The 144,179-nt window shown below is 44.2% G+C and overlaps 1 protein-coding gene across 7 annotated transcripts; it reads right to left on the minus strand.

The window, feature by feature from the left end:
- Positions 1 to 774: 774 nt before the first annotated feature.
- PTPN13 (protein tyrosine phosphatase non-receptor type 13) lies at positions 775 to 108,745 on the minus strand. 7 transcript variants are annotated; one of them, XM_033160650.1, is made up of 47 exons: positions 108,725 to 108,745; positions 103,349 to 103,468; positions 83,317 to 83,486; positions 80,084 to 80,149; positions 76,920 to 77,105; positions 73,151 to 73,244; positions 67,633 to 68,193; positions 61,032 to 61,127; positions 60,047 to 60,143; positions 55,641 to 55,860; positions 53,469 to 53,543; positions 52,911 to 53,085; positions 51,601 to 51,754; positions 50,342 to 50,480; positions 48,442 to 48,594; positions 47,360 to 47,542; positions 44,952 to 45,114; positions 41,922 to 42,345; positions 40,724 to 40,821; positions 39,263 to 39,352; positions 38,784 to 38,891; positions 37,084 to 37,215; positions 34,428 to 34,891; positions 32,142 to 32,285; positions 28,245 to 28,338; positions 27,357 to 27,442; positions 26,545 to 26,707; positions 24,002 to 24,216; positions 23,811 to 23,909; positions 22,535 to 22,899; positions 20,706 to 20,880; positions 19,431 to 19,589; positions 18,010 to 18,181; positions 17,704 to 17,914; positions 17,121 to 17,191; positions 16,486 to 16,547; positions 15,393 to 15,504; positions 14,585 to 14,719; positions 13,320 to 13,402; positions 12,710 to 12,765; positions 11,429 to 11,532; positions 9,609 to 9,757; positions 8,659 to 8,749; positions 6,022 to 6,359; positions 5,320 to 5,535; positions 3,491 to 3,553; positions 775 to 1,740 (listed from the first exon to the last, which is right to left on the minus strand). In XM_033160650.1, exons 2-47 carry the CDS (start codon positions 103,461 to 103,463, stop codon positions 1,660 to 1,662), a joined length of 7,407 nt encoding a protein of 2,468 aa, XP_033016541.1. In that variant the 5' UTR covers positions 103,464 to 103,468; positions 108,725 to 108,745; the 3' UTR covers positions 775 to 1,659. The 7 variants fall into 7 exon arrangements, with proteins under 7 accessions (XP_033016541.1, XP_033016547.1, XP_033016544.1 ...); XM_033160656.1 differs by lacking the exon at positions 108,725 to 108,745 and having other exon boundaries at positions 13,320 to 13,399; positions 32,157 to 32,285; XM_033160653.1 differs by lacking the exon at positions 108,725 to 108,745 and having other exon boundaries at positions 32,157 to 32,285.
- Between the last annotated feature and the right edge of the window lie 35,434 nt (positions 108,746 to 144,179).

Here is a 144,179-nt window from a genome sequence, read left to right on the forward strand (position 1 = left end):
TTGAACGGTTTCAGGAGTTGAGCGGACCCCTGGGACGCATTCTGTTCAAAAACCAAGGTACCACTGTACAATGTGAAAGGCACAAATAAACAAAAGCAACAAAACAATAGCACACACACACACCCCTTACAAACACAGAATGTTAATGAGACAAAGGCCTGGTTGAAGAGAAACATTTTCGCTTGGCACCTAGGGAGATATATAATGAAGGCGCCAGACAAACCTCCCTGTTGAATGTGGCAGTTTGCCCATGCCACTGCTGCTACTGTAGAGGCAAAAAAGCGAAAAGTAGTGAAAAAGGAAAACCAAACAGAAGAGAGAGAGGGGTAGTGGTGCTTGTACTACTATTGTGAGAAGAAGAGGATACACTGAGGTCCATGGAAGGCACAGAGATGAGACAATGTTGATGATGATTCAATATATTACCCACCCTTAACCAGCAGGTCCCAAGGTGGGTTACCCCAATTAAAATTAGGGGGGGGGGGTCTAACTTACCAAGAAGCAAAACAAGAGAGGGACTTCAGATAGTTAACTGCAGAAAGGAAGCAGAGTGGCCGGACCACCCCAATCAGACGGGCGGGGTACAAATAATAAAATGACGAAGCAACGTTCCTTGCCTCTTATCTTTCGTGTGCGTCAAATTGCACAATCAATTCCAATGAAATACCTGATATATTCCAAAAATGTTTGAAGGTGGAAGGGATCAAAGCAAGAAGGATCTGAGGCTGAAGAGAAAAAACAGGTCAAATTGACAGAAGACGTATGAAAACGAACTCTCTTTTAAAAGTGTTTTATTTACACTGTGGAGACGTCCCAGCAGTTATAAGCTTAGACATCTGATAATTGAACTTTTTTTTGTAAAAGTATATAAATATATACACAAGACTCTATATCAAGTAAACATTGTGTAATACAGTAAACATTTGCTATTTTTCCTTATGCTAGTAAGTTGTTCTGTAAAGCTTAAATACTGATTTCAAGTATTTTCTATAAAAAGCTCTACTGTATTAAAAATGCTGGAAAAAAAGACTGCTCCGCTATAAACAAAATGCTTAAAAACAGACTAATAAAAATTTACCAGTAAGAAAGACCACCAGGATAAAATACTGTTTTCATTTCCCAACCGCCCATCCCTTGCATCAGAAATATACTATAAAACAGTTGGGAGGGAGAGAAAACTTAATACTTCTTTAAAAATAGGAAGGAGGGCTTTTTTCTTTTTTAAAAAAATATGTCAATTGCTTATCATAGTTCGAAAAAGCTGCAAAAAATTGCAGTGTTATTAAATATATAGGACGCACAAAGACCCCCAACCTGTTGAAAAAAGGGGGGTTACAGTGGTACTCGATACGAGATTGGAACTGGAATCCTATTGGCAGAGCTCACCTAGGGCACAGCTACACTACACATGCACACGCACACACACACGTACTGGTTTCACACCAATTCAACTGCCATGGCTTTCTCCCAAAGGATTATTGGGACTTGTAGTTTGATGAAGGCGTTGAGTATCCCAGTCTCAAGTCTGTCACCAAACTACTGTTCCCCTAGGGAGACATCACATAGACATTTAACTTGTTTTAACTCTGTAGTGTAGATATGCCCAAATTATTCAAGAACCTCATTTCCCCCTTAAATGCATATTCGACTTGTAACAGCTTAGTTGCTTCTTGGCTTTTCTTCCGCTTGGAGCCGTTTTAGGACGTACAGGATAACTTGATAGCAGAAAACGTACTGGTCCTGCAAAAGGAGGAAACGATGTATAAACTCACGGGAACGCCAATTCTGAACTGCAGAAAGCGGCTGCAATACAGAGGGGCCACTAAACACAGCTGCATCCTAATCCTTCACCCCACAGATTACACCGGTGTACAGCTTTGCTCCGTTTCTTCAATTGGGCCTTTAACTAGCGTGCCGTCCTTTCTCACAACCTCCAGGGCAATTCCGCAAGGTGGTTCAGAAGAGGGCTGAAGTCAGAAATCCAACCCCGCCAACCATCCATGCTGCTCCTGGGGAACACTGCAAGACCAGCATTATTAATCTAGTGCAAAAAAATTAAACAAATAGGAACCTGCTTTGTTCAGTCAGTGCCCTGCTAATGGGACAAAACCAAAAGATTAGGAACCGTGAAGGCCTTATGCCGTTTTGTATGGAAGCTATTTGGGGGGAGGGACCTAGCTCAAGGGATGACCCTTGTGGCCTCTTCCAACTCTATGATTCTAAGTTCACTCCCATTTGATACGCTGGAGAGCTGTTGCCCATGAGAGTAAGCAATGCTCAGCTAAGTGTACCAATATTGTGACTCATTATAACACAGCTTACTCAGCTTCTATGTTCCTCTGTCCATCTAGCCTAATAACTGGGACACCGAACGCCCATGAGCACCACTTTACCCTCAGGTACCTGCAGGGGCCCGCTTCCAATTTTTGGTCTTCTGGTTTTGCTGGTTGCAGGAATTTTCTTTTTGGGGTGGGGATACTGCCTGCTCTTTGTTTGCCTGTTGTTTTTTGGGGAGGTGCCCTTGAAGGTGCTTTGCTGATTTTTCTATTGGGGGGAGGGCTTGTCCATCAGCAGTCCCCTCCCCACCCCATGAAATGGATATATATTTTTGTGGTGCTCACCCACAACATTTTCTTAGAACCCCAAAAGGCTGGTGACTCCTGGTCTAAACGAATTAGCATTAGCTCTCCAAGGCTTCAGAAAGGTTGTTTTCACAGCCACCTGAAATTGTTTTCATGACCCTGGGTGCTTTATGCTCCTTTCTCAAGGAATTTCCTGTGCAGATGACTGTATAAGGATCTTCCTTCAACTGAGATCATTTCTAGCCAATCTCTTTATGGTGTGTTCATTCTGATTTGTTTGCATGACTGTTACTGAGCATCCATCTGGATTTGTCTGCACGAAGGTTATACGACTTCCTGTCAAATGATTGTCATCTCACATCATGCATCTTTGTGTCACTTTCCTTACCTGGTTGTTGTTTTTTAAAAGTGGTTTTGCTGCGCAAGAGTGCTTAGATTGGGAAAAAACCAAACTGGCTGCTATGCAATTGAATCCCACTTGCAAAACAGTGGCAGTCTGGAGACAGGCTGAGCCAGCCAGTCCAAGACTGTCTATTCTAACAAGCTGCATCAACAGCTCTCCAGTTACTTTGGTGGAAGCTGTTTCCAGCGTCACTACCCCAAATCCTTCAAGCAGTGATGCTAAGGCTAGAACTTGGGCCTTATGAATGTATCGTGATCTTGAATTCCCTCCACATTCTGGTCTCACGGATTAAATGGCTCAGATTACACACAGCATCTGCAAAAGTGCAAATGCATTTGTAGGTGCCAAACCTGCCTGCAGAAACATGCAGTGCTGCCGCCTGTATCCAAGTTCCCTGCTTTGAAATTTCCTCACCTTCCTGCTATTTGATCTACTGTTCAGAGGGATATGCGGGAGAAAAGCTCCCAAAGAAACCAGAAGCGAAACTGAGTTAGGACACACGTACCTCCGTTTGCACCATGCCGTGCCTCTGCAAGCGCATTGTGCGCACGACGTCAGAGATGTCAAACTGACAAAGGAAAAAAGAAGAAGCTGGTAGGCACCACTGGTCTGGAAAGCACCAGGGCTAAAACTAGGACTGCACACATGACATACAAATAAAACTCATTCAGAGTACAGTGCATGGCTTTCCCCAAAGGATCTTAGGAACGGATGCTTATCCCTCACAGAGTTACAGTTCCCAGCACCCTAAACAAACTCTGTCTCTAAGGCTGTCTATACATGTTCAGCAGCAGCAGTCTTGGCTCTGGGCCTTTGCAGAACACCTCTAGGGCGAGGGGGAGATTTGCAGCAGGGGAGTGGCAGGTGGATGCTTAACCTCCGCAGAAACCCCTTCTTTGCCATCACCCCAGACTCTAAGCAGTGACCAAGGCACTGAATCAATGGCTACAGGGACCCTAATGAGAAGTTCCATTAGGTTTCTGACTCTGAGGCAGCCAGTGGTGATCAAGGGCTGCCTGGGCTGGCAGGAAGCTGCTGAGTTAGATCTCCAAATCACCAGAGTCTATAGAACCAGAGCCGTGACCCTCACCATCCCCTAAGGAACTAAGAGCCTCCCACACTGCCTTGCCAGCAGAGTGGTCCAATGAATGCACTAGGCAGGAGGGCTATGGAGCAAACAGGAAGTGTCTGCCTTCAAACCAAAGGGTTGGCCCTTTAAGAGTCTGCAGTTCTCCAGCATAGAAGAGGTGGGCTGAAGGCAAAGGCCTCAGTCCTTTTTGGAGCAAGTTGCTCACTTGGAACTCTCCATGGTGCTGTGGCAACTGGCCTGCTTTTATGTGCCTCTTGGGCACAGAATAGGGCACTCTAAATAGCCGCCTTCCAATGCAATAATGCAAAATGTGCCAATAACCCTGGGGTGGGGCAGGTGATTGCAGGTGAACATCCGCAAGTGGGGGAATGATTAAGCACCCCTCTTCCCATTTGCTGCTTCTTCACTGTAGGCTGCCCCCTTGCCCTGCTGTTTGCAGATGTTTGGAAGAAGCCAGTAAAAGTAAAAGGGAAAGGCAAAAGATCCCTGGGCAGTTAATTCCAGTCAAAGGCGACTATGGGGTTGTGGCGCTCATCTCGCTTTCAGGTGTTTGTCCGCAGATAGCTTTGTGGGTCATGTGGCCAGCATGACTAAACCACTTCTGGTGCAACGGAACACCGTGACAGAAACCAGAGCGCACGGAAACGCCGTTTAGCTTCCCACTGCAGCGGTACCTATTTATCTACTTGCACTGGCATGCTTTCGAACTGCTAGTTTGGCAGGAGCTGGGACAGAGCAATGGGAGCTCACCCCGTTGCAGGGATTTGAACTGCCAACCTTCTGATCGACAAGCCCAAGAGGCTCACAAGGTTTAGACCACGGCGCCACCTGCATCCCTGACAGATGCCACTAGGCCTGGGTGCACCACTGAACATCTAATTCTGACCCCAGGGAAAACTTGCTCAAGTCAGATACATATTCTGCGAAGGATATGCAGCTAGTCTTGCCCAGAGGTGTGAGGCACTGTATTATGCAAATGCACATGGTTAATTTCCACACATTTCTAAAGCATAGAGGGACCTGAAAAGTAGCCTAGCGCTAATGTAAGTGGAATGTTAAAAGCTCAGAAGAAAACGGCACCTAGGGCAGCTAACCTGTGAATTCTCTGAGTATATATCAAAATTGAAGCTATACTTCCCATGGGGATGTTGTATCTTTCCTTTCAATTGCATTAGAAGAAAGGTGGATGCAAAATAAGCAAGCTAGCCAAATAACCATAGGAAGGAGAATGGATAGTCACTCACCTCAAGATCCTGGCTGATCAGCCCCAACACCACGTCTATGCAAATAAGCGTCCCTGATCGTCCAATCCCTGCGCTGCAATGAGTGATGATCGGCCCTGATTTGTGGATGTGCCTCATGTAGGATATGAAGGTGAGCAAATCATCTGGCTGAGAAGGTGTGTCATGATCTGGCCAGGCGGTAAAGTTTAGGTGGAAAATACGCCGGAGTTCGCCAGTCTAGATTTTAAATTTAAAATAAAAATAAAAAAGAAAGAGCAAGAATTGAGGCTTCCGTGAAGAGTAACAAGTCTCTAAGCAAATGCGAAAATCAGCCCCTGGCATAGCCTCCGCTTCCACTTTTCGAAAACCCAACAGGCAGCTATCTCGTATAGAGTTTTCTCTCTCCACTATTTGAGTACTGTTAATGTTGTTCACTACTATTTATACAGCTGGGGTTTTTGTTTGTTTGTTTTTCCACGGACATTATGTTGCATGAATATTAATGTATTATATTCCCTTTCCCTCATGGTATTATGTAGTGTATGTTTTCTTTGCTGTAAGTAGCTTGGAAACCTTCGGGTGACACGTGACTAACATGTTTAAGAAATAATACTAGGAACAAACCGAAACAGCAAATCTGCACCTCACGGCGTGCCCCCTCAACTTCTCAGTTCCCCTCTCCCACAAAGCCATTCTGCAAAGTGTGACACTCTGTCCCCTTACCTGAATGTCCTCTAGCTCCATAACTCGAATGACAAAGCCTTTAAGCTGCTGCAGCCTCACCAGAGCAAGACGGAGCTTATCACTGATCATCGTGGTTTTTCCGAGGACGTCGGGCCAGTACCTTTGACATTTGACTTTTTCTCCTTCTACTTCCTGGGTCATCATGGCTATGAGAGTGCAGTTCTGCTCCCAAGCCATTTGCCAGAAGTCCGCCACAGTGGTGGGGAGGGGTCCTTGGCAAGCAATATAAACATATTCCTTACTCCCCACCAGCATCCGGATAAAACTGGCATTGATGTAGCCACCTTCGGTCCCCAGGGGTACCCTTGTGGTGTCATCTGCAATTCCAAAAACAGAAGAACCAGGAATTTAAAATGTGATTTGTTATCACTGCTTTTATTGCTACTGAAGAAGAAGAAGAAGAGTTTGGATTTGATACCCCGTTTTATCACTACCCAAAGGAGTCTCAAAGTAGCTAACAATCTCCTTTCCCTTCCTCCCCCACAACTAACACTCTGTGAGGTGAGTGAGGCTATGACATCTATTTGCATGAAGTTTTAGGAAGTTCAACAGGATAGGACTCTGTCCGCAAGAGTCTACAATCTTTAATTTGACATGGGGAGGGGACAACAGGGGGGGGAGGTGTAAACATGGGAAGAATAATTATTTCAGTTACATATACTTAGGCTTAGTCACAGTACAGAGACTAGTGAGCTATGCCAAAGGCTCACAGCCTAACCTCAAACACAACAACATGAAATCACATTATTTCATAGCTTCTTCAAAATGCCTTGGAACAGCTGTGGATGCAATGCTAAAAAATGTGGGAAAGCAGGTGTGCAAGTTCCTTCCTAGTGTAGTCCAAAAGGCATGTGCATTTCCTTAGCAGTGAGGGCTCGAATTCCAAATATGGAGATAGGTCACTTAATAGCTCACTGTTGGGGTGAGGGCAATGTTCTCCCCCACTTAGGACATTTACATGCATGAAAACTGCACACTCAAGTCAGATTCACACACCTGCTTTCTCCTCTTCTCTGTCAGTTCTGAAGCTGCCTCCTAGATGCGAGTCAGAATAAAGTGCATTGGGGAAATGGTGAAGAACGATGTAAGAAATGGCTTGCAAGGTCAAGCCAAAGGTCAGCTCTACTGAATCCTGCACTATTGTCTCCAACAATAGCTAACTGGACAGCCCTGGGAAGCTCTCAAGTGGGGCATGGCCGCAGCCAAATACATCACATGCAGGAAAAACCAACATTTTTCAAGTACATCTCTCTGCAGTTCCTGATGATTAGTAACTTGAGGCTATAGTCCTTCAGGAAGAACTTCAAGAACCTTCCTAGGAGGTGGCTTCAGATCTTGGATCTCTGAATATGAAGCTCGTTATTTTGATGAGGATTTTCATACATTTTGTGCATAAGAGGGCAATGATCCTAGCACCACTTCATACAAGCAAGCAGGAATCACATCCTGGAAAATAAACGTCTCAATATACTGTGCAATCTGTAACACCGAACTGTGTCTGCATAAAGCTCAGATTCTGTTGTGAAATTTGATGGAGCTGTGCATTTCTGGAACTTGCTTCTCCCGCTAAGTATCTCTTGGGAAATGAATACAGAGGTTTAGCAGCAGAACAGTGGGATATTGTGTAAACTCTGCCCAAGCAGAACGGACACAGGGTAAAGGTTAGTGCCCGTTTAGTGAGGCACGAACCTTCATGCAAAAAAAAGCCGCTGGATGCAGCATGATAACCAGGACAGGATACTAAATTATTTGCTGTACAGTCCGTGCATGTGTCACAGTGACCTAGCCTTATGTTTTGGTTGGGAGTCCTTTTCTTAAAGGGGGCATTGGCTCAAGTGAGATCTTTTAAATGTATCTGAATATAGTGGCACATATTAACTGCTCTCAGGAAACAGGCTGCATGGGATTCAGTCTCAGGAGAGTTTACTTGGCACTTATGGCGTCAAACAGAATGCCATTACCACCCAAACACCTAATACTAGGCACACAGGGCTTGCATCCGAGGGTCAAACTGGATATAATGAGGACAGCAATATTTCTCATTCACGTAGCTGCCTTGGTACGTCCCACAGTCTTGGTGCTTAAACACAGCTTTCCAATTTGGCACTTCTCCAGCCTTTTCTTAATTCGAAATATCCCTCCCAAACCCCAGACAATATCAAACTACGGCTCTTGAAAGTGACCAAGCAGATTGTGACTCACTAAGGCATCGTCCTCTATGGATGAGAAAGGGGGGGGGGGGAGAAAGGATGCAAAACCCCAAGCAGAAAGTGAAACAAGATATTTATCAAGTGTCAGGTGGGCTACTTATGCAGGGCTGGTGTACCATGTTTTAGCTGGTTGGGTAACCATTTCGGCATGCCTGCCACTGATCCAAGGCCCACACGCCGCAAAGGAGCCACCCTACCCACTCACTCTCCCCTTCATCCTCAGTTCACCAAATCCCACCTTGGGGAACATCCATCGCACCTCTATCGACACAATCAATACAGATTATCTCCTAGCACAGAGAATTCGCGTGCAGTTACCAAGCTGAGGGTCCTTTGGAAACCCTCCAGGAAAGAATAAAGAGATAAATTAAACTACAAGTGACCTTTTGGAAATTTCAGGACTTACAAGGCAGTATGTTCTTATATCTATTCTTCTTCCTGTTTTCCTTTGTTTGGCCCACCAAACACTGATCCAAAGGCTTTAGGTCTTGAAGATTCTGTAATGAGACGTTTAGGCTCTTAGTTAACTAACATCATTTAACAATTACAGGTGGGTAGCCGTGTTGGTCTGCCATAGTCAAAACAAAATCGAAAATTCTTTCTAGTAGCACCTTAGAGACCAACTGAGTTTGTTCCTGGTATGAGCTTTCGTGTGCATGCACACTTCTTCAGATACACTGAAACAGAAGTCACCAGATCCTTAAATATAGTGAGGGAGTGGGGAGGGGTATTGCTCAGAAGGGTGGTGGGAATGGGTGATCAGCTGATAGGTGTGGAAATCTCAGAAGGGTGGTGGGACAATACACGGATTTATTTTTTTTAATACAGACCGAGCCAGGCTTAAAGTATGTGTAAGCAGATTGGTTTTTATGGTGTGCGTGTAAGAAAACATGTAAGAATGTAGGGGAATAAAACAAAAACAAAAAGCAGATGTAAACCACCTGAGTTTTCGGAGGGGAAATGTCCACTGAGAATCAGAGGTGAGTGAAGCAGACCTGTTTGCATTCCCATGTTATCTCCTCTCATATTCTGAGGAGAGATATGACAGCCGTCCCTCAGGAGCTGTCACATGGAAGATGGAGAAAGCCTGAACCAATGGCTTCAAGTTACATGAAGGTGATTCCCACTAAAGGAAGAACTTTCTGATGGTAAGAGCTGTTCGACAGTGGAATAGTGTCCCCCGGGAGGTTGTGGTTTCTTCTTCACGGGAGGTTTCTAAGCAGAGGTTGGGTGGCCATCTGTCATGGATGCTTTAGTTGAGATTCTTGCATTGCAGGGGGTTGGACTTGAGGACCCTTTGGGGTTCCCTTCCAACTCTAATGATTGTGTCCACAGCGCAAGGGAGTGTGCACTCACCTCAATCTCCTTTGAAGGGACGCCTTGTTCCAATAGGCCTCGCAGCATCCGGATAGTTGACTTCAATTTGGACCCTGTATATTTGCCCGAAGGAAGTACTTGGACGATCGGAAGTGCGGCAAGCTCTTCGTCAGTGACTAAAGGGCAATCTGGCACAGGAAGGAGATGGGATTTATAAGTGCCTATAAAAATCCACCTTAAAGAGGGCAGCCCAGTTACGGTGCCACCCCATGAAATATAGCAGCAGTTGCCTGCATGGCAGCACGTGCCACTTTCAAGTTGTCAGCGGCTGATTAAAACGTATCATGATCATTGCTTTTCTAAAGGCTCCCCCATAAATAACTTGGGTGGCAAACAACCCCCGTTTCTCATTATCCCTCCATGCTTGATGCTTCAAAGGTTGCTGCCAACAGCGCTTTTCTCAGATTTTTGTGAACGTCGGCTCAAATTTATCAGAAACTAATAAATAACCATCTGCATTGTTAACGTTCCTTGCACATCGAGTACAGTGCAAGATCTTTTATGCCAGGCTAATTCACTGCATTTTGTAGACAAGGCAGACTGGTTAGTAAGCCGTAGTCTTACAGCTCAAGGGTTGTTGCCGAGAGGTTAAGGGGCTGTTCTTGACAAGCACACCGTATTTTAAAATCACATGACTTACCCCAAAGGTTCCCAAGAACCGTGTTTGCAAAGGGTGCTGTGGGAGGTGAGCCACAGTCCCCAGGATTCTTTGAGGATAGCTATGTATTTTAAATGTTTTTAATATTATTTTTAAAATTTCTATACTGCCCTTCATCCGAAGGTCACAGCACAATTTCGCAATATAAAAAAACACAAAAAATACCTACCAAAATAACAAACGAAAACAATAACCCCTCCCAGTTTCAAAGGCTATAGATTGTTTAATTAGTCAAAGGCCTAGGAGATTACCGGTTAGATTACTGCAACGTATTATATGTGGGGCTGCCTCGAAAGACAGTTCGGAAATTTCAGCAGGTGCAGCGATTCAGCAGCCAGGGGAAAGATGTCTTGAGCATGTAACACAATCCTGGCCTACTGCACTGGCTGCCAATTAGTTTCTGGGCTCAATTCAAAATGCTAGTTTTGACCTATAAAGCCTTAAACGTCTCAGGACCGCCTCTCCCCATGTGAACCGTCCCAGACCCTGTGGTCATCAGGTGAGGCCCTTCTTTGTGTTCCCCCTCCACAAGAGGTCTGGAGGGTGTCAACACGAGAACGGGCCTTTTCTGTGGTGGCTCCCTATTTGTGGAATGCTCTCCCTAAGGAAGCTTGCCTGCTACCTTCATAACATACCTTTGGGCGCCAAGCAAAAATGTATTTCTATAACTAGGCCTTCTGCTGATTGAACATTCCATGGCCTTTTAAATGTGTTTGTGGGAAGGGGGAGGGTTATTGGTTTGTTGTTGTTTTATTATGTACTTTATGTTCTCATTTTGTATTTTTTTGTTGCGAACCACCCTGTGATCTTCAGATGAAGTGTGGTATACAAATTTAATAGTTCATCAAAATGACAACCGCCCACTTTTAAAAGAAAGCCAGGTCTTTGAGGTTAGGGAAGTGACAGGATAAGTGTGGGATGACTGAATGACTGACAGAAAGACTTAAGCACCTAGCAAGGACATCATTGGTCTATAACCGCCCTCGTATAAGAGTCAGAACAATTGTTTAATAAAGATGGGACAAAATCTAACCTCTGTATAAACTATGTGGAAGCAAATCAGAATGAATACTTAATAAACAGGTAATCTGCAGAAGACCAAAAATATTGTGAAATGGCCCCTCTCTCTTTGATTGCTTACCTTTAACAGACTGCTGCTGGTTTATTGATTCAATCGGTAACTCGTCACTTCCCCAGGTAATCTCATCGTCGTCTCCCTGACCCACCAGAGGTTGCTGGGGTAATCTTAAAAATACAAACATTTCCTTAAAAAGACCCCAAACGGTGTCCGCTCCTCCCACCACAAAGGAAAAATAATAATCTTAAGAAACAAAACATTCCAATCAGCGGAAGTTCAAATGAGGTAGGAATTACCAACTTAATTAGATTATATATGCCAATTCTTAGTATGACTCATGTGAGGAAGGTAGTTTCCATTTGCGTTTTTATGGCCATCTTATTCAACATTTTACGAGGGCACAGAAAACGAAGCATAATCTACAGACGGCAAAGGAAGCCTGACCTTCATGGCATGCCACATGAAATATGGAATGGAACATGGAAACATGTGCCCATTATATCCGGCCCCACCACTGGGTGGCTTCCCGCAAAGAATTCTGGGAACTGCAGCTTGTTAAGGCTTCTTAACAGAAATACTTTATTGTCACTGGATCACATGTTTACAATGAGATTAAACGAGCCTCCCCCCCCCCACAATCTTCTTCTGAGAGTTGTTAGAAGACCTGTCTACCCCACACAGTGCTAAAATTTCCAGAGTCTCCTGGGGAGAGGAACTGATCATCAAACCACCCTGAGCACTGTAGCTCTGTGAGGGGAATAGCGTTCTCCTAGCACTTTCAGAAACCTTAACTAACTACAGTTCCCATGAGCCTTTGGGGGATGCCATGCCTGTTTATAAAGTGATATGGTGCTGCTTTAAATGCACAGTGCAGATGGAGCCCAAGCTGTTGGGTTCCATGCAACAGCGAGAAACACCGGTTTCAAGTATATCGCTAAGTGTGGCTAAGACTATATTATCACACGGTGTTTTTATTTCTAGGAAGCAAGTGTCCCATGTAACGTAAGAATCCCTACAGACAGAGGACACAATCCAGAATAGTTAAGCATGCTTTGGTGCATTCCTTTTGATGGGCTTAAGCAACCCTAATTGCTTTTGGATGGTGGCCATCAGGTAATACTTTGAATGCTGCACTGAAGGCTCTTCTGCTACTGGCTCCAGCAAAAGATTAATAATAGTAACAACAACAACAACAACAACAACAACAACAACAACCTGCTCATCCACAATGGTACTTTCAAGTCATGAGACTGGCTCAATTTTTTGAACTGTCAAAACCAGTAAATATGAGCCAAATTAAGGAGGACTGGCCTTGTGTGTATCTCCATTTAAAAAATATCTCACCTTTCAGAAATCCTTTTGTTATTACAATACTCTTCACAGCCATTTATTTGGGGTGGCTAAGGAGAAAGACAGAACAAGACCATTTGTAAAATGAACTATAATTACATAGCGGGGAACTAGCAAGGTGGAAAACTTTTCTGTAAAAAAATTCTGTGCCTTACTCTATACAGTCCTTTTCTTTGCGATGGGAGAATATAGAATAGTGTCACCTCTTTCTTTTTGCTGCCTACAGCCACCATTTTGTGCTGACAACCACAACACCCGCCAAAGGCGCTGATAAGTTTCTATAATACTTAAAAACACTATGGGAATTGCCAGACAGTCAATATTTTGGATGGCTTTCAATCACATATCAGCAGATGAAGTTGCACAATTTTAATCATTTATGTTTTCTTTTTAAAGCTGCCCTTTACCGTAAGGTCCCGGGGTGGGGGGAGATAAGGTAAAATATACAATTATGAAAACAAATAAAACGGTTACAGACAAAGCAAAAATAAAAAGTGAAAACTAGTAAAAATAGCTGCATATATAGAACAATTCCACATATAAAACCAGTGCAAAAAGTTTTTTTTATTTATTTAATAAATTCCTGCTACCATATTTATTTTACCTCTGGGAAATCGTCAGGCAACGATGACCCATCACAGTCTGTGTCTTCTGATTTCTCTTCTACAAGTTTCCCATTTGCCTCTACTGGGAGAGAAACATGGTGTCAAAAAATAAGAAAAAAACCCACACAAATGATCAGGACTGATAGGCTTTAATCACTCACTAAATGAAAGTGTGTGCCACTATTGAACAAAACCTCATGAAGGCTAGGGCTGTGGGGGAGGGGGAGGGGGCTGCTGGAGATTTCCCCCTGTTGAACATCTGCCTGCCACACAACTAATAAAAGACACAGGAGACCTGCCAGAAAAAAAGAAGAATTCCTTACTACATCCATGGGGCTAACTTGGAAAAGGTCCAGATGCTGCTCCTTAAATGCTTAGCTATCCGAATAGTATTGCCAAGCACAATAATTAAGGGTAGGAAGCAACTACCAGCAGCTGAAACGCAAACACTAAAGGAACCGCATTATTTCTTCAGCAAATCGTTTGAAGGGGCTTTGGAAAATAAGCTACCAACTTTGGGGAAGGGATCTATTTCTGACTTTCCTGTTTATGAGCCTTTTATGCTTTCATCACGCTTCATTAGTTTTTCTGCTTGTTTGCTGTCACCAGATGTTGGCCTGAGTACATACACACACACACACACACACAATCACTCTGACACCTCTTCCTCCCAGTCTGCTCCCTCTTCTCCCTCTGACCATTCATCATTGTCCCACCACCAATCCCCTGGCTCCCAGCCTTCTTCCCCTGGGGGTTCCCTTGGGGGTTCCCCAGCTGGTGCCTCCCACCAGTCCTCTGCACCCGGCCAGCTCATGACACATCATCACAACTGAGGCACCACTACCAAAAAGCCCCTTCTCTCAAGGAAAAAAAAATGCTGTGGTTTAGCAAGACTCACACAAAACATTTCAAATACACAACAGGCCGGTGTTTATTTTTTTGCAAGATACGCTGAAATGGGAGCCTCCAGCTTTGAGCCTGAAACTATGTCATGCAGAACTCTGCGACTGCTAAAGATCAGCGATTTTGCCATCGATTCACTTTAAGCAATGCTTATCAGCAACCTCTGGCTGAGAAAGCTTCCCTGGAAGTTAATGAGCGTGCAGACGGAATTAGCAGTAACAAGGCATTTGCATCACAGATAGCGACGACCTAATAAGAAATGAGTTGCAGGCCTAATAAAATTCAATCTTGCGAAGTACATCAACTCTGGAACGGTCTCTTATTAGTGGGATTTTTTCCCTGATGGCTCACTTGACTGTACCTGGCAGGTGGTTCCCAGATGAGGCGTTACTACGGTTTAGCAGGTTCTGGGCTTCTTCATCTACAACATCTAAAAGGTACTGAATGACTTCGTTGTGATCGTCCACATCATAAGAATCATCGTCTTGCACCTCTGCTTTAAAATAAAACAATGTCACATAGCTGTTGCTGCCAGGGAGAAGAAAATGAGAAACATGTGCACTCCAGCCATGGAGTTGCAAAGCACCCGCTCCCCTTGCTGAAAGGCAATACACAATTTTTAGATAAGCTCTCCTTTGTTTCTCAGTGCTAGGTAATCCTTGAAAAAGAAGCAAGCAGACTCACTCTCCCCTCCCCTTCCTCAGAAAAGAATGAAATTATGATAGGACTGTGCGATCTACGCAAGTTTACTCAGCTACCATTGCTTGCGTTCATCCAATTTGTCTCTGTTTCTCCGTGTTTCCCAAACCCTTCCTCTGGTGCAATCCGGAAATCTATATTGAAAGCTCCTTGAGGAAGAGGCCTGTTCACAGCAAAACACCATGTATACCCGGACAGCACTTTGGGTGGTAAACCCATTGAAAATCACGGCCCTAACTTAGCCATACTGATTAAGTTCAATGGGTCAATGCTAGGTAAGACTTGGTTGAATAGCATCCCAGAAAATATACAGTTCTAACACATTATTGTTCAAGAACATTATACTGAAGCCGGACAATACAACTTAGAATACGTAGGCACAGCACCCTTGTTCATTTTACTGTTTCAGTGCACTCCTAAAAGCTTTTGTAAGAGAGAGATACAAAATTGTCCCACTCTGTCATCCTTACCTGAGTTGTTACTGTAGCTGGAAAAATCACAGGCCTGACTACTAATGTCTTTAGATACGGTGACATTCCCTGGCCCTTTTGGATAGTGGCTGTTGTTCATTTCACCATTAACCTAACAAAACAAAGAATCGTAAATCAGTTTTCTCTTTAAGCACTGGTTACAATATGGGTTTAGGCGTTTTGGCCCACGATTCAGGGAAGGATGCAGCTCGCTGCTGGAGCACATGCATAGCTTGCAGAAGGCCCCAGATTCAATCCCTGTCATCATCTAACTAGGTATGACAGTGCCAAACCATGGTTTGGCATTACAATGAAGGAACCTTTCCCCAATCACATGCTCCATTTCCCACCCTGACTTGCTGACCAATTTAAAATGGTTTGCTATTAACATCTGAACTAGGCAAACTATGATTCGTACAAACCAGAGCCTATATCCACAAACCAGAATTGAGAACCATGGTTTGATAGTGGTTTCCAGTTCTGGTTTGCAGACAAAACCTGCCTAGTTCAGGCCTAAGAGTCAACTATGGTTTCTCTCTGAATTCAAAAGCAGGGACAGTACAAGGAAATGAGGGAAGCTGCACTTTTAGGTAACGCTAAACAATTGACTGAATCGGCTTACAGAAAGACACGAGGAAGGAGGCTAGTCGGATATCATCAAACAAGCAATTTTTAAATAAACTTTTCCAGACTCTTCAAAACTTGACTAATCTAATGTTTTTTTTAAAAAAATCCAGTAAATGGCATTATCTGATTCATGTCTACTTCTGCTTAAATACTGGGTATTTAATATTTATTACGAACTGAACAGTCAAAAATGCTGGATGGGAAGGTTTTCTCCCACTGGCAGAAGGAATTTCCTCTGTCTGAAACAGATTTCATCTGCCAGAAGGATACCAAAAGGAAGGAAATCTGCTGGATCAATCTCCAGCTGTTGACAAGCTGAAGACCATGTGAACAGCCAAGATCACCACTGATGTAAATTTGCCCTCTGCATAGCTGTTCCACTTTAAAACACGAAGATTTCATTGTGTGGCACAATTCCTCCTGCTGCAGCAACAAGGGGAGAGAGTAACTGTTCTCAGTTACTTACTTTTGGTGCATATGCCTCAGGTCCTATTTCTGCTTTGCCATAGGGTTCTCCAAGTAAATGACCTACAAGAAGAGTGTAGAAATTGCATGATTTGTTATTTTCCAACAAACCAATAAGTATCAAATTATAACTTGAAATTTAGCCATCTTGCAATTAAAAGTTATTTATCTTTCTTAAATGTAATTTCGAGGATGTTGTTGCTATCATCATCATCATCATATCAATTTAAATACCACCCTTTATGAGAAAATCATTAAAAACGCATTACAGAGCATCAATGATGAAAACATAATAAAAATAGAAAGCAAACCGATGGACGGCCTAATAATAAAATAGTAATCACAGAAACAGTCTTCTCCCCCACATTTTCACAGGTCATAGACTATTTAATAACCATGGGATTGGGTAAAGAGGAATGCTTTTGCCTGGTGCCTAAAGACATGTAATGATGGTGCCTGGTGAGCCTCTCTGGGCAGAGCATTCCACAACCAGGGAGCCACCACAGAAAAGACCCATTCTCTTGTTGCCACTTTTGAGAAACTGTGCACAGCACAATAGGAAGTTGTTATATCCTGTGCCTGAGCGTTAGCAGGTAACAATCAACTTGTAAAACTTGTATGTATTTATGCCCTTACCATTATGTTTTATTGACCTTGGACTTGAGCTATCGGGGCCTTTGGACCTTGGAAACACTGGATGGCCATCCCTGAGAAAAGAAGAAACTCTTAAGCAGAGTTTGTACAAACGGTTCAAAATATACCTGATATCAGTCCATAGTCAATAAGTGCAATTCTTCACCACATTATTAACTGGAAAGAGATCTCATGTGATCTCTGTGCAGGATTGACCAAAACGTTCAATATACATGCTGTAATCTGACTGTTCGCTTTTAGTTGCATCCTTGCCTATGTTCTGGTATATATGCAAATATGAAATGTGGTTATTCTTATTTTCGTTACCCTTTTCTCTTAGCACTACAAAAAAGTGCATTTTTCTATGGGGCCTCTGAAACTTGACAACAGTTTAAGGCCTCAGCATGTCTTAACCTGGGCCCAAAATATATGTACATTACTTAAATTAAGCCGACCTGGCTCTTGTCAGCGCTTGGATGGAAGACTGCATAGGAGTCCAATGTAGGCCGCCTTGAGCTGTATCACGGATGGAAGGCAGGGATAAAGAAAATAAATAGTACAGCATTTAGCCATTCCTAGGAAGTACCTTGTTCCTTTCAACACCACTGTTGGAAGCGACATCTCCAGCGTCCTCTTTGCTTCTTTCAAAGTCATGCCCTGGGTGCTGATCCCATTAATGTAATGGATGACATCCAAGGCACGAAGAGTCCCCTCCACGGCTGCAGCAGATTTTGGAGCGATATCACTAATGTATAACACTTGATAAAGGCTGTCGTGACCACCTGCAAGGGAGATGCCTGGAGGGGAAAAGGAGAAGAAATAGCATCATACATATTTTGCTTTTGCAAACAAAAGAGTACGGATGGGCAGATGCCATGAAAGTTTGGATTACCCAGTTCTTCTTTATGGCATGTCAAGTTAATGTCAGGCAGTAGATGTGGCAGCATGGGCACCTTGGGTGACTCCAAAACACGCCCAAGCACCAGCCTGACCGTCTTTGGAGCAGCTCGGAGGAAACTGACAGCATCTGTGTGGCTCATGTTAGTGACATCTGTATCATTAACCTGTGAAGATGAATATCAAAGAAAGAGAGAGAGAGATCTGAGATGCGGTAATGATTTAAACAACCTAAGCAGCACTTCCAGACAGTGAAATGAATGTCTGACACTATTATTTGCTGGCAAAATGTATGAATGCCTGTCATGGTCGGGGGGTGGGGGTGGGAAATGTCCAGTAGCACCAACTAAATTTGTTCTTGGTATAAGCTTTTGTGTGCATGCACACTTCTTCAGATGCCTGTCATGGTGATTGGGGAGGGGGGTAGAGGGGGCAGACATTTTATTTATTTACTTATTTCACAAATTTCATATACTACTTGATTGTAGATTCAAAGCTGTTTACAAAAGCACATGGGATTTTTTGCACAAGGACCCCTTCAGGTGAGGTAATGACTGACACACACACACACACACACACACACACACTGCAAGATACAAACACTGTAGATTGGAAGAGAGAACTACAAACAGTATGAATTAGGATACTAGCATCTTCTCAGTGAAAATCACTTAATTTATACCCGATTATTTGCTCATAAAACACATTCAAAGTAACTTGCAAGAAGCAAAATTGGAGAAAAGATGCACAACTGAATAATATGTAACAGCACCAAATAATGCATAATAAAAACCAACATCAAAGCAAGCACTCAGAAGGATAACGTCAAAAATGCATAGAGGCAAATCACCTTGAGAAAGTTTAAACGCTTGTTGGAATAATATTTCTGAAAGGAACCAGTGATGTGCCCGTAGAAAGGATGTGTACAACCAATGCGGCCGTCACAAGCTATTGTTAAGTAAACTGTTCTTGCACTGACAGCCACTGTAGTTAAAAATATACACTAACAAGGCTATCATGGAAACTTTTAGGTTTGAGGTGTCTCTCCAGCAGACCAGGCTATATGCACGGCCACTGCAAATCCTTTAGCCCACTGCAAACATCTTTAGCCTGCTGCAGCAACAGCCTCAGCGCTGCTGTTCTGCCTTTCCCCCAAGTTTTATCTGCTAATTTTATCTATTCAATTTATATACTACTCTTCAAAACACAAAGATACATAGCGCAATAACAAGAGGAATGCTTTTGCCTGGCACCTCAAGATATGTAATGAAGGCTCCTGGTGAGCCTCCCTGGGGAGAGCATTCCACAAATGGAGAGCCACTGTCCTCGTGTTGCCACCCTCTTTGTGGATTTGTTTTGCAACATAACAGGAAACAAACCAAGTGGTCCTTTTTCTTCTTCTTCATTCCAACTCACCTTGATCAGTCGATCTCCGGGTTGTAACCTCCCATCACTTTTGGCAGGGTCTTGAATGACGTCATGGATGTAACAGCCAACGTTATCATTGCCTTTGGTCACAGTGAAACCAAGGCTACCCTTCTCTGATTTAGTCAGGACAACATGGAGCTCCACCTCCTGGAAGGAAGCACATTTTCAGCACGTATCAGACTGAGAACTAGCAACACAATACACATACACAGCTACATAGATCTGCATGTGTTGTCTATCTATGTGGTGGTATTTGAGGAATGCAATTTCTGTGAACAAACCAATTTGCACCTCCTGGACTAACGTGCAGATCAGAACATATCTCTCCCTTGGATTTTCCTCTGAATTTTGCAGTGCAGTTGTTGGCTCAAAAATGTTCTGCCACGTTTTAAAAACAGTATATTTTAAGCATAAAGCATGTTTAGAAATATGCAAATTGAGAAAAAATGGGTGGTATTCAACTTAGTTTTTAATCAGAGAGTACCCACTGAAATGAATTGCTCTAACCTAGTCATGTTAATCAATGTGAACGCCAACCAGTATTTTTAAATAATGGATTTCTGTTTGGATTCTTTAAAAATTGCAGATTAATGTGTGGAAACAGGATGGAGAAGATCTATGAATGAAAATGTGCAAAACTGACATGGGACAGAAATAGACTGATCCGCTCGTCCCCAATGCACAAGGATAGTTCAAGATAGCATGACACAAAGGAAGAACAAACTTAGTTGGTCTCTAGGGTGCTACTGGAAGGAATTTTTTGTTTTGTTTTGTTTTGACTATGGCAGACCAACACGGCTACCTACCTGTAACAAAGGAGGAGATAATTGAGGTCAGGTATGCATGTCATTGTGTGTCTTTTCTAAGTGGATGCACTAAAATAGCTTCTGCAGTTTGCACTCGGAGACCATTTGAAATCTACTTGCAGACATTTCTTTTTAAATATGAAAATTAGATCCAACAGGCAAAGAAACATCCCTGTTCGGATCACCCGGTGTTTTCACTTTTACCTAAAAGCATCTGCGAGGGGGTAGGGGAGGTCCCAACTGACCAGAGCAGAGTATTTTAATAAAAATAAAACAACATGGTACAGTACACACAGAATGAAGAAGGATAGAGTTCTGATCTGCAAATTGGCACAGACGGTGCAAAATTCCACTGGGCTGCAACCGGGTAAACTGTAGCATTTTGCTGAGTTTGCACAAACCTAGGAAGACACGCAACCCTCCCTCCAACTACTGAGAAGGAAAAGTGGGACATTACTGGTTCATATTCATCGGCGTGTTTTTCAAGCTGGCTCAAAAGTGACACAAGGCCTCCTGGCGCTGCCACAAGCTCAGAGACGGAGCAGCTGTATTTTTCGTCTGTTGAACCAGATGTGAAGGTTCTACATCTTGATATTGGTGGCAAATCCACTGGGAGAAGAGACGGTGGGTTACTAAAGGACAAGAAAAAGAAGAAAGGAATCAAATTTAGGTTGGCTCCAATACCTCTGGTGGAGGGTTGAAATTGCAACAGTGGCAGCTGCAGTAGTAATTTATTGATTATATTTTAAACCCATCTCTTGATTCTGAAATGGAATCCTCAGGGCAGCTCACTGGTTTAGAAGACCATTCACACGGCCAAAGCAGAGGAGTCATGTTAGCAGGAGCTTCCTACTCTCGTGTAGGACCCTGGCAGAGACACATACCCAACTGGCATGTTCTCTCCCTCCTGGTCAATCGTTCGGGAGCTTCGAAAGCTTTCTTCTGCCCGAACATAACAGCGACTGATACCAAGAAGCATCAGCACACTTAGGGATCCACAGAGTTTTCGCAGCATGCATAAACAGACCTCAGCAACTCAGCATTGTGGCTAATCTACTTTATTTACATATAAACACACACGGAGCACTGCAACATTGCTCCCTCTCTCTCTAGCATCAAACAACAAAGAGAAAGAGCAAAGGACAATAGTCCCACTTCAGGGAACACAGTAACACAAACATCCTGTCTCCATCACTTCCCACTTTGTGGAATGAAAACACATACACCATCATGTGATAGACAACAATCCCATGACTGCAGACACGGGGAATAAATCTCCAACAGTTGTAGCCACATGTTTGCCCTGTTCACCTACATGGGAATGTAGGAGTCAGACCATTATCCATTTAGCACAGTGCTGTCTGCATTGACTGGGCAGGGGTCTCTCCCAGCCATACCTAGAGATGCCAGGGATTGAACTCAGGAGCCTTTGCATGGAAAGTCGGTGCTCTGCATGAAAAGCAGGACTGGGACTTTATTTTTCAATCAAAAGTGGTGTGTGGGTGAAGGGAGCTGAACCCTCAAGGCTAGGGTTTGATGAATATGTCAATTTTGGTTTCTCTGAGTTTCTAGCTTTTCCAGTCTTAAGTTTAGCTCTCCCTACTTCCACTTCAGTTTGCAAATTTATTTTTTAACAGCCCTTGTGAAAATTCACCAGTGTTTTCCTTAAAATAACCCCTAAAATACACACTTCTCTATATGCAATTTTACCTAATGCACACATTCTTGCAAACCAAATCCCCCTAATGCAATGCATTTGTGTATGCCATTTCCACTAATACATGTGTTTTATATTTACCCTAGTATATGTACTTTTGGACACATTACCTGGCTGGAGAGATGCATTGCAAAATTCAGAGGTGCGAATTTTGAAAGGTGACTGTGATTTGGTTTGTGTGTTGTTTTGGAAAGCATGAATTAGTAAGCTCGCCTTCAGATGCCAATGGAGTCAAATTTCTCCCCTCCCCCTAGAGTTTACCTCTCTGCAATCAATCGGCCCAGGCATTTTTCTCTTAAGTCAGTCCCTTTTCAGTTATCAGAACAGGGCTTGGAGGAAAGAGAGGAATTTGTTGCTCCCTTGCTGCAGCTGCAATCCCACCCCCAACTGAAACAGATGCAAAAATTAGGACTCTACCTCAAACCCCATTTTAGATATGAATGGGGAATGTTAGGTGCACAGCAAACATGGATTCCCCCTTCAAGTCTAGTAGGACTCACAACGTTATCACGTTAAAAACAAAACTATATGACTAAATTAATTTAACGAAACGAGCCAACAGCACATGCCTGTTCTCAGTTTCTGGTTTCCCTGGTGTCTCATGAGGAGCACAATATATGGTGCGAATAGTTTCCTCTTGGCTGCAGGGCGTTTCATAAGGAGTAGTTGCCTCAGCTGCTAATTTGTTTGGGTTTTGGTACAGGGCGGAGCTCCACTTTGTGCTCGCTATCTGGGCCACATTCGCAGGAAGCTCCTCCCCTCCGCTCCCGCTGCTGTCGCTGTAGCTGTCCCTTCGAGAGGGGGACTTGATCCGCTTCCTGCCCTTGTCCGTGGCTTCGTTTTCGTCAGAGCTGTCGTCTTGCTCCCCGTTAGGTTGCTGAGGGTTGCCTTTGCTGACGTCAGGGAAAATCTGCTGAGGGGAATGGATAGGCGTCTGGAGGAAAAAAGGACAAGAAAGTATGGCAGAAACAGGACCCAAGCTTGTTGGCTGCGGTTTCAGAGAGTGGGTGTCACTGTCATGCGTAATGCGCATGTACTGTGCCCACCCAGGTTATCATTGTTTGCATGAAGTACTTTGGAGGATATTAGACTCCTACACCAGATTAGTAAAAACACACTTTTTGTTTGGGTGAAGCTTCAAAGGACCGCTTCTCCCCCTATGAACCAACCCAGACCTTGCGATCATCATCCAAGGCCCTTCTTCTAGTGCCTCCTCCACGAGAGGTCTGGAGGGTGGCAACACAAGAACAGGCCTTTTCTGCAGTGGCTCCCCATTAGAGGAACGCTCTCCCCATGGAAGTTTGCCTGGCGCCTTCATTATACACCTTTAGGTGAAAACGTTCCTCTTCAACCAGGTCTTTGGCTGATTATTACCCTATATCAGTGGTGTCCAAACTTTTTTCAAAGAGGGCCAGCTTTGATGAAGTGAAGGGCTGTTGTTAACCTTTTTTTTAGGATTGAAGTTGCTGAGCTTTTTTTTTTTTTTAGGATTGAAGTTGTTGAGTTTTTTTTTTAGGATTTTACCCCAGGAAAGAAACTGTCACAGGGGCCAGATTAAACCGACTGACGGGCAGGATTGGGCCCCGGAAACGGACTTTGGACATGCCTGCCCTATACCCTTTTAAATGTGATTGCAGGAGGAGGGGATTATTGGTAAGTTTTTGTTTTTATTCTATATTTTGTGTTTTTTATATTGTGATTTTATGTTGCGAACTGCCCTGAGATCTACGGATGAAGGATGGTATGCAAACAACAACAACAACAACAACAACAACAACAATGGAATCTTTGATGCACCTTTTCATAAAAAGTCACTCATAACACCCAATGTACTACCACTCTTACCAGCAGAGAAGGGTCAATTTCGGGTAGTATCCCAGGAAGTGGCCTGCAGAGGAGGAGGGTGACTTCGGGAGATGTTCCCCTAAGAGCTGATATAACCTCCTAGATGTACAAGAGATTCAAATATCAGGCACAAACGCTGAACAGGAAGGTGTGTCTACTACTGAAACAAGCGAACAGAAAGAGGTGCACACCTGTTGGGACAGTCCTTTTAGAGACGCTCCGTTCACTTTCAGGATGACGTCCCCAACCTCAATCTGTCCGCTTTCTGCAGCAGGTTGCCCTGGGAAGAGCTTTTTAACCCTGACTATGCTGGAACCTGGCTGCTCTGGAGAAACGCTGTCCTCTCGACAGAAACTGAAGCCTAGGCCCGAGCTGTTTTTCACCAGCTTCACCTCAAACGTGTTGTCTGCAGAAAAGAAATGCAAATGTCATTGCGGCACGTGAAGACGCTTGATCTTACTCGCTGGTCATGCTCAAACACTCTCCTCAGGCACCAAGATGCTTAAGTACACATCCACAACAAAAGGAAAGCAGAAAAATCGATACTCACGCAGCCTAAGATGCTCTGGTTGCTGCAGAAGTATGAGAACAGAACATTTTTATACCACTTGTTAGAAACTTGGGACAAGTTGCCCCCCAAGCGAAAGCAGCCAGTACTTCAGAAATTAACAAGCCAAGGCTACTTCCACACCATTCATTTAAGGCACTGTGATATCACTTTAACAGCCATGGGTGCACTCAAAGAATCTTGGGAACTGAAGTTTATTAAGGGTGCTGAGAGTTGTTAGATTATTATTACATTCACAGAGCTGCAATTCCCAGAATTTTCTGGAAGGAGGGGTCGATTGCAAAACCGCTCTGGGAATTGTAGCTTCCCAAGATTCCCTGGGGGCAAACTATGACTGCTGAAGTGGTACCACAGTGCTTTAAACATTGGTGTGGATGCAGCCCAAGCCACGTGGAAGAGTGCAGAATGGAGAGTGTCAAACGTGAACAATAACTGAACTGGGAGAAAGGGTACAAATACAAACCTTCATAATTTAATTCCATTGGAACATAGGGCAAGTGGTAAGGAAAAACCAAACCAAACCAAACAACCCAGGATATGAATAAACACACTAATAGATAGGAATTCTTTTCTTTACACAAGGGACCTGGTTTACTTCCAATGGCAATAAAGTCTCAAGTGGGAAAACTGAAAACGAACATCAGTAATGACAACTGGAAAGTCTGTAAAGGTTGATGAGAGTTGTTAAGTCCTCTATCTCCCCTCACAGAGCTACAATGTGCTTTAACAATCAATCCTTCCCACTCTTGAGAATTGTAGATCTGTGAGGGGAACAGGGGCCTCCTAAAAACTCAGCACCCTTACCAAACCCTTGACCCCCATCGTTCAGCCTGGACACTGAGGTCCAGCTCCGAGGGCCTTCTGGTGGTTCCCTCACTGTGAGAAGTGAGGTTACAGGGAACCAGGCAGAGGGCCTTCTCAGTAGTGGCACCCGCCCTGTGGAACGCCCTCCCACCAGATGTCAAGGAAATAAACAACTGTCTGACTTTTAGAAGACATCTGAAGGCAGCCCTGTTTACAGAAGTTTTTAATGCTTGATGCTTTATTGTGTTTTTAATATTTTGTTGGGAGCTGCCCAGAGTGGCTGGGGAAACCCAGCCAGATGGGCAGAGTATACATTAATAATAATAATAATAATAATAATAATAATAATAATGGAGTTCCCAATATTCTTTGGGGGAAGGCGAGACCGTTTAAAGTGGTGTCATAGTGCTTTAAATGTATGGTGTGAATGGGGCCTTTGGAAGGAAAAAAAGGAGAACAGGAAGTGATAAAAACAGAGAACAGGTAGGTCAGGTAAGCAAGTAAGCGATTGTTCTTGCTTGAAGGAGAAGCAGACTAATAATAATTACGGTCATTACTGTTTTGTCCAAATGGTTCAACTGAGATCATGGACCAGCCCTGTAGGGCTACTATTATTTTCATGAACTGAATAGAGTGAAAGATTATGAGTCATTGGAAGAAGGGGAGTGCGTGAGTGTCTTTAGTTTACTTTTTAAGTTATTTTGTTAATATTGATTCTAAATGCCATAGTGATTTGTTAATCATAAACAGTGGTACCTCGGCTGTCAAACGTAATCTGTTCCGGAAGACTGTTTGACTTCCGAAACGTTCGACAACCGAGGTGCAAATGGTGGTTGGCAAAGTCAATGGAGAAAAAAAGGGGGGGAACACAACAGAAGCTGTGCAACTTCCAAGGCGCGTTCGAAAATGGAAGCAATCACTTCCGGGTTTTCGGCGTTCAGGTTCCGAAACCTTCAACTTCCGAGACGCTCGAAAACCGAGGTACCACTGTACTATGACTCACACTGTAAGTGTGATGTTAGCTTATTTATTTATTTTGTTACTGGTCTGTTAATAGTGTTTTATAGATGGCAACTGTTTTAATTATTATCTGTTAATTATATGATATGATTCACGCTGCACTTGTGATATTCTATTCTATTATTGTTATTTATTTGTTGCTTGTAAGCCACTTTGGTATTCATTTGACTGGAAATGGAATAGAAATATAATAAATCAATCAATCAGGCAATTCTACCCAAAGGGCTTGACACTGCAGTCATTCTAATGTCATGTTATGTCGCAATCCACTGGCCTGCCATTCTAGAAATAAAAATAATCCATTGAGGTTCAAGCCCACTTTGCATTCTGACAGAATCTCACCGTCAGTGACAAAGTTGTAGTCTCTGGCATGTGTCATTTTCTTCACTGGTCTCTCTGGGGCCCCGGCGTGGTTGGGCTGGTTTGGAGGTGTGTACTGTGGTGTAACTGGAGCATGGACTCTGGCGGCTGGAGGCTGGCCCTTTTCCAACACCAGGCAAACCTCCTGCAGAAACAAGCATGCAGACACTTAACCATGGAAATAAAGGAAAAGGTCGGCACAGGATGAAGTATGCAGCACCAGGGCCTTTCTAGTGGTGGCTCCACGCCTGTGGAATGCTCCCCCCACTACTGAGGTGCATGTCGCCACGCCATTGTTTCCTTTTAGCTCCTGGATGAGGGTATCAGCAGCTGAAATGATTTGTGAATAATTTTCTTGAATGGATAACCAATTCATGTCACGAATCTCCTAAGAAATGAATGCTTGCATTTGAGTCTTGCCTCTACCAGTTTTGCAACCTCAAATAAGGAAGAATATGCGGACGGCGCCAGGGTTAGCTTGACCTTTGCCACACAGTTCTGGAAGGGAAGAGCCACCACATACTTGACCATATCTTTGAAGACAGCAGCAGCACCGCCTAATGTTTCAAAAGCCTTGGTTCCTGGGAATACTCTGGCAACAGCTGCTTTTGCCTGACAGGGGAGTGCAGCAGCTGCCAGAATAAGCAAGCCACTTCTGCTATGACTGAGAAGGGCTTGGTGGATGGTGGCAGCAATAGTCGTTCCTCCTCCTCCCTCTCCCCCCAGGAACTTCCTGCAACTTAGAAATGTAACATAGGAATTGGCCCCAGAGAAACAAGGCTGTAACCTCCTACCTGGCCGGTATTCCTCAGGATTTCTACAGCTTGTTTATGGGTAGCTCCTTCCAAAGTAACCCCATTGACAGAAAGCACACGATCACCTAGGAACAAACAACGAAGGGTTATAGGAATCCCGTAAACAGAGGCTAAGCACAACCCAACAAAATAAGTTTCTTCTCTGAGCTCCAGTCAACAGCTATTCATTTGAGAAAGACTTGTGCAATGCGGGTGGCGCTGTGGTTTAAATCACTGAGCCTAGGGCTTGCCGATCGGAAGGTCAGCAGTTCGAATCCCCGCGACGGGGTGAGCTTCTGTTGCTCTGTCCCAGCTCCTGTCAACCTGTTCGAAAGCACGTCAAAGTGCAAGTAGATAAATAGGTACCTCTCCGGCAGGAAGGTAAACAGTGTTTCCGTGTGCTGCTCTGGTTTTGCCAGAAGCAGCTTAGTCATGCTGGCCACATGACCCGGAAAAACTGTCTGCGGACAAACACCGGCTCCCTCGTTTAAAGCGAGGTGAGCGCCGCAACCCCAGAGTTGTTCGCAACTGGACTTAACTGTCAGGGGTCCTTTACCTTTACCTTTTTTTGTGCAGGATAAAGTGCCAGTGGAATGAAAACATAAAAAAGAACCTTCTTGGTCAGGTCAAAGGTCTGTCAAGACCAGCATCCTGTTTCCAACAGTGGGCAGCCAGATGTCCCTGAATCTGACCAGCCATCCCCGTCCCCACATCTGACATCTAGAAATAAGCTGCCTCTGTACACTGAGGCCCTAAATAGCTACTGAGGCTGGTAGGGTCTCGATAGGCCCAACTAAGTGCACCCCCTTTTCTCATATTCTCCAAGAACTCTGGCTATTCAGGAAGCTGCAAAATCCCAACGTGAAAATAAAGGTTAATTATACTTGCCTTTTTGAATTCTACCATCAGCTTCAGCTGCTCCCTTGGGAATAACAGCTTTTACATACAGGCCTCCGTGCCTCACATTAGTGTTCACACCACCCTGCAGATCAATAAATTGGACGAATGTTACCACCTTAATGGAAAGTCAGGTATCCGAAACCAAAGGCACCAACCCAATCCTTTAAAGAACATACTCATGCAGGCTATCAGCAAGGACAAGCAGCAGCCAAAAATGAAACCCAGAACGTTATAGAAGGAATTTTTTCTTTTCTTTTTTGAGCCCCGTGCAAGCGAAAAGATGGTTCCTAAGGCTTCTCCTGGGTACAGAATTCTAGTTTAAAGTTCTGATAACAGAACTACCGAGAATATTTGTGAAGGTTAACAAAGCATGAGTCTGAGGGTATATCATGCATGTCCCGCCATTCGGATATAGACAGACACAGAGAGGGGAAAACTAACGTGCACTTCTTCCTCTTGAGTTATGGAAAGCTCAGTTGGGGGGGGGGGGGGAAGGAAACTTCAGTAGGCTAGGTGGTGGGTTTCTTTTAATGTCTGAAAATGCAGTAAGCTGGCCACCATTTCCTGCTAAGTTTACTGTGCCTTTAACTGCTGCATGACAGGCAAGAATCCAACAGGTGAAGCTTTCCCCACTGCTGCATCTCCAAAAAGGGAAAAGCTCAATTGTTGAATTTCTTTTTGCACAACATTACAGAAAGCACAATCAGGGGGTGGGGTGGGAGGGAACTTGTCCACTTTCAGAAACGAGGTTCTTGAGCAGGGAGGGGTCTATGAATCTCTAAACTGGAGGGTGGGGGATCTGAGGCTCTTCAGAACTGTTGGCCTCCCACTCCCATTGACCCAGCCAGCACGGTCAATGACGATGGGAGGAGTAGCTCAGTAACAACAGGAGGGCTACAGGTTCCCCATCTCTGCCTTAAAAAAAGGCTACTCCTTCCTTAAGAGTGTCCACTTTTAAACTAGCAGCCTTATTTTATGTATGCTTACTTGGAAGTAAATCTCTCTGTGCTCAGTAGGTTCACTCCTACTCCTATGTAGGTGTTAATAGGATTCCAAGCTGACAGTATTTAGTACAGGGCCAGCAAAACACATTTGCTTTCTGTTTCAGGTTAGAAACTGCAACCAGCGTGCTCACAATACTGCGCAACTCTAAAGTGTGTTACAGGGAAGCAGGGAATGTGTTTCATTTTTATGGGAAACTGATTTACTTTGAAAAGGATGAGAACTCTACATAATTTGGACAAATGCCCTGGGGAATATGCCTGAGCTGATTTCCTTGGGTGAGCCACAAATACCTCTTCTAGTTATCTGCATTTACTCAACTCTGCTTGTCCAAACTGCTTTCCAAGATTCTGAGATGCAAACCTTCAATTTGATCTTTGGAAAGTGAACCAAAGATTGCCATTAAAAAAGCACTTTAAGACACCCCCACAAAAAAGCAATAAACACAAGGACACGGCATTGTATACCCGCTTTTGGAGTTTTATCTTTAAAGTGACATTGTCAAGTAGTTGCAGCCCATTAAGTACGAATGATCATGTACAGAACTCAGCTTACGTTCTTATAAAATGAAAAGGCATGCCAAAATGTGAGGTTACTGCTGCCAGCTTCTAATGCAGAAATGGTCAATATGCTGAGCAGCCAAGAGTCAATGCAATTGCGGGTTCTCCTACCCTATTCCTCCTGCCTCCTCCCCAAAGTTAATGGGGTGGAGTGCAACTAAAATTCTGCTTGATACAACAGGCAGAGTGGGGGGTTTGTGCAAAATGAAGGGATGGAGGCGGAACAAGGTGAAATAAGGCACAGCTGTGCCACCTCCCTCAGCACTTTAAAAGCATCCATGGGTTACAAATTGTGCGTAAATATAAATATTTGGTAGTATTCTGCTTCACAACCAGCAGAGGGAGCTCAGAGGATGTGTGACAAGGCTATATCGACTCTCTGGCAATGCGGTCTGGTGCCAATAAGTGGCAACAGAACCACATACAAAGTCAAGAGTTACGCTTGAGAGGTAATTCACTGATTTCAGCAGCCTTCCTGCAGGGACAAGGAGAGTCACAACTGCAATTCTGCAGCGTTATAAATACAAGTAAGGAAAGTATGCATTTTTGTTGTTGCTGCTTCCATTCATTATCAGCATAGTAATACATTAGGAAACTCAATTCTGATCTCAGTCATAATTTACGCATGAATTAGGGAAGCTCTGCACATCAGGAGTGCTGTGGGAAATACTGGTGTTTCACACAGGAAATGTGGATGTCCTACATGACAATATGGTAATAATGCTGGGTGGGAAACTTGCGGTCCTCCAGATGTTGTTGGACTGCAACTCCCATCATCTCAGAATGTGGCAATTTTTGTTTTTCTCAGTTTCTGATTTTCCAATCCTAAATTCAGTTGTCCACATAAATTTGCACTTTAAAAAAAATCACGAACTTTCACCACAATTTTTGTGAGAATTTCTCCGAATATACAAGTTGGAATAATTTTTTTGCTGAATGTACACATTTTAGAAAAGTGATTTCCTTTCAAATAACACATGTTTAATGTTATTTCCCCCAATAAACACATTTTTATGGACCACCCCAGTGTATGCGTTTTTGTACACATTACGTGGCATTGCAAAAGTCAGGGAACTGAAGATTTCGAAGGATGGCTGTATTTTGGCGCCCATATCATTTTGGAAAGCGAAAACAGGGAGGTTTGCTTTTAACTGAGGACTCAACTGAATCGCTCCCCCACACCTAGCTGGAGCCCAACAATATGTGATGCACAACATACCGTATTTTTCAGGCCATAAGGCGCTCCGGACCACTAGATGCACGTTTTTTAAAGGGGAAAAACCAGGGGAAAATATTTTCCTGGTTTTCCTCCTCTAAAAGGCAGGGAGGGGTGCGCTGGATGGGGAGCCCTTCACAGCGGCTCATCCCTGCTTGCTTTAAAGGGACATGGGGATGAGGGGAGAACGCTCCATTTCTCCCCTCGTCCCCATGTCCCTTTAAAGCATGCGGGGATGAGCCTGCTTTTGTCATCGGCGCGCGGGGTGGTGGAGAAAGCAGCAGCATCCCCGCTGTTTTCTCCACCACCCCCACCTTTGGGATCGGAGGGCAGTGCGTGGGGTGGTGGAGGAAATCCTCCACCAACCTCCCTGCCGCCCACCGATCCCAAAAGCAGGCATTGCAGCTGCCTCCCTGCACCTCCCACCGAATGCAGTGGGGGATGGAGAGAGGCAGCAGGAAGCGAAGGGGATGTTGCTGGATCGTGCCCAGCACCTGGCACAACCCAGCAACATCACCTTCGCTTCCTGCTGCCTCCCCCCATCCCCCGCCGCCTTTGCAGCGGAGATGTTGCTGGATCATGCCCAGCACCTCCATTCACCAAAAGAAGTTTCTTTCGGCGAATGGAGGTGTTGACACTATCCAGCAACATCCCCGTCACTTCCTGCTGCCTCCCCCCATCCCCCGCTGCGTTTGGCGGGGTATGGGGGAAGGCCGTGGGAGCGAAGCCTTCGCTCCATAAGGCGCATAGGGATTTCCCCTTCCTTTTTAGGAGGGAAAAACTGCATCTTATGGAGCATAAAATACGGTAGTTTGCTTTACTGTGATGTACGAACCAAGTCACTCTGTGTGTGCATTTCTTTTTTTCAAGGAACTAAACATAACACTCGGGTTTCTCTTGATGTGCAGAACTTGCCCTGAATCCTTCCCCTTTGCATGTAATGTCATGCAGAACCTCAGCCTTGAGACTTTTTGAGAGAAGTTAAATATTAGCAGCAGGTTTAACTACTTGACAGTGCCTCTTTAAGGTCCACTGCTACCCTGTAAACCATACATTTTTAACAGGTCGCTCGGAGTGGAGGAAAAAAAAGAGAAAACAGCTAAAAACCTTGTCAAACAGTACCGTGACACTTATTCCCAAGCCGTTATCATTTTTGGCCAGTTCGACCTCAAAGATATCTCCAGGTTTAAGAGGCGGTGAAGAAAACTTTTTAGAATTCATTGAGTTGGCCAAATTCATGAAGTAAGGCTCCTTTACAAAAAACAGACAAAAAACAGAGAGAGAGAGGAAAAGACAAAAAAAGAGAGTATACCCTGTTAGAGAAGTGATTTGTGATTAGGCCTGTATTACATATGCAGCAGGGATAGCCAAAGGTTTGAAACCGGGGTAAAATGAGATTATACGTACATAAATATTTACACATGCACAAACACAACGCAGATAAAAAACAGGGAAGCACTCTTGAAATCTAAGCAGATATATTCCAAATGCAACTACCATTTGATGCAGTGTTTCAAGCGACATTCATGGTGTTATGGATCAAAGAGTCTGCAGCTACAGATCTTCCAGAATGAAGGAATCAATATGCCAATAATTGCATGGGTCAGATACACTGCCAAAACTGCTCAGCGTGATGCAGCCATGTGTGGGCAGCTGATCTATAAAAGCATTATGTGCCTGAGCAAGCGGTCAGCTGACCTACAGGACCCTCACGTGATCCGGTCACAACACGCACCAGATGGGCAGGTTTTGGCTAAAGAGCAGGGGGGTAGCATAAAGGATGTTAGAATGGGATTTTAAAAGTGTTTTGTGAAAACTGCCTTGGGCTGACAGGGGCGGGATATTCCAGGGTCAGACTAAGAGGGAAATACCAGCATGTAACTAAGCTCCTGGGATGCAGGTGGCGCTGTGGGTTAAACCACAGAGCCTAGGGCTTGCCAGTCAGAAGGTTGGTGGTTTGAATCCCCGCAACGGGGTGAGCTCCCATTGCTTGGTCCCAGCTCCTGCCAACCTAGCAGTTCAAAAGCACGTCAAAGTGCAAGTAGATAAATAGGTACCGCTCCGGCAGGAAGGTAAACAGCGTTTTCGTGTGCTGCTCTGGTTTGCCAGAAGTGGCTTAGTCATGCTGGCTACATGACCCGGAAGCTGTATGCTGGCTCCCTCGGCCAATAAAGCAAGATGAGCGCCACAACCCCAGAGTCGTCCGCAACTGGACCTAATGGTCAGGGGTCCCTTTACCTTCACCTAAGCTCCTATTTCTGAGGACCTCTGCCTAGGAAGGAGGCATAAAGCAAGGAGATATGTGGGGTATGCCATACACTGGGGATGGAGAACTTCTCTATGTCGCCCAGACCACACCCACTCCACATGGATTTTGTTTGCACCCTTGGGTGTTCTTTTCTGAATGGAATGTAGCTCCATCACGAAAAACGGTCCTTGCCTGCAAACAAATTCTGTTGACTTATAGAGGCAACAAAAATTACCCTGATAGGACTGCAGCTGGGCAGTCAAAGTGAGTGGGGGAGAAGTAAAATGAGAGGAAATAATGTTGCGTAAATGACTCATGTCTTTGCCTACTGAATTCGCCACGATTATCCCATAAGGCAGCTGTCACCACTTGGAACAGCATCGCTTTTAGTGTGCCACTGTCCTGTTTACCAGCAACCCTCCTGTTAAAATGATTCATACCCACAACAGAAAGAGACCTCAATAAGCGGAGACATCTCAAGTGCCCATTTCCCAGGCAGGCGGGGATTTGACGGGGTGGGGAACCTCACAATAAACAGTGCAAGCGTGCTGAAATGTGCTTTCCGGAACCAACACCAAGCTCCTGTTTTTTTCTTTTGCTGATCACATAGGCTAATATACGCTTGCAAGGAATTTCTCCTTGAGAAAATAAGCCCCCAAAGTGTTAGTAAAAAGTGCCAGAGCGGTTAAGCAATGGAAGCGCCGGTGGGCGACCCCCACCTAGCCCATCTTACTCCCCTGTTTTAATTTTGAAACGAACCAGTAATTATAGTAAGACCTCATCCACACCATGAATTTAAAGCACTCTTATACCACTTTCACAACTGTGGCTTGCCCCCACGGAATCCTGGGAACTGTTAAAGAGAGCTGAGAGTTCCTAGGAGACCCTTTCTCTCCTCACAAAGCTTCCATTTGCAGAGTGGTTGAGCAACCAATCCCCTCTCCCAAGGAACTCTGCATACTGGCAGCTCTGTGAGGGAACTAGGGGTCTCCTAACAACTCTCAGGCCCTTAAGAAACCAGTTCCCAGAATTCGGGGGGGGGGAGGAACCGTGACTGTTTAAAGCAGCATCATGGCGCTTTAAAGGTATGGTGTGGATGGTACGGGGGTAAAAGAGAAGCAAAGTGGTATAGAAATGGACTGTGCCTTTTTGGCGGCCGCTGTTGCTGGTTCCTGGCTGCTGGAGTAAGTGGCTTCATCCATGTCAGAATCTCCTCGGTCAGAATACTCCACGGTCTCCGCCGTCCCAGCCTTTTTGGCCTTTGCTGTGTTTGCCTCCAAAGATGCTCCACCTCTTTCGCTGAATTTAGAAAGGGCAAGCTGGGAATCGATGCAATTCTGGTATTCCGGCTGGGGCTTGTCGCCGATATGGTTGCTGAAACCACCATTTGTTTGGCTCTGGGACAGGCTGGCGCTCTCGGTCCTGGAGTCTTGGGAGCTGAGGCTTCCGTCCCGTTTAGCCGAGCCAAGGCCAGATAAGCTTCCAGAGGTAGGCCTCTGCTGGCTCAGTGGCTGGTTGTGTTCCTCTGAAGACGACTCTGCCTCATTGTCCAGTGTCAGTGGCAGCCTTTTAAAATACCCCTTTGTGCCACTGAGGAGATTTGATAGTGCTAAGGAGAAAGGAAAATTCCCAACAGTAAGCATTATTTAAATAACCCAATACACTGGTCAGTTGAGACATACATATCTCAGCTAATAATCCAAAATATGCTCAGGTCTTGTGCCTAGGTGCTCCATCCTACAGCCAAATCCTTCCCCCTTTCCCTCTCAGCCCTACATGGGCTTTAAGCTTTAATTCTCCACATTTCTGCTTCAGTTTGCGAATTTATTTTTAAAGTGGCCTTGTGTGTGGATCCAACATTTTTGTGTGGATTTCTCCTGTATTTTTATAAACAATTTTGCCTAATACATGTGGTTTCTCCCAAAGCAATTTCCCCTAATATTTTTGTATGCTATTTTCACTAATATATTTATTTAGATGCACACTTTAGTACATGCATTTCTTTGTACAAATTACTTGGCTGGAGAACTGCACTGCAAAATTCCAAGAAGTGCGAATTTTTAAGTATGGTCAAGTAGTTTCAGTTTGTGTATTGTTTTGGAAACTGCGAATCAGGTTAAGTTCACTTTTAAATGCAAACTGAACTGAATTTCTCCTCCATCCCTAATTGGCACCCAGATCAGAAAACTTTAGGACAGGGGTCCTCAAACTAAGGCCCGGGGGCCGGATGCGGCCCAATCACCTTCTAAATGCGGCCCACGGATGGTCCGGGAATCAGCCTGTTTTTACATGAGTAGAATGTGTGCTTTTATTTAAAATGCATCTCTGGGTTATTTGTGGGGCATAGGAATTCGTTCATATTTTTTTCCCCAAAATATAGTCCGGCCCCCAACAAGGTCTGAGGGACAGTGGACCAGCCCCCTGCTGAAAAGGTTTGCTGACCCCTGCTTTAGGCCAAACAGACCCTTTCCTTAATGGCCTTTTAAGCAGGTTATAAAAACATTTTTGCTTCAATAGGCCTCTTTTTTCTTTTTGCTTCAATAGGCCTTTAGTCTGGATTCCCCTCATGCGAAGCTTTTTGGTGACTCCTAGCTATCTGCTTTTACTACTTATAAAAGCTCTCTGCTTTTACTAGTTATAAAAGTAAGTAATTTTATTGTCTGCTTTCAATGACTGCAAGTGTCCTTGTGGGCCTATCTGGGCTGAAAGGCAGGGTACAAATATTTAGATAGACAAACAAACAAACAAACCCTGATTTAATGAGCTATGTCAGCTTATCAATTCCATCCACCCCCAACAATCTGCAACTTTGCTCCAAAGCTGTCCCTTTCCTTCCACCCACAAGCTAATTTTATCGGATGATAAATTATGCTAGCTGGGTGTTAATTGGCAAGTTTTAGTGTTGCAGAACCCCTGGATATGTGGCCGAAGGTGTAGCCAATTCCTGCTAAAACCTGCTGCATAACAGTGCCTTAAGGGGAACATGGAAATTACTTTCTAATTGCAACGACAAGAACAACTGCAACTGGGTTGTGCTATTGTGTATAGGTGTACAAAAGGGGAAAAAAACTTAGCGAAATGTGCAGATTACACCAACTATTTATCTAAAACAGGGGTGAGGAATCTCTGGCCCGTGGGTCAAATTTGGCCCAGCATGGGTGTCCTCCTTGAACCATGCCTACCTACCTCATATGTGATGTCAAGCTTATCCCTGCAGAAAGTAGCCTTGCTAGAGCTCTGTGTGGTGTAGTGGTTAAGAGCGGTAGACTCGTTATCTGGGGAACCGGGTTCGTGTCTCCACTCCTCCACATGCAGCTGCTGGGTGACCTTGGGCTAGTCACACTTCTCTGAAGTCTCTCAGCCCCACTCACCCCACAGAGTGTTTGTTGTGGGGGAGGAAGGGAAAGGAGAATGTTAGCCGCTTTGAGACTCCTTCGGGTAGTGAAAAGCGGGATATCAAATCCAAACTCTTCTTCTTCTTCTTCTTCTGTGCTTGGCAAGAATAGGTATGGCAAGTCCCTTTGTGCTGTGGTTTCCAAGCACCCAACAACCAGCTGACTGTTAGGCACTTAGGAAGTGCTGCACAAGGGAATCTGGCAGGTGGGTGGGATAATGCCATTTGATTGACAGGTGGGTTGTCCCAGCCACCTGCCCAAGTTGGTCTGCAGGGGGTGGGGGCAGATAGCGATCTGGCCCGTCGGGCAAAGAAAGGTTCCTCACCGATGATGTAAGGGAAACAATTTTAAAACGTAAGGGAAACAATTTTAAAACGAACAATAATGATAAAACTTAGCGGAATACCTTTTGTATGCCCCTCCTTAGGCTGCGAGATGACAAGGGTCACTTCTTCTGGAGCATGCTCAATAATTTCCAGCGCTGTGTGATGGCGGACCCCTTCCAAGCTCACACTGTTCACTGATATCAAGCGGTCCCCTATGGAGAGAGATTGATTCGGAGATAAAAACAATACATTTTCAAGCTTTTACAGAGGGGCCATGGAGCAATCCACTGACAGGCGCAGATGTCCAACATCCATTTAGTGCTTGGTGCGTTGCAAATGATGGACAAATTTGGCAATTTCACTTTCTCATTTTTCCAATCTTAAGTTTGGTTTGGCTCATTTCTGCATATATATATATATATGTATGTATGTATGTATATATATATATATAGAGAGAGAGAGAGAGAGAGAGGAGGCAAAGGACCCATGGATGGTTAAGTCCAGTCAAAGGCGACTATGGGGTTACGGCGCTCATCTCGCTTTCAGGCCAAGGGAGCCGGTGTTTGTCCACAGACAGCTTTCCCGGTCATGTGGCCAGCATGACTAAACCGCTTCCGGCGCAACAGGACACCGTGACGAGTGCCAGAGCGCACAGAAACACTGTTTACCTTCCTGCCACAGCCGTACCTATTTATCTACTTGTACTGGCGTGCTTTCAAACTGCTAGGTTGACAGGAGCTGGGACCCTGCAACACGAGCTCACTCCGTCGCAGGGATTCAAACCACTGACCTTCTGATCGGCAAGCCCAAGAGGTTCAGTGGCTTCAGTGGTTTAGACCACAGCGCCATCCACGTCGCTTACACACACACACACAAAGTCTGCATGAAAATTCATATGCATTTTCACCAAAATTTTAAAAAACTGTATGCAGTTTCCCTTAGCATATGCATTTTCCCAAGCAATGGCTCCCATGATGCATTGAATGGGAGAGTCTTGTATCACACTGCCATTAGTTCTTCGAAGGTTCTTTTGGACCCAGATTTTAAATCATCTCTACACGGCCATAATGCTTGCTGTGTGACTTTGGGCTAGTGACTATCTCTCAGCCTAACCTACCTCACATAGCCGTCATTTGGCTAAAATGGGTGCAGGGAAAGGTGGGGTGAAAATATAATAAGGATGAAACAAGTGTGATTGGTATTCAAGATCCCCCCTGTGGTTACGTTTTGGTTGTTGCTGGTTGTTGGTGTCTCAATAAAAAACTTCAAAGCAGTTGTGTGGGGCTGTTCATTTCACCAGAGAAGGGGTTATTTCTTCCCTGCCTCTACCCCTGATCTACACAGCTCCCTTCTGGAGTTGCTATAATTAGCCCCATTGGTTCTGGGGAGGGAGGGAGATAGGAGATAATACCCACACTCTACAATGTTTTCTAGCACTGAAACTTTATTTTTCCAAGATGAGCTGTTAAGCCGTAAACTAACAAACCAAACAACAGGCAGCCATCAATTGCAGATGGTTGGCAATATAGCTCGCCTACATAAAAAGTGTAATTGCCTGATAGGGCCATTCATTGCATTTCATTTTCCAAAATTAGTGGCAAGCGTGTCTTCCAATCACTTCTAATGTCATTGCCAATGGCAACATTTAGCATTTCAACATTAAAAATGTATGCAGCACCTTTTGTCAATTATATAGTGTTTTTTTAAGTCAGTGTTTTTAATATTCTGGCAGTATTTCTACTGCTTTCTTTCAGCACACAGTAGCAAGCCTAAGATTTACCTGGTTTTAGCGATCCCTGCAAATCTGCTGGTCCTCCAGGAGTTATTGAGTGAATGAAAATCCCAAGGTCAAGCTTTCCAGTTTTCTCCCCACCGGTGATCTGAAACCCTGTTTAAAGCAGTTATTTAGTAAATTTTATAAAACATTTGTGGCAATGTTTCATGAGATTTTCAGAGACCCATGGACCGTGGTTTACTAATAATTTCCCTGTGTAAAGGGGTGTGTCCTCCAATATCTTAGATAAGGATAATGGTCAGTTTACCCCAGTGGGGAATCTAGAGGTAGAGTTAGGTAGGACATAAGTGTTAAGTCTGTTCCAATGTCTGATAGCTTTCTAAACCTGGGGACATTTCATTCAAAAACGAAAGGCATTTTTCAGACTGAACTCCACCACAACCTGCTCGACCTAATCAAACTGCATGCTCAATTTTTGCTTATTTCTGTCTTTACACATGACTTTCAAAGTGACATCAACTCACCTAAGCCATACTTTTCATCTTTTTTCAAGTTTACCAAGCTGATCTCCCTTTCTGGCAACAACAGTGGGTTCTGCTTTGTTTGTAGAACGTCTGTAGGGAAAGGGAGGGGAGGGGAGGGGAGGGGAGTCACTGAGATACAGCAGGGCATATTTATTTCTTGGAACATGACATAACACGAAGGACTTGGAACCTTTCAAGTCAAGCTTCACTTGAATTCGCCGTGTAATTAAAAACAACTCTTCTTGCAACTCAAGAGGGGCATTAATGATAGGGCTCAACACTGCTTCAACATTTTGGGGGAAAGGAAGCTCTTCTCCTTCCTACATGAAACACATCCTTTAGGATATGCAATCTGATGAACATTTAACAATTTTATCTCCACAAAGCAATCAGGCCCTGTTTTGAATATGTGTACATTAATGCATGCAGATTCCATCTAACTTAGTGCCTTTGCAGGGTCTTCCAGAGTCAGATATTCCTCATGCAAGACTACTTATGGTTCTGGAAGTGATGCCATGCTACAGGGGCTTCATGCAGTGGAAGAACTATCCAGGCCCATGCAGGGGCCCAACTTTCGCAGTCATGCCAGGAGTTTATAACTTTATTCTAACAAGACTCCTGCCCTGGCCTCAGACCAGCCCTGCATGGACCTGCTTCCACCCACAACAAAGGCAGTGGAACTATATTAAACAGGGGCACAAGATGAGCGACTGGACCTGTGTGTGAAGTCCCCTGATCTCTCTCTCTTTTAAAGGACTCATAGCTCGGTGGGAGAGCCACATGCTCTGCATGCAAAAGGTCCCAGGTTCAATCCCCAACAACTCCAAGTAGGGCTGGAGATTTTGAAGTATCTGAAGAAGTGTGCATGCACATGAAAGCTCATACCAAGAACAAACTTAGTTGGTCTCTAAGGTGCTACTGGAAGGATTTTTTTTATTTTTTATTTTGTTTTGTTTTGACTATGGCAGACCAACACGGCTACCTACCTGTAACTGCCAGTCAGTATTAGCAACACTGAGCTAGACAGCCCAGTTGCCCAACTGGTTATCAAGACAGCTTCTTACATTCCTAACCATTGCAGTGCAACTGTTCTTGTTGCAATATTTATTTAGGAACAAGCTATCTGCTTTTTATAAAGAGGAGCTGTGGTACTTAAGTGCTTCGATGGGGGGTGGGGCAGGAATCAGCATCACCAAAAATGACAGTATAGAATCACAGAATTGTAGAGGTGGAAGGGACCACGAGAGTCACCTAGTGCAACGCCCTGCAACACAGGAATCTTTTACCCAACGTGGGGCTTGAACCCACGACCCTGAGATTAAGAGTCTCATGCTCTACCAACTGAGCTATCCCAGGATTAAGTCTGTACACGGTTCAAGTTAATTACTAATGGCCCTTTAAAAACCCAGTCATTAGGTCTAAATTTCATTGTAAAAAAGTACTGAATCAAACAGTGCTGACCTACAACATAGGCTTGGCCACCGTCTTCAGTGGATGAAGAATCAGATTCATTTTTCCTTCTTTCTAGGCTGGAATTTAAACCTGCATGAGAGTGTGAACTAAAGGTGGTTGGGAAATGGCAAAAGAGAAGCAGTGAAAGAGAAGTGGAGAGGAAAACAAAACATAGAAGGGAACAAAGGGAAAAGGGGGAAAAATAATGATATAAACATGACAAACAAAACACAAACTGGTGTAAAGGTAACGCCACTTCTGGGCATTAAGAATGCACCAGTGGAAATCAGTGAACATGGAGGTGTTTATTCTGTGTAGAATCATGGAAACATTTATTCTGTGTAGAATCAGAGCTCCATGGGAAAAAGTATGAAACAGCTGGTGGCGAAGACATTTTAGGATGATGAAATGAAAACGAATCCTGTGCAATTTTGCAAAATTGCAGTACGTCCTAACACACGGTGGCCCCTGACACCTGAGGCATGGGTCACTGAACTATAAAAAGCTTAAGGAAATATAACAAGGTGAAAGTGCTGGAAAATGCCCAGGAATTCACTTTTGATCTAAAAATGGATCTCTGCTTGCTTTTGGCCTAAAGACACCAACCGTTTAATATAGCCCAAGGATCCCAGCTATTGACTGCAGGGCATTAGGAAATGCTGTAAATACAAGAGAGGACTTGGAGAACTTATGTGGCAATGGTAACTGCCCTCCCTAAAAACGGTGTACACACGTTAACCAGAGTTTGCCATGAGGACAGCAACAGGAAAAAAGACCAATTTAAATGCTGCAACCTCCATGCGAATGCCACTGAGAAATGCTTAACCTGTGGCAGTGGCAGTGTGGCAAGCGCAAAAATGAAAAGCCATGCTTTGTCCCAGATGCACACACTGATTTCACTCAGCACCGGTGGCTTGGAGGCACTGCCTATGTTTCAGGCTATGCAAGAGAGACTTTAAACCAGGGATGGGGAACCTGTGGTCCTTCAGATATTGATGGATCACAACTTCTGCTGACCCCTGAGCAATGGGCCAAGGTGACAGAGGCTGATGGGAACTGGAGTCCCACAGCATGTGGGGCGGCCACATGATATCAATTTCTGCTTTAAACATTACACAGAGCACCTTCAAAGGGATGTACCGGTACTTCTGAGTAGCTACCTACAGGAACAGCCATGTTAAAACCAGTCCGCAAGAGAAATCCTTACTTGTTGAGCTTTGCTCCTCCAGCCGCTGATTCAGCGTCAGATTTTGGCACCTGCTGGAAGATCTTCCCCATCATTTCCTCCATTCTCCGTGAAGAGGCGTCCACGGGGGCGATAACGTTTTTACGAAGCGGGCTGACAGACACCTGGCTCTGGGTCAGGTCGTGAAAGGATTTGCTCATGATTCTGGGCCTTTCCTCCCAGGGCAGCTTCTCGTTTTTGTCCCTGGAACAGCTCTGGGCAGACTGGAAGAGGGAGAGTTCAGAGTAGGAGAGCTTTTTGAGAATATCTGCTTGCACCGACAACGGGCGGACCGCGAGCCTGTTCAGTGTGCTGCTGGCCAGGCTGCCGGTGCTGATGGCACGACCCATGTTGAACCCTTTGACAGAATCCGTGTGGAGGTTGAGGCTCCTAAATGATGCTCTCTCTGCAAGGAGATGGAAAACTCGTTTATGCACTTAAAAGAAACACACCCCAAAATGCCTTCTGTGTAGATTGGGAAATCTGGAAGAAATAAATATGGCAGCCGTGACTCTTAAAGCTCTACAGGGCTCCAATGTTGACCAATTCAATACACTCAGTAGCCACAATCCAGCAGTAACTCTAGATGGGTGATGGTGTTTAGGGTGCATACAGACCATACATTTAAAGAGCGTGACTTCCCCCAAATGAATCCTTGTAACTGCAGTGTGTTAATGGTACTGGAGGGGTAAGCTACAGCTCCCTGGGATTTATTTTTTTTGGGGGGGAAGATGCCATGCACTTTAAATGCACGGTGCACACACAGCCCTATGTGCACACAATACACTGAGTTAATGTTTTAAAAATAACGCTTACCAGTGGGCGCTGTCTTTTTTTTCTAGGACAAAAAGGAGTCACTGGGCCCCACAATCCAGGGGGAGAGGGGCTGCCATCAAAGCCCGTCTGAAAATTGGATGCATGATACAGTAGCTCGGCTGCTCACCAGTACAAACAACAGTGATGCTAATAATTACACTGTCCGTACTTAAAGACCTACGCCGGCTGCTAATTTGTGTCTGGCACAATTCAAAGCACTAGTCTGAATCTTCAAAGCTCTAAGTGGTTTGGGACAAAGATATCTGAAAGCTCATCTGCTCTCACATCAGTCTGTCTGACATTTCAGATGTTCTTCGGAGGACCTGCTCTGATTGGCTCTCTCTTTTGAGGTAGTAGTGGAGGAAACAAGGAACAGAGCACTTTGGGTTGTGGCACCTCACCTTTGGAACGCCCTCTCCATGTTTTTTCACCCCTGCCTTTTTAGGCTAGAGGCTGCCATTTTAGATTACCCCAAATGCCTCACTCTCAAAGGTTTGCTTCCATGCTTTTGTGGCTGCTACCATTCTCTGAATGGGGTACATTGGGAGATATAAAATGGCAAAGTTTCAAGAATTCCAGCAGATTCCAGAACACTGCCATACCTAAATCTGCAAAGTCTCCTGAAATGCAAAGGAGGGGAAGCAGTTTTGCCTCCAAACCCCTCTCCCCAAATCTGAGCTGAGCTTTCAGCACCCGGTCCTAAAGTAACCAAACTTCACAATGCCATCCTGTTTTGGGACAGACAGGACTTCTGACTGAGGCCAAAACTCGTGTGCATACTTTTCTTGGGACTTCAACCTCTGACGTAACATACAGAGGGATGTGCCATGAGGCTCTTCAAATGCACGTCTCTCTCTTTTATCCAGCATGAAATGTCTTCAGCTCTTTGAAGCCTTTCGATGTAACACTTAATCTTCATCTAATCTCTGCCAGTCCTCCTTTTGCACTCTTTCAAGAATTTGAATCTCTTGTATTTAAGCTCAGTGCCCAGTGCTGTACACAAGACTCGCCTTACAAAGGTTTTACATGAAAGAAACCATTATCTCTCCATTTGTAACTAATCCTCCTCCTCCTTTACTGTAAGACCTTGTCAGCTGGGTTTCTGGCAGACACCATGGGCTGAACATTCTCCACCGAGCTATTGTCTCTTTGTCAGCTTCTCACAACAAATATGTACTATATACACAGGTGGCAAGAACTATTATTATCAGGCAACATTCATGTTATTTTTTTGCCCATATATGCTTTATTGCTCCCTACATTTTTTTAAGCAATTAAATTTAACAGCTGTAGATGATGGCAGTTGTATGCAAACACCCCAAGTTGCTTTGTTGTTGTTCAGTCGTTCAGTCGTGTCCGACTCTTCGTGACCCCATGGACCAGAGCACGCCAGGCACGCCTATCCTTCACTGCCTCTTGCAGTTTGGCCAAACTCATGTTAGTAGCTTCGAGAACACTGTCCAACCATCTCATCCTCTGTCGTCCCCTTCTCCTTGTGCCCTCCATCTTTCCCAACATCAGGGTCTTTTCCAGGGAGTCTTCTCTTCTCATGAGGTGGCCAAAGTACTGGAGCCTCAACTTCAGGATCTGTCCTTCTAGTGAGCACTCAGGGCTGATTTCTTTGAGAATGGATAGGTTTGATCTTCTTGCAGTCCATGGGACTCTCAAGAGTCTCCTCCAGCACCATAATTCAAAAGCATCAATTCTTCGGCGATCAGCCTTCTTTATGGTCCAGCTCTCACTTCCGTACATTACTACTGGGAAAACCATAGCTTTAACTATACGGACCTTTGTCGGCAAGGTGATGTCTTTGCTTTTTAAGATGCTGTCTAGGTTTGTCATTGCTTTTCTCCCAAGAAGCAGGCGTCTTCTAATTTCGTGACTGCTGTCACCATCTGCAGTGATCATGGAACCCAAGAAAGTGAAATCTCTCACTGCCTCCATTTCTTCCCCTACTATTTGCCTTTAGTTTTTAGAAGTTGCTAGGGGCCTTCTAAATTAATGCAAGAACCTTGAACCTGGCCTGGGGACCTAATGCAAGCTTTTGAGCATCTCAGTTATGTGCTGTTCTTCTCAAAGTTGTTCCCAATCGGAGTAGCTCTCTCTTCGGCAAGCTGAGGTCCAACACACAGACAGTATACAGAATAGCAACAGCAGCAGGAGGAGCAAGAGGACAGAACCAGCCACTGTGCTTACCTATTTCTTGAGCATCCTGGTTACTTTGCCTGGCTCTCATCTGGAGCTGAAATTTATGTTGCGAAGAGCAAAGCTGCAGCAAGTACTGGCAGGTCTTGCTGGTGTCAGTTTGGAAGGCATGTTTTATACCATCAGATGTGTTCTGCAGAGTTATCTTCCTTTTCTGTAGCAGGAAAAACAGGTAAAAGACAGACACATATATAGGATACTTTCCAGCTTTGGGGCGATGCAAATCATTATTCAAGAACAGAACTTGCAATATGCAAACAGTTGACTGGACTGCTGTAGCGACACTGTTCATCACTACAAAACTTGAGCTGCAGAAAATGCAATTATAGCTAAGCTAAATATTATGCAAGGGTTATACTGCACGTGAAAGTATTCAAAGTGCAGGACAAGCAAGATCAAGATCATGGTGTGGAGGTTTAGTGCTCCTCCAGAGGTCCTTTTTATTGTGCATTCATGATGGTTTGTGCTCATGATTGTATCAGGGCAGTTATATGCAATTCCACTTTCAATATTGTTTCCACCTGGAAAAGTTTCAGCGTGGACGGACACACTGCTTTTTTCCAGCTGGTGACTGCTGAATTCCTTTCCTATTTCGTACCACTAATGTTCTGGGTTTTGTTCCACTCTTGTTGCGCTACAGGGAATGTGGGCCCCACCAGATGGCAAAAATGTGGCAACACTGGGGAATTATCTCAGAACAACGAATAAAGTGGAATGATGTGTGGACGGGCCCAGTATAAATCCACAATTTTTGTGTTAAGGACATGTTGCAGAAAGTACCTGTTGCAGAATGCACTTAGTCCTTTCCTCCAATCATCTTTTTCCAAATCTGCTATTGGCTGCAGGAGTGAAGTTTACACTGATGCTAATAAAGACTACCCTCCCCTTCATGTGGCACATTCCTGCTCCTACCCACCCATCTCTGAGGCTAATCTCCAAATAATCACACAAACTTAACATCACATGTAATTTGGCCCCCACAGGCATTGTTTTTTCTGTATTCACCATTTGGTGCTCGGAATGAGGAACAGAAGAACTAAAAGGGTAACAATAAATTGAGCATCTTTTCAACTCCACGGCTTGAAATCAATGGGATTCGAAAGTGCTGTAATATTAGTGAGAGTCAGAGTCAACCTACACATTCAGGGCGAAAAACACACACCACATGACACAAGCCTCCCGAGACTCCACCACCTCAGAATAGAGAGGGAGGCCTGTATGTCTGAGAGCTCCTCCTGTTAAAAGAAAAATGGGAAAGCTTCCCTGCATATAGAATGGTAGCTGAGCAGGGAGAAAAAGGTCAGTCTAAATGCCTATCATGAAGAATTTTGGCACTGGCGGAAAGGAAGCAATTATGCATACAACCCCCGTTCCCCCTCCCCATTTGCATTCTGAAGTGGTACAGTCTCTGAAGGACTGTACTGTAAGGTTCCTCCCACTCCATTATCGGTCTTCAGTGGATGAGATGCCTCCAGCAGCACAGTGACAGATCGGCTAGCAAATATCCTCAACTCCTCTAGCATGATACGGCCTGGCTTGCTGCTCATCTAGCTTTTATTAATAAACTATATACCACACACTGTGGAGCACACGGTATCTTCCAGTGTGGTGTAGTGGTTAAGAGCAGTGGACTCATAATCTGGGGAACCAGGTTCGTGTCTCCGCTCCTCCACATGCAGCTGCTGGGTGACCTTGGGCTAGTCACACTTCTCTGAAGTCTCTCAGCCCCACTCACCTCACAGAGTGTTTGTTGTGGGGGAGGAAGGGAAAGCAGAATGTTAGCCACTTTATCACTACTCCTTAGGGTAGTGATAAAGCGGGATATCAAATCCAAACTCTTCTTCTTCTGGCATGTGGATACTGTAGATACCGCATTGGCCCAAATATAAGCCATACTTTTCCTCCAAATTCTTTTAGCGAAAAGTTAAAAGTGCGGCTTATATTCGAGATCTTCCCTTTCTCCCAACGGCTCCAGGGAGGCTTGGGAGCAGTGGGCAGGCTGCGTGCCGTTGCCCCATGTTCCCGGGCTGCTTGGGGGGGGGGCGTGCCTCTTTGCCGGCGGCCTCCGCCCCCCCCAAGAGCAGCCCAGGAGCGTGGGGCAACAGTGCGCAGCCCGCTTGCCACTCCCAAGCCTCTCCCAAGCCGCCAGAAAGAGGGGGGAAGGCCGCCGGCAAAGCAGTGCGTCTCCCCGCCCCCAGGAAGCAGCCCAGGTATTGTCTTTTTTTTCTTTTCCCTCCTTCAATTTTTAAAGGTGCAGCTTATTTGCAGGTGCGTCTTATATTCGGGCCAATATAGTAACTGGAGTTTCGTGGGTGGGTGGGTGGGCAGGAGTTGAGTTGTCCAGTCTGTGATTGTACTGGTGGTGGTGGTGGTGGAAGGAGGAAATGTTACCAACGTACGCTGAAGGATATTTTTTTTGTTTCTCTCCACGGAAAGCGGAGGACAGGTGTGCGGGCTCCATTGTGGACCTCAAAAATGAGAACTCCTTTGGGGCAAACTCCCAGCAAAATCCCAGTCTGAGATTTTTTCTCTGGCAACACACGGTGGAAATGAACGCCGTATTCTGTCAGCCTTTGGCAAATCTGCACAACGAGAAAGGAGGCACAGAAAGAGAGACACACAGAGAGAAATGTTTGTGAGAAAAGTTAATCTGAGGATACTGACGAGTGTAAAAATGTTGTACAGTTCAAAAGAAGAAAAATGTGGCCTTACGTTCAGATTCACCCCCCGTTTTTGTTATTTATTTCACATAAAAACAAATGTGAACATACATTGTACATTAATCGTGTTCAATTATAAAACTGTATGTGTGTGTGTGTGTGTGACTTTAGTTCTACACCAATGAATACATATTGAATCTGCAACAAATCACTTTAACTAGATAAATAAATATTTTAAACACATCTCTTTTCTTGGTTGTTACTGGCTCTGGCTAGCTGCAACCTACGTGTAAGACATCACCAAAAATCAGCAAGGATTTTCCGAAATGCATGATGTGGCTTTCCTATACTTCAGGACTATTTAACCTTTTCCAGCCTGAGGGCCACATTGCCTCATGGGCAATCTTCCAGGGGCCACATGCCAGTTGTGGGCAGGACTAGAGGCAAAAGTGGGTGGAGCAACAGTTATGACCGTTACCCTTGTACAGCAGGCTGCGTTTCTGCTAAACAAGAGCCAGAGGTTTACATGCACACTTCTTTCCATCCAGGTGTAAAAGGCGCTGGAACCACTCAGGGACACACGTTCCAGTCATTCAAAAGCAAATCAAGGAAGGCGAAGAGCAGGGCCAGTATAGGGTCTGCTATGGGGAGCATTCCAAGGGCCAGACAGAAAGGGCTAGAGGGCCACACTGAGCTCTCAGAGCCTGAGGCTCCCCAACCTCATTACATTCTCTCTTTTTTCACCACTTGGGTTTCATCTGCTTGGAAACCTTTAATGAAAACGAGTGTGGTGGGCTCCATGCTTGACTTCCTGTACTAACCTTCAGAAATTCAAGTTCCGCCTCTTTTTCAGAAGCACCTGCGTAGCTGCTATGCAGTTTTGGCAATTCTTCTTTCACATTAGACAGGTCCAGATTTTCCAGCACTCTAGCTGGTAAATAGTGCTCCGTTCTGAAATAGGATATGCCGTGCACCTACAAAAGAGAAAGAGAGAGAGAAAGAGAAAGCGTAAGAGCAAGGTACGAATCCGCAGGCACGACCCAACCTGGCTGCAGACTGGATGATGTGCCACCCTGGTAATGCCTGAATAGCAGAGATGTGGATGATGGATGACACACCTCCCTAGGAGCTAGCAGCGATCCTATTCATGAAAACATCGACCGAGAAGCACACTATCCAGCTGGAAAGAAAGTGGCAAATGTAATCCCCTTGACTCAGGTGCAGGGAAACACTGGCCTTCCAAAGGTTGCTGAACTACAACTCCCATCAGTCCCAGCAAGCAATCCCTGGAGAGATAAGGGTTCCTCGCCCTTGGCTCAAGACCTATGTGAAGAGGACATATTGCATTTACCTTTAAACCAGGCTTCCTGAAACTCGGCCCTCCAGATGTTTTGAGACTACAATTCCCACCATCCCTGACCACTGGTCCTGCTAGCTAGGGATCATGGGAGTTGTAGGCCAAAAACATCTGGAGGGCCGAGTTTGAGGAAGCCTGCTTTAAACTGAAAGACAGGATATGCCACTGCAACGTAAGAGAACTGCTAGTGGGCCAGAAGAAGAATGCCAAATAACTGGACGCTCCCAAGAGCCCTAAATAGAAGAGATTGACCACTGTACTTCCTCTAGCAGCATAACTGTCCAACCCAGCTATGCCTGAGCATCAGAGGTGATGGACTTGTTCAATCCTGGTATGGAGATATGGCATGATCGCCCACCCTCAGGTGGCATGTTGTGTTTCCGCACGAACCCCTGCTCTGGGCTTGCCTCCCGACCATCCTATCAGCGACATCTGATTTGGGAAATGGTAGTCCTAGCAGTCGGATCTGGCCTCAAGTTTGTCCTCCTGTGACATCAACAGGAAACCCTCCTCTGCCTTTAGCACTGAATCAAAGACCCAAAAAGAATTGGATCACTTTGACTTTGAATGGAGAAGACACTGGCCCCCAATATGCATGTAAACCCTAAAGATCACTGCTTCCAAAACAACAGGGATTTTATCTCCCAGCTGGTGGGTCGCTTCCACAGAATGGAAGATGGCAGGACCCCCAAGGATGCAATCTATGGGGAGCTGGCTTCAGGCACCAGGCTTGCTGGTGGACCAACTCTGCATCACAAGGCTGTCTGTAAATGTGACATGAAGGCTGGCAACATCAACCGTGCCATGTGGGAGTCCCTTGCAGATGACCGCAATGCCCAGAGACAGACAGACAGTGACCAGAGGAGGAATGACCGCTGGGAGGAGTGCAGAGAAAAGAAATGCCATGATGTCTCTGCATCAGCAAAACCGGATGCCTTCATCTGCCCCAGCTGCAACAAAACAGGTCTCTCCTTTATTGGTCTCTACAGCCACTGTAACTCTCCAAGTTTGACTTCACCCCTGGGTGCAGTCTTCCATTGTCTCCCTAAACAGACAGGATGCCAACCATGGCAGATCCCTTCCGCATGCTTGAAAGGATGGACGCAGCCAGCAGACTAGCCACCCTTGCAACCAAACCATGGTTCAGCACTAGGTGCTAATGCAGCCAGCTCTAGTTTCTAGCTGCTAATCCTCGATTCTATGGCTAACACACGGTTCATTCCTGAAAGCTTGTTTGTGTAAAAATCTGCATTTATATAGCCTTCTAGATTCTAAAACAACTGACATGCATCAATCTACACAGCAGGTATAGGAGCTGCAAGACAGAACCAGAAGGCTGCTCACAAATGAAATATTATCCTTACTTCAGCCTGGTAATCTCCATATTCTGCCTGGAGGGCCAACGAGGCCAGCAGCAAGGCTGTCTCCTCGTCACAGTGCATCTTCTCCTCCAGGATATCTTTCCTTAACTGCAGGTAATACTGATGGCACGTCAAAGTATGCCTAGTGGAAGAAGAAAAAGGAGAGGGGGCATCTGAGTACAGTCCTTTCTCTAACCCACATTTTAGAGCGTAACCTAAGGTTACCAGATTTTTTTCAATGAATCTGGAGACACTTTTCAACTCCCTACTAAATAGGTGGATTTTGTCAGGGCACTGATTTGTAAATCCAGGGACTGTCCCCTGGAAACGTCTGGTAACCTTAGCGTAACCAAGTTCATAGAACACAGCCAGGGAAATGTGCATGGAAGATGGTTAAGAGATGGGATAAGCTTCCACCAATGTCACACACTGTTAGAATTTATTTGCATATCCCCTTTCAGCCAAAAAAGCGGGTCCCAAGATGGCCAAAAGGAAAAGTGTGGATGGAAGAAGAAGAAGAAGAAGAAGGGGGTGCGGTTTTTTTTGAAAGACGTCTGTGCTTGAATTTGTTTTATGTGTGGAGATCAGTGTATGCTGATCAACGCACAGTCATCTCTGTAAGGCTCCATTCTGATGGCATGAGTATTATTATTATTATTATTATTATTATTATTATTACCATTATTAATACTCTGGGCAGCTCCCAACAAAAAACAGTAAAAGCACAATAAAACATCACAAACTAAACACTTCCCTGAACTGTACAGTAACAATATTGTATTTATTTATAAGCACACTTTTAACACTGCCTTTTGGTTCTAAAGAGGACACCTCACCCACCACCGATGATTAAAAATCTCATTGCAATTCAAACAAGAGTGCATTTCTAAAAACCCAGATCTGCAACTGGCAATGTTAAAATACATTAACGTGGATGGGGGTGCTTTCCCAGTTTGAGGGCCCCATTCCTTTCTAGGTAACCTTCTGGGGGCTGCTGCCGCCCATTTTTGCCTCTGGCCCTGCCCACCACTGGGAGGCTGAAAAGAGTTTCTCCAGCCTTCATGTTCGACCTCCAAACCAGAATGGCAAATCAAGATCTGAAACAGATTTTCAATTCTTGGTTTGAAGGGATGTTTGGATGCAACGGGAAACCATGGTTTGCCTGGGCGAGGGGTGCAAGGTTTTCAGGGAGAGCAGATGCACTTAGAAGCACATCGAATCCCTCAGGAGAAAGCATGCATAGCAGTGTGGGTCATACTCACTGTATCAAGCTAATATCATCCACAAAGAACTTAATGCGGAAGAACAAAGTGAAGTTGATTGCGTTCTTGCTCTTTTTCTTTGGTTCTTCTTTCCAGCCTTCAGGAGCTATTTTAGTCAGTTTCAACTCGGGGTCGATGAAGAAAAACTCATTTTCTGTCATCAAAAAAGAGGGAGGAAACCCAAAAATAATTAATAAGGCATTATTTTCACTGGCAGTTGTTCCTTTTACAGAACTCGCGTTGGGTTTACTCAATTTCTGATTGGTCATTGAGTAAAATATATGAATGAAGCCTCCATTTTACAAGCTTTCTTTGGGCTGTGTTCGCTGGGAATAGGCACCTGCAGCCCATTCAGAATTGAACTCTGCCCTCCCGTCTATCAGCTGTCATCACTATCAGCTGATTGACAGGTGGGCATGGTGTGGGGGGAAAGGCCTCAAGAGGGCAAACTGGATCCTCTGGCAGGCCAAGACTGTCTTTTGGGGGTTGGAGGTTCTCCACCCTTGACCTAGATCATCCAGGAAAATTTTCACCTTACAGAAATTGTGTCCCCCTCCCCCCGACCCTGTTTGTCTTGGTAACATCAGCACGTGGCTTGAGCTGTATCAGAAAAAATGGTGTAGGAGGAAATTAGTCCCTGCCTTTACACTATGGTCTGTTACTGGAATCTCTTAGAGTAGAGATTTCGACCTTTTTGAGTCCACGGCTCCCTTAACCAATTGCACTCTTTCTGAGACCCCACTGGGGCTCAGGAGCCCAATTATGTCACCCCTTGCCTGCAGAGATGGCAGCCTCTCACCCTTTCCCCAACACCCTCCGTTGTGGAGTGTTCCCTGAGAGTGTTCCCTCTCCTTGCTTGTCCTCTGGGCAGCTGCTGCCATCCCTAGTCTCTTGAGCTACCCAGCCCCAAAGAGAGGTGCCGCCCAGAGGTACCATTTGCCCTGAGAGCTTGTAGTCAGGGCTGCTGCAATAAACAGCTGTGCAAGCCTTTGCGAGGCAGAGACATGGGAGGGCATCAGAGGAGGGAGGGAAGGAAAAGAGGGGCAGAGGCCAGTGTTGTCCACGGCACCCCAGAGTGCCACAGCACACTGGTTGAAAACCACTGTTTTAGGGGGAGGTTAAGATGCTCTTACTCATGTACTTTATAATGTGTAGTTTGGCTCTGAGATGATACGGAAATTCCATTTGTGATTATTGATCTGTGGTTGCTCACTCACACATGCAAGTCACCACTTGCTGCTGCTGTCATCAAGTGACGAGTGCACACATGTGTTACACGCCCCGCCCCCTTAGTGAAATAATGCCCTTACCTTTTAAAGTGGCTAAGCCAAACAAATGATGCTCCACTAAGCCAATATGGGCCACTACCATATCGAACACGTCTTTGCATACTGTCTTGGTATCGCAAGTCAGCTCCAGCCTCTGCCCACTCAAAAGCATGACATTTACTTTCCGGCGATTGTCTTCATTCTTCCCTTTCTTGTTCTGTGTTTCATGAAACAAATTGCAAAGAAGAAGAGTTTGGATTTGATATCCCGCTTTTCACTACCCGAAGGAGTCTCAAAGCGGCTAACATTCTCCTTTCCCTTCCTCCCCCACAACAAACACTCTGTGAGGTGAGTGGGGCTGAGAGACTTCAGAGAAGTGTGACTAGCCCAAGGTCACCCAGCAGCTGCATGTGGAGGAGTGCAGACACGAAGGACTGTGTATTGTTGGGTGCCAAAACAGAAGAGGACATTTTATGGGAGACTAAGCAATTTAACATGTTTTGGCAAATTGACTTCTGGTTTAAAGGGTGTCTACACATTAGTTAAATAAATAAACAAATATGCCAATATAGTTAAAGTGTTTTTTTGTTTTTAACTTACCAAGATTGACTTTGGAAGGTCCAAGGAGGTGAATGGATCAACAGTAGTTTTCACAAACTCAGGACCAAAAAAATTCTACAAAACACAGAATTTATTATTAGTAAATTGCATTTAAAAAAAGAAAATAAAGAGGCATTAACAATGTAAAACTAAGGACTTGGTAGCAGAGATACCAGCAGCTATTGGGAAATATGTGGGGATTGCAAATTTAAGAATAACACTTTATTTTTATTTTTTTAACAAGAATTTATTGGATTTTTCAAAATCAAGTTAAACAAAATACAAAAACACACAATACACACACTACACAAAAACACACCAACAAAAAACACAATTATTTAACCATCCTTCTCTTCTTTAAAATCCTAAGCCTGGGACTTCCTCACGTCCTCTCTTATGCATTCATTTCTAATCTTCTTTAGTAACTTTGTAACATTGTAAAATCTTATTTCTTACATCTAATCTTAATCTTGCAGTTATAACCAACATATCCTAAATCATACAACATATTCTTATCAAATAAAATATCATATTCCAAATCTTAACTTCTTATATCCTTTTTTCATTTAACTTAGTAAAGCTGTTGCCATTGTTCCTTCTGATTCCAACTTCAAAAATATAAAAATCAACACACTTTACCATAAACCTAAGTATTTCTTCCATTCTCAAATTCCGTTTTCCCCTCTGATATCGGAGTACCGTGGTCAGCATTTATAATATACATCTTAGTTCCCATACACTTTATGTATCTGACAAAGCTTTCTGTTTGTCTCCAAGTTGCCACAAATGCTTATGTAGAGAACCTACAGCATGGTTGAGTTACCTTAACATCCCAGTGGCGTTTCAAACCATCTACCTTCGAGGAAGCATTTTCACATTGACCTGTCTGCCATGTAAAACCCATGCAGAGGATTCCATTGGGTTGTCTGCCATGGAAAGTCTGGGCATTGCAGAGGACTCCAAGGCACGTTGTAAGGTATACCGCTTAGTTCACACACAGCACCGCCCAGACTTTTCGTGCTCACCACCACTCTGTGCAAACTTAGCAGTACATCCTTGGAACACACCCAATGCTCCCCTTTATGGTGGAGTATCAGTAGCAATTTGTTTTAAATTGTTTTTAAAGTTGCGTTTTAATGCTCTAACCCGCCCTGGGACCTCAGGGTAAAGCACAGGCAATCAATAAATAAGTAAATAAATAATAGGAGCAGGCAAGTTGTATTTCAGGTACAGTAAGCTTGTCTGTCATTACTGATCTCCTAATTGTGGAATTACTGGTAAGGTGGTTTTTTTTTTGGGGGGGGGGGGTTGAGGCTTGAAAACCATATGCAGTCATGCATCTAATGTACCAGGAAGTCATTTAGACTGTGCTCTCAGGATCCTTTGCATTGTCTCATGAGTGTCTTGGAAGGGACTAGGTAGCCTGGAGACATTCTAGGAAAACACTGACTAAATGGCTCTCCCCATTTCTCAACATACCGGTGTCAAAAAACCAGACACGGTAGTCCCTACCCATTTGCTTAATCACCTCCATTGCTGTTGGGACACGCAGGCCTCCCAGTAAGAATCTAAGGAATGCCTGTATGAATGAGTTGTTGTTTTTTTTGCAGACAAACTTTAAGAGAACATAAGGTAACCAACCACCAACCCATTTTTTTAAAGAAGCATATGTTCTCTTAAATGTGAAGCACTTATACAAACACATTTAATTCAAAGAATGGAGAGAGCATAAGCATGAGCATTGGAGACGTGATTACTGGAAACGGCCACTGAAGACTGAGCTGCTGTCCATGCTTGCAAGCAAACAATCACTTTGTAGCTCAACCTGAAGTCAAAACAAGTGCTGAAATGGAAGTCTCTGTGTGTGCATTTTCAGTGACTTTGGACAAAGCAGGAGGAGAAATTCTGGCACTCTGTAGCCAGAGATTTGCATCTATTTATTATTATTATTATTATTATTATTATTATTATTATTATTATTATTACTACTACTACTACTACTATTATTATTATTATTATTATTTAATTACGTTTATATACTGCCCTTCATCATAATATCTCAGGGCAGTGCACAGTATTAAATACAAGATACAAACAGAAGCAAATAATTAAAACAAAACAGTGACATATGTGTCTGATGTTCCCTCAACAGTACAGATGCCTAAACATTACCCTTAGTTTCCTTTGGGTCATGGCTGTTTCCAATGCAATTTCTCTCAGAGGGTCCCTTGTCATGTCAAGCACCGGCGACCTCACCACTTCTCCAGGGTAGAGACTTAGTCGAGACTGGCGGAGGGCCATTTTCGCCTGCAGCTGCATCATCTCCTCCTCTTGGCGCTTTAGCATTACTTCTTGGCTCACCAGGTTGCCTTCAAGTGGCGCTTCGTACTGTCTATTGATGAGGAAGAAGTGGGGGAGGAAAGTTGATTGGCCATGAAGAAATGCACTTATCAGGCATGCTAGGAACGTAAGAGCAGCTTGATCAGGCCAAAGTCTCATCTAGCCCAGCATCCTGGTCTCCCAGTGGCCAACCAGAAGCCCATGGGAAGCCTGTACCTAGGATCTGAACGCAACAGCACTCTCCCTACTTGTGATTCCTAACAACTGGCATTCAGAGGCATAGCGCCTCCATTACTGGAGGTAGGACACAGCCATGAGCGCTGGTAGCCACTGGTAAGTTTTATCCTCCATGAATTTGTCTAATGCTCTTCGAAAGCCATCCAAGTTGGTGGCCACCATTACTTTCTGCAGGAGCAAATCCCAAATGCTTTATTTTGTCTGCCCTGAATCTTCTAAAATTCAGCTCAAAAATGCACCAAAGATGCATTTTTAGGAAAAAAATATTTAGAAATGTGTACATTTTTAAACACAGAGATAAAATGAATACTTAATTGTGAACCCACAACAGGTATTTCATAAATACATAGGTAAGTACATATTTAAATATGAACTTTCGTATAGATTTCCATACAGGAAAACACACACATGCATGCACAAACACAGAGATGAACTTGTGAACAGACACATGCAGAATTCAAATGGACTAGAAACGGATTGATCCGTCCGCCCTTAGTAACTACTACACATGCGGCCAACTGTGGCTTCTGACACATTTGTCAATAACTTGTTTGTTTGCTCCAAGGAGCTCAAGGTGGTGTACATGGTTCTTTCCCTCCCCATTTTATCCTCACAACAACCCTGTGAGGTAGGCTAGTCCGAGAGATGGTGGCGGGCCCAAGGTCATCCAGTGAGTTTCACGGCTGAGCAGGGATTAGAAACTTGGTCTCCCATAGGTCCTTTCCCAACATGCTAACCACTACATCAGTGCATAAAATCATCACAGATGGCTACACCCAGACAGCATATAAATTATTACACCAAGATACCTTCTGTGTAGGAATCTCATAACACACGAAGCAGCCTCTCAGTATAAAAAACAAAACACCCACTGCAAAGAAACCCCCACTTTCAACTTTCTTCCGTAACAATAGCATCCATGGCCTCAAGGTCAGACCTAAATTTATAAAGCTACCTCTGAACTTCTTGGCTTAGTTTCCTAAGTCAGACCATAGGAATTACTTATTAACTTAGTGCTGGTAGGATTACCAGTCAACTGGAAAATGGGATTGTGGTGAAGGTAAGAGCTGCAGCAATGCCTCGCCTGCTGAACTTGCAGAGGCACTGCTGCGCATTAGGTTGAAGAGAGGGAAACAGGCGTATTCTGAGCAGAAGCTCTCAAACCACACAGAGTTACTGTGTGCTGTATCCATTATTTCTTTCCCTCACTGGTAGGCCTCATAACAGACTGACGCTAAGAAGAGACACAACCCAAAACATTTTTTAGACTGACAACAGTAAAAACACTGGCTTAAGTATCAAATGTTTCTGTTCATCTTCTCTGCCTTTTAATTAGACTTTTTCCAGTTCGGATAACTCCCTCAAAAATATACAGTACTAAGGTAAGGGGGTGCAGCTAATCCAAGCATAGTGATAATATCTTCAAAGAATTGTAACTGGAAGAGGAGGGGAATCATTTCAGATGCTCAAACGCTTTAAAAAAAAAAGGCAGAACTGGCCATCGGTTGTAGTCATCCTGAACTTGAACGGCAAAGAAATGATTAAGAACCGGAGGAAAGGTTGCAGTCAATTGGACTTTTTCCTGTGGGTGGATAAAGAAGGGTGGGGCTGTTTTACAACAAAATAGGGTGCAGCAGCTTGGTTTGAAAAGAAACAGTATTACAGCTTCGCTTAAAAGCTGTTTTTGTTGGTACTGGTAGATTACTTACCTCATCTTACTATAAATACAGTAGTACCCCAGGTTACGCACACCCCGATTACGCAACCTGGAAGTGTTTCCGGAGCATGCACGACTCGCGTGCAATCCCTGGATGCGCAGAAGCACTCAAATCGCACTACTTCTGGGTTTTTTTCATGCATTCGTGATATGCATGCCCACGTTACGTGCCGCAACCCGGAACCGATCACATGCGTAACCCAGGATAACACTGTATGTTAAAATGGTTTCTCCTCTGAAAAGTGATCACAATGCTGGAGGAGTAAGAAAACGTGTTTTGACAGACTATCATCTTTAAGGGAATGCCCATGTCAATACCCGCTGCACTGAAATTGACAACAATGTGGTCCTCCTTGCCCCCGATGGACGACTTTGGGGTTGCGGCGCTCATCTGGCAAACCAGAGCAGCGCATGGAAACACTGTTTACCTTTCCGCCGGAGCGGTACCTATTTATCTACTTGCACTTTGACGTGCTTTCAAACTGCTAGGTTGGCAGGAGCAGGGACCGAGCAACGGGAGCTAACCCCGTCGCAGGGATTCGAACCACTGACCTTCTGATTGGCAAGCCCTAGGCTCTGTGGTTTAGGCCACAGCACCACCTGTGTCCCCACCTGCCTCTGTACCTCCTCCCAAATCAATTTATTGGAGGGACAGTAAACCACTGCACTCTTCAAAAGGATTCATTGCTGTGCTTCTTGTTGAGTACAGGCACTCAGCAGGGACAGAACAGCAGCTCACCTGTTGAATCCCAAGGAAACATGTCCCTTGGCATATTGGCCCAAGACAGTGCGAGGCATGCCGCTCAACAGCAACCACCTCTTAAATGAGCACACTAATAAATTGAGCTCCAGTAAGAGAAGCGGTGCATGGATTAAACCAGCTATTTGTGAAATGTTCAGATTAGCGCTCTCTCTCTCTCTCTCTATATATATATATGCAAGCACACATGCCAAGATTTTACTGCCACTAGAGTTTGGCTCCCTCCAGTTTCAGACTCAAGTGCAAGACTGGTTTCTCACGTCTACATGGATTGACATGGATTTCAAAGCAGACTGATTTCACTATGAAGCAGTGGAAAGGATCATTGCATGCAGAAGGTCCCAGGTTCAACTCCCCCAGCATCTCCAACCTGGACAGCTCCTGTCAGAACCCCAGCCTGTATTGCCAGTTGAAAGTATTGCTCCTGCCAGTATTTGAAGGGCACCAGTTTGCTGTAAACAATACTAAGCTAGTTGGACCAATGGTCTGACTTGGTATATGGCAGCCTTGTGTATTCAGCTGATGACCTGCGAAGGGTCATTTGCTTTAGTGTCTCCAGTCCTACACATCCTCTGACTTTTCTGGCAGGTGACCCAAGGCGACACCTACATGCTCACAGATTTCCAGACACATATTTCTTTCCTGTAAGTGGGAGGATAGTTTCTTTAAAAAACGAAACAAAAACCACCAACTCTTCCCCCCCCTTTTTTATTTAAACAGTTGCAGAAAAGTTCGTGTACGCCCACACGTTTCTTGGAGAATTAGTCAGAAATAATTCTGCCTCAAAATTTACCGGTACCTCAAACAGATGAAACCTTGAACTGTTCCAAGTTTGGGCAAAGGTGGGAATCAGACTATAAATCATTGGGCAAGGGAAGAAATTCACTCATCTCAAATTCACAAAGACAAAATGGATGGTGTTCAACAAATTTTACTCAGAGCAAACACACTGTAATTCATGGACCTAATGTCGCCAAGTTCATTAATTCAGCGAACGGAGGTGCTGGCACAATCCAGCAACATCCCCTTCGCTTCCCGCTGCCTCCCCCCATCCCCCGCCACGTTCGGTGGGAAGAGGCAGCGGAGATGTTACTGGATCGTGCCAGCACCTCCGTTTGCCGAAAGAAGCTTCTTTCGGCGAACAGAGGTGCTGGCACGATCCAGCAACATCTCCGCTGCCTCCTCCCACCGAACGTGGCGGGGGATGGGGGGAGGCAGCAGGAGCGAAGCCTTCGCTCCATAAGGCGCACAGGCATTTTCCCTTCCTTTAAAGCTTGGATGGCTTTAAAAAAGAGGATTAGGCAAATTCATGGAGAATAAGGCTACCGATGGCTACTAACCATGATGGCTATGTTCTACCTTCACTACTGAAGGAAGTCAGCAGTAGGGAAGGTGATATTGTGCTTACCTCCTGCTCTTGGACTTACCACAAGCATCTGGTCAGCCACTGTGGGAACAAGATGGCTGACTACATGGGCCATTGCCTGATCCAGCAGACTCTTAGACTCTCGTGCTTTTTTTTACCTCAACCTTTGTCCATGTATTCGACCTGATGAAGAAAGATCGTCTGCTCCTGGGGAAGGACCACTGGAGTCATCTCTCAATGCTTCAAACCTTCTCACTGGCACATGAAAAAGAAGCAAGACCAAAAAAAGATATGACTTAAGCTTGTGCAGGAAATCTTACTGCAGCATCAAAAATTTCACAGGATGAAGGTGTCTACTTTTCACGGGGGCAGTACATCCATGTTACATCTATGGAGACATGGTAACATTGGAAACTGGCATCAGTCATATTTTTAAGAGATTGTCCATTGCTCTGTGGTTACCATGTGTTTACCTTTGGGCTTTGGAACTTTTGGGCTTTGGGAACTACAGGACCTTACGAGGTAGTTCAATGCCACCAAGCTACAATTAACAGAAAAACCCTGACAGCTGAACTGGAATAAAGCCAGTTTGCACTGTAGATTAACGCACTCTGTTGCAACAAATCTCCCTCCAATTTTCAAAAAAGGCCTTTTTGCGGTTCAGAAAGTGATTCACTAAAAAGGGTGGCATGACGATCAACTGATGGGAAGATGTATAACCTCTGTGCAAAAAAATCAAGAGGAAAGCACGTTGTCATATAACTTATTCACATCAAATCAGAAATTCTCAATAAAGAACAGACACTGTAAAACCTCAACATTAGCATCAGAATGAATGCTCAATAAACAAGTTGCCTGAGGGAGGCCCTTCTTGTCTATTCTCTCTCTTTTTCTGCTGTTTATTTCCCTGTGCAGCCTACCTAGTACTTTTCCCATAACCAATGATGTGGAAGGAGCAGAGACAATAGTATTAAATCAATGATTTGTAATGAGGTGGGAGGAGCTTCAACACTAAATATGATGTTGACACCTTTGGTGATAAAAGCAATGATGCTTTTGCTCAAGTCACAGCCCATTAGTTGAAGATCTGTGGTGTAGGAAACCCAACTACATACCATTTTTGGGCATTCATATAGCTCTTACCTTGCCTGAAATCTGCCTCTGAAGAAATGAACGATGGAGTCTCACTTTCCGTGCTGTATATGTCACTGTGGTACGATTTGTATCTCTGTACATGCTCTGAAAGATTTTTTTGAAGAAACACAGAAGAGTATGAACAGTCAACAGGGATGTGGCACCCATTACACATCATATGACCATTGTACATGCGTTTTAAGATGTGGGGGGAACTGCTGGTCATCAATGTGCTGTTCTGGAACTTGTCTGGAACTTGTTGAGGAGTAAATGGTTCTGCAAAACATTATCTTAATTCTGCAGTCCTCTCAGCCAATTTACCAGAACAGAGTAAACAGGATTGTTTACTCTGTTCTGGTTCTGATAGTCTGTCTCCACCACCACCACTTTCTTAAAGGCCTAGTGCAGATCTAACTCAATGAAAAAGAAGAAATCACTGGTTGATGCTCAAATCTTCTGTTTAAATCTCCCCTGTTCAAGATATGGCATTTCTTCTGGCCATGGTTAAGGCTCCCCAGGTTCAGAAACTAAGTTTAAAAACACGGTATGTGTGCTAGAATTTGGGAATTCCCTTTAAGGTAGTTAGCAGCAGCCAGACATGTTGCAGAACCATAATGAAACTTGAGAGGGGTGGTACCTGGGGGGGGGGGTACCCGGGGGGGGGGGAGCATGAACTCCTTCAGTCTGCTCCCAAATTGCTCTGCCATGGTTAGCATCAGCGCAGGCCCCAAATGTGATTAATTATAATTGATGTATTGACTGAGGAAGATGAGACATGAACTCAGAGGAAACCATTTGCTATATCCATCAAGCAGTCAACAATGTTTATTAACAGAATATAGATAAGATGTTGTTTCAGTAAATATTGAAAACAGTGTCCTTCTGTAAAAAGGTCTAGTAAAACAAATCAAGTTAAGATAGGTCTGTTGTTCTAATGGCCTTCTTGTGAGCACCTATAGGCCTCTGGTTGACTATTATAGGAAACAGCATGTGGACCTGATCCAGTAGGACTCTTTTATGAGCAAGTAAATCTTGACAATGGAGTATAGGCTTACACTTTTTTTCTGTTGTAGAAATAAGCTTGTAGTATGGCAACAAAGAATGAACAACACCAATCATTATATCGAACACAACAGAGTGTACACTGATCTTCCTTCTGTTGCTATGTTTATCCTTTATTATTGCATCTAGGGTGGAGCTTAGTAACGTGTAGGACATCTCAACCTTTCCTCAGCTGGTGTGGATCTACCCTGAATTAAAATTTCTTAGGATCAAGTTAAAACTAGCAAATGCTCGCTGAATCTGTGAATTAAACCTAGAGTGTTGTTAGCCAGCCAGGACTGACATAGACCAAGTAATGCGGCTGGAAAATCAATGCATGTGCCAATCTATATTGAATTTGCGCTTGTTCTGCCTGGTTGTCAACAAAGCACGTGCTCCCAGAAAGTAACAACCTCGGCTCAAAACTAACAGAACACACCACTTATTGAAGGCAATGGATGTGAGCCCCCAAAGTCGTAATAGGGACAAGAGCTCAGTGCTGCCAAACATCAAGAGCAAAAGCAGAAACAACAAGGCCTACGTTTAACAAGTTTCAAATTATCAATGCAGAAGTTCTCAAAAAACAGGATGTTATACAAATCACCAGCACTGCAAGTGTGTGTGTCTGTGTGTGTGTGTGTGTGTGTGTGTGCGTGGAAAGAAGATAATTAAAACAAGCAATACCAAAGAGGCGGGAGGGAATTGTTCTTTTAAAATGGGAATAACCCAAGCCTTTTAAATAACTAAAGCATTCTGGGCCTCGGTTTTCTAAAACCTGTTTTTAGTTTTTGAGATGCCACAAGTTCTGCTTTGCTGCATTTATGCTGGTTTCCTCCACCACCACCACCCCAATGTTTCATGGTTTTATGCTTTACTTTGAATTTTGTTTGCTTCTTTGTTTTAACTGCTAAAATAACTTTATGTTATGAGGTGGCATACAAACGCCATAGATACATAAACAAAACAAGGTACCGGTAAATGTTTTTGTGAAACAGTTGTTCATATCTGTATATTTATTACTAATAATTTTATTAATAAATGCTTGAGGTCCCCCCCCCCCTTTTAAAGTAATCTGTGGCAGGCATTTTGGATCTAAATTAAGATTGGAAAAAAGCAGCTGACTGGGGCTGATGAGAAGTGGAATCCAATAACATCTGGAGAGAGACATATTGGCTACCCTACTGTTCCAGATTTTTTTTTTAGAGGAGATGAATAAAAAGATCAGTTACCTTCCCTGCTTCCCCCCCCCCCCCCCCCCCCGCAAATGTTGGTAAAAATATATGACATTAGCTAAAGCTTTTTAAAAACATAACATTGAAGTTCCTGGCCAGTATCATTTAGAAATCCTAATATTTGGAGTTAGGAGTGGCTTGTCCTGAAAGCCAATCCCCTCATGTTCTATCAAACCCATTCTGTCCCTGAAACAACAGTAGTCTGTGTTGCCAACTTCCACAGTCAGCAAAATACGATCAACCCAGTTCAAAAGACCACACTAACCACAAAAAATATGATTGGACCACTGCTAGATTTATGACTGTATTTAAAGGACAGGGATTGTGTGTCTCTTAACCAATAGCTGTTGCATACTATGCCATACTTGCTCATGCATGAAAAACCCATGCTAAACTCATGGAGCCAAGCATTCCCGCTTCAAAACGACACAGAACAGAAACTTACTGAGAGAAATGGTAGTCACTCTATTTTACACAGGAAATAACACAGCTACAACTCAAGCAGTAATAGTTGAAACATGTGCCCTGTTCTATAGATACCCTCACTGCAATACCGCAAGCTTAACTACATGTGCAACTTTTACTTGAATAAAATGCAATTTGGGTAGTGAGCGAGCATCACAAACATGACATGAAAGACTGAGAAGCAAATATGTTAGAATGACATCTGATTTCAACATGCTATACTGACAAATTACAGATGTTAAGAATCATTGGTCTACCCCATTCCCCAATTGGTGTTCTATCGTGGGTGTATTCTGCAATGCGTTCTTGACACAGTAATAGCGCATTTGTGGTGGACTTATTCTATTTTATTAGTTGTTCTCTGATGTTTCCCCAATGCTAGGGCTGTCTGGAAGGGCTATAGAGCAACAAAAGTGGAACACACGCACATATATTGACACATGACTGCCGACATGCAGGTCCTTTTGGACCTGGAAGAAGGCAGAATGAGGGAAGAAGGGGTGGAACAGGGCACACACATATCCTCTTCACCCCCAAGCAAAATGGGCGCCGCCTCTACACACACATCTTAAACATGAGAAGTTATGGAATTTCTGTTGGAGATTCATTCCTCGTGTCTGCAGTCATGGGATTGTTATCTATCACATGAAGGTGTATGTGTTCATTCCACAGAGTGGGAAGTGACAGAGACAGGATGTTTGTGTTACTGAGTTCCGTGAAGTGGGACTATTGTCCTTTGTTCTTTCTCTTTGGGTTTGATGCTAGAGAGAGAGGGAGCCATGTTGCAGTGCTCCGTGTATGTTCATATGTAAATAAAGTAGATTAGCCAAAACACTGAGTTGCTGAGGTCTGTTTACGCATGCTGTGAAGACTCTGCGGATCCCTAAGTGTGCTGATGCTTCTTGGTAGCAGTCGCTGTGATGAATGAATGAACGACCAGGAGGGAGAGAACATGCCAGTCGGACATGTGTCTCTGCCAGGGTCCTACACGAGATAAGACACTCCTGCCAACAATTTCAGCAGAAAGTTAAGGGATATGCACTGATTGAAATTGAAGCAGTGTGACCACCCTAAAACCTTTGCAGCCCAAACATGATGAAAGCAGATTCTCATTTGACTGCCCTGATAGCATCATGAGTACAATAAAAAGGATGTCTAGAAGGGCCATTAGCTTGCCAAGAAGGCATAAACTGCTCTCGTGGTGCAGAGGAAGCAGCTAAAAGCCTGCTCTTTTAATATAAAGCTTTTCCTGCACACACTATGGGACAGAATGACCTTGAACAAGGACAATTGGTGCATGATGCTGAGCAACTATCACCAGGCTTCGAGAGAGTAGCAAAACAAATCTATTTACTTTACAATAAGGCTGGTGAAATCTAGCCTATAGGGGGATTGTTATACATAACTGATGTTATCTGAATATCATATTGCCAGGCGTAGGAGGGCTCCCAAGGGTTAGACAATATATTATAAACACAAAGTGCCAGTGATTGGGGCAGGGGGAGGGAGGGCGCAGAGGGAATTTTGCCAGCGCTTTATTTTTCTGTGGAAAAGTTTCCATTTTGTAAGTTCATTAGTAAAAATAAATGTGCACCAGCCGCAAACCATTATTAAGCAGGGCTGGCAAGCTTCAAAGATTTTAACTTTGTTTACTAAACAAGAGTACAAGAAACATGCTCAAGCAGATTGTTCTCTAGGAGATCAGGAAATTTTCCAATCAAAACTGAAAAAATTGCAATATAAATTATCCTATGCAACTTAGCCTAATTTCTATAGGCAAATTTTGCAATTCTAAATTCCCTGGAAAAGAAACAAGCTAAATTCGCACAAACTGTTGAGGGTGTCGATAACAAGGAAGAAGCTTCTTGCATCATAAGCTTGCCTCCATAGAATGTACTTAAGATTCTAACATTATCAGCTGGCTGTGTGTGTGACAGCTGATCGTTAATTTTAATATTTCAGAACGGAAGCAGTGTCCTGTGGGGTAGTTATTATATGACCAATTATATGACCAATCTTGGCTCCTCCCCTTCCAAAACGTTGCTTTAAAAGGTCATTCTACCTGGTTGTTATGAAACACCCACTGTGTAACAGTTACAAAAGTGTTGCACCTGAACATGCACACTCTTCCTTCCTTTTGTATCCTAAATCTCTTAGATTATAAACTATTGTTTTTTCTCAGGTGTGAGAAACCTCCAGTCCACAGGCTGAATTCTGCCTTCAGGTCTCCCTACCCTATCTGACCATCAAGACCAGTGTTTTTCAACCTTTTTTGGGCAAAGGTACACTTGTTTCATGAAAAAAATCACGAGGCACACCACCATTAGAAAATGTTAAAAAATTTAACTCTGTGCCTATATTGACTATATATAAAGTAATTTTTCAATTTTTCCCACGGCACACCAGGCAACATCTCGCGGCACACTAGTGTGCCGCGGAACAGTGGTTGAAAAACACTGATCAAGACTATCTCCAAGCCACACCCCATTCAGGCTCCTCCTTGGCCATTTCCCCCTGGCTGGAATGTGTCCAGGAACTGTGAAAATGCTTCTTGTTTGCTTGCCTTGACGAAGGGTGGATAATTCTGCAGGATAATTCTGGAAGTGTTTCGGGGAAACAGATGTGACCATGTGCTTTTGGTATTACAAACACTCCAGTTAGTAGGAACGATAATACTCTTCCCCTCTTGATTTTCTCTTTGCAAGTATGGTAGTACAGGCAACCCGCTTTTTGTGAGACTGATATGTGCGCAATCGCACACGCGTGCATGGAACCGAACTGGAAGTGACCTGGAAATGTCGTAAGACACGTCACTGAAAGGGTAGGGTGGAACGGGGTATTTCGATTGCGCGCGATGACACGGAACACAACCCCTGTGCAAATCAGGAGTTGCCTGTGTACACAACAACCACACATTTCATTGAAGCTGAAATACAGGAAGAGGTTGGATTTTTTGCTCCACAAACAGTACGTGCACAAGAATAATAGGAGAGGGGAAAGAGGTGATATTGGACCGGTAGGAATAAGCCTCCTAAGATGGACCATGAATTCACACTTATGTGTTACCACACCACTTCTTTCAAACAACTGAACACAGATTATTTCAGCAACTCTTAAAACAACCAGTGGCCTATCTCCATAGTGCAGGTGGGAGATTGGTAACAGTGGCTTCCCTAAGGCCCCCTAAAGAGCTAATGGCTTGGTTGAGATTTGAATCAGGGACTTCCTGGCTTATGCTTTTACGGCATTTCCACACACAAAGCTTAAGCTGCCAAAATTGCTTCATAATGTGAAACCTAAAACAGCCAAATGCAGTGTTCTTCAACCTTGGGTCCCCAGGGACTGTTGGATGACAACTCCCATCATTCCCAGCTGGCTTAGCCAATGGTTCCAGATGATTTGAGTTGTAGTCCAACATCATCTGGGGATCCAAGTTTGAAGAAGACTGGGCTCGAATACACGCAGAAATGGAAAATGTCTCTCTTCCTCTGGTCTGCACTAACAAGGAAGCAAATGTGAGCACAAACTGCAGAGGGAAAGACTCAAGTGTTTAAGGTCACAACTACGTCAAGACATTTAAAACACTCTTATACCAACTTTTAAGAGTTATAGCTTCCATCAAAGAATCCTAACAACCCCAGAACCTTTAAGAAACTACAGTACCCAGGAACATTTTAATCATTCTTCCCAAGGAATCTCTGAGAATTATAGTTCCGGGATGGGAATATGGATCTCCTAACAACACTCAGCACCCCCAACAAACTACAGTCCCAAAGGTTCTTTGGGGGAAGCCATGATTGCTTAAAGTGGTCCGAGACTGCTTCAAATGTGTGGGTGGAGCTTCAAACGTGTATGGCACAAAATTCACTGACCTTCAACATTCATGGCTCCTCTCAGCAACTGCAACTTCTTCTGCCTCTCTTTGATCCTGTCAAAGGCACTTGATAAGGCTGCTGATGTCGACGTCTCTGCCACATAGCGCCCCTGGTCTAGTTTTTGAGGGCCAAATATATCGAGGGCTATGCTTCCGTCGGAGTATCTGCCCTCCTTGTTTCTCGTAGCTGCCGAAGTCCGTACTGGGATTGTCCCTGCATGATGATAGTGCTTGCGGGAAACCCCAACATGGTCTTTCTCGGTCACTTTGTCAGCTGAGCAGAGCAGATCTGAGGAGGAAGCCCAGACTTTCCGTTTGGGGCCAGCATCTGCTTTCCTTTCCAAGTCATCAGCTCTACACCGGTAAGGGCAGCCGGCATCCATGTCATCTTCACGGCCGGAATTGTAATCGGGGGAAGCACCCTGGCAAAATTCTTCCTCGCCTTGAAGACCTCTGAGAGACAAGAACCCCATAGACTTACTAAGCCTTTTGCTAAGCATGGTCTGTTCAAAGAACGGAGCCGGGAGGACCTCTGGGCCATCAGCCACTAAGCTTCTTCCTGGAACAAGAAGAATCCATCTTGGACATGTACAGCTTTTTCCGCTTTTCAACAAAAAACGATGCTTGAATTGGTTTTTGAAAGGTTGGACAGAGTAACAACGAAAGGTTTTCTTTACAAGGCAAGTGTGACAGCTTTATATAATGTATTAATTCAATGGAAAGAAATGGCAATATTATATTTTGCATTTATTTATTGCAGAAGTAGACAGCAGATAGAGTTTGACATATCTGCCATTTTTCTCCAGACAATGGAGTGGCAGTGAACAGGGAGCAAAAGTTAGCCTCTGCCTTGACAGTTACAGTTCTCTATAATGGGAAAGACTTCCACTTAACGGCACTGTCAAGGGCTGCAATCCTAAATCCATTTACCTGGGAGTAAACTCCACTGAATTCAATAGGACTCACATCAGAGTAGACATGGTTAGAACTGTGTTGTAAAGCTGTCCTCCACCATTAAAACTGGGACTTAGCAGCCCAGCTACCCACCTCCAGGAATCCTACAGGTTTTAGCATGAAATGTATGTCTGGTTAAAAACACACACACACAACTATGGTGCAATATACCGGTACCCCACAGGGGCTCATGCAGTATGATGGACACTTTGGTTGCATATACAAGGTAAGATTAGTTGCCATTTTCTGAATAGCAGAAACAGATGTGTTCTCTCAGAAAGAACTAAATTGCCTCGAATATGCCACAACAAAAATTGTATTTTTATCTCTTATCCACTCCCCTTTCGAGGAATCCATATGCTTCTCCCATGAGAAATCCTGTTTCAGTTGCTTCTCACAGACACATATAGACATAATAAATTCCTGACGGCAATACAGGGAAACTTCGGTTGTTTCAACTGTAACGCATTGTCTTTTCCTGTCATGAAATAAAAAATGCAATTTCCCTATAAAATCCTGCCCATGTACCTCACAAAGTGACCACAGAGACCAGCCAGTGGTAGATTCAGTAGGTGTTTTTTTTTAAAAAAAAAATCAGTTAAGCACTACTACAAACCACCAAACATTCTTGAACTTTATTCTGGGACAGCCTCCTGATTATTGCCAATGGCTCACGGTGATGGAAACTTCGATGGAAGTTTCGTGTTGTGAGCAGCAGGAAAATACATCTTGTTTCCACATGGAACCAAAAAGAAAAAGGTCAAAAGGGTGCATTAGAAGGACGGGGCTAGATTCAGCCCAAGAGATAAATATAGCCTTTATCCCCAAACTGTCAAAGATAAAGTACATCAACAGCATACACAGTTATATAACGCTCAATCAATTGTCATCGCTGATGCAACTGCACTGCCAGCAAGCCATGGCCTTAAACCTCAGACCAGTTTCAAAGTAGTCAACACTGTAAAAAGAAACCAGAAGCCTTTTTACTAGGCATCCAAGGCCAAGAAATCTCAAAATGTGATAGAACTGTATTTATGTATGCCACAATAGCAGCTACAATTTTGATGGCTAAAAACTGGAAGACAGAGGAATTACCAACGACTGAAGAATGGCAGATGAAAATGATGGACTATATGGAATTTGCTGAGATGACCGGGAAACTCCGTGACCAGAGGGACGACGCAGTGGGAGAAGAATGGAAGAAATTTAAATTGTATTTGAAAAAGTATAGTAAGATTGAAATCTAGAAGGAACTTGGAAGAAAAGTCAGACTGCAGACTTAGAATTATGTTAAGTGTTAAAGAAATGTGAAATAATGAATTAAGAATATAGTTAAAGAAATGGATAGGATTTTTTGAAAAATAAGGTTTGTACAATGTAAAGAAATTACTAAAGATGAATGAACGCAGGAAGGGCAGACGTGAGGAAGTCAATCTACAATGTTAAGGAAAGAATCAGTTTTTAACGAATGATTTTTTGTCTTATTTTTGTAGTTTGTAATAGTTTTTTTGTAGTTTGTTTGTAATAGTTGTATTTGTTTGTTGCATGTATTTTATTGATGTTTTGAAAAAGTTAATAAATATATATATTTTTAAAAAGTAATCACACTGATGTTAATGGATTTACACTTGAGCAAGTCTAACTCCTCTGTTTTCTGATGCTCTTGGGACTTTTTATTTCCTTGACATGAGATTGTTTTGTCTGTCAGCTCCTGGTTTCTTTTCAAAAGTGCTCTCTTGATCCATCTTCTCTGCTCTGCCTAATCATCACCATCCAATTTCCCTTAATTTATATTTTCTGCCAAATGTCTTTAACATTTTGCTCTCTCTCTCCTCTCCTGCTGAAAACCTTACTCCTCATTCACCATAGTTGTGGTTTTGAATCCAGCTTCCCTCATCATCTTGACTGCTCTCAACGATAAGCTGCTAATGATATTCTATTAACAAAAAACATCAAGGCTCTGAGTCTGCAGTTTACAGCAGCTGCTTTTAATACTGTCAGCCAGTCTCTTCTGAATTTCTTGTTTTGGCTTCAGTTTCTGGACTTCTCCTCTAGATCTAGTTGTCTATAGGTCTTTCCAGCTGCTCTCTTCAGAGCACCACTCCACTCATGCCAGCCACCTACTGCCCAGGAGGAATAGAGTGCTCTATGCTGAAATAGACAAGGTTTTCAGATGCCGCCAAAAGGGCATCACTATAGTACTAGCTCCACTTCACTTAGGTAGCCAGTTGCACATTCTAGGGTCCTTTGAAATATTCCATCCCTCTTTTGCTTCTCACCAGTTGCTTCCAAGAGAAAAGGAGGGGAGGTGGTGAGAATGGAGAGGTGTTTTGGAGGGTAGAAGGCAAGACTGTCAACAGGCTAGGCAGGCACATAGTAGAGATACATGAGAGGGAGGATTAAATGGGGTTGGTTGAATGTGGGGTGGAGGGTGGGAATGGGGACAAGCAGAAACAGTGGAAAGTGAAATTGGAACATAACCTTTTCCCACTTTCATCTCCTCCTTTCCACAATTCCTTGTGGGTCCACACTCCTCCCACCCCCCCATAAGATGCCAAGTTTTTGGGATTATACTCTGAAGGGGCTTATTTATGGAGTCCTTCATAAGATTTTCACTAAAAAAGCAGAGGGATTAAATTATTAAGTTCTGTGTACATTATTAAAAGTAACTGCAACTATTGCTCTACTTTAATAGTGACACCCTAATACAAATTCTGCTATTCGGACACATGGGTCCCATTGTTAAGGAATTCACCATAAAGAATTAGATAAATATTTCAGCATCGCTTCACTCTGGAAGAAAAGTGGGGGGTGGTGTATATATTTTCATATTGAATATCAGTCTAAGAAATTTGCAGCTAGCTGTTCATCTCATGGTTACAAGCATTGCACCACCAGAACAGTCAAATAGATCTTGCTTTTATTGGGTGCTCAATCTTCACATGGGAAAAAGTGCCCTGAAATACTTGTTAAACACTGAAGATAGATGGCACATAAAGTAAGAGGAGGGGATTAACAACGTGGATTTAGTTCAGGGTGGAAGAAAAGGAAACACACAGGCACACACCAAATAGGGCCTTCACAAGATCTAGCGCAACTTAAGCTAGGCCAGACTGGGCAAGGCGAAGCACCAATCAGATTCTGTCTTCCTCGGATACTGAATTATGAGTCTCACAAACTTGAAAGCCAAAATGTGGGTTGAGTTTAATGCTGACTAGCTTTGAGCTTTCAGGCCTTTTCAGGCGCTATTTGCTAGGGACAAATATCACGGAATCATAGAACTGTAGAGTTGGAAGGGTCAAATAGCCCAACCACCCTGCAATGCGGGAATCTTTTGCCCAATATGGGGCTCAAACTCATGGCCCTGAGATTAAGTGTCTCATGACTCAGGTCAAAGTGTGGGGTGGCCACATGATTCTACATCTGCTCACCACCATGAGAAGAAGTGGGGGGAGTCTATTCCAGGCTGCAGCATGGCAGGTGTATTAAGGAGAAGAGAAATGTGTATTTATGGGAGATAACTGCATTCAGATTAATCTATTCTTTTAAATGTATAACATTTCTATGCCTTCCTCCTCCCAAAGAACTGTGGAGTGGCCTATGTGGTACAGACCTGGAGGTATTATTTTTCCTCCATCTGAGGATATGGTATGGAGCATGTGAAATACTAGGACTCTTATTGAACTGAGAATCAAACTAGATGTGGCACATGTTTCTCTATTACAGGCATAGGCAAACTTGGCCCTCCAGATGTTTTGGGACTACAACTCCCATCATCCCTAGCTAACAGGACCAGTGGTCAGGGGTGATGGGAATTGTAGTCTCAAAACATCTGGAGGGCCGAGTATGCCTATGCCTGCTCTATTACAAATTAGCCACCATAGGTGTGTATGTGTGAGCATGAGTCCACACATGTGCATGGGGAAATTCCCCCCTACCTTTCCCCTCACAACACAATTCAGCTGAGCCCCCTCCTGCCCCACTCTGAGCCACTATTAGCTCCAGAGGAGTCTTAATTGGATTACAGGGGGGGGGAGCTACCTTCTCCACTGCAGCTCCTATCCTGATTGGCTTTTTACCTCTTTAAAATCGAGACACACTAGTTGCACTCCTGACATTAGCACTGCATCTATTTTGGCTTCAAGATGCTTCCCTGTCTAAAAAAAATGTGTGAACATGTCTTGTATTGAAGTAGCCATGCAATTGCTTCTCCACAACTCCAGAACTATGGGGCAGTACCCAATGCACTCGTTCCACCAGTGCAAGGATTTACACTTGCACCACAGAACTTTCTCCCTCCCCGTCCCCCCTTGTACTTTGGATACATGTTCAGGTTTTCCCTCATAGCTACCACCATGCGCTCAGATTTTTGCCACATCACCAATGTGCCACTTAAACTGTAGCATCTAGCTGTGAGGTGAGCAATCTTCTTTCAGGGGCAAAAACCTGTCAAGCTGGTCACAGCACCGGGAGCACTCTGCTTCCTTCATTGCACTTGTCTGCAAGGCAGATTAAAAAGCACTTCCCCAACATTAATACTCCCTTCATTGCTAAACACTCACCTGTGGGAAGTCCTTTCCCTCTCAGCCTCTCCCGGATGGCCTGGCTCCTGTCAGTCTGCACCTTTCTGTCCCCTGTGCAGGGAAGTTGATCCACCTGTTTTTTTAAAAAAGAAGCATTTTGGTGAGGTTCCTGGGCGTATTAGCGCTAGTTTTCTTGGTGTTAGGTAGCACCTGTAGGTGAGTTTCAGAGTGAGTTCTTTTCTTTTCAGTGATATGGATTTAAAGGGGGGTTAAGACCACATTGTGGTCCATTGAGTGGGGTTAATCTCATAGCTTATGTCATCCTAGCATCGTTTTTTGATTGTGTCTAGGGGGTTTGTGGGATTTTGGAGTAACATTTTGTATACTGCAGGTACCATCCCTTTACTGTGTCCCCCTCCACCCCTCTCCCCCTTTCCTTCCTAATGTCTCAACAAATGAAACTGATCTGTAAAAAATGTTCCTTGGGGGAAAAAAGAGAAGAGACATTGCACATACCTTTGTAAACCAAGACAATCTTTAATAAAAATACATTAAAAACAAAACAAAAAAAGCAATCAAGCAGATCTAAAAAAAACCATACACATTATTTCAAACCATTTGCAGCATTTTATGCATTATATGTTTCCATGCTCCTTTCAGATCAGAACTCAGCCAGCTCTTCTAGGGTGGTTGAATATTGTGCTGCTGTTGTCGTTTAGTTGTGTCCGACTCTTCGTGACCCCATGGACCAGAGCATGCCAGGCACTCCTGTCTTCCACTGCCTCCCGCAGTTTGGTCAAACTTATGTTGGTAGCTTCGAGAACACTGTCCAACCATCTCATCCTCTGTCGTCCCCTTCTCCTTGTGCCCTCAATCTTTCCCAACATCAGGGTCTTTTCCAGGGAGTCTTCTCTTCTCATGAGGTGGCCAAAGTATTGGAGCCTCTGCTTCAGGATCTGTCCTTCCAGTGAGCATTCATGGCTGATTTCATTAAGGATGGATAGGTTTGATCTTGCAGTCCATTGGACTCTCCAGCACCATAATTCAAAAGCATCAATTCTTCGCCGATCAGCCTTCTTTATGGTCCAGTTCTCTATTGTGCTACTTGCGTGTAAAACTCATCAAAGACTCATTTTAGCAAATGGACAATTCTGTTTCATATCCCTAGCGTTCTATAGCACAAGGCAGTCATTAGACATTTGATTGCTATGGTTCTCTGTTTTGGCATATATTTTACCAAGTTTCTTTTTGAGTACTGAGTACTTAATATACAGAGATTTCTTGGTTCTGGGTTCAATTCCTGGCATCTCCAGGCGGAGTTGGGAACGGCCTCCCTCATCTGAAACCTGAGAAAGCTGCTGCCAGTCCGTGTTGACAACATTGAGCTAAATCAGGGGTCAGCAACCTTTTTCAGCTGTGGGCCGGTCCACCGTCCCTCAGACTATGTGGTGAGCCGGACTATTTTTTTTGGGGGGGTGAACGAATTCCTATGCCCCACAAATAACCCAGAGATGCATTTTAGATAAAAGAACACATTCTACTCATGTAAAAACACACTGTTTCCCTGACCGTCCATGGACCGGATTGAGAAGGCAATTGGGCCGCATCTGGCCCACGAGCCTTAGGTTGCCCACCCCTGAGCTAAATGGACCAATCGCTTGGCTCAGTGTAAGTTCGCTTCCCGTGTTCTTAATATCACAGGAGAAATCACCAGATTGCAATTGACCTTGCAGGCCTAAGGCTGCTGAACAAGCAGGGAAAGCTCGTAATCAGGGCAAAACACGCAGCCCTTTACGCCTTGTAATTATTTGGTCAACAGAAATCGAGACGTGCTGGTCAGGAGCCAAGGAGAGGGCTAACATTGCGGAAGCTGCATCTTGTGTTGACTCACAGCTTTTGTCAACATTCTGCATGACACACATCGCACATCCCTTTATGTCTCCTTGCTACATGGTCTGGGCCCTGACTGCACTTGGGAGTCTGTCACTCCCGAATTTAAACAAACAGAACAGTAAGCAGCGCAATTATTTGATCATATCAGCAGCATGTCTCCAGCGTAATTTAAAAAGGCAAGATGCTGCAGGCCAAATTTCACCCTAGTTTATCTTTGGCGAGTTTTGCCAGCATAAATCTGAGGCATTGTTACACAGTAATAACAGGCCTATGAGATCTGATGAATGAATTGACTTACTGGACAGAATTTAGACATACAAAGGAGGATATAGGCTAATGTAGTTTGGCATCATTAATCTGTCAGGGATATCCATATCATCAGCTTGCCAGGTTGTGCGCAGTCATGAGGTACGTATCAGGGTCAGCTCAACTTTCTTCAGGGCTGAAATTAAGCTGAGTAGGTGTGCAGAAAAAGTAACTTAAAGGCCATCTCAATTTAAGGCAAAAGATCCTCCTCCTTAGACACCCTGTTGCAGCTGTGACTTCAGCTGATTAAAATGAGAAGCTGAAAATTCGGAGCGTGCTCATCTGAAGCAAACCTGGGAAGTTCCAAGGAAAGCAAACATGACCATTCTGGAGAAAGTCTAGAATATCTGTTGGCTCCCAGCCAGCTGAAAGGAAAAGTCTGAGGGGGAGTAAGTGAGAGGGGACCCCATGTGTGTGGGGGGGGACCCTCCCACTTCAGACCTTCACCGTCAAACTCTTGGAGGATGCTAACCAATGTACAGATGACAGGAGATGAAGAGAAACTTGATGCAGTTCGCATTTAAAGGCAAACTTATCTGATCCGCACTTCCTGAAATGACATGAGAACCAAAACACAGCCATCCTTTGAAATTCTCCAAACTTTCCAGCCAACTAATGTGTACAAAAACACACGTGCTGGGGTAGAGTGTGCATAACAATGCATATATTTGTGGAAATAACATTAAAAATTCTTTATATTAGGGGAAGTTGCTTTGAAAAAAATGTATATATTAGGAATACAAACATATGCATAGGAGGAGAAATTCGTACTTATACTTTGATGAATTTTCATGTGGATTTTTTTATTTAAAAAATAATGCAAACTGATGTGGAAATATGGAGAACTGAACATAAGACTGAAAAGAAAAGAAAAGGAGGGAAACCAAAGCTGACAGACTCACTGATCCCGAGACATGATGTAGGGGGCACTTTGCACCCCCATCCTCTCCCCCTCAAATGAGGGTCTGAGGGCAGAGACAACTGTCTGCCTCAAGTATGGACCACAGTTTTTGCCAAGGGGACAGAGAAGAAGGGTTGTATTTCTGTGTTTTTGTAATAGGAGGATTTGCACATTACAAGGGGCACTGCAGATGGCACTGAAGCTTACAGTCCCATGTTCCTCAGCAAGTAATGACGGTTGTGGAGCATGGGATCTATAGTCTTATGTCATTAAACCAAGGAAGGAGGAAGAACTACAAATCCCACGATCCCATACTAGACAATCTCAACCACATCTTAAAGGCAGGTCTTCAATACCTTTCCTGTGTCTAGCAAGTCTCCCCTACTTTGGGTTAGCTCCTCCCCCTTTGCAAAGATTTGGGGTGGCGGCGATGAACCGGGGGGGGGGGGCTGAGCCTTCAAGTAAGAACTCCCAGAAAAGGGGAATGGTTTTCAAAGCAACATGTGTATGTGTGCGTGTGCTCTCCCATCACTGTCTCTCTTGCAAATCTCTCATGAGCCGTCTGAGATCCTGTTCTGAAATTTGCGTTGAAAACTCTGCTGGATGTTTCTTTAAGGGAGGCTGAGAAGGTGACTAAAGAGGCAGCCATTTCTTCACAGTAGCTCTGCCAACTTTCAACGGTTGCTCAACATGCTCGTAAACACTTACCCCAGACAAACTCCCCAGAACCAGTTTCACCAACTGTTTCACATATGAGAAGGAAGGGAAACAGCTGCTGTTCCGGATGTGAGCACTGCAAGCGTCCAGAACCGTCCGCACAGAGACACGGGCATAAACAAGGTCTTCGCACATGCTAAGCAGTATGCTGTTCAAGTGATCCCCAAGTTTAATGGGCTGGCGGTGAAAAGAAAAGAGTAGAAAAGCATGGTTAGCACCTGCCTGCTCCTCGCTTTCATTCTCTCTTAACAGATCATGCCAATATCAAGTTAAGGGAGCTGCCTTATAGTGACCCGACTCTCAGTCCACACTTGACTGGCAGTGGCTCTCCCAAGGTTTCAGTCAGGGTCTGTTCCAGCCTTACCTGGAGATACAGCAGACTATTATTATTCATTGAATTTATATAGAGTGCTTCATCCCAGGGTGGTTCACAAGATAAAAATACAGGATAAAAGCACTATATAAATGGTTAAAGCACAAACAAAACAAAACAATTGCAATCTTAAGCCCTGTAAGAATGATTGCACAAAAATATATGGAGGCAAATCCCAGAAATATGATGCAGATAGAATTGTTTATACTGCTAGGAAAAGGTTTTTGGTAAACCAGTAAAAAACAGGAACTAGTAGTTCACACCTCTACGGTTTAAATAAGTCCACAGCTGTATGGTTTAAATAAGATGGGGTGATTATAGGTGAAGTGGAGATAAGCTATAAAATATGAAGTTGCCCTTTTATTTGTCCATATAGGCCAGTATTGTCTGTGCTGACTGATAACAGCCCTCCAAGGTCTCAGATGGAACCTAACAGACCAGATCCAGGCATTTTTGGAAGAAACTGATTTTCTGGATCCATTTCAATCGGGGTTTATGCCCGGCTTTGGCACAGAAACTGCTTTGGTCGCCCTGTATGATGACCTCTGTCGAGAGAGAGATAAGGGAAACATGTCCCTGTTAATTCTTCTTGACCTCTCAGCAGCTTTCGATACCATTGACCATGGTATCCTTCTGGAGCAAATGTCTTAACTAGGGGTGGGTGGCACCACTTTGCGGTGGTTCCAGTCCTACTTGGATGGTTGTTCCCAGAGGGTGTTGCTTGGGGAATGCTTTTCAGCGGAACCTTCAATGTTGGGTTCCACAGGGCTCAATCCTATCCCCCATGTTGTTTAATATCTACATGAAACTACTGGGTGGCTTTATCCGGACGTTTGGAGTATGTTGTCAGCAGTATGCTGATGACACCCAGCTCTATTTTTTCCTTTACATCTGCAGGTGAGGCAGCGGAAATGCTGGACCCAGTGTCTTGCCTCAGTAATGGACTGGATGAGCACCAACAAACTGAAACTCAATCCTGATAAGACTGAGGCACTGTTAGTGGGTGGTTCCCTAGACCAGATGGGGTCACACTTCCTCTGAAGGAGCAGATTCATAGCTTGGGGGTACTCCTGGATCCTTTGCTGTTGCTTGAGGCTCAGGTGGCCTCAGTGGCCCGGAATGCCTTCCATCAGCTTCGGCTGGTGGCCCAGCTAAACCCCTTTCTGGGCACGGATAGCCTAACTACTGTTGCCTTTGCTCTGGTAACCTCAAGGTTAGATTACTGCAATGCGTTATACGTAGGGCTGCCTCTGAAGACGGTTCAGAAACTTCAGCTAGTGCAGAATTCAGTGGCCAGGTTGCTCACCGAAGCAAGATGGTTTGAGCATATTACACCGATCCTAGTATGACTGCACTGGCTACCAATTAGTTTCCAGGCCCAATTTAAAGTGCTGCTTTTGACCTATAAAGCCTTAAACAACTCAGGACTGCAATATCTCGAGGACTGCCTCTTTCCATGTGAACCTACTCAGACCCTGAGATCATCTTCTGAGGCCCTTCTTTGTGTGCCTCCTCCTCAAGAGGTCCGGAGGGTGACAACATGAGAACGGAGCCTTCTCTGCAGTGGCTCCCTGTCTGTGGAATGCTCTCCCCAGGAAAGTTTGCCTGGCACCTTCATTATACACCTTTAGGCACCAGGTAAAAAAGTTCCTTTTTAACCAGGCCTTTGGTTGATTTGATTGAAATCCTATGCCCTTTTAAAATGTGGGGTGGAGGGGTTATATGGTTGTTGTTTTTATTTTGATTATGTATTTTGTGGTTTTATACTTTGATTTTATTCTGTGAACAGCCCTGAGACCTCCAGGTATAGAGTGGTATATAAATTCAATAAACAACAACAACAACTCCCATGTAATAACTGTTACTTGGCCCCCTTTAACTGGAGATCCTAGGGACTCCGCACAAAGCATGTGGTCTGCCACTGAGCTATGGCTCTTCCCTTGATCCAAACACAGTTGCTACATCTGTCCCCAAGAACCGCAACGGGCAGGTTCTTACTGACATGTTTTACCACTGCCTGCCATTCAGCTGCAAGTCAACGGAACTGCATCTGCAAAGTGCAGCATTCTAGCTGACTTCAGGTAATAGGAAGAGTTCCACTTGCAGTAACTGGTTCGTTTGCACATGGAAGATATCACTTGGCACTACAGGTAACCAGAAACATGTGCAAATGTGTGAACCTGGACCTAAGTACGTCTGGATCTACTTGGCTGTAACACAGAAACGTGATACGAAGAGAGTCAGAAGGAAGGAAACAAACTGAATGGACAGCTGGAACCAGCCTAGTCTTGTAATTAGTGGACAACACCCAAACAGCTGGGAACTGCTTACATTTTTTCCTGTATTACTAGTTGATCATCTCGTATATTCTGTTGGAAACCCACACTTCAAGGGTGTACACCCTCGGTTGATAGGATGACTTCCCAGCTACCAAAAGGCTTTGAGTTTTGCATTTCATTTTCAAGCTTTCAAAGTGGGTGGTTATCTTCTGATGACATGCCCTGTCTAGCACTGCACACTATGACAATTATTTAACTCTGTTTGTTCATTGGCAGGAGTGTTAAGTAAAAAAAAAGTAATACTCTTCCCATTTGGCAGAAGTTCCTCCCATCTGTGGTCATGACATGCTGGGATGGAGGAAAGGTTAGGCATTCTACCTTCCGCTTCCTACTTCTCCCCAGCCGTTTGCCTCCTCCCAATACCACTTTGCAGCAAGAAAAGCAAATAGAACTTGCCCGGTAACATATTATTACGCCCCCAATAACATCCCTTCACTACTCACCTGGCTTTGCGGGACATCATAGTCAGCTCCCCAATAAAGTGTCATTCCGAGAGAATAGATGTGGATCTGCAACACAAGAGACATGTGTGGAATTAATGGTGTAGCAAAGGCATCTAATTATGCTTGCGATGTGCGGGGGGGGGAGACAGGAGGGAGTTAATACAAGATGGAGTCTTGCAAGACACTTGAGAAAAATCTCAAGATGTCTTATAACCACATGAGATGCATTTTATGTGAAACAGCTGCTGCAGAAAGTGATTTCTTATGAGAATTGGCAGTAATATATAAAACTCTTCAGTCTGGGCGCACAGAACTAACAACTCATTTCTTAGAGACGTTTTCCCTAAAACATGTCTGGCTCTTTTTTTCTTTTTTTTTTACAAGGCAGGAACGGATTTCAAAATCCACACATCCCTCAAATGAGCTACAAAGCCGAGTATTCCTGGCAACAATAGAGTTAATACAGTTGTGGGTTTTGTTTGTTTTTTAGTTTGAATTTAGCAAGTGACCAACAAGGCATTCTTTTGTCTGTCCAGCAGCCTGCCAGAAATTTATCACCGAGTACATCATTTCTTTGGTTTAGGAATGAAGTCATAACCCAGAGTCTCATGCAACCCTGTCATTGTATTTCAGGAGGTCATCATAAATGGGAATTTGCTTTGGCTTGTAGCACTTTTTGTGGAACATGCTCAGATTTCAGGAACAGGAGCTGAAAATAAAAACAGATTCCCACTCAGAAGCTCTCTTGATGAACTATAGCCGAAACAAAGCAAAATATTGAAAGCCAGAAGTAATTAGAAGACACAGTGTGCTTAGCAGCACAGAATTATGAGATGGACTTGCTTTGTAATTAAAATAATAATATGTCCTTTAAAAGATTATTTTTGTTATTGACCTGAATCTTTTTTTTACTCCAACTGAGGAAAAAATTAAGAGGCAAATAAACTGAAGACACAAAACTGATTTGCTTAGTTACTTGTCCTCAGATAATGAATCTGTTAACAAAAAATTAACAAATCATGGTTTGCTCATCATTAACATGCATCAGGCTTGCACACTCCCACCATCCTCCTGCTTACCTTCCTGGGTTGAGCAAACCCTAGTTTCTCATACTTCGAGAACAAACTTAGTTGGTCTCTAAGGTGCTACTGGAAGGAATATTTTAATTTTTTATTTTGTTTTGCCTAGATTCTCAGTATGTCCAGTATGGTCCATGAAAACTATGGTTTGGCTTCAAAACAAGAACTAGAAACCCAATTCAAGCCACAGTTTCCAATTCTAATTTTGATAGCAAAACTATGGTTCACATACACCAGTTTGTACATAATGACCAACTGTGGTTTCGTCAAAGCAGGAAGTGGGAGAGGGAAGGAAAGAACAGGGAGAAAGCATGCAAGCCCGAGGTACAGTTGTGATGTTCAAAACATGATTTGGCTACTATGCACCAGGTAAGTCAAAATCCTTTAAATCACTTGATTTTCCGGTCATGGAACAAATGAGCATCTGAAATGAGATAAAAGTGAAGGGGCACGCCAGGAACTTTTCTCTTTCCTATTTCTCTCTTACATAGTTGGCTGTATAAACACTTCAGTCACCAACACAAGCATGCAAAATTAATCATAGCAGGAAAGGGAGGAGTCCAGTGGCAGAAAAACACTTTGCATACAGAAGGTCTCAGGCTCAACACCCAGCACCTCCAGCTAGATCTGGTAATGTCTCCTGCCTGAAAAGCTGCTCCTGGTCAGTGCGGACAGTATTGAGCGGGTCTGATTCAGTATCAGGCAGCTTCCTATACTCCAACTACACTGGGAATGCCGAAATATAGAGACTGATGTGGAGCCATACTGCCATACCATACCAACGACCAAGGCCTGCAACACAAATTCACAGAGTTGGACTGATGCAACTCAGGCAGACCAGAAGCTGGAAGAGAAAGAATACTCAAGTTCTCACACACATTATCATGTTGCACTAATTATTTAATATGGAATAACAGCCACTTACTGGCTCCATACCATGCCTGTTACAATAATGAAAAATCTAAACCTTTACTACTCCTTAGCAACTCTTATGGTTATGAAAAGGTTGCTAAAATGTGCTGGGGGTTAACTAATCAAAGGGTTGCTTCATACTATGCCCCGGCTTCTAAATTCTACATATCACAAAGTATGGGTGAAATCCTCCGGCCTGAACTCACACTTACCTTTCAGTCCCATGCAGAAGGTTTAAAGGCATGCTACAAATAATGGTTCTCTCCTATTCAAAACACATATTAGCAGACACATTGCAAATTAAATTCTGAACTATACAAAAGTGTTTGCAGGTTTTCTGTGCAGCTTCCAACATCGAAACACACCAAGCAAGTTTCAATCCAAGTCTTCGTCAGCAACACTGATACCAGTATTTATTATAAACTAATTCAATATTTAAAACACACACACACACACACACACACACACACACACACACTGTGCCCCATGCAGGTTCCAACCCTGTTGTATGTACACTGAATGTGGGTCTCCTTTGCAGACACAATGTGCAGGTGTTCATGATGGGGCCTCCATGGGACCAGGAGGTGTGGTTCTACTCCAGGGGACCTCAAACTCTTTTCAGCAGGGGGCCAGTCCATTGTCCCTCAGATCTTGGGGGGGGGGTGGACTATATTTTGGAGGGGGGGAAATGAACAGCGGTGGAGGGACGATGAGTGGCGCGTGTAAGGGCTCTGGAGAGGGGCTGCTTTAAATGGCGGTCACTCGAGAGGGGCGCGTGGCTCCTGTGTCTTGTGAGTGGCAGGGCCTGGCGGCGGGACGACGAATGGCGCGCGAAAGGGCTCCGGAGAGGGGCTGGCAGCAACAAAGCCCAGCCCCCTTCCTCCTCTAGGCAGCGCAGGGAGAAGCCAGGAGGAGGGAGGGAGGAGGCGCCGCTGCCGCCGTGTGAGGGAGAGGGAAAGAACGTGCGCACTGGCAATCCACGTGGTGATTCCCGGACCATCTGCAGGCTGGATTTAGAAGGCAATTGGGCCTGATCCTGCCTGCAGGCCTTAGTTTGCTGACCCATGTTCTACTCTACCCACCATGCATCTGTTTAGTTTATACTTTCATATTCCATCCTTTCTCCAGTCTGGAGCAAAGGGTGGCTAGCAGAGAATAAATAAAAGCAACATACCACCCATGAAACATCATTAAAACCACAGCTTGAGGAAACACTACAGAAGAGAGATCCGAGCACAATACCTTTTCAACATCAGAAAGAGACGAGAGTGATTGATTTTGGAGGACTTCTGGTGCCGTGAATGCTCGCAGGTCTTGGCTGGAAACATTTTCATCTGTAAAAGATACACTGCCGGATGGAAGAAGCAGGAGAGACCATGGGGAAATGATGAATCCCAGAGCAGTGGGATCAGCTGTAGGTGGAAGGAGGAAACCAGTGTCAATTAAGATAGCAGACATGTATTTAAAAAAGGACTTTTCATGCATGCATTTAATTACCATTCTTGTCCCAAGGCACCTCTGGCACACAGACCTAATTAGTGCCTCTAATTAGCCTCCCTATTTGGCTTACAAGGTCATTTTGGCTAAGCCACACCCATCAGCCCTGTCCCTGATGCCAGGGCAGGTAAGATGCAGCTGGGCTCAAAGGGGGTTTGCAGGCTCTCGACTACCAGCAAAGCCCCAGTGAACAACACCTTGAAAGCAACAATGACCAGCTGATTGCCAGGGCTTGCAAAGCACTGTGAACTGGGCCTCAGTATGCACTGCCAATCAGCTGACCATTGGGGCGTGCAAAGTGCTGCTGTGCTCCAGCTTGCTTGCAACTTCCTTTGGAGAACTTCCAGTGCTGTGAATTCTCCCAGGTCTTGGGTTGGCTACAAGCATCCAGTTGACCACTGTGAGAAAAGGATGCTGGAGTAGACAGGCCACTAGCCTGATCTAACATGGCTCATCTTATGCTGAGCATTTCCCTGAATGGTAGGTAAATAGCACAGGCAAAAACAGGTCAGCTGATGTCACTGCGGTGTCAGGTGACTGACAGCTGCATACACCTACACACTTATCAAATGGCTATGGTTCTGAGTCAACAGTCAGATCCAGCTACTCACCCTTGTCCTACAGTTTTAACATCTTTCCTTCTGCTCCTGGATTTTGCTGCTCTCCAGTTACACAAAGGAGTTTGCTACCTTATTCAGATTCAGTTGCCCCAAAAAAGGATTTCTTTTTATCTGCATTATTTGACTTTGCTAGCAGTCTGCACCTCTCCTTCCCCAACCCTATGAAGGCAGGAAATATTTTCATATGCTGTGTTTTGTACAGTGGGACCCAACGCCACCTTGAATAGATGAACTAATGTTCCTTTCCCTGTCATTTTGTGTGAGCAATTACTCAGAAAACATCAAAGCCAGAGCGGAACGCTCCAAATTGGAATACCTTTCCTCCCTCAGGTTTCCTTTTTCGGCTTGAAAAACCAATCCATCGACTGAAAATTATTGCAACGGTGCCTGTCTGGACTAATTCTTAAAGGCAACACTTAGAACCTAACTGGTGTACTGGTGGGAATCTGTGTGGCGAAGGCAAAGTGCTGCACTCTTGACAAGAACTTCCATTCATGCTCCCTGAATAATGTTGCCACGAAGAAAAGCAAACTCTGAGATGATTCAGCCTACACTTGACCTTTTAAGAGAGGAAACCTTCTACCCCCAGAAATGGCAAGCCTTGTAACAATAAACTTCTCTGTAGAGTACTTGACCAAACTGTCAGCCATGCCAGTATGCGGTGTTTTTTAGTTATTGCGGAGGTTACTTTCTGTCTTAAAGGACCCAACACCTCTGGTGGGGGAAATCCATCTTGTCCACTCTTGAGAGGGCGTGGGACATTTTAATACCATCTTCATCCACTTTTAGAAACTGAGAGTTATCGGCATTATATAAGATGACAGGAGAAGAGGACATGTATAAAGCCAAGTGGTAGATTGCACACAGAGTGGTCAATCGTAGTCCCCGATACTGAGAAGGGCTAAGCTCAGTGATGACAAGAGCACATGAGCATTTAACCGCCCCAGTAGCAGCATCCCAAGCACAACTCATCATAAATGCACAATAATAAAAGATGTCTAGAGGGGCCCCATTGTTGATCTGGAATAGGCAGCCGTAGCGCAACATGGCAACTGGCTATGGAAGCTACAGAGAAGGGGTTGCTCTCCCAGTCACTTTCCTGCGCGTTTTGTTGTTGTTGTTGTTTTTTACTTTTGGGCTAAAAAGCAAGCTCACGACATTTCACATGCCAGTATTGGGACATAGCAACTGGAAATTATCTGTTCTCTTGAGAATCTACCAGTCTCCACCTCCTGGCTCTGTGCAGATACCATTTTTTCTTTTTAAATCAGAAGTTTTGAAACTCATCAGGAAAGTGTTATCAGGATTTCTTTATCTCCATCTGCACCATTTAAGTGAATGTGCTAACAGTCTGCACCCCTCCTTCTGCACCATACAGTATTTTCATATGCCATACTTGGTGCAGTGAGATCCAACATCAGCTTTAATAGATGAACTAATGTTTTTCCCCCCTGTACAGTTGTACCTTGGAAGTTGAACGGAATCCGTTCGACTTCCAAAACGTTTGAAAACCAAATTGTGGCTTCTGATTGGCTGCAGGAAGCTCTTGCAGCCAATCAAAAGCCATGGAAGCCCCGTCGGACATTCGGGTTCCAAAAGAACGTTCACAAACCAGAACAATCACTTCCGGGTTTGTGGCGGTTGGGAGCCAAAATGTCCCAAGTGAGTTCCAGGGAGTTCAGGATCTAAGGTAGGACTGTATTTTGAGTGTGCAATTTCTCAAAACATAGGACTGCGATGATAGGGTGAAGGTCCCCAGTGCCATCAGGCAGTCTTTAAAACTAGGGTTTCAATTGAGATTTTTTTAATTTATTTTTTACTACAACTCCATGACCACTTGCAACACTGGCTGGGGCTGATGAGGGTTGCTGCCTCAAAACATTTGAAAGGCACCAGGTCACAGAAAGCTGGCCCAGAAGAAAAGGTATACAGTACAAGGCCAATGCTTGCAAAGAAATATTTGAAGCCAACATCTTGAAGATCAAACTAGAGCTGCAGAATAGACTTTAATCTGAATCCAACCACGGCAAAAAGAAAATAAGAAGATGGGTTTTTCTTCTTCTGGGGTAGCCTGCTAAATTTGCCAAACTGAAATCAGCCAAACACACAGACAAATGCAACTGCTTGCCAAATTTCTTGAGAAGCAAGCACAAAAGGAACATAACAGAGAAAATGTGAGTGGGGAGGTAGAAAATCAAGTATGAAAACTAACTCCTTCTCCCTTGTTCACTCACAGACTTCAAGACAGAATGCATGGAAAACAGTATGTGGTATAGGCCTCCCTGAAAAAAGTGAACTACACCAGGGAGAAGACTAGGCTAGAACCATTAGACATAGCATGCTACTTTTTCACATACAGGAAGATTTTGATGCGTGGCATCAATCAAATGTGTCATGTGCTCACCAACTTATGTAGACAGCTGTACCTCATTCTGCTTCAGGTATGGGGAAGCACTGAAACATGCAGTTCTCAACCACTTTCTTGATAGACGCTAAGATTATTGCTCTATTGAAACAGCCCTGTCTCTTTCTATGCAACCCTTCTTTGGCTTCTTATCTCTCTCACGCCCCTTCTGGGCACACCTGGCGCTAATACTCTAGAACATATGGACCAAACTGCATTTCTCTTGCTGTGGTTCTAAATGTGCCCTGTTCTGATCGGGGCCAGCCCTCCATCGGCCTCTGCAAAATGAATCAGGAAGTGGCTGTAGGTAAAACGCTCAACAAACTTTTCTTGGCTACTGACCTGGCTGGCTTTGTGCCAAGGATTTTACCAACACAGAAAGCTGCGTTTTACAAATTCAGACTGCTGGAGCATGTTATTGTCCGGCAGTGGTTCTCCAGCATTTCAGATAAGATTTCCCCCCAGCACTACCTGGAGATGCCAGGATTTGGACCAGGGACCCTTTGCATCAAAGCTGATGCTCTATCCATGGAGCTACAACCCTCTCCTTTACCAAACCTGGTTGTGCATTCTCTACGAACAATTAATTCAGTACCCCTGCTGTGGCAGAATCACATTCCACCTCTGCAGCCCATCCTCTGCAGCCTAGATGTTGTTGCATGATTTCTCACTTCCTCGGGGAAAGGGATAAATTCCAGGGCCAGCAAGCACAGAGGAAAGGTAAGTGTGAACAAGCCCTTAGATTTATTCCTTTATTTATTTGTGCATGGGGTTGTTGGGTTTTTTAACCCCTGTCCTGGGCAGTCAAAGAGAGGCTCTGAACCCTCCGCTCTCCCTCTGCTTTTCTGCCCAATTTAAAAAATGCAAAGTAATGTTTTCTTCGCCCGTTCCTTCCTAAGCGGTCCCGTGTGTCATTTGTTACAGGGGACGGACCTCTCTTTGAAAGGCTGTTCAGTCCTAGTCTAAACCAAAGAACTGTAAGAGCAAGTGAGCAGGGAGTTGGAGGTTACCCACCAACAGTTATCACCCAGACAGCAGACTGAGCCGGCACAAAGGTGCCCTGGTCACAGACCTCCTCGTTAAGGTGAGACGTGTTGTATTTCCCTATTTAAAAGGTAACGGTAAAGCACCCCTGACAGTTAAGTCCAGTTGCAGACGACTCTGGGGTTGCGGCGCTCATCTTGCTTTACTGGCCGAGGGAGCCGGCATACAGCTTCCAGGTCATGTGACCAGCATGACTAAGCCGCTTCCAGTGCAACAGAACACTGAAACCAGAGCAGCACACAGAAACACCATTTACCTTCCCGTCGGAGTGGTGCCTGTTTATCTACTTGCACTTTAAGACGTGCTTTTGAACTGCTAGGTTGGCAGGAGCAGGGACCGAGCAACGGAAGCTCACCCCGTCACGGGGATTCGAACCGCCAACCTTCTGTTCGGCAAGCCCAAGAGGCTCCGTGGTTTAGACCACAGCGCCACCCGTGTCCCTTTTTCCTATTTAAATTACAGCAATTATTTTTAAATGTCCATCTCTATTCACAGAACTTCACGTATGCAATGTTTAGGCAAATCTGTGCCCTCTTTCCAGATGACGCATTTCCTCTATTCGGCGACCCGTTAAGTCACCATCCTATCATTCTCCTTAGTTCATGGTGGGGGTGACTCTCTTTTAAAACCCTGAAGAGAGATCTCCGGAGAGCAGGAGACCATGTCCCAACAATCAGCTCTCATCAGCCAAGTAAGCATTCCTAACAAAGGAATAGCTGGCAGGCAGCCATGTCAATGGCCTATGCTCCTGGGTCCTCCTCTCGCATGCTTGCCTGGTCTTCTTTCACCTCCTACACTGCCTGGCCTCTCTCCCTGGACTGAGTCTTGCCCCAGATCTCGTCTAGGCAAAACCACCCACTGCTCTGTCCCTTGTTGAGGCTGCGGACAGGGCTGTGCACTCCTTAACTCAGCTAAATGTCAATTAAACAAAGGAAGTTGCTTTATAATATGCCCCGAGAGCCTCTTGTTGTTCCCCTTCTAAATACCTTGCACCGTTGCATCCTCCGCAGCGACAATGGAGGAAAACAAAGTGGTTTGCCATTTGGGTCCTCCCACTCAGAAGCCCTTTGATGCAGAGTGTCCATGTATAAAGTGATTTTTAAGTTGAGTTGTGCTTTTTTAAATACCTCCCTAACCCCCCACCCCAAAAAGTCACTCCTGTTTCTGTCTCTGCACAGTTGCTCTCAAGTGACTCCCCTGTCACTCTCCTCCAAAGTATTGTTGCTTCTAAATCTCCCCGCTCTCCCCACCCTCAAAATGCAGGAGTTCTTCCAGCGAAAGGGAATTTTAATCTTCTTTCCAGGACCACTGGAATTTTTGTTTTTTGTTTTTGTATGGCCCTTGGTCAGTTGTGTGTCATTTTCAGCAATTAGCTACCAGATCGGTGAGCTAATTCTAGAGCTATGCAGCCTGGTCACAGAAGCCTTGTGAGTTTTAATAAGCAGTGCCAGAAGAAAACTAAGTTTGTTTGTTTGTTTGGTTTTTTAAAGCGTATATTTATGAAGGCAATGCAGCCTCATTATTCCGGCAAACAAGGCAATGGCACAAAACAAAAAGCAGATGATTTCTTGCAATCTGTTTGGATGTGCAACAAAAAGGCAACAATTTCACAATTCAAGAAAAGCCAGAATTATTTTGATCACATTACTGGTGCAAAGCCATTCCCTTTGCCTCTCTCTGTGTCAACTCAATGACAGCATAGCGGTGAGACAGTATGCTCCTGCTTAAGAGCACCCACCCAAACAAAAAGTGAACAGTGTGAACTAGAGTCAGTCGCTCTCAGGCTAACCTACCTCACGGGTTTGTTGTGAGGATGCTGCAACGAACCTCCCTTTCACACTCCCCTCCCCTGTTACTAAGTTTATTTATTTTTATTTTATTTTTATTGCTCAGGTGTTCCGGGTCAGACTAATTAGCCACCTTAACTCCCTTGTAGTTATAAAATAGGAGTATCTTAGTAACCGGAGTGTCTTTGTCCAGCTGCTGCGGCCGTTTATAATCCTTGCTCTGGGCTTCAGGGGTTAAACACCTTATTGCCTACAGCCCCAGGGTCTCTCTCTCTAGATCCCTCACTGTATCAGTCTGCTAAACCCTTTTAGCAACTCAGTGGCATACACAATGTTTCAGCCCACTAGCCCCTCCTGAGTGAAATCCCAAAGACACAAACTAACACCCCGCAGGACAGTTTGGACTCTTCCATGCGTTCACCTCTTCATGAGCAGTTAAAACCCGCTGGACCCAAAAATTGATGACTGACTTATAGCAACAAAACTAGTCTTTATTTTCTTTTTAGAGCATAACTGTTTCAGAGAATCAAATGTTTAAACGTAGTTTCCTAACAGCATAAAAGGTTTTCTATTCAGTATAACATACTAAACCTTCGACCTAGCCTAACCTACCCACCACTATCCTGGTCTCTAACCCTCTCTCCCTCAGTCACCACTCACTCCCTCTTTCTCCCTCCTCACCAACTGCCGCTCCCACCTTTTAAAGGGCAAAAGTCCCGCCTCCTGCGAGCGAACTGCCCCTCAAACAGACGGAATCTTAACTGTGCCCCTGAAGGACCAGGTGTGCAGCCTGGGAGTCATTTTGGACTCACAGCTGTCCATGGAGGCACAGGTTAATTCTGTGTCCAGGGCGGCTGTCTACCAGCTCCATCTGGTACGCAGGCTGAGACCCTACCTGCCCGCAGACTGCCTCGCCAAAGTGGTACATGCTCTGGTTATCTCCCGATTGGACCACTGCAATGTGCTCTATGTGGGGCTACCTTTGAAGGTGACCCGGAAACTGCAATTAATCCAGAATGCGGCAGCTAGACTGGTGACTGGGAGTGGCCGCCAGGACCACATAACACCGGTCCTGAGAGATCTACTTTGGCTCCCAGAACGTTTCCGAGCACAATTCAAAGTGTTGGTGCTGACCTTTAAAGCCCTAAACGGCCTCGGTCCTGTATACCTGAAGGAGCGTCTCCACCCCCATCATTCAGCCCGGACACTGAGATCCAGCGCCAAGGGCCTTCTGTCGGTTCCCTCACTGCGAGAAGCAAAACTACAGGGAACCAGGCAGAGAGCCTTCTCGGTAGTGGCGCCCGCCCTGTGGAACGCCCTCCCATCAGAAGTCAAGGGAATAAACAACTACCTGACATTTAGAAAATACCTGAAGGCAGCCCTGTTTAGGGAAGTTTTTAAACTGTGATATTTTAAATGTATTTTAATGTTTGGTGGAAGCCGCCCAGAGTGGCTGGGGAGACCCAGCCAGATGGGCGGGGTACAAATAAATTATTATTATTATTATTATTATTATTATTATTATTATTATTATTATTATTACTCTTCACATGCTGGGGTTTCTGACCATACCCTGCATAAGGGCAGATCCGTTACAGATGCTTTAAAATTTCTAGAAGAAGGGTGAGATGAAAACACAATTAAGCAGTAACTGAGCATGCCTCTGCTAAAATAACCTGTGACCACCCATACAAAACAGTGGGCAGATTCTGAAATTCTCTGCTTGGTCCTTAGTATCTTAACAGAGTCATCTTTTCTGCTTTCCAGGGAACACACACCACAATGCCAGACATGCAGCCTGTGTGCAAGGACTGGGTGGGAGATGGGTGGTCCCAGCACCTGGCCTTGATATTCATGCTTTGGGTGCTCTTTTATATTAGAAGCACGGCATCACTCTACATGCACAAATCTACTCCACCACAACAAACAGGTTGCCAGGATGTGCATTTGTGTGGGCCAGCATGGTGTTGTTGTTCTCAAACTGTGGTCCACCAATCGTCTGTGAGCTACATTCAGGTGGTCCATGGCAGGTCTGTGGGTTTGTGGTTGAAGATGGGAGACAGCACACCCACTGCATGTTCGTACTCATTTTTAACTGCATTTTTATTGCTTCTTTAATTTCCTACGTTGTATTATTACTATTATTATTGATTAAATTTGTATACTGCCCTATATCCACATGTCTCAGGGCAGTTACAACATAAAGCCACAATATAAAAACACATAATAGAAACCAAAACAAAGACAACCATAAACAAAAACAACTACTCCAAAGGTACAGCATAACAAAGAAAGATGCAATTAAAAATCACGCAGCATTTAGCACAGTGCAACACAGAGAAAAGGAATTCTGCCAAGACCCTTTGCAATTTTCAAGATCTTTTGGGGGGGCAGTTGGGAACCACTGGTATAGTGGTCAGAATGTCAGACAAGTCCTGGAGGAGACCCAGATCCAAATCCTTACTCAGCAATGAAGCCTAACCTACCTCATAGGGTTGTTGTGAAAAATACAATGGAGGAGGGAGTAATTTTGCATGCTTTCTGGTGCTCCTAAGAGGAGCAATTACTGGGTTACTGGTAGTGAGTACAAGAGGTCAACTGGAACATAGTCAAAAGTTTTATGTTGCTAGGTAAGCCCGATAATTGTAAAGGATTGATTGAGTTGTCTTTATTATTCTTACATTCCCTAACTAGGACTTGACAGTTTGTACAGAACCTCCCTGTTTCGCAATATGAGTCCTGGACAAGGCAAGAGCACTCCCTTTCCTTACAAAAGTTGGCACCTCCCACCCACCTGTCACGGTGTCATGAAGGCATAAGCGGCACCGTGGATATTTACTGATTCAGTGAATCTCCCGACACATCACGGGCACAGAGTTGTGCGAGGTTGGCTGGCACTTGTACATGTTCACGCAACAAGATTGACAAGATTTCGTCACAATTACCAGGTTCGCCATAGCTCAGGCACACACATACCGTACCTTTCTGTCTATAAGAAGCCCCCGTGTATAAGACGCCCCCTATTTTTGGGGAGTGAAATTTAAGAAAATGGGGGGGAGATGGCACAAAGTTGTTGAGCTTTTTTGGTGGAGGATTACCAAGGGTTGTTGAGCTTTTTTTTTTTTTAGGGGGGCATGCCGAAAGTTGCTCACCTGCACGCGTCACTAAATCTGCCTCCTGTGCTGTCTGTCCCCTCGCTGGCAGAAGCTGCCAATTGCCCGCCCATTTGCCGCAGCGTCGGCCAATCAACACCACCCATTGACGTAGCAACCAATGACACGCACAATAGCCGCTGACAGGCACAACAGCAACCAATCAAACGTCCACCCTATGCACTACCCATGTATAAGACGACCCCATGTTTTTAGCTTGATTTCTAAGGAGAAAAACAGACTTATACACGGAAAAGTATGGTAATTCCTCTTCAAATCTCCTATATGCCCACAAAGTTAGAATTCTGGAATACTAGGCATTAAATAGATAGATAGATATAGATATAGATATAGATATAGATATAGAGATATATATTTTAAGCCATGGAAAGAATATCCCCTCATTCATAACTCCAGGCATTTCCTAGCTGGAGGAACTACCGTGACAGCCACAGAAATGTTCTCAAGTGAAGCACAACCTGCTATTAGCGTGGAAGGGAAAACCCCACACTCAACTCTCCAACAACAGCATCATATGACCAAAGGAGCAGACAATGAGCTGCAAAATCGCTCTTAAAAACTTAAGATCAAACAGCAACAATGCCACTATAAATGGAAAGGGCAGAAAGTCTCCATTAAGAGTTGCCTTCTGCAGTTTGGTAAGCTATCCTGTTTAAAGAGGCAACACCTAACTGACTTTTCAGAAGAACAACAGAAAAAGGAAAGACCTGCTCTTCTACATACACCGATGCCCATAACACATAAAAGAAACATCACTGGAAAGACCTGTTATTTCTGACCTCATGCAGTATAAGCGTACAAGATGCAGCATGCGTCTGTATGCAACAGAAGACTACAAGACACAGCACACACCCTCTGAATGACAAGTGCTAATGCAGGTAATTAAACAGGTGGAATAATAGGACTGGCCTGGGATAGGCATCTTTGTGCAGATTAGCCTGGCATATATTTTGATGTTGAAATGGAGGTTAAAAATTGCCGGCCTTTCCCTCCCTGCTCAGCGACTCCTGCTAATGCTATGAATTAGGGCATGGAAAACTGTGTTAAATGGCTTGCTTTGCAGCCCTGCCAAGGGGACCTCATGTGCCTCCTGCAGATGCGCCTTCTTAGAATCCACATTTCTCATGTTGCGGTGGTCATCGGCGGCTTACATAACTTTGGAGCTGACAAAGGACAAGGCGGATCAACGCCCAAAATCGGAGCCTCTGCATTCAGAGTCAGCATCCTATTCAAGTAACTGTGAACTCTGAGTGAGGCTCCTTATGTAGATGGAATGGTACCTTCCCATGCACAAATCTGAAGGTTTCAGGGGAAGTCTGCGTACAAAAAAGCTTTAGGGAGGGAAAGAGCCATGTGCAATGGGTACAGCATGCCGACAGACTGTCAAAGAGTTTAAAAAATAGAATTCCGGGGGCCGGAATGACATATCCCAAGAAGAGAGAAGGGGAGCACTCTATACTGCAACATTTCACTGCAGGTCTCACTTGCATCACCCGTTACCAAGCGCAAGAGACAAACCACAGGTCCGTAATCCTTACGAGCTTTTAGGTGGATGTGGCTGGCAACTGTTGGAGTCAGCATTTTAAGCTTGATGAGCCTCTGATCTTATTAAGCAAAACAATTCTGACGTTCTTATCAATGTTTCTTGGACATAAGAGGCTGCCTTGAATCGAGTCAGACCACCGGATCATTTAGCTCAGTACTCTTGACTGGAAGTGGCCTCCTAACGTCTCTGGCAGGAATCCTTCCACCAGAGACCCTTTAGCTGACAGTGCTGGAATCGAACCTTGAACTCTCTGCACGCAATGTGGTTTAAAACTGAGCTGTCATCTAGTTTCCTCCATGTACTGACATAAGCAAGGGGGCATGTTCTGTTGGCTCACCTTCAATTTCAAGTTTCAACGTCACCCCAAATGCTGTTGGGTTTTGCATCATAAAAGACCCTGATGTTGGGAAAGATGGGAGGGCACAAGGAGAAGGGGACGACAGAGGACAAGATGGTTGGACAGTGTTCTCGAAGCTACCAACATGAGTCTGAACAAACTGCGGGAGGCAGTGGAAGACAGGAGTGCCTGGCGTGCTCTGGTCCATGGGGTCACGAAGAGTCGGACATGACTGAACGACTAAACAACAACAAAGCGCTGAACTACACAACTATCCCGTAAGCCAATGCATTAATTGCTCCCTTTCACAGATGACATTATGGAGGCCAGATTATCAAGACAACATAAGGAGTAGAATCATAGAGTTGGAAGGGACCCGGAGGATCGTCTACCCCAGTGTTTTTCAACCACTGTTCCGCGGCACACTAGTGTGCCGCGAGATGTTGCCTGGTGTGCCGTGGGAAAAACGTCCCGGCCGCTGTTGTTGCCTTCCTTCAGCTAATCAGGGTCAGCCCGCGCGTTTGTACACAGAGCCGAAAAGAGACGCCGGCTGCCTCAAAAGTGCCTCCCTCCTTCCTTCGCCCTCCCGCCAGCCAATCGTCTGCGCCCTCCGGCCTGCCGGAGTTCCCCGCCTCCTCGGCCGTCGGCGTGGCCCTGAAGGGGTCCTGCGCTCCGTACGCGCCTTGTCGCGAGTGGGGTTCCGAGGCCAATCGGATTTGGGAACTTGGGCTGCTCCTAAGTGGAGGGTGAAGAAGTCCGGTTGCAGCTTCTTTCCCAATAGGAGTGCGATCCCGTTAAAGTGACTGGGAAATGGGCCAACACGGGGTGAGGGGCGGGGCCGGCAACGTGCTATAAAGGCGCGAAGGCGTGTGTGGTGATGGCGCTTGGTGGCATGCGCGTGCGTGAGATTTTGGCGGCGCGAGGAGGACGAGTTGGTCTCGCTGCCGCCGCCGCCTCCCCCGCAACCTCCTCGCTCGGCTGCGCTGCTCGGCCGGCGCCCTGAGGGGACGTGGCGGGTAAGTAGCGGGCACGAGGCAGCTCTGGTGGTCAAGCGAGGGAAGAGGTTTGAAGGCGGCAAGAGGGAGGCTGGAGCGGCGGCAGCGGTTTTCTGAAGGGAGCCCTGTCGTCCCCGAGTCTGCAGGAGGAAGGAGCAGGCTCGCTTTCTGAGGCTGCCTTAGCGGAGCTTCCCTTTGGGAAGGGCTTGGCCTGGGGCTTCGCTGGAGGGCGGAATGAGGGGCGCTTCTCGCCGGCTGGTTTGCGTTTCTGACCCGCACTGAACTAGTGCAACAGGCAAATCAACAACCATTCTCTCACCTTTTGTCCTGGCCACCAAAAGTATAACTTTGGATGCAGCAATGGATCTGCCCCACTGCTGGAGGTGGGGCTTGGGGCTTTCTGTGTCCATCAGTGCAAACCTTATGCATTGGTCATTCGTTATAGTTTTGGAGCCTTAACAATCTTATAAACAAACATCACTAATTTTCCTAACTGAAAACTGTGGTTCTGAGATGCTTGGACACACCTGCCCAATTTGTTCAATGTTGCATCATACTGTTGTCATTTTAAAGATCATTATTTAAAGGAGACCAGGGGCTGAAGTGGATATTTTTGAAGCACATGCTTTTGTTTTTATAACCAAATAAATTATTGTGAGATGCTCAGACTCTTAAGTTTTACAGACTTCACCAGAATTGATCCTGCTCTTTATTATGTTCTCCCCCAAAATAAAAGCAGGGAGGGAGGAATAAAAAAACACCCAAGGAAGCCTAATTGCCAGAGGAGGAGCTAGCTGCTCCAGCACCCTAAGCAGCACACATGCTGTGCACCGCTGGGGGGGGGGCAAGTCAAGCGTCCCAGGGCACTGCCCATGGTGAGGGTCCCAGGGGGACAGCACGGTGTGGACAACCACTGCCGTGCACAGGTATGTGGACAACCACTGCCGTGAATTGTACACAAGATCATCACAAAAAAGGGAAACACCACATTGGCTGGGCTCTGAAGTGTGGCATGGCAGTTAATTATATCATGTCAGGATGTCTCAGGAGCTTCTCCACTCATGTCTTTGTCACAAAAAGTCACTCAGGTACAAGACTAGAGTCCCTCAGACCTTACTTGGGGCTGGACTATATTTTGAAAAAAATATGAACAAATTCCTATGCCCCACAAATAACCCAGAGATGCATTTTAAATAAAAGGACAGGTTCCAATTCTGTAAAAACACGCTGATTCCTGGACCATCCGCGGGCAGCATTTAGAAGGTGATTGGGCCACATCCGGCCCCCGGGTCTTAGTTTGGGGACCACTGATCTTAAGTCCAAGAATTATAAAATACTTTCTTTGTGTTTATTTGATTCCTATTCAAGAGAATTACTTTATATATAGTTAATATAGGCACAGAGTTAATTTTTTAAACATTTTCTAATGGTGGTGTGCCTCGTGATTTTTTTCATGAAACAAGTGTGCCTTTGCCCAAAAAAGGTTGAAAAACACTGGTCTACCCACTGCAATGCAGGAATATTCAACTGTCCCACGTGGGGATCGAACGTGCAACCTCATGTTCTTAACCAGCTGAGCTATCCAGGTTGAGCAACATCCAATGCCTGACCATAGGAGATCACAACTCCTAACCTACTTTTGTTGCTTATAAAAAACAAGGACTATTAATTTAGAAATGCCGTTCTTACAAAAGGGGTGAAGAAGTGTGTGTTTTGTTTTTGGCTTGAGGGTTGGATTACCTTAGTGGAAAGCACTCAAGGGCCACATTCCAGTAGTGGCTGGGGCCCAAAAGTGGGTGGGACTATATAAACACCAAACACACAATTCACACACACACACACACACACACACACACATACCTCTATCTTACATGCATTAGGACAGCCTTAAAGATTGCTTTCTAAATCAGGAGTAACAAGTTCCTCGGCTCAGGAAAAAAAATATGGAAAGATTACTACAACATGATGTACATCATCAATACTGGGCTAGAAGCCATGCTCTAATAGTTATACACAAGTATCTGTGATCCCATTGTCTAGGAGTGTTGCCTGGGAATCCCAGCCAGAGCAAGAAGTGGCTTTGTTGTTATCGCTTCGATCTTAGAAGCTGGTATTAAGCAAGTGCTCTGCTAGCTCGAGGGCACTCTCACATAAACATCTGAGGAATTATCTCCATCCTCCTCCTCCTCATTATTAAATATAATAAATAACGATAGTTTCATTTGCTAGAAATCTTGGGTGCTGGGGGGGGTGTCTCAGCCTAGGGCGATGAGATGCTCTCTTGGGGCTTCTTCAGACATTAAGGATTTCTTGCACACAGAACAGTTCCTTATAGGAAAATGCTCATAAACAGCATGGAGGTAATGACAAATGGCCATGCATCTATTTTCCTCCACATGTGTTAATTGCAGCAGAATCTGGTGCGCAAGTGATGGTTCTATGTAGCAATCTACTTTCCATTCAAGAGTTTTGTGATGTGTAAAGTGGCCCCAAGTCAAAATGGAACTGTGTGAGCTTCTCTAAGAGGAAAGTAGCTCCAGTATGAGGTCAGCATGTTGGAGAATACACATCAGTTTTAATGACGGCGTGACCCTGTACGTACGAAAGTTGGATACAATAGCTGCCATCTCAACCCTATGGATCTATGTCTATTAAATTACAGGAGGAAGCCACCAGTTAATCACACCAAGCAAACTGGTGTTAACTCTTTATTAGCAAAACAAGATCAGCACAGGAATGCCAGGCCCAGTGAGAACAGCGACTCAGGTCTGGCCCCCATGAAGCATTTGCCAAGACTAAACGTCCCTGCTTCCACACAGCCAGCTATGTCTTCTCCTCTCCAGGGTTTTTCCAAGCATTTGGAGACTGCGCCTACATGCCTGCCTTTGCTCCTCCCACTTCATGCCTCTCCTGGTTCGGGGGGTGGGGAACTTGTTGCAGCAGGAGGGAGAGATATCCATGCCTCTACACTAGCCTGACTCATCTCTGCCTCTTGGCTTCCCTTCTCTCCTGTTTCTGCTTCTGCCTCTGGACTTCTTTCTGCCACAGACTCTCCCAGCTCACTAAGCCCTGTTACCTCTTCAGTATATACCATATTGGCCCGAATATAAGCCGCACCTTTAAAATTCGGGGGGGGGAGGAAAAAAGTCAACACCCGAATATAAGCTGCTCCCTTAAAATTCCGCAGGCACTCACACCCGTTCTGTTTTACCATACGTCTGTTTCAGCAGTGATATCGTAAAAGCCAATTTTTGTAAGGTCGCAAATTTAAGCCGCACTTTAACTTTTCACGGTCAGAATTTGGGGGAAAAGTGAGGCTTATATTCAGGCCAATATGGTAATACCTGGTTTGCAGGATATGCACAGACTGCCAATCAGCTACTGGGCCAAGTTCAAGGTTTGTGGCACTAACTTATAAAGGACTCTACATGTCAAGAGCGAGGTTATTTGAGAGATCACCCTTATATACCCAGTAGGCCACTGTGCTGTGCAGGGGAGTTTCTCCTTAAAATCACACTAACTCAAGAGGTGTGCTTTCATCCCCATTGAGAAACGAAAGGCACCCACTATCTGTACTTCCCGGGAACAACTGAAGACATTTCTGTTTAAGCAAGATTTCCCAGCAGGAGGAAAAGGTCTCCCTGCCTTTAGCTGTTCATTTTGTACTGTTTCTAAAGCGTACTTTGCAACTCCTTTTAACGGTGTTTTTAGTTGTTCTTTTATGGAGTGTTTGTAAATCACCTTGAGAAAAATGCAAAATACCACTCCTCAATTACTAAACAACAACAGAGCATGCTAAGAAATGGCTGAAGGGGTGGCTGAAGGGGAGGGAAGTGGATGGCTTGTAACATTTCCTGATTTCACGTTGCCAATAAGATATATGACTGCGGGCTGGCACTAGATGTGGTTAAAAAGTCTTCAGAATGACTAATCAATACCAAAAACATTGCACAATCCCTTCCCACTTTTCAAGAAAAGCAATGAAAGGCACATTTGCGCGGTGTTTTCACAGTCCCCATTTGGTTTGGTTTTACGACTTAATAATAAAACCCCTATTTATGGAAGATGAAAGGACAGGGAACTCTTACTACATCGCCTGTGCAGTTCCCTCAAAGCGGTCTGAAGACAATGCAGGGATCCGAAAGTAAGCGTGCAATTCAGAAGTGTGCATGTGAATCAATAAAAAGGCTTTATTTGTGTGTTTGTGAGGACAGTATCAAGCTTCAGATCATCACAGAATTCAAGGACAGTAAATCTCATGAATCCCAGGCAATTCCCAGACTGCGCAAGAGGGCTTTCTGAACAGGATTAGTCCTTGGAAATTACGCTGAAGAAAACGAAGCATCTTTTTGGGTGAAGGTGCATAGGACTGGTTTACAATTCAGACTTCCTTTATAGATAGTAAAAAATAACAATACAGGAGCTCTCAGAGCGCAGAGAACAGAACTGTTCATCGCCATTCCCTCTAAAAGCAAACTTGAGGGTGGAGTGCCAATCAATCTGGAAGCAAAACAGAGGCTCATGAAAAACTCCTCACGGAAAAGCACCTGCATTTTAGTGTGGATTTCTCCTGATACACTTATTTCTGCATGCAATTTTGCCTAATATTTTTAATACGTCATTTCCGCAAATATATGCATTCTTAACCGTGCTTTACCGCAGTATACACAATTTTGTACATATTACTTGGCTGGAGAACCGCACTGCAAAATCTAGTGTTTTGAAGGATGGCTGTGCTTCAGTTCTCGTATTGATCTGGAACGACAAACCAAGAAGAATTTCTCCCTCGTCCCTGTGGTTATGGTAGGATATCTCCTAGAACAGCCGAGCCATTGCATTCTGCGCTAGCTGCAATGTTGCCTTGAGCTCCCCCCCTTCTTTTTAAAAAAAGGAAAACTGGGGTAGAAACCTTCCAATCGAACAAGAGTGAGGGACTTCTTCCAAGCATCTAGGATCAGGACTACACCTTCCATGAGACAAGGTAAAGGGACTGCCTCAGGTGGCAGGTTCCACAGGGGCAGCAGCAGCTCTGGCAAGCTCCTTGGAGGCCAAGTTGCCACCTCTACAGCGGCCTCTTGGCAAATACGTGGCCCTGCTGGGTCTCCTCTCAACCTTGTCGCCAGAGTAGATCTTTGTTCTCCATTTCTTCCTGATGTAGATCTCCAGTCACTCCCTCTTCCCTAGCAGATGTCTTGGGCCGGCCCTGTCTAGGATTATCCTGAGATAATGCAAATGAAGTGGCCTGAGAGCATTCTAAAGCAGCCTTCACCAGCTTGATGCCTTCCAAGTGTTTTGGACCACAACTCCCATCAGGGGCTGATGGGAGTTGTGGCCCGAAACACCTGGAAGACACCAGACTAGCAAAGGTGTCTAACCTTAACATGGAGACAATAACACTGACCTGCTTCGCTGAGCTGCAATAAGCAGAACTACAGTGGTAGAAGAGTTTGAATTTGATATCCCGCTTTTCACTACCCGAAGGAGTCTCAAAGCGGCTAACATTCTCCTTTCCCTTCCTCCCCCACAACAAACACACTGTGAGGTGAGTGGGGCTAAGAGACTTCAAAGAAGTGTGATTAGCCCAAGGTCACCCAGCAGCTGCATGTGGAGGAGTGGAGACACGAACCCAGTTCCCCAGATTACGAGTCTACCGCTCTTAACCACTACACCACACTGGCTCTGGTTATGTACTTAATTCGTTCCAGAGGTCCCTTCTTAACCTGAAACTGTTCTTAACCTGAAGCAGCACCACTTTAGCTAATGGGACATCCCGCTGCCGCTGCGCCGCCAGAGCACGATTTCTGTTCTTATCCTGAAGCAAAGTTTTTAACCTGAAGCATTATTTCTGGGTTAGCGGAGTATGTAACCTGAAGCGTATGTAACCTGAAGCGTCTGTAACCTGAGGTACCACTGTACAGAAAAATGTGTGGCTTTGAACATTCTTAACTGTTGTGGGAATACTAAGCACAGTTATTATTTCTATTACTGCAGTGATGATGGATATATATAAATTGCAGTCAGCTACAGATAATTATTATGCTATCTCCTCTCCCTACAGTTCTACTCTCTATATAGATATATATTCCTCCTAGGATAAACGCAGGGCACAGTACAATGGTCCCCTATCTCCACTCTTCAACAGTGAACTGGCCTGCAGTGGGAATGAAATCGTTTTAAATGAATGAAGAAAAGAGCAAGCAAAGGCAGAAGAGAAAATGGGTTTTAATTCCCCACTTTTCAGAGAGGGAAAAGGACGACAGGATGTGCACAACTGGGTTTACTGAGATAAAGGACCATTTCCCCCAAGGACCTTGGCTATGCACTCACAGAGAGGGCGGTGGGCTCTTGTGGGCGTTGCTTTTTTGGAACGGCAATAAAACATGACCTTTGAGACTCATTTTTCGCATTAAGGAGTTTGGAGTAGGAGGAGAGACTGCCCCAGGCTTTTCTCCTTGACACGGCGCCAAATGTGTCATCACAGAGCTTCAAGTGCTTGGGATGGGAACTTACAGAACGGCCATTTCTCCAACTCAACTTTTCATTAATGCTGATAAATCAAAAGCGGCTGACGCAACGCTCCAGCAGCATGAGGGCTACCACCATGCACTCTGACCCATAGCTTGTTGGTAGGCTATGGGAACATTTCCCCTGACCAATATTCTAGATCCCTTCTTAGAATGTTCATCTTTCATTAAAGCACAAAGCAAGTCTCTAGAAGGGCTGGGCGATAGCTGGTTTTCAACATCAGGATAAATAACCAGCTGAACATCACAATATACGGATATATCACAATGTCTGATATAAGGATGGAACTATATAGACTGAGGTATTCGCTGGCTCCATGGTTTTCCCCACATTGTGATTTTTGTGTAACACACACATACACACACCATGATTCGCTATCTATTGCCAGGTCAAACATTATGAAATCAATATCATGATATGGATTTCAAACCGGTTTGGGATGATACATTTGTACCTTGGAAGTTGAACGGCTTACTGGTAGTTCTCGAACGTCGCAAACCCAGAAGTGATTGTTCCGGTTTGCGAACTATTTTGGGAAGCCAAACATCCGACGGGGCTTCCGCAGCTTTGGAATGCAGCTAACCAGAAGCCACGCTTTGGTTTTCGAACATTTTGGAAGTCGAACGGACTTCCGGAACGGGTTCCGTTTGACTTCCAAGGTACGACTGTATATTGATGAAATCTAGTCTCTAGCCCTTTGGCTCATGAAGATAAGGAAAAAGAAACACGTAGGCAGTGCCATGCAACTAGCAAACTTGGGTGACGAGGATGACGGAACATAAAAGAGGTATCAGCGCCACTCCTCCGCCCACCCTTTCCCCGCAAAAAATCCCAACAACAGCACGACAAGGACAAATACTGAGTACAGCTGGAAAAGAAAAATGGGAGAGGTGATGGAATGGAGTAGCCTCAAGAAGGACATGGCTGGCTAGCACCCTAAAAGGAAGCAAACGTCTTAGGACGATGCACTGTAGTGTTTTGTTGCAGGTCCCTGTTATTCTGTTCTATTTTCCAGCAATAACATCCCACTGTTCTGTCCAATAAATAAATAAATAAATAAATAAATAAATAAATAAATACAGAGGCACTGGAATGACTAATGTCTGGCACTTATTTGTCATTTTGCTAGAAATTTAATTTTGCAGATGTGATTTAATAAGCCAAATACCTTCCAATGTACTGGGCTCCATTTATTCCCATTTTTGCCCTTATACAGGAATCCATGACAGTGTTCTCCAACACACAAACACACACACACACACACACACACACACACACAGTTATGCACAGGTCAACCACAAAGTCCCCACTCCCTGCAAAGCTTCTGCTACAAGTCAGGACCTTACCTTTCCGGAACAACTCCTGAAGGCTTTCCGCGCTTTGATTCAATACAGCCCATATTTCTTCTTCATGCAGTGGTCCTCCCCGAACCTCCAGGGCTTCAGCTAGTGACACATGCATGTTATCTGAGGAATCAAGACAAGAAGACACTTGTTCAAGAATGCGCCAGGACTCCATTCAGGTCTTTCTGATGCTTACTATTTGCATAGAATTCGGGAGGAATTTTGCTCTGAAGGCAACTACAAGGGCAAGAGCAAATCAAACCTACCTCCAAAACACAATATTTAGATTCCTGAAAACATCTTGTATGCACAGGGCATACGAAGAGGGGTTGCTTCCAGTCAGAGTAGACAGTTTGGGACTTGACGGACCAAAGGTCTTATTGGGACTAAGACAGTTCCATAGGTTCAATTCTCACATTAAATGTACTAAGCGGCATTTTAAAAAATATTTTTCCTTACAGAACTGCCCTGGCTAAGTTCTGCAACTGTAGGATTAATTTTGGTGCTCATATCAATCTTCCTCTCTCACACATCAGGGCTAGTAGCCCAGAGGCAGGCAGGAAAAATAAGGAGATGTTTGGTACTGTCTTAAGCTGACTGACTCTCCAGACAAGGGTCTTTCCCAGCTCTCCCTGGAGACACAGAGGATTGAACCTGTGACCTTCTGCATGCGAAGTATGTGGGGCTTTGCCATTGAGCTACAACCCCTCCCGTAACACAGTCTGTCTGCAATTCACCAACTGCAAGTTGCTCGGACTGAAGTGTCAGGACAAAAGCCAGAGCTTCTGTAGGGCCAGTACACTCACCAGGGCAAGAAGTTTTGAACATACAACTGCACTGGCTTCCAATTTGTTTCTGGGCCTAATTTAAAGTACAGTCATACCTCTAGTTACATCCGCTGCAGGTTGCATTTTTCCATGTTACAAACGCGGCAAACCTGGAAGTGTTTACTTCCGGGTTTCGCCGCACGCACAGAAGCACTCTGCGCGGCCTGCACATGTGCAGAAGCGCAATATCTCCGCTCAGGATGCAGACTTTTCGGGGTGCAAACGGCACCCCTGAACGGATCGTGTCCACAACTCGAGGTACCACTGTACTGGTTTTGACCTATTAAGCCTTAAACAGCTCAGGACTGCAATACCTCATGGGCCTCCTCTTCCCATATGAACCAACTCAGACCCTGCAATCACCGATCCAGAGGGAGGCAACATGAGAACGGGCCTTTTCTGCAGTGGCTCCCCGCTTGTGGGGTACGTTCCCCATGGAAGCCTGCCTGGTGCTTTCATTACATATCTTTAGGCGTCTGGCTAAATAAAATATCCATGGCCTTTCAAACTTTAAGGGTTTTTGTTTGTTTGTTATCATGGGATGTATTTTTAAGTTTTCATATTGTAAACTGCCCTGTGATCTTTGGATGAAGGGCAGTATAGAAGAAACAATAATAATAATAATAATAACAACAACAATAATAATAACAATAATAATAATGATAATGATAATGTGACCCAACTGGCTATTTGTGTCACCTGATCTCTGCTGATTCGGAAGCTGCAGTAGCACCACTTAGCCACTTGTAATGATGGCGCTACAGCACAGCTGAAAACAGACCAGCGATTCCCTCTGGGCTGTTCTGCAAACCATCCCTAAACCTAATTGGTGCCGCCTGTTTTATAAATCTTGTTGCCCAAGATAGTGATTTACTAAAGAGAGATTTTATGGGTAATAACTTATTAAGTATCCAGCCAGCTGCTATCAAGAAAGCAGCTTTCAAGTTTCAACAGCTCCTCCGCTAACAAAACCTGTGTAAGCTGGGGGGAGAGGAATCACCTCAAAAACCAACCCCAGAACTTCTGCAACAAGAATTTAAAAATCTTCAGCCTGGATAAAATGTGCAAATACAAGACATTTGAATGAGTTCTTCCTTTCACACAATTCATTCTGCTTTTGGAAGTCACGACGACAGACAAGGAAGCTATGCAGGATACTGAAGCTCTGCTCCTTGGAAAAGTTACTCAGGACTTCATTTAGCACCAGGCACAGTAAACACCGTTTCAAGCATGTATTTTCAATCATAAGGAATAGCAACCTGCTTTAAAAAAGAGGGGGGGGAATGCTGATATTCTGCAGCAAATACTATACAGTGGAACCTCGGTTGTTGAATGCTTCAGAAGTTGAACATTTTGGCTTTCGAACAGCGACAACCCAGAAGTGAATGCTTCTATTTTCGAATGCATCTCAGAAGTCGAACAGCTTCCAAGGCGCTTTTCTCCATTTTTTCAATGGATTTTGTTGACCGGCAATTGCTTCTCGGTTGTCGAATGTTTCAGAAGTCAAACGGTCTTCCGGAATGGATTAATTTCAACAACCGAGGTTCCACTGTATTCTGAAAGCACACTCAGTTTTCCAAGTGTGGAACCTTAAGTGGTCAAAACAGAACCATCCACACACAATAGGGAGGTATCAACACCCAAATTTCCGGAAGTACGTAACACTTTTAGAGTAAAAGCTTAAGGGAAAAACTGCAGAATTGCCTACTGAGGACTGAGCACGCATTCTTCTGAGAGTATCTGATGACTGCTGGGGCATGGAGTGAATGCAATGAAATATGTTGAAGAGGCTATGGCTAAATAGAAGGAGCCCTGAATAAGAAGCACTTTATATGGCATTTTGTTCCAGGTCCAGTTGTTAATTAACACACCCACCCACCCACCCCCAATATAAGCACACTAAAAACGGCATGACTGTTTTTCACAGGTTGCCACCATTGTGAGAGGGGCTCTAGAGTGCTTCAGGTGGCACATATTAAATCCTACTTGAGTCGTGGGTTTTGCCCTCCTGTGCTGGTATTTCCAGGTTGAAAGTCTGAACCTTTGTGACTAAACCGAAGTGAAAGCTCATGTTTTCATAGTTTGAGTTCACTTGTACGCCTAGAGCCATTTCATACTTGCTTGTAATCCCATCATCATGTACTGCCAAGAATTATATGCCACAGATGTATTACTGGAGAAAAGAATGGTGCAAAACCACCAGTTTGACAATGATGCTGTTTCCTAAAAGCCCTTTATTTCTGCAATAAAACTACCCTGACAATGTTTGCTTGATTTGATAATAGATATGAGAAAAGTGTATGAGAAAAGTGAACTCATACAACTTGGCAAATTTGGCTATAATATATCAGGGATGGGGGAAGAAAATTAAACAATTTCCCGCTTAATTTTTTTTAATTGAACCAATTGAACCACAGGGTTTAAGAGTTGAAAAGAAATCCCAAGGTCATCTACTCCAACCCCTTGCAATGCAGCAAACACAGCTTAAGAACCCCAGACAGTTCACCACCCTACCTCCATGATAAGAAGTTAATCGACATGATATAATGGTAAAAGGAATATCATGGAAAATAATGGATCATCATAAACCAACTAGTATTGGAAATTTATATAGCACAACTGAAAGAAACAAAGGTTTTCAGTCATGTTGCCCATAAAGGTTGCAGCTATATGGACCAATAATCTGACTTTGTTTATGGCAGCTTCCTATGTTTCCCTACACGTTTCCCATACTGGCAGCTCATTCATCACAGTGTTACATACCCCCTTCAACAGCCTTGCTTTGGCCTTCTGCCATACCTGCAGCATCCAAACCAACCTTGAAAGATGTTCCACATGCAGCGCATTGCCGTAATCCAATCTGGAGGAGGTTACCAATGCCTGGACCAATGCCACAACTAAAGCATCCCAATCCAGGAACAGACACAACTGTTGGCACCAGTCAAAGATGGCAGAAGGCACTCCTAGACAATGAAAAGTTTCTACATCCAGTGTCAAACACGTATCCAAGAGCACTTGCCAAGCTATGCACCTGTTCCTCCAGTCAACCCTCACCCAAAACAGGCAATTTTCGAAAACCACTCACCCACATAACCTCCATTGTACTAAGATTCAAAGCTCAGTTTAATTACCCTCATTCAACCCATACAGCTCCTGAGCAGCCACACCTTTCAACAGTCATGAACACAGTCCTTAGTGTGTTCATGACACCATTCTTCAAACTCTGCTCCCAATGGCTTCATGTAGATGATAAACAGCGGGGGGGGGGGGCTGTGCCCTGCAAAACCCTATAGCGTAACTTATCAGGGGCTGAAGAGCACTCTTCAGATACCACTCTCTGGAACCAACCCTGGAGAGAGGAGTGGAGCCACTGCAAAATAGTACCCAGAATACCCATTCCACAAACCTAGTCTGGGAGGATACCATGGTAGGTATTATTAAACCCAACAGTGAAATTTAGGAGAAGCAGCACAGGCGCTCTCCCCTTGTCTTGTGCATTAACTAGCTTACCAATGCCAGGAAGTGTGTGTTATCACCAGCACAGCCTCATTAACTGATCATTGTAATTATTTTGCTTTTATGTTATTACATCACTGTCTGGAGTTTTTTTTTTTTTTGCATTTCATTTTTTCTCCCAATGTTCCCTCCCACACGAACTCTCAACTATATTGTTGGATTTTTTAATGTTTGGAATTGATTTAAATGAATGAAAGAAGCTCCCCTTCATCACACACACAGCCCAACAAGACAATGGCAAAAATCTACCGACAGCATACAAATCAATATAGCTAACCTGATCGAAAACACTCACCCACCCCAATCACAGAGGAAACCAAAGACCACCACAGCCAACCACAAATGAACAATCACACCCTACGCCAACCCCAACCTCTCTCACCGCCAAAGGAGCACAAGCGAACAACAGAGAACCTACACAAACAACGCTGACACCAAATTCTACATATATTAAGTAGAATAAAAACATCACCACCCCACCCCACCCATCTCCCCATCCCACCCACCTCTTTCCCCCTTCTCTTCCTAATGTCTCAACAACCGAAACTGATTTGTAAAAATGTTACAATGGAAAAAATACGAGAGAGACATTGCACACACCTTTGTAAATCAAGAAAATCTTTAATTAAAAATACTTTTTTTAAAAAATGAATGAAAGAATTCCCAGGATGCCTAGATCCAGGTTTGGGACAAACACTCTCTTGGTGAGAGAGCCGCAGCTGAGCTAATCACAAAACATGCAAGAAAGTAAAGCTTGGAAATATAGGTTGATAGACCTTTAAGATATTCCCTTCTAAATTCCTTCCAAAGTTCCCCTTACTTCCCTTAGCAAAGAAAAATAGACAACATGCTTGGTCAGTTAAAAATGTTTACTTGCAAACTCTTCAAAAGTCAGATTCATGTGCTTTTCAATAAAGTAGCAAGAAAAGAAAGGAAGCAAAAGAGTTTCAAAAAGGTAAGAGTTTCTTAATTATTTGTATAGAAACACAAATTATAGAAACACAGTCTAAGCTTGGGACAACCAACCCATACATACTTTCTGATCAGTCACATGGTGCAAGAGAATGAACAAAGGCTTTGGTAACCCTTCCTCCCAAGGTGAGGGGGCGTGACCTAGTTAAGTCTGGCAGAACTGCTTACTCTATGGTCTTAACCCCTTCAGGCATTAACTAGAGCTAAGCATGCTTGTTATATGAGACTGATATTTATCCCACATACTGTATATGTCTGCCAATTTGGAATTACACTTCATGCGCTGGCAAAGTAGACTGCGGCCCACGGTGAATTTATTACTCTTAAAGCAGCCACAAGACACTTTGTTGTTTAAGCTTCAAAAGGCTAACACAGCTACCTCTCTAGGAAAAAAGGCAGTTTTAGTTAGCCTTAACCACTAATGGTTATGCAAGGAGCAACAGTTAAAGCAAATGAAGGTTGATAATGACAATGACATTGTAGCAGATAGAACAGGCATAGGCAAACTCGGCCCTCCAGATGTTTTGGGACTACAATTCCCATCATCCCTGACCACTGGTCCTGTTAGCTAGGGATCATGGGAGTTGTAGTCCCAAAACTTCTGGCGGGCTGAGTTTGCCTATGCCTGAGATAGAAGGAAGGCACATGACACATGCTAGATCTCCAAACTATGTTTTGGAGTGTAGTGCCTGTACTGAACCTCTTGGAAGTAAGTGCAGAAGAGGAAAATCAGAATGCAAACAGATTATCTAAAACAGGGGCCAGCAACCTTTTCCAGCCATGGGCCGGTCCACTGGCCCTCAGACCATGGGGTGGGCCGGACTATATTTCCGGGGGGTGGGGGGGTGAACGAATTCCTATGCCCCACAAATAACCCAGAGATGCATTTTAAATAAAAGCACACATTCTACTCATGTGAAAACACCAGGCAGGCCACACAAACAACCTAGAGATGCATTTTAAATAAAAGGACACATTCTACTCATGTAAAAACACGCTGATTCCCGGACCATCCGCAGGCCGGATTGAGAAGGCGATTGGGCCGCATCCGGCCCATGGGCCTTAGGTTGCCTACCCCTGATCTAAAATGTACTTAACAATACTAGTTTGTTGTTGGAGATGCAGGAAGGCCAAAGTTAACCTTTTCTGCAAATGGTGGGCTTGCTGCTTAATTAAAGAATGCAGTTTTATTTCCAAGTAAATAAAATAATAACTGGTTGTCCTTCTACTCAGTTGACACTGACAGAAAATCTCACATGTACACTATATGAAAGAATATAAACCTCAAGACCCCATCCTTCTTCTCCCCCAACCTTATACTGTACTCAACACTAATGTCTCACAACAAATGCAACTGAGTTGTAAGAAAGACTGTACAACCTGAAAAAAAGAGACGAGGCATGTACTTTTGTAAACCAAGGAATTCTTCAAAAATATTAATAATAAAATAACTGGTTGTTCTTGCAGTCGATCTGGTAATGATTTTGGAATACTTCAGGTGCAGAGCAGTGCATGGGAAACCAACAGGATGCCCTCAACAGACCAAAGGCGGAGAAAAATCTGGGGCTTAATAGTACTGAATAAAATGATATAAACAATTACGGGATGGAAGAATCGACTCAACAGAAACTTTTAGAAATACCGGCTTCCTTTTATCCTTCACTGGACCTGGCATCATACAAGGGAGTCGGTGTTGCTGGATCTTGTAAACATGATGCAATATATTTACTGAATGCATTTTCGCTTATGAATGTGATTATGTAAATGTGATTTTTTATTTGTTTTTGTTTTTTTAGAAAAAGAAAGTCAGAACGAATAGGTGGTTCTCGGGGAGTCGGTTGAACATAGTGATAAGAAGATTATGCTGTTGGGAAACCAAGTAGCAAATGACATAAAAATGTGCATAAGCACTTTTCAAACTCTTTAAGCATTAGCTAGATGAGCAGGATCAGGACTATAGTGGGGGGGGGGGGACCGTCTCCCCGTGTGCCAAAAATAGGAATGTTAAGGGGAATCCTGCTGAATAAGACCTAAGGCTCAACTAGCATCTTGTTCTCAAACTGGCCAACCAGATGCACCTGGGAACCAAGAACACAACAGCACTTTGTTTCCAGCAACTAGTATTCCGTGCGTGTTGCCTTCTGACACTGCTAATGACACTCAGTCATCATGACTAGCGCCCACTGATAGCCTTATCCTCCAGGAATCTGTCTAATCCCCCTTTAAAGGCATCCAGGTTGGTGAATATCAGGGGTATCGGAAAATTCCAATGGAAACAGAAATGGGAGCACAAATTGCCAACGTTTCCTTATTCATCCCATGTCCAGAACAGAATTCAATCCAGTGAGTATAGTCTTCGCAGCTGCCGTTGTTTCCAGTCCATGTGAGATGTAATTGGGTATGTTTTCCTTCCATTTGCATTGTGCGCGCTTTTGCGGGGTAGCGCAGCAGCAGCAAAAGATGGCGCCTTTTGCTGCTGTGGTGCCTGGCAGACCAGCTGACTGCAGCCAGGCAGGTGGAGTTGCTAGGTGCCAAAAGCGGGCGCCCAGACATCGCCATCCAGACGCAAAAGGGCAACTGCCAGTTGCGAAATGTGACTGGCGCCCAGCTAATTTCGAATGTTGCTTGGGACTACAACTCCAATCATCCCTGGCTGCTAGCTGGCTGGGGCTGGTGGGAGTTGGAGTCCAGCAGCATTGAGAGAGAGTACCGCATTGGCTACTCCTGCTGCTCTAAGCCAATAGCTTTTGAAATATAAGGATCACATCCCTAGGGATGGGTAGTAGGAATGCAGGGAATACACGACATCAATTCTTATCCTACTTCACAACACTCCAGTTAATCAATGCCAAACAGAGCGCTGCATCACATTCCTCTCTTGCACGCTGATCACAGAACTAGAGCCGCATTACCTTTTCTCAGAAGTGGAGTCACTAATGCCAAATTGATTTCACAATGGGTGAACAGCAAGCTTTTCTCCCATGAAACACACACACACACACACACACACACACTTTTTAAATTTCCCTGATTCACCCGGTAATGAGACAAACTTATTTCTGGACGTTTTGTTTATAACCAAATGGCACATTCTAATCCCAAACTCCTGTTTTTCTTATAACAGCATATGCACACACACACACACACACACACACACATATATGTATATGTATATGTTTATGTATATGTATATGTATATGTATATTAGAAAGGGTAGTAGAAAGGGGTAGGAGGAAGGAGTATTTTCAAACACCCACTTTCAGGCACTGAACTTCCAACAATGCCACGTTTAGCCAACACATTACACCTTATCCTAAATTGCTATTCAACAAACTGTATTCAATTTCAACTACAAAGGCAAGTTTGATTCTTGTAAAAGCGAATTGCCCTTGTAAGTAATCACAGGGTTCTTGAATCGCGTTCTTCAAATTAAGGGATGGATTCACCTCTGCAGGCCGTCTTATACCACCACGGCAGAGCGTGCTCCCAAACAGCACGTCTTTCTAGGTTTGTCTGCCCCCTCCTCACAACTTTCATTTTTAATTGGCATATGATCCAAGCAACTGCAACCAAGGCTAATCCAATAAACGAAAGTGACTAGCAGCATTTCAAAGAGTTCATTAGCACTGGTAACCCTACTTAAATGGGCAGATGAGCTCATTAGATCTCAGGAGTGGTTGCTATCAAGAACAGAAGTGCTGTTTTTCTCATCCCAAATTGTGCAAGTGTCAATTATTGTTAATTTATGGAACAAAGAACATAAGCAGAGTCCTCCTGGATCAGGCCAAAGTCCATCAAGTTATAAAATAGAATATCATAGAATCATATAGTGAGAAAGGACCAATCGCCTGCAATGCAGGAATCTTTTGCCCAACGTGGGGCTCAAACCTATGACCCTGAGCTTGAGTCTCATGCTCTACCAACTGAGCTGTACTCCAGTACTCTATTCTCACAAAAGCCAGCTAGATGCCCATGGGAAGCCCACAAGCAGGACGTGATTGCAACAGTGCTCTCCCTAATTGCAATTTCCAAAAACTGGTGTTCACAGAGGCATACTTCCTCCAACAGCGGAGGCTGAGAATACCTGTTGTGGCTAGTAGCCACTGGTAGACTTATCCTCCATGAAATTGTTTGCTCTGCTCTTGAAGCCATCCAAGTTGGTGGCCACCACTACCCACTGCGGGATGCAACCTGGTCCACGTGACAACTGCTCTGTGAGGCAAGACGTTATGCCACACTCATAGTTTAGAGATGGATGCAAATGAGCCACACAAAGCCTCAGGTCACAAGGGTGATTTAGAAACCTTTGGTTTCCACTTTTGCTTCACCGCAGCTCACTGTGGCATCTGAACTAACTAAACTATGGTTAACAAGCCAATCTGAAACCACTGTTTAAATCATTAATCCAGGGATGGGGAACAGGTTGTTGGACTCTTGTTCCCATCAACCCCAGCCAAAATGGCCCACGGTGAGGGATTTTGTAGCCCAACAATATCTGGAGGGTCACAGTTTCTCCACTCCTGCATAAAATAGAGTTTGCTACAAAAACAATGAGATGTGGCCAAGCAAAAAACGTAAGTGAAGGCTTCCTAACTCCCCTCCACAGGCATGCTGGACAAACAGGGGAATGTGCAAGCCTGAGGCTTATTGCAACTCACTCGCCTTATGCTAAACCATGGTTCAATGTAACATCCAAACTGGGCTAATAACTGCCATGCTTCAAACTCTGGTTTTGAATTGCAGTGAAGCAGGAATTGCTGCTGGCTTAAATGTAAGCCTGGCAGGAAAAATGCTCAGTTCAGAAGAGATGGAGTGGCAGGGAGGCATACCTGATCCTGCCATCTGCTCCCAATTGCTTAAGGGTGGTCATGAAATCAGCAGCATCCTGCATGCACTGAATCCAAGCCCAAGGCTGCCTTAGTTTGTGCCCTTGCCCTTAGTTAACCACTAATCTCTGCCCCTGTGCACTACTAATGAAAGAAAGGGAGTGAGTCAGACTTCCTTGACCAAGCACATACACACTCTAAAATTTATCCAAAACATCCATACATTAAGGGTTGAATAAGACCAGACAGACAGGAGGAGAGGCATCGTCAAATTTCCTGTGTTTGTGCCATTTCCCCAATCTAAGTTACTCCCCCAAAGCTGCTATTTGCCCTCTAGGGTGAAGTATGCAAGCATCATCCAGGTGGCAAATCAACATGAGTTGTAAATCCTTTAACATCTGCAAATAAGCAATTAAATAAAATGTCATCTACTAGTCAAGGTGATTATTATACCAACCGTAGACAATATAGGTTAGCTATCTATTCAGTCTTAATTTGATATTTGGAGACAGGAATATCAGTGCAGTTACAAATATTTCTAACTTCACTGATAATACAGAGGCTAGCAGAATCTTGTCTTAGTGTTATCATCTTCTATTAGTTCAGCTGTGATCGCCTTTAATAGTTCTCTCTAGACATCCCAGTATTGCAAGACATTTCTGGAAGCCAAGTAGGAAAAACAGAAAATAGAAGCTGCAGAAATAATTACTCAACTTCCTTTCTGACCTATGACATTTGTAATTCAAAGCCTTAAAGGCTGCTTAACAGAAAACAAATTGTGTCTAAAATACTGAGTCAAAACAGAGTTCCATAGAACTCGAATAATACTTGACACTGAATGACTCAAATGCCGAGTTGCTCAATAGGTTCTAAGGTCTCACCCTGATAGTGCAATGCTGTGGTGTATTATGCAAGGCAAAGAATGGGCAGGATTGTGCTCCCAATGCAGCATATTTCATGGCCCAGCTCCCAGGCCCCTCTCATCAAGGAACCAAAGGTTTTGGACGGCACCAGTTAGTTAGCTGCTACTTGCAGTCTCCCCTCCTTCCAAGTCTTCTGTTGCACGCAGAGAATTCAGGAAAATGGACTAGTCTATTACATTGTGCTACCGGTAGGTAGAGGGAGTAGCCTAATGGGACCACACCAGTCCTGATAGCTGCATGAGCTGTCAGTGAGCTAATGGGCCCAATTCAAGGTGTTAGAACTAGCATACAAGGCCCCAAATGGCTTGGGACTCCCAACTACCTAAAACAGCACCTTCCCCAATTTCAACCATCCTGGACGTTATGATCGGCAGGTGAGGCCTTGTAGGTGCAGCTGCCACTGAGGGCTGCCTGACTGGTGCTGACCCCTGACAGAGACTTTTCAGCAGCTGCTCCCCATTTGCGGAATGCTTTCCCTAGTGAGGAGTGTCTATCTCCCTCACTGACTTTCATGAAGAACATGCACATTCAAGCTGGCAGACTCTGGTGTCAGTTGCAGCAAAAGCCTGTTCCCTGTTGGAATCCAAGTAGGTATGACACCCATTTTTCCAAAGCAATTTCCCCATACAGAATACAAGCTTAATGTAATTTTCACAAATATATGCACTTTTGTATCTATTACTTGGCTTGAGAACAGCACTACAAAATTTGGAGACGTGAGAATTTCAAAGAACAGCAGAGTTTCGGTTCGCATACTGTTTCATACAGTGTGATTTCCCTTAAAATATGAACCAAATTGAATTTCTCCCGACCCTTCACACAGGCATTTCCCTTCCTGGAACTATATTGATCCTCTGACATAACCCTGAAAACTACTAAACCGGAAGCTGTACTATTGCTCAAAGAACAGGAGGAGATTTGAGTCTGGCTGTTGCAAATATGGTCTGAGATCTTACACAAAGAAAAAGTTCTTCAATGGTCTGAGTTTTCCCCACTGATGACCTGCAATGAGTCAACAGCACAGACAAAGGCACACATGCTTCCAGGGAAGATTAGGTGCATAGACTTGACTGGGTTTTACTTAATTGTGTGATAAATGGGAGTCACAGACCATTCATACAATGCTGATTCTCAGAAACAACCTAGCCCAGCAATCTCTCTACAAAACGTTGAGTTCACAGCTTGCGCTACAAACTGTTTCCACCTTCTTAGAAAAGCTTTTCTCTCTGTGGTTGAACAAGAGCCAAGATTTCCTGAAGGACAGGTGGAATTTTAATCTCCAGGGATTGTGCATCTATTTTTGGGTCCTGCTAGGGAAGGGTTGCCACTGTCAATAGAGGGGATCCCTAGAAATCTGATTAAGGTTTTGGAACAAAGACAGCTTTGCAGCAGGAAACTGTGCATTTTAAAGTGACTTGGTCGCAGGCACCAGATGGGACAAGGTTGTGGAATCAGCTTTCCCTTTATCCCAGGGAACCAAGATTCCAACCACCGGCTCTGTTCCACATGCTCTCTTTTTTACTGCTTGTCATTGCAAGTTGGAACTAGCTTAATAGCTTAATCATACAGGCATTTCTGTAACATTCATGAGTGACTGCTTTCCTAAGAACATTCTAAAGAAATCACAATATCCGTAACCAGCCACAGGCAAGTCACCAAAACAAGAGATGTCTCACTGAGGAGTCTAATAATCCTCGATCCCTATCACACTGGCATCAGCTGCAGCAAAATGAACACACACTGTTTTCCGAAAGTATTTGAAGAAAGAAAGAAAGAAAGAAAGAAAGAAAGAAAGAAAGAAAGAAAACTTGGAAGGTATAAAAATGGAAACAATAAAAGTTCAAAGATGGAACTGCTTTAAAGGATGAACTTCAGAAATTGTTGTTTAGTCATTTAGCCGTGTCTGACTCTTCATGACCCCATGGACCAGAGCACGCCAGGCACTCCTGTCTTCCACTGCCTCCCGCAGTTTGGTCAGACTCATGTTGGTAGCTTCAAGAACACTGTCCAACCATCTTGTCCTCTGTCGTTCCCTTCTCCTTGTGCCCTCCATCTTTCCCAACATCAGGGTCTTTTCCAGGGAGTCTTCTCTTCTCATGAGGTGGCCAAAGTACTGGAGCCTCAGCTTCAGGATCTGTCCTTCCAGTGAGCACTCAGGGCTCATTTCCTTCAGAATGGATAGGTTTGATCTTCTTGCAGTCCATGGGACTCTCAAGAGTCTCCTCCAGCACCATAATTCAAAAGAATCAATTCTTCGGCGATCAGCCTTCTTTATGGTTCAGCTCTCACTTCTGTACATCACTATTGGGAAAACCATAGCTTTTAACTATACGGAACTTCAGAAATAAAAGATAAAAATACAGAAAGTTGTCTTATACCAAGCAGTGAAGAACTAACCTTGGCTACAGCTCATAGTTAGCGAAGAGAGAGCTGAACCACAAATCCTGGTTTGGACAACGTGCCAAGCTGAGCTCAGTGTGGAGCAGGAGCAAACACAACTGGGGAGGAGCAAACTGGTTGCGAACTCATCTCCAGGCATTCCCACACATTTGCCCAGACCTGCTCAGCCAAAGATTGGGTTTACTGTGTCTTGTGAACCAGGCTGGTACATCAGGGATTTAAGATGGGACCTTTGGCATGCAAACATCTGCTCTGCATATGTACTATGGATCCTGCAGAACATGAACCTTGTTCTCTCCAGGGATAGTCTGACAAGTTTAACCATTACAGCACCACACACCCACTACTATGAGAGAGGAACTGGCTGAAATCATGTAGACAAAGTCTGTGAACACACCATATATTTAAAGCACATGACCCCCAAAGAATGCTGGAAACTGTGCTCTGTGATGGGTAAACTGTAAGTTCCAGTATTCTTTGGGGGCAAGCATGAGTTTTGAAAGTGTACTGCATATGCAGCCTAAATCCTTATATGCATGTACTAAAAAAAAAGAATCATAGAATCATAGAGTTGGAAGAGACCACAAGGGCCATCCAGTCCAACCCCCTGCCAAGCAGGAAACACCATCAAAGCATTCCTGACAGATGGCTGTCAAGCCTCTGCTTAAAGACCTCCAAAGAAGGAGACTCCACCACAAGACAGATGTAGGAACTTTTCTTTTGCTTCCCTGCCTAGTCACCAAGAGGCAGTTCTTTCTTTTCAAAGGCAACAAGGCTACAACCAATTTACAAGTTGTTTTAGGTTTAAAAATACTCAAGGTTGATTCTGAAGAGGCGTATCACAAGACTACGTTCCACTAATGTCCTGTTCACAAAAAATGTGTAGCAGTTCAAATTTCAAGACAGTAGGCTATAATGCCCCTTGAGCTTCTTCAAACCTTTGACCTACCCTTCCTTCCTTTCACAATAATGAGAGCATAACATGATCTGGTATAGAGCTTCTCTCTCTCTCTCTCTCTCTATATATATATATATATATAAATTTAAGTACTCTATAAAACAATATAATCAGATTATAACATGAGCAAAGCATGCTTTAGCTTAGATTTAAACAAACAAGCCCAATACTTTTAAGGTAAATAATAACAGGCTTACAACAAACACTCCTATTATTTGATACTCAGCTTCTGATAAGCTGATAAACTGAGCAACCTGGGACCTTCTGAATGCAAGGCATGCTCTCAACCCATGGAGCTATTGAGCCATTGCTTATAATTGCTATAATACGTTTGTTATAGTTGCTGTAATATACTTCATAGGGCATCAAGTGGGTTCAGAAGGCAGAACGAGCAGACCATGGCAACACAAGCCAAAGGCAGGAGTGGGAATTGTAAAGATATCCATTCCTTGCAACACAAAGGTCTGTCACACCTTGCCACAATAAACGTTAAGGCAACCTGAGCACGAGAAATACGATTCAGTTCCCATTGAAAGGCATTTAACTCAGACCTTCCAAAGCAGTAGGTATTTTGTGTTTTCCTACTGTAAAGTGCCCTGTGATCTTCGGATGAAGGGCATTATATAAATTTTAATAATAATAATAATAATAATAATAATAATAATAATAATAATAATAACAAAACACAGACATCTTTCAAAATCCGCATGCCTCCAAATTCTGAAATGCATTTCTCCAGCCAAGTAAAATGCATATATATAAATGAAAACAACATACAAAAATGTATTGGGGGTTTAAAAAAAGGATGCAAAAACTGGATTGTATCAGGGGAAACTGCTTTGCAAAAAATGTGCATACAAACATATGCATTTTAAGAGAAATATGTACTAAAATGCTGGTGAATTTTCTTGAGGACTAAAAAAAAAATAGTAATCTGAAGTGGAAATATGGAGAACTGAACTAAAGTCTGGAAAAAGAGAGAAACCAAAATGGACAGTTTTGTCCCTCCCTACTTTGTGTCACCAAGAAAACAATGCGCTGCAATGGAAGGATCCTGACCACAAGAGGTGTGTTCCTGACTCTGCATCCTGAACTTCCTGGTCTGACCTTCAGGTTGCTACTAGCCCTACGACTTGAAGATAGAGCTGTCTCAGTCTAGAATTAATTATAGGGTTGTCTCATATGCAACAAAAAAGGGGGGAAAGAAAACAATGAAACAGGAGCAGCTCAGATATAATTTCCTCCCATTCATTTTGAAAGTGTCGCACACAAACCTTTTATTCCAGTGAATTACATTGAAAGGCTGTGCAAAAATTAAAAATTGCCATTTGGTGGCAGAGCATACCCTTTGCTTGTAGGAGGTTGCAGGTTCAACTCCCTGGCATCATCAGTGATGTGGAAGGGCCATAGCTCAGTGGTGGAACATCTGTTTTGCATGCATAAAGTCCCAGGTTCAATCCCTGGCATCTCCAGGTAGAGATGGGAATGTAGATGCCTAGAAACTCGAAAAGCCACTGCCAGCCACTGTAAACAATACTGGCCTGACTCTGTATATGACAGCTTCCTATGTTCCTATGGCCAGGTCACATGTTATGGAAATGACCTTTGCCTAACGCCCTGCAGAATTACTGCAATAAAACTGGCTAATGGTCTGAACTGGTGACTCTGGGGATGTTTTATTTAGAACATACATCAGTTGATGGGTCAGAACCCACAAATGGGCCGCACCACCAACTTAAGATGGGCCTCCTTGCTGTCACAGAATCATAGAATCAAAAGGGATCCTGAGGGTCATCTAGTCCAAACCTCTGTAATGCAGGAATCTCAACTAAAGCATCCAAGACAGATGGCCATCCAACCTCTGCTTAAAAACCTCCAAGGAAGGAGACGTCTGCCACCTCTTGTTGGGAGTTGTTCCACTGTCGAACAGCTCTTACTGTCCGAAAGTTCTTCCTGATGTTTCGTTGGAATCTCCATTGGTTTGGGTCCTAGGCTGCCTCCAGAGCAGGATAAAACAAGCTTGCTGTCAGAGGAGGACAGGGTGCCCCACAGACAGGAGAATTTCAGCAGAATTTCACACCTGCACAACAAGAAGCGCCTAAACAAAAATCCTCTATGTGGCATTTAGCAGCAGCCAATGTGGTGTCCTCTAGAGTTTGCTGAACTCCAACTACCATCAGCCACAGCTAGCATGGAGAATGGTCCAAGAGTCATGGGAGTTGTAGTCCAACCACATTGGTCATCCCTGAATTAGATGGTAAAGGAGTCTTGTCCTCCTTTGCATTCTGGTCACCTTAGAAGCCGCATTCCGCCCAACCTGGTGGCCTCCAGACATTTTGGTCTACCTGGGACCAGGTTGGGGAAGGTTGCCCAAAAAGCAGGTAGGCACAAATGGCTCAAAAAACTGTGGGTCCCACGAGGTGGCTGAACAACAGCTGGATGGGACTAGCTATCGTTTGCTTTCCCACACACCTGTGAATCTGAGCACTTTGTCAATTTGTCACCTGGGTTGAAATCAATTCTCTGTCCACAGTGCTACAATTGCCTCATTAGAAACTTAGGGGTGTGGTTTTTGTTTAGTATCAAGAGATTCAGATTTGCAAGAAAAATATACCTGTACAAAAGCACAAACGTGGCATAGACTGGAGGAAACAAAATACTTTACTGCCACAGCAATTTATAATTTGCTGCACCAGACCATTAGTACAGCTGTGATGCCTCAATCAATATATCAAACTACCATCAGGAAACACACCTTCATGTTAACTTTAGACAGATATTACAACAGCACTGCAGACAGATAGCCTCAAATGCTTGCAACACCGTGTCAATAACAATCTAGTCTGGCACCACAAATATTTCCTATAAGCACTGTTCGCTTATGGAGAGACAAACCCCTCCCCCCTTTTTTTGAGAGAGGCTTATGTTGTCTAGCATAAATCTTGCAATTAGGAGGGTTTAGCTCCAGATTAGCTGAGAAAGCTACTCACACGACTATGGCAAGGAAGAAAGGGGTGTGTGTGTGTGTGTTAAGAAGAAAGCTGGTGCACACATTGTATTTGCATTTTATACAATTGATTTAAAAAGAAAAAGTAGATCAGATTTTTAAATAAATAAAAAATCAAGTCTCGCTTTTTGAAGTATCAGTTATATTGTGTCACTTTCAAAAAGCAATTGAAAGTGGCCTGGATTTTTAATATAAACATGCTATATATGCAAGCATCTCTTCAAACCTATTTAATAATCTGAACAAATTAAAGACTATTTTTTTCTATGTTAAGAAAAGCACAAATGTTGGTTAAAAAATATCTGACGTCTAAGGTCAAGTGCTATGAATCAGATATCATAGGTCTTGCGCTGAATTTCTCATTGTAGCCTAAAAATGAGTATTTCCAACTATCCAGTTCCGCATGCCACACATTAAGAAGGATGGAGACAAACTGGAACAGGTTCGAAGGAGGGCAACAAATACGATCGCTGGTATGGAAAACAGTCCTAAGAAAACTGGGTATGTTTAGCCTGGAAAAGAAGAGGGGCCATGATAGTAGCTGCATATAGAATTGAGATGACTCAAATGGTGGACCATGATACTCTTCATCTTGGTCATGGGTTCGAGCTCCACGTTGGGTGAAAGATTCCTGCATTGCAGGGGGTTGGACTAGATGACCCACGTGGTCCCTTCCAACTCTACGAATCTACGATTCTGACTCTTGAGAAAAGTGATGCTTCCTTTCCAACTGCTTGCATACACTCAGGATATTTTTATACTTTGAAAATCGCAGGGTGCCCTTCAAGCACTCTACGGCTGGCAAGAAAGAGCATGTGTTGCCAGAAAGTGTGGTGGGGGAAATAAGACCTCCTCTTATGATGGAAAGCCAAGTGTGCTACAGCCAGAAACCAGAGTTCATGGAACTTTCACAATGTGCAGGCGATAAATCCTTTCATATTATTAGAATAACTGGACAAAGGGACGCATTATACCCTCGGCTGCGCAGCAGGGACATAAAATAGCACAAACTCTTTTCTAAATGAACTTCCAAATCCGGGGTGGGGGGCAGGGAGGAACTAACAGATCATCTTCCTCCTTTAGAAGCTTCTCTGTCTGAGACTCCAAGGGATGGGAAGTGACTGGTGGCAATGGCGGTCGAGGGCAGAAGAGCTTATGGCGAAGTTCTTAGCTTCTGTTTTATTCAGAGTACAGTAAGAGAGTCTCAAAAGGAGTAGCAAAGGGGGAAACGCCTAAAAAAACCTCCAGAGTTATTAAGTATTTGGGTGCCAATGATATGGTAGCTTCTGCGCAGAAAACGCACTGGTGACTTCTTTGTGGTCTGGTGCAACTGATAATATATATATAGAAGTCTAATTACAATCCAGTGCATGTTTACTTAAAGGTAAATAGTGTGTTCAATAAGTCCTACTCTGAGGTAACTGTGCACAGAATTACAGCCTAAAGAGCCCCCCCTCACTTCTTCATATACACCCACTGAGAAAGAGGACCACCCCAAATGAAATATCCCAGAATCCTCCTCTTCTTCGTTTTCCCACAATTCCTTGCAAGCCAAGACCCAATAGTTCCATCCCTCAGTTACTTCTCATTTCTTGATCCCAAAAGTATGCATACTATAATTTTATGCAAGGGCTATTGCTGCTTTTCTTCAGTTGCAGCAAGAGATAAAACTCAGTGGTGTGGCCCAATAAACTGTGAAGGCCCGAGGCTCTTGCTTTTCCTCTTTCTTTTGGCACCTGCTGGGAACTCTCCCATTTGCTTAAGGGGCAGCCGGCCAGTCAAAATAAAGCATTGCTCTGATGTAGGTCAGCGAAAAAGGGGGTGCCAGAAAAGCTGATACAGTGTAAAAAGAACCCACATCACTTTAATACAACTTAAGTAAACAAAGCTGTGGCAGAGAGGGCAGCTTAAATCAAAGCAGGCCTCCTGCCCAGACATTGTGCGATGGAGCTGGTGGTGGTGGTGATGAAGGGGAGGTTAATGTGAGCGTGTATGAAACAGCACATTAATGTCAGCATATTCAGTATTTTGATCAAATAAAACTAAATGTGAACAACTGCACCAAGTGCTTGTCAGCAGTCCTAGTGACTTGACACTCAGTGGACGTAAAGAATCTGACTGGAAAATGAGAGTAGATGACGCCCGCACCATGTATTTAATACACTTTCATAACACTTTAAGAGTCATGTAGAATCCCGGGAACCGTAGTTTGTTAAGAGTGCTGGGAATTGCAGCTCTGTGGTGTCTGCACCCTTAACAAACTACAGTTCCCAGGATTCTTTCGTGGAACGCGTTAACCGTTGCACTGGGTATAAGAACACTTTCAATGGATGTGACCCTAGGTTTACTTTTTATTGAGCATTCAGGGAAAATGCTGCCTGTGTATTTTTCTCTAAAGTCCACACATTAAAGCACCATGATGCCACTTTAAACAGTCATGGCTTTCCCCAAATAATTCTGGGAGCTGTAGTTTGTTAAGGGTGCCGACAGCTGTTAGGAGGCTCCTATTCCCTCACAGAGCTACAGTTTCGAGAGTTCCCTGAGAACAGGTCTTGGCTATTAAACCACTCTGAGAAATGTAGCTCTCCTAGGGAAACAGGGTCTTCCTAACAACTCTTAGGACCATTAACAAACTACAGATCCCAGAATGAGATTTGGTGCCAGGCAACTACTTTTCTATTTTTTTCAGGCTCTTTAATTCAATAGCTACTAATAATCATGATGGCCCTATACTATCTTCAGAGGAGGCAAACCTCAGAAAACCAGTTTCGGGGGAACAACAGCAAGAGAGGTCAAGTTGCATTGCCCTCATTTCCAGCTGGGTGAGACAGCTCTTCGGTCTGATCCTGAGGGACTCTAATAATGTTAACCGTGTGTGTGTGTGTGTGTGTCCCTGGTTTTATGCTCCTCATGTTGATTTTGCTCTTTTTCTGTATATTTCTAGCAGTTTTTATTGCATGTTAAAATTTTGTAGGCCTCCCTGCGAATTTTACCGAAGGGCAGGCTACAAATCACTACACTAAATAAATAAATTCTGGTTTGGAGGCAGGCTGTGGTTTGTGCAAAGGATGGTTTGCTTGGTTTGGATGCCACGGCATCCTGTAATTACCACAGGCCAGAATGTAGAACTGTAGGGATCTGCCTTATACTGAGTCAGACCACAGATCCGTCTAGCTCTGCGCTGACCACAGCAAAGATTGCAAACCTGTGGTACTTCAGAAGTTGTTGGCCTACAACTCCCATCAGCCCACCTTGCCTGGCCAATGATCAGGGATGATGGAAGTTGTAGCCCACAAAAATGCTCTCCGCAGGGAAGCTTACCTGGGGCCTTCATTACGTATCTTTATGTGCCAAGCGAAAACATTTCTCTATAACCAGCCCCTGGGCTGATTAACATTGTAAATGTGCTTGTGAGATGGGGGGACTTGTTGGTTGGTTTTGGTTTTATTATGTATTTTGTGTTCTCATTTTGTATTTTATGTCGTGAACCTCCCTGTGATCTCTGGAAGAAGGGCAGTATACAAAATTTAAAATAAATAAATAATAATAAATAACAAACTTTGGAGAGGCACAAGGTCCCTATCCATAATCTGCACTCCAATCAGTGTAAAGTCAGCTGTTCACAGTCTCGGGTAGGAGACTCTTCCAACACTTCTTGGAGAGCCTGGGGACCTTCTGTAAACAATACACTCTATCATCAAGCTATGGTCGTTCCAGTGCACAAAAAGAGAGAAGAAATTCAAGACGTCCAAAAAAAAGTAACTGTGCCCAAACCATTCTGTGTGTATTGAATCAGCGTCTCTCCATATATAAAACCTAAAGAGTAATTTAAAAAAGAAGAAGAAGAAGAAATGCTGGACAATGTGGTGAAGGAGATTACCGGTAACTATTCTTAAATGGAGTACAGTATAGGAATATCTTTCAGATGGGCATAGGGTTGTAATGCAATAACAACAACAACAACAACAACAATGGTATCTGAAGAAGTGTGCATGCACACGAAAGCTCATACCAAGAACAAACTTAGTTGGTCTCTAAGGTGCTACTGGAAAGAATTTTTTATTTTGTTAATAACAATAATGTCACATAACAATAATGTCATATTCGAAACAAAATGGAAAATTCTTGCCAGTAGCACCTTAGAGACCAACTGAGTTTGTTCTTGGTATGAGCTTTCGTGTGCATGCACACTTCTTCAGATACACAGATATCTTCAGATATCTGTGCATACAGATAATGTCATATGCACACCATTTCTTTCCCCTAAATAATCCTGTCTTTGTTAAGGGTGCTGGGAACTGTAGCTATGGAGGCAAGCTTCAGTTCCCAGGGTTATTTTGGGGGGGGGGGGAGTACCATATTTTCCGGCGTATAAGACGACCCCAACTTTTCCAGTTAAAATATAGAGTTTGAGATATACTCGACTGCAGATTCTCCACTCAGCGTATAAAACGAACCCCGACTTTTGAGAAGATTTTCCTGGATTAAAAAGTAGTCTTATACGCCAGAATATACAGTGATATGCTTTTAAATGGTGTGGATGTGACCCATGTCTCAATATTTTCCTGCATATTAAATCTGCACACTTAATGGGAGGGGGTAGGGTGTGAGAGGGAGGGAGGGGAGGAGGGGAAGGGGGGAAACGTAATTGGCTGTATTGTTGATAATTTGGATGGATTTTGAATTTCTTTAATAATTTTTTTTTTAATCTGCACACTTAACAATAAGCAATTCTCCAAAAGAAATCTGAGATACTTTGCCTTTTCCCATTTTTGGCACTGAGCAGACCAGCCTTGGCATTGCTCCACCGTGAGTTATCCATCCATCAGACAACTCTTTTTAACATTTTGATTCCATCAGGTAAAATCTGACAGTTACAGAAGTCAAGCAGGAATGCAACAAGAGGAGTCAAAATTCTAAACCGATAACTTTGGCACAGACAACCCCTTTTAATATTTGACTCTCCTAACCTGGCTCTTCCCATTAATACCCTGCCCTGTGTTTAAACCTCCAGGCTGATTTGGCCGTGCAGGGCATGTGATAGACCAGCCACAAAGCAGCTCAATAAATGACAATGAGTCTCTGTAGTTGATGAAGTGAACTTTCGGCACCGCTCACCAGTAACTCTTTATAAGGAGGTAATCTTTAAAATTCATTATTAAGGTCAATCAAAGGACTGCACACCATGGTGAACAGCACAGCACGCAGCTATCCAGAACATGGAGTTTTGGACGATTAAATTGTTTACTGCAACTCAAATTGCAGTGCAGCGAGATGCAAGACATTCAGTGCCCACGCAAGGGGGTGAGGAAGGGATCGGTTTCCCCAGACTGCACTTTTAAGCCAGTCTCTGAACTCTTCTCGGGTTCTTCCACAGACTTTTATGCACCTTTCATTTCCAAGAGAATTTTTAATCAGATTATCCCAACAGGATCTCTGGTTAAAATAACAAAATTCCACATTGTTTGGGCATGAATTGCCTGGGCATAAATCAAGATGACTGGGAAACATATTTTTCCATGCCGTATCAAATGTGGTACTCTCTCTCTCTCTCTCATGGACAACAACAACATGGAACCCTACACCCTTTTTTATATCAAGCTCTTTTTGGGAGGCACAAGAGGAGGAGGAGGAAGTGTAGTCAAAGGGCACGGAAAGAGCATGCACTGTCCCCTCCAAGGCCAAACTACATGTGACCTTAAATGCATAGTTCTGTCCCCACCCTCCAAGATCTGACAGGGTTCTGGATCAGTGGTACAGAATCTGCTTTCCATGCAGGTGGTCTCAGTTTCATTCCCCAGCATCTTCCAGTCTGAAACCATGGATAATCACTTTATTTATTTTAATTGAAATCACTTTAATAAAATATAAATATTTTAAAAAGTACCGGTAATGAGACATGGAGTGATATACGGTACATGTATGCAGGAAAGTGCCGCCAGGCTTGGAATTTCCTGTGTCCTTAACTAAAGGGCACTGTGGAACTGCTGGGTTTGTTGGTTTGTTTGTTTTTTGTGGCCACATCCAAGTTGATCCAGTGAACCAGGTTTTGCATGCAGCATGAAAATTTGCTGAGTAGACAAAATCCTTGCAATGAAGGCACCAGTGCATTTTTGCATACAGGGCCCTACACATGCCAGGGCACTGTGTGCCAGCTGTGTTTATTCATATGGCACAGCCTCACACATGGAGCCTTCTGTTTAGAGTTGCCAACATACTTTTTTGGGCAGAGCTCCTGTGCCTTTAACAGCATCATGACAAGCAGGAAAAAAAGTTGGCACCCTTCATCTGCTATTCCTATAGTTCCACTGAAACGGGGTTAGATTTATGGCCTCAATACATCGAAGGAATAGGCCACAACAGGCTATAGCCACCAGGAATCTTAATACATGCCCACTTCCTCAAATTGTTTCAAACATCAATTAAAGTAGTCTTAAATAAAGGTGGTTCAGTGTAACTGCGGCAATGAATCAGGTTGACAACTTTCATTATTTTCCCCTTAACACTGCAGGCTTAAACAAACAATGAAAGCATAGAAAATGTTACAAATGTGCTATATTTCAAAAGCAAACCAGAGCAGAGCTCCTGGCTTGTCAGGTTGTTATTTATTCAAGGTTCCACGTTAATTAGCCCCATTTGCCATCTGTATCAAGATGTTGACGATCAGGGTTTGTTTATCATTTAATCTTTCTATGCATCAATTATTGTTGCTGTTGTTTAACTAAATACCATACTGTATTTCGTACTGGAGCAAGCCTCCCAGATTCATCCTTCTGGCTAAAGGGGGGTGGGGAAGAGTCGATAATTGCATTAAACCTTTGCTGGAGTATAGAATTAATGGTTGGGAACAGGTTCTACTGCAAAAACAAGGAGTTGCAAATTAGAGCATCTATAATCTTGGCGATAATGAGATAAGTCACGTTCTATTTGCTTAAAGTAATAGCAGCCACCCATTGCAATGCTGGTATCCTTCCTCCCCCCCCCCCAGGCAAAATTACAGAACTGGCGATGGACTTCACCCCTCCAGACTGCAGGTGGTGCATTCCAGTTTTAATGCACCTCCATATAAAGAACTCCCTGCAGTTAGGAAACTCTCGGAGCAAAGATACGGGTCCTAGCCTAATTTTTTGGCCTGCTGAGCTGGTTTACTGTTTGCAGGGGTGCATTAAAAAATATGAGCACCCAGCTGCAGGCTGAAGTGGTACAGCCCATTCTGCAATCTCGTCCTGATGCAAGTCTAGACAGGCAATGAGTTCTTCAGCCCACCTCCTCAATGCAAACCAAAGCAGAGGATTTGATAGAGCTTCTTCTCCTCCTCTGCTGCTCACTTCAGGACACATGCAAAGAGCTCTTTATCCACAGCCACTTAAGCTGTCACAGGAGAGAACTTCAGTATGGTTTGTATTTTGACGAGAAACTACCGGTACCTAATTTGCAGTACTCGAACCAATACTGAAGCAAATTAAAACAATTATCCTTTGAAATTCACACGTCTCTGAATTTTGCAATGCAGCTCTCCAACCGATGTGTACAAAAATCCATACATTAGGGGGAAAAGTGCATAAAAAATGCACACATTGGTGAGAGTGATGTGCAAAAAAAAAGCATTACATGGTGGGGGCAAATGGTTATAAAAAAAAAGCTTGGAATGGTCAAAACTGCAGGCAAAAATATGTTTATTGCAGGAAATGTAAAAAATAAAATAAAATATTGAGCAATAATTGCAAATTGCTGCAGAAACAAAGAGAACTGAATTTAAGATTGAAAAAGTGAGAAACTGAGAGAAACCACAGTTGATAGATGTGTATGCCCCTAGCTTATGGCAGGCTATGGGGCAGAGGAGAAACAAACAGCCATGCAGCAATAAAACTGCTAGCACATTTGCAAAGCCTCCTTCCACCTGCCTTGCTTCACCCTCTAGTCTTTGCTTCTCAATTTGTATTCTACTGTGGCTTGTTTTATTGATTAGTTTAGAAATTGTTTATTGTAAATGTTGGGTGGGTTTCTGTTTAACTTTTATATGTTGATATTATTTTGTATTACTCTAATTGCTGAATGTTACTTTTTGATGTAGGTTGCTTATTTTAAAGTTTTGTTTTATTGTGACATTTTTGTATTGCATTAGATTGTTATAAGATGTACATTTTTTGTTTCTTCTGCTTGTAAACCGCCTTGAGTATCGTAAGATAGAAAGGTGGTATACAAATAAAAAATTATTATTATTATTATTATTGAGCTGAGTCTGGTTTCAAACTGGATTGGGGACCACATGATGAGGTTCTTGTATTGCAGGGGGTTGGACTAGATGACCCTCGGGGTACCTTCCAACTCTGCAATTCTATGATTCGAACTAAGGGATATAGAAGGACACACTGCCAGAGCCTCTGTTGCTCTGAGGGAAACTGGCAGCAGAGAAAGTTGGCCTTGGGTCAGGCCTGGCATCTAGACATCATGAGCTGAAACTTGGAGAGGGGCTTGGCTCATATGGGCTCTGGGAAGGGATTAAAGAGCCCTTTAGCCTGGGAGTGAGCCGAAATGGCATCACAAGCTGTGATGGTAGGAAATTTTGGAAGTGCGGGGGTTGGGATACTAAGTCCCCAAGTTCAGAAATCCTTTACGAGCCAAGCTGAAACCAGGTTACAGCTTGACTCATAAGGCAGGAAAGGAACTGAAAAATAACACTGCCAATATCAAAATGCCTTTATACAAATCTATGGTGCAACCACACTCTAGTGTATAATTCTGGTCCCCGCCCCTCAAAAAGGATATTGTGGAGTTGGAAATGGTTCAGAAAACGGCAACCAAACTCATAAAGTGGGTGGCGTCACTCCCCTATGAGAAGTTATGACATTTGGGGATTTTTAATTTAGAAAAGAAGAAGAAGAAGAGTCTGGATTTGATATCCCGCTTTATCACTAGTCTCAAAGCAGCTAACATTCTCCTATCCCTTCCTCCCCCACGACAAACACTCACCCAGCAGCTGCATGTGGAGGAGCAGGGAATCGAACCCAGTTCACCAGATTACAAGTCCACTGCTCTTAACCACTACACCACAACTGGGAGTGTGTGTGGGGGGGGTGATAAGAGGCGTATAAAATTATACATGGCATGGTGAAAGTGGATTAGGAAAAAAATTATCCTTCTCTCATAATAATCTATTTCCCAGATTCGCTTTAAAAACAACCATATAGCATCTGACTAATAGTTTGGCCTAATCGCCAACAGAAGTGTGTGACAGTGATGGGGAACCCATAGAGTCTTCAGATGTTGCTGGACTTCAACTCCCATCAGCCCCAACCAGCATGGCCAATGGTGAAGGATGATGGGAGCTGAAGTCTAACAACATCTGGAGGACTACAGGTACTCTGCTCTTGACATACTATGCCAATGTTGTTTGTGGATGCTAAAGTTTCCTGGTTAGCTATTGTAAAGCCTATTTACTCTGTCCAATTCTGGGCATCACAATTTAATAAGGATGTTGACAAGCTGGAACATGTGCAGAGGGGAATGAGCAGGCGTTATGAGGAATGGTTGAAGGAGCTAGGTATGTTTAGCCTGGAAAAGAGGAGACTGGGAGGAGATAGGATCTTCAAATATCTCAAGGGCTGTCACTTGGAAGTTGGTTCAAGCTTGTCTTCTCCTGCTCTGGAGGGTAAGACTCAAACCAATGGCTTCAAGTTACAGGAAAGGAGAAGAACTTTCTGACAGTAAGAGCTGCCTCACAGTGGAACGGTCTCCCTCGGGAGGTTGTGGACTCTCCTTCATTGGAAGTTTTTAAGCAGAGGTTGAATGGCCACCTGTCATGGATGCTTTAGCGGAGATTTCTGCATTGCAGGGGGTTGGAATAGATGACCCTTGGGGTCTCTTCCAACTCTACAATTCTATGATTCAGCTTTTAACAATAGGTGCTCTTAATTTGTTAAGCAAGCGTTAGCCATTTCACAAATGCACAAGCCTTTCTAGATTAAAGCAGCATGCTCAGATTGCACATCCACGATCTCCTCTCCACTGAGAGAGGTGAGAATTAAGTTTCAATACAAACCCCAGAACTTTGGTGCTAGATAAGATTGCATAAATGCACTTCATTGTTCTCTGCACCCAACCCACCCTTTTAACAGAGCTGGGAAAGAGACTTAACAAGGAGAGAAACAGCTGTGTATTCCATTTCCATTTTACAGCATATCATCAGTTCACCTGTAATTGTACACAGGCAGCCCAACCACCCAGGTTGCCTTTCGACACAGGACAGTTTTATACAAAATGCCAGACACGTTCAGACATGCTTTGATTTCTCTCATTCTTTCCCTTTCTCCAAGAAGCAGAAACGAACCATCTATACTGTGATTCAGTTTTTTCGATGACTACGTCATTAGTGATTCAAGGCCAGATCCAGGCTATTTCCTGAAATGCATCGTTCCGACTAATAAGTCTTTCCTCGTCTCACCCAAAGCAACTCATTTAGTCTTCACCCTTCGCCACGTTTCTTAATTGTTAAGAACAAGTCGCATGGGGTTGCATCTTCATAAGTGACCACTCCCAATTTGCAAAGTTTGTTTTGGCCTTTTATCTGATTGGGCCTGTTCAGGGACAACGTCATCCTGGGGTGGCGAATGAGATACTATGGAAATGCGACCAAAGGCACCCAACCACTATGACAGCTCACACAGAGAAGAAGCTGCTAGTCTGATCCATACGGGGCTGATGTGCCTCTGCCGCAGATGGCTAGAGGGTGGCACTACAGCTTCCAGCCCAACTAAAGTCATGTGACACAAAGAGCCAATAGGATCTCAACTTTCCATACAAAGCTGCCAACTCTGGTCTCAGTCTGAGGTTCCTTGTGCATCTGCTTACCAGTTGGCCAACTGCTTCCAGACCCAGCAGCCATGATTGTGGGATCAGTTAGGGAAACAGATGAGGAAGCACATAAGCCCCTCCAACCCAGTTGCAATTTCCTTTCAAGAAAATATATGGCTGTCTCCTTTGAAGGAAGTCTTAAAGGCTTATCAGGTTTTCCTTGGCTCTTAAGGAAGGGCTCAGTGGTAGAGCATCTGCTTTGCAGGGAAACGGTCCCAGGTTTATTCTCTGGCACCTCCAGGTGTGGCTGAGAATGTCCCCCGTCTGACATCCTTGGAGAGCCACTGCCAGCCAATGTAAACCAGGCATGGGGAACTGGATCTGTGGTCAGGCCAAGTCTGACAGCTGAGCAGAACCACCCACCTGTCAATCACCCGATGTCTTGACTGGTGACTGTTGAATCTTGAAAAGCCCCTTTCAAACCACTACCATCTTGTGCCACGGTTTGCATGGGGCTTTGCTGATTGGTGGTGCCAGCAAACCTGCTTTAAGCTTAGCCATCTTTTCACAGAGGCCACACCTAATTGCTCGCAAGCCAAATGAGCAGGGCTGGTGGGCTTAATTAGGTTCACAAAGTGAAGGTTCCCCATCCTTGGTGTGTGGACAATACCGGGCTAAATAGACCAACAATCTGGCAGCTTCCAGTGTTAACTGAAGTTTTATTGCACAAACTACTGCTGGGTTTTTTCATTGGGGTTTATTTACTTTTTATTGTATCAAGTTTATTTAAACTAGTTGTTTTAGCACGATCTGAACTGTATGCTTGTTTTTAATTAAACTGTGTATTTGTTATTAATGTAAGCTGCCTTAGAGAAGACTTGAAAGGCAGCTTGGAAATATCTGAATACAAAAAGCCCAATGTCTCTTTCCTACCTCACTCAGGTGACATAGTAATGTCTGATAGGCCACCAGCAGAAGGAACCAGCTGTTTAAGGGGACATGCACAACTACTTTCTTCACCTCTTCATCACTAGTACGCAAGCACGGATCTCTGCCAATGAACAAAATGCCCATATAAAACATCTTTGTCCAACTTCTCTCCACTACAAAGGAGGAAAGCACACTTCTGAGTAGTTCCAACTTCCTTTACCAGTTGGATGTGTTAATGATATGTGTGTGCTGTTCGTTAACTAACAATTAACTTAAGGAATGCCACTTCATTATTCCTGCTCTTTACTTACACTGCAGTAAAGAAGAACCAATTAGCCTGTGTTATGCCAGTTCTCCCACTACCATTATTACATGGTTCTATTTCCTTGATTCTCATCTGCTATTTTTACGAAATTACAGGTAAGGGTTTAGTAAGAGTTATTTTGACATATATGAAGAAAGGCCTGGCTATTCAAATATGATTTGATGAAAGCACTGTATCCCCATATTCCCAGAGTTAGGTTCAAACATAGTTTCTCAAACTTATGTTTCCAGCTGTCTTTGGACTACCATTCCTGACCACTGGTCCTGCTAGCTAGGGATGTTGGAGTTGGTAGTCCAAAAACAGCTAGAGGCCCAAGTTTTGGGAAACCCTGCTCTAACCATCCCCAAGCCAACAGTCACTGTTGAATATGAGCAGAGCAAAGTACTTTTTAATTACCGGTAAGTACCAGTCACCACCATAAGGAGCTTTTGCCCCATATTATTATTCATTATTCTTATAACATTTATAGCCCACTTTTCCTCAAAGGAGGGGTCCACCTTCTATCTACTTTGTTCTCACAACAACCTGTTAATGTAGGCTAGACTGAGAGATGGCAACTTCCCAAGGTCACACTAAGCTATTTTGGTTGTCCAAATGCAGGCTCAAGTATATTCCACAATTCTGCAATTGTGGTACCCACTGTTGGGCTCAGAATTCAGCATCCTGTGAATTTCTGCATTCATTTTAATACGGCCAACACAATTTTTATCCTTAAGACTGAAAATACAGCCTTGAAAATGAATGAGCACTACATACTTAGTTCGATAACCCAGGTGAATTAATACACAGACTGGCAGTCGCTCTGCAGGATTTCAGATGAGTGATGAACAGTGTTAATGGAACATACTTTTAGAGGCAATAAATTTACAAAATGTTAATGGGTTTACATCCACACCCCTTCTTTCTTGAAAGGAGTACTAGAGGGCGATGACAGAAGTCTCCACAGAAGAGTTTTGAGAATCCCTGCTCCTGATAATAAACTGTTCCAAGAAAGGAAAACCATCAAGCACATTGAAAAACATCAGAGTTGCATGTGAGACCCTAAATGTATTTGGACCGATAAATATAGACAACGTAGGTTCAGGTCAAGAACGTGCATTTTCTGCCTCATTTTACACACACAAATACAATCTGTCAGTAATTCCCAAGGACTCTGCACACATGAACTCACATAGAGAATAATTAACACAGAGAAACACAAAAAGGGATATAAGATTAAACATACTGTACAGACTTAAAACCACAGAAATCCAAGTACTACTTGCTTACATATACCACTCAAAAGAACACAATTAGGATCCAAAACCTGGTGCAAACTTTCTGAAACAGAGATGCTGTCACACAATCTTTTACTACCTACAACGGAGAAAGGACACAGGCCAACCCCCCCCCCCAAAAAAAGCCATTCTAACCATTCCTTAACCAGCTCTGAATATCTTTTTCTAATCAGGGGAAATATTAATTGCACATTTTGGGGAACTATCAATCACACCCTGGTTTATTTGCAGACCAACATTAAGCCAGAGTTCCCCAGGTTGGATGTAACAGGGGGAACACATGCCAGGATCTTTGCACTGAAACCAGCAGGCAATGGGGGAGAAGAGGAAGGGCAAGGGAGGAAAACTCTGCTTTGCTGCTCATTCCTGGCTTCATAAACCATGGTTTACAAAACCCGCAATAATTGGCCAAACTGGGTCAGTGGCTTATTTATGGCCACTAAGCAAGTACATCACTGGGATGGAATTTTGAATGAGGCCCTCCTAGCTCACACTCTTAGCTACTATATTCAGCGTTGACAGATTTAAACCTTGCTGGATCTACTTTGGTTTGTTTAGGCTAGGAGAGTCAGAGGCAATTACCTATTGCACTCAAACCATGCATGTGTATATATGCGGCACAGAACTACATTTCCGAACTCCGACAGATGACCTGCTTATAAGCGCTCCTGCCCATTCGTTCACAGGGAGATTAGATGAAGCTGCATCAAAGGAAGTGCTATCCCACATATTCCCACACACTTTCCTTATCGCACAAAGCCTGGTCCTTTGCGGAAGTGGGTTTCTTGCACAAGGCTTCCCAATCAACTATAATTGTACGGCCTGAATTTGCTGGTATGTGACTGATTTCCATCCAGAAACAGGGAAGTGTCTGGAAATTGCTCTAGTCACCACAGACCAGAAATTCTAACAGCCAAATTTTGTGAAGTGGAGATGTTTGGGTTTTGCTGAGAAACACATGTAAATCTACCAGTAACTCCCAATTTACCTTCTGCCCTATTCCCTGCACCACAAGAAACTATTATCGTGGGGGGAAAACCCACTTGATATTGAAATAGCTCCTAATTTCACAGAGCTGCATGGAAGAGCAGCCCTCTTCAGGTGTTCAACCTAAACAAAGGTGAGGGCAACAGCACGCAGGGCGATTAATAGGGCACATACCTGACCCAGCCCACCATTTCCCATGCATGGTCACTGCTGAACTTCCTGTTCAGCTGGATAGCTTATAAACCCCTTCAGACACAAAGGTCAGAAGTGGAGGGAGCAAGGACAGCACATGGCAGGGGACATGGCACATGGCAGGGGCTATGCATGTCTTCCTTGGCTAGAGACTGGTTCATTAGGATGAATAGGGCACTGCCCCAGCAACCTCAGTCTACCTTTAGCCAACCCACACCTGTCTGCCTTCTTACTTACAAGCAGCCCAGGGAAGTGGCCTTAGCTGTCCTCTTTCTCCTCATTGGTGCCAGTTTTGCACTTGCAGAATTCAGCAGCAAGTAAGATGGGGGGCAAATTACAGTAGTTGGCTCTGCCATTGTCGTTGGTTCTGGATCCACTTACTGTTGGTTTCCCTGCTTTTGACTGTACCAGCTCCAAAGGGTACAAACCACCACTGCCTGACTCCTTAATGGGTTCACATGTCCAGGCTGAACACCAGAAGAGGGCTTACTGACTTACAGAAATAGCTCGCCACAGGTCCCACAGCTCAGCACAGTCAACAAAATATGACTTGGACAGAGCAATGAATGTACTGTATATTCTGGCGTATAAGACTACTTTTTAATCCAGGAAAATCTTCTCAAAAGTCGGGGGTCGTCTTATACGCCGGGTGGAGAATCTGCGGTCGAGTATATCTCAAACTCTATATTTTAACTGGAAAAGTTGGGGCTCGTCTTATACGCCCAGTCGTCTTATACGCCGGAAAATACGGTAAATTTCACTTTGGTACAGGCACACATATGCACACCTCTCCCAGTCAAGTGAGAGGCATTAAGGGAGGTTAAGGAAACATTGCAACCAGTCAAAAACATTTAAGGATGGTGCAAAGCCATACTAAGAGGGGGTGTGGCCTGGGGAAAGTCCCGAGGGCCAGATAGAGAAGCTTGTGAGTGCGCACTTGGGACCCCCCCCCCACCCAAGGCCTAAGTTTCCTCACCCCTGGTGTACATCACATACATTACACATGCATCAGGGCTGGGCCATGGGCAGTGCTCCAGAGTGCCAGAAGTCAGGAACTGGGAGCCAACAGAGAAAGCAGGATATGAGGCCAACCAGGAGGTAAGGTCAGAGAATGAGCACTCATGTGCATTTAAGTTGTACACATTCAGCTTTACATTTTTGGCAAAAAAAAAAAAAAATTAAATTAAAAAGGTGGCAGAAAGAGAGCAGCCATCCAGGAAAGAGAACTTTGGCAATCCCACCCGCTTTGAACCTCATGTGTTTAGACTACAGTATATGCAATGCTGGCTTTAGGTGTAATCCTTGGAAATTTGCCCCCATGTAAATTGTGGGCTTACTGTATGCTAGCACTTCAGTAGACCTTGCTTTGCCAAGCCAGGTTCATCTAAAAAAATTAAGTCCTTCCCCCCTCCCCATTCCTACCCATGAAGAGCCAATGGCCAGGATGGGCAGGTGGAACTAGGTCAGATCAGGAGGAATTTCTCCCAGAGAAGCTACAGGTACAAAGTTCAACACATGGGGAAGTGATGAGCAGTTCCTGGCAAGATGGACACCTAACAAGAAGTCAAGATTGGCTGCGGCTCCATGTTATTCAGTGACACACCTGAATTTGCTACTATATAATGTGTTAAAAAAAGACTTTCAGAAGTCACCTTCCAGCAGGGAAACAAGTCATGTCAGTTTCAATTTACCGTATATGTCTCTCACAGAGCTGAGACCAAGAAACGCCTTGCTTCAACTTCTACCTTAAGGCTTTATATATTCAGGAAGATCTTTGTAAATAGCTAGAGACTCTACAATCTGATATGGAGAGAAATGCCTTGCAGAATAAAATTCACTCTGAATAAAGCAACACATTTTGCTTGCAAGAAATATCACTTGGGTTGCTCAATACCATACAAGAAACTGATAAGGCAGTTGCAAGGTTTCTCTTATCATTTCTCCACCTCAAATGAGGCAGACTTGTTTGGGAACACACAATGGGAATTTAATAAACTGATTTTCATTTAAAAAATCAAAAGGGAGGGCCAGTTCCTGCATAACATTTGGTTCCAAGGCACAAACAGGTGGAAAATGTTGTGCTCGAACTGGTCATCCCTAAGGACTGTTTCAGCATGCTTGTATAAGGAGGAGCTGTCAGAAGAATTCCTGAAAAATCTAAATGGAAGGGCAGCTCCAATTAAACATTTTCTGTTTATGTCTCCATTCAGGACTTGCTTCAAAGCATCCCATGGAGCCAATATTATTTCAGAAGATGCCTGGAGTTAGGAAACTGCCATTTCCGCCTTTCATAATTCTTGTTCCTTGTAATTATTATTTTTAATCAGGTTTCAAGTCCTCATGATAGCAAAGGTCACCTTCAAGCGTTAAGTAATGTCTAAAAAAAGTTTATATATAAAGGCTGAAGTGTTGATTAATAAGCATGTTTGTGACCCTTTGTAGTCAGTTACTTCTACCTCTCTACAAATCCGATACTTGCCAGTAAGTTCAGCTGAACTCAAGTGGGACTTATTTCAAAGTAAACATGCATGGGATCATGGCCTCCTACCTAGACTCCTCCATGCTTTCCTACTGGGAATGACTTCACCCATTATGAAAAAAACCACACACCGTGTTTGCCACAGCTGTATCAGCACGTAATATGTCAAATTGAAAGGTCAGGCAAGGACAATCTAGTCCAACCCCCTACAATGCTGGATTCTTTTACCCAACATAGGACTCAAACCCACAACCCTGAGATTAAGAGTCGCATGCTCTACTGACTGAGCTATCCCTCAGGGCATGTGCTTGAAAGCCTTGATTGCCCATGTTTTCCCCCAGCAAATGTCTACTACATCTTTGGGGAAAGCATCTTTCCTTCATGCTTATATATATGTGGGCATATAGATGGGGAATGTAATATAAACAGGAGGCAAAATGACCATGAAAGGCAATAGGTACGTATTCTGTGACAATTCTATGCAAAGCTCAAAAGTAAACCAGATACACATAGCATTATTAGCAGGAGATAACATAATCATCCTAGGTCTAACACCCGGAGTGAAAGGAAAAACACCATTGTTCAATTCAGGCCTAAGCAAATAATATCAAGCCCCCTGATAAGTTCTCATTGGCAATTTCATGGTGGAGCCTCCCTTTGAAGTTCCTTTGTTGAAGGATCCTGGGAAACTAAAATATTTTCCTATTGGTTTCTGAATGCTGCCAACTGCTGTGTTAGATCTGTGTCCATTTATTCCTTTGCACAGAGATTGATCTGTTTGCCCTACATCGGTAGAACAGAAGGGCATTGCTGGCAGGTGATAGCATGCATCAGCCTGGAGAGCTCAGTTGGTTAGAGCATGGTGCTAATAATGCCAAGGTTGCCAAGTTCAATTCCTGTAGGGTTGGACTAGGCGATCCTCAGGCTCCCTTCCAACTCGACAACACTATGATTCTATTCTGGAAGATGAAGATGAACAGGGGAAGCAGCCGCTGACATGGCTGATGGTGTTGCAATAAGAAGATACAGGGACAAAGCTGACCACTGGGTTCGCGGCAGGGTCTGGTCCTGTGCTGATGTAGCCTGTTATTGCAAGCAGCTATTTTCAGTTAGTAGGGACCCAGGTGGCGCTGTGGGTTAAACCACAGAGCCTAGGGCTTGCTGATCAGAAGGTCGGCAGTTCGAATCCCTGCCACGGGGTGAGCTCCCGTTGCTCGGTCCCAGCTCCTGCCCACCTAGCAGTTCGAAAGCACATCAAAGTGCAAGTAGATAAATAGGTACCGCTCCAGCGGGAAGGTAGACGGCGTTTCCATGCGCTGCTCTGGTTCGCCAGAAGCAGCTTTGTCATGCTGGCCACATGACCCGGAAGCTGTCTGCGGACAAACGCCGGCTCCCTCGGCCTATAGAGCGAGATGAGCACCGCAACCCCAGAGTCGGACACGACTGGACTTGATGGTCAGGGGTCCCTTTACCTTTTTATTTTCAGTTAAGGGGATATCTGTAAGACAGGAGGCCTGATGGACTCTCAAGTTGGGAAAGCTTATACCATAATAAACCATCCTGGAAACTGTTGTCATAAGGAAAGTTTCTCTCTCATCTGGGGCCACCACAGCACATCTTACAAAAATAATAATAATCCTCTTTTGGAGCCAAACTACATGTTACACTTCGGAAGAAGTCAAACCATTGGTCCATGTAGTTCAGTATCATCAACCCTGGATGACAGCTGCTCTCCAGCTTCAGCTCCAGTTTCAGGCAGGAATCTCTCCTAGCCCTACCTGGAGATGCCAGGGATTGAACCTGGGACCTTCTGCATGCAAGGCAGATGTTCTGTCACTGAGCTATTGTACATCCCCAACCGTGGGCATAGCCAGGATTTTTGTTAGCAGGGAGGAAGGACCTTTGTTGTGGGGGTAGAACTGTCGTGATTGGTCAGTTAGTTAAGTATTTCTATTTTTTACTCAATGTAGGGGGGCTGGCTGCCCCTCCCTGTCTACGCTCATGTCCCTAACCACTTATTAAATAGTATGCAACTGCAACTTGTGCTTTTTATTATATGTGCCAGGGGGTGGGGAGTGAAACATGACAATATTATTATCCTGACCACAGTGCAGAAGGGTTTAATCCACTCTATCCTGAGACATGATGGAAATTTGTTCCTGCTCAGCCAATGGGAACGTTTTTCTTAAGCTGCAAAATGGAGTCGAAACCTCAGTTTCCATCCCAGTTGCAGTTGGAAAGGGATGCACAGCTGTGATCAGGATAATTATCCCCTGGCGCCTTTATTTATTTAATTTGTTTATTTACATTTACCGGCATATCCCGCCCTTTCTCCCAAATGAGCCGAGGGCGGCAAGAAACACGTCTGCAATAAAAAACACAATAAAAAAATATTTAAAACATTCCAAAACTTTTAACAAATTAAGGAAAAAAACAGAAGGCATGTGCACTGAACATACTGCATACTTTGATTCTCAGAACAGAAACTGAAAAACTGAGCAAAGTCATGCAAAAAATAAGTTGTGCACAGTATGTCCTGAGTTCTAGAATTCCTTCTGAACATAGAACTGAGGGCAGTCCTGGATGCAAAGTATCAGTATAAAGAAAGGATGGAGAACCTGTGGCCCTCTGTATGTTGCTGGACTACAACTCCCATCAGTACTAGTCAGGAATGATGGAAACTGTAAACTAGCAACATCTGGGGGACCACAGATTCCCTGTTCCCAAAGTAAAGATTGGCACTCGGTGTTTATCTAATAGCAGAAATCAGATGATTATTAACAGCCAAGTGTTGTGACTTATTTGCAATTGTCTAACCTATGTTTTCACTACGGTAATGATTATGGATCAACATCCCACAGCATTTCATTCTCCTGCCCTATTGTTTGATGTGCAAACTACTCGGTGAGAAAGAAAAACAACCACCACCTTGGCAACACGCAACCAGTATATTTGTGGTTAAATGACAGCTATTCTTGAGCAAGGTACGATCAAGCATGTGAAAGGAGCAAAGTACTGTAAATAAGAAATGTCCAAAAAATATATATGCTTGACCTGCACTTTCTAGGCACGAGTCTGAGCGGTTTCCCCCTAGCCTTGCTGCTTTCCCAGGTCAAACACACACTTTAGCTTTCAATAGGAGCAAACGTCATAAGTCAATCCAGAGAAAATCCAAATTTTCTCCAATTGAGTGCTAAGGAGCGCTCCCACAGCAGGACAATAAGAAGTGTGGATAAGCACTTAGCATTCCTTGCCTGCTCATTTTTCCAGTTCAAACTGAGTGATCCTGAACCCTTTGGTTTCTGTTCTGTTGCGGTTGAATCGAATGGGAAGACAAATACAATTCCATTCGCCCATCAACATCACTTAAGTAAACAAAATGCTAGGATGAGGGGACTGAAATATTTATATTTCCAATGTTTTTGTTACTGGGCTGAAGGTACAGATGAAGCACATAAAGCAAATTGAGATTGTACACTATGGTGGCAAACACCATAGTTCCACATTTTCTGAGATAAGGGCCCATCTGCACTAGACATTAAAAGCACTACCATACCACCTTAAATAGCCATGGCAAATAATTATGGGAACTATGGTTTCTTAACGGTGCTGAGAGTTGTTAGGATTGAACCTGGGACCCTCTCATGCAAAGCAGATGCTCTGCCACTGAACTATGGTCTCTTCCTGTCCCCAATTATGCCCAAGGGAAATTCAGGGATCTTTTGTAATGCCAATTTGAGGGGGGGAGGGGTGGCCACTTATACCCAGACCCACTTAAAAATAAATAAATTAAACACTGGCCCCGAAGCAAAAGCATATATGGCCAAGAAGCCTCGGGATCCTATGAGCTGGATGGAGAGAGGCTGCCATAAGAGTGCTGGCCACATTTCACCAATGGCGCCCATAATCTATGCATAATTAAAAGTAGATCCGGCAGATCTACACCATACATTCAAAGCACATGACTTACCCCAGAGGTTCCTGGGAGCTGTCGTTTGCTAAGGATTCTGGGAATTTTAAATTCAGAAGATCCATAATTGTTAAGATCTATTTGGGCGTGCAAGATTTTGGCCTCAAGCAGGGCGCCAGATTACGAAAGATTACCAAAGACCACCCCTGTTATAACTTTGAAGGGGGGAAACTAAGCTGCCAAGATTCTCTGGGGAAAGTGAGTGGGTGGTAAATGGATGGTGTGGATCTGGCCCTTGCAGATCTGAAGCCTACCAGGAACAAAAAACAATACACCACATTTTCTTGTCAATCAGTCCTGTGGGACTAAAAATACTGTAGTTACTTTGTTAAGTATGCCCCAAATTTCTCCAGATGCAAACAGTCAAAACGGCAGCAGAAAATCCTACCCCCAGCCCACCCGCTCTCTCCCTTTCCAACAAACCCAGCCAAGCTGCAGTCACAATCAATGCCGTATCTCAAGAACAGGAGAAATACGGCCAATTTGTGCCGTGAAGAAGATGCTTTAGATACACCAGTTGTCAACAGCCGCCTGTGGCCCCACACTTTTGGATGCCATGCATTTAGTTTGGGATCCACCCAACACACATAACCGGTTACGCCGTTTCAATTCCCAACCAAAATCAGACTGCTCCAGCGCAACTCCTGGCGGTTCTCTATGAAGCAAGTCCTGACTTTGTTGTTTTTAAAACATGCAATTTAGGGAGAATGACACACTCGCCAATATGAGAGGAGAGATTATGCTGTGGTTTTGCGGAGGTGTTGATTACAGGTAGATAAATATCAAAAATGAAACCCGTATTATTTCTCAGCACTCCCCAGCAGATTTCTCCCCTGATTTCCGACTTTTCTCCCACAAATCTCCTCCTCCTCTCTCCCAATCTCATCTGAATGCCAACAGGATTATTACCCCAGAGTAAAAGTGTTGAAGGCGAGCAGGCCAAGGTCCTCAGAAGAAAACTTCACAGAAGTGACTGGGGATCATTCTCTCAGGAAAAAATTTGTATCAGGGCACTAGCATCTCAACTTTCCAAGCTCAAGTTTTATTCCAAATGTCTTCTCCATCTGCTAGTTTGTGAACCTCAAAATTTCTGCTCTGTGCTGAGGTTTTGGGACAGGAAATAGTGGGAAACTTTAACAACAGCAGCAAAACAGCTTGCATCAATATTCTCTTTCCTCCCTTGCATTCTTCTGAAGAGACACAAATTTTCCACAATTATTTAAAAGGGAGAGAGAAAAAGACGGGCAGGCAGGCCAGCCTGCTGAGTGAAAAAAGACACACATACACACAGAGCAGTGAAAGAAAATGTGCCCTATGAAATTTATTCTTTCCCTTCCAACAAATCCATCTGTACAAAAGTCTCTCCACAGCCCACATCTCTCCCTCACACACACACACACAAATGCTCATCCCAACACCAAGCAAAGACATTTATCTCCATCCTGACCTCCCAGTCCAGTTATACCGTATATGTTCCACGTGGGGGGTGATCCATGTAGAAACAGATTCTTTACGACTCCAAAACCACACCACTTTGATGGCTTTTCCCTTTGGCGGTTTACAAACGTGGGAGAAGTTTTATCCTTCCAACACACACACTTTCACTGCAGCTGGCTACAGACTGATGCCTCCACACCATCACAATTTCCCAGCTACTCTTTAAAAGTACAGAAAGCAAACAACAACAAAAGGAATTTCTTCCAGGGGTGGGGAAACCTTCGGCATGACGGACGCTGCTGAACTAAAAGTGCCATCAACCCCTCCCTTCTTCCTCCTGCACACCACGGGGAGGGGAGGTGGGGTCCGACACATACCACCCTTCCGACTTTCACTTGCGCCCATCAGTACGCGAGCACGCAGCCCAACTCTGCATCAGTGCATCATGATCTCAGTAGTCCTTATCAGAAATACCCCAAGTGCGCGCACACACGAACTAAAGACTCGAGGGGAGGGATATTTTGCAGCTGGGGACAGACCCACCCCGTATTATAACATTCTCGAAAGGTAATTGTTGACTACGAAGGGGCAGGACGCCGCCGCCGCCGCCGCCTCCCACCAGTACAAGGCAACAGACACCGACTTCACTTACCAGCCGCGTTGAGGGTTTTTTTTTTAAAACACACCACGACCCTGGGCACGGGATGGAGAGCCCTCTCTCCTCCCCCACGATGGCGCTAGCTGGAGGAGCCCAGAGACTGGGAGCTGATGGATCGGGGCTTCGGCGTCGACAGCATCTCCTCCCGGGCTGCTATTTTGAACGCCCCGAGCCCCCCATCTCTCTCTCCCCCACTCCCTTCCGGCTTGTTTGTATGTATGGCGAAAGAGCTCAGGGCGCAAAGTTTCCCTGGCCGAGCCTGCAAGTTAGCCGCGGTTCCAGAGCCCGAGCAAGCGGGCAGGGCAAGGCAAGGCGATGCGGGCTTGGGATCTTTCTTCGGCGCCTGCCTGCGCCCT

This window comes from Lacerta agilis, chromosome 9 (genome assembly GCF_009819535.1).
Source record: "Lacerta agilis isolate rLacAgi1 chromosome 9, rLacAgi1.pri, whole genome shotgun sequence".
In the NCBI taxonomy this organism is placed as follows: Eukaryota; Metazoa; Chordata; class Lepidosauria; order Squamata; family Lacertidae; genus Lacerta; species Lacerta agilis.

Coding starts and splice junctions, on each gene's coding strand:
- PTPN13 (XM_033160650.1), bottom strand. CDS start 103,463: ATGCATGTGTCACTAGCTGAAGCCCTGGAGGTTCGGGGAGGACCACTG. Junction 15,505..16,485: donor CTGAGGCATATGCACCAAAA/GTAAGTAACTGA, acceptor TTGTTTTGTTAG/GTTAATGGTGAAATGAACAA. Junction 11,533..12,709: donor AACAAAAGGATTTCTGAAAG/GTGAGATATTTT, acceptor TGTATTTTTAAG/ATTACCCCAGCAACCTCTGG.